Source organism: Salmo salar, chromosome ssa12, assembly GCF_905237065.1.
Source record: "Salmo salar chromosome ssa12, Ssal_v3.1, whole genome shotgun sequence".
In the NCBI taxonomy this organism is placed as follows: Eukaryota; Metazoa; Chordata; class Actinopteri; order Salmoniformes; family Salmonidae; genus Salmo; species Salmo salar.
In genome coordinates this window covers 35,381,876-35,504,616 of record NC_059453.1, presented here as the reverse complement: position 1 = coordinate 35,504,616, position 122,741 = coordinate 35,381,876, and the positions used below count along the sequence as shown (strand labels likewise).

The window sequence follows — 122,741 nt, the reverse complement described above, 5'->3', positions numbered from 1 at the left end:
GTTAATATATGTCTTACTGATTTGTAAGAGTCCAAAGGTGAAAGTGACAAGGTGGAAACTTATCCAGTAATTGTATCTATCAGTTGCTATGAAGGAGAGGAGATGAAGGCTATTCACTGCATTGTTTTGCTGTGACATTTAAACAAATCACAATCATATACTGTACATACAATAAATACAAAGAAACAGGTGTTTGAATGCTCATGTTGTTTGAGTGCTCATTTTACCTTCAAAAGACAAAAAATGTAATAAAAAATCCTGTAGTGCAAAACCGAATACCTCTCTTCTCTGAGTATCAGCTCTGGCCTTTTACCCCGGACGACTCGGTACGGTCCACTGACCTGTCATTCAATTACACATGGGTATACTATATTATTTTTAAATATATATTAAATGTTATGTTGTCATTTGTTTATGGGTAAAATGACTTGACCTCGGGTTGCCTCCAGGCTGCATGGTGGACATCGCCTTTCTGATTGACGGCAGCGGGAACGTGGGCGGGCGGCGCTTTCAGATCCAGAAATACTTCCTGGTCGAGGTGTTACGGGTTATCAATGTGGGCGTGTCCGGAGCCATAATGGGAGTCGTTCAGTACGGGTAACTGAAATACCCAGCTTCGCACAACTGAACTCGATTACAGTGCTGCAGTCACGATAATTACTACAGTATTAGGCTGCAGGTATAAGTCATAGTGGCATCTATAGAGGAAAATCGAGAGAGAAATGTTAAGTATCTCAAAATATTCTTTGTCCCCCCACCCACTGTGCTGATTAGAAACAGTATTTTGAACTCTAAATGGATATATCTAACTAGCCACTGTTATAAGTACAGTATAAATGTATTACCTTTATGAGGTATAAGAGAGAGAAGTGGAGTCTGATGGGCAGAAAGGTAAACAAAATACTGGGATAGAGGACAGAACGGGCGATTGCTATAGTGGTTGGAGAAAGGAGGACAGGAAAATAACAGAATAAGATGAGGCAGAAGAAAGATTGAAAGAGGTAGTGCTAGTTGGGACATGGGCACTACTAATGCATCCCAAATGGCACCCTATTCCTTACATAACCTTAGTGCACTGCTTTTGACCATGTGCTCTGGTCAAAAGTGCACTATGTAGTGAATAGGGTGCCTTTTGGGAAGCACCCTAGGCCACTCATCCATCTCATAGGCTTTGATTGGGTGTCAACATGTCAAAGCTAACTGAAAATGGACTACGGTGAGGTGCTGCCATGTAGTCTACAAACCACTCGTCATCTATACAGCACTACTCCCTTTAGGGCTATCAAACAGACTTAAAACAGAGCCCTATGGGCCCTGGTCAATAGTAGAGCACTACATAGGGAAGTGTGCCATTTGGAACACACTCCGGGCCTCCTCCTTCACCATCATGCTTAATGAACATCCTGAGAGAGACATTTTTGACAGATGGAGTGATGGATAATGATGGAGAGAGAGATAAATTATGTTGTCAGATTCAACTGCGGTGCCTCCCTTTTCCCCTTCAACTAGAAGAGAACAAAATAAATGTCAGAACGAGATATTTGATATGGTCATTAGGACATGCAAACAAAGCAAGTCACAGAACTGTGGTCACTTGTAGCTCAGTTGGTAGAGCATTGCGCTTGCAATGCTAGGGTTGTGGGTTTGATTCCCACGGGGGACCAGTATGAAAAATGCACGTACTCACTACTGTAAGTCGCTCTGGATAAGGGCGTGTGCTAAATGAATTAAATGTATCTATCAACACTGACAGTGACCCATTTCTTCAATAACACCCTGGTGTTGCCAGCACCAGGGATCTTCAAATCGGGCTCCCGAGTGGCGCACTTTTGCCAGGCACTGCATTTCAGTGCTTGAGGCGTCACTACGGACACCCTGGTTCGAATCCAGGCTGCATCACAACCGGCCGTGATTTGGAGTCCCATAAGGCGGCACACAATTGGCCCAGCGTCGTCCGGGTTTGGTCGGTGTAGGCCGTCAATGTAAATAAGAATTTGTTCTTAACAGACTTGCCTAGTTAAATAAGTAAATAGAAATGTAAGGACCTGTGTAGAACGTATCATCCAAAAAGGGGGTACCTCCAATGTGGGTGAGTTGCCACACACATGATTTTAAAATGACTTATTTGACAATTTAAAAAAATATATAAAAAGGTGCTCCAGCCAGAGGAACAATACACACACAAAAGGATAAACTTGACAAAGCCTTATGGCTTATTTCCATTGTGTGCAACAGGATGGCAGGCAGGCAAGGCTGACACTCATTGCAACTTAGAAAAACAATATGAATAGTATGGTTTGGGTGGGATGGGTTTCCAGGGATTAGACACAATACGTATCTAACAAGAATGCCTTTTAAGATTTGTGTAATCCTCCAAACTTTTAACTTTGTGAAAGAAAGATGGTTGATTTACCAGAGAAACCTTTAGATTAAGGCTGCTATTTAATCAAAGAGGCCTCCTTCATCTGTATTTAAACAAAACACATGAGAATCGAAATCACTTAAAAACACATTGAAAAACGACAATCAAAAGAAATGTACATAAAATTGTATTGTAGATCTACTTAAAATTCATATAATACACATATACTCACTAAAATCCATGAGTGACACCAAGCCGGGAGCCGGGTGAGTTGAATTGTCTTCAAGCTCATCCCTTCGCAGTAGTGTTTACATTTTTTTGTTGCCTCTCCAACACTCCCTGCTGTTTTAGTTAATGACTGAAATAAGATTCCCTCCAGGATATGCAGCTGCATCAAACAGAGAAATGGGAGGAAAAAGACTTGGATCTCCGGTAGTGCTTGCCGTGCGGTAGCAGAGAGAACAGTCTATGACCTCGGTGACTATAGTCTTTGACAATTGTTTGGGCCTTCCTCTGACACGCCTAGTATATAGGTCCTGGATGGCAGGAAGCTTGGCCCAGAGATGTACTGGGCTGTACGCACTACCCTCTGTAGCGCCTTACCAGCAGCTGCCATACCAGGCGGTGATGCAACCAGTCAGGATGCTCTCGATAGTGCAGCTGTAGAACATTTTGAGGATCTGGGGACCCATACCAAATCTTTTCAGTCTCCTGAGGGGGAAAAGGTGATGTCGTGCCCTCTTCACCACTGTCTTAGTGTGTTTGAACCATGATAGTTTCTTGGTGATGTGGACACCAAGGACCTTGAAAGTCTCCACCTGCTCCACTACAGCCCCGTCGATGTGAATGGGAGTGTGCTCTGCCCTCCTTTTCCTGTAGTCCACGATCAGCTCCTTTGTCTTGCCCACGTTGAGGGAGAGGTTGTTGTCCTGGCACCACAATGCCAGGTCTCTGACCTCATCTCTATAGGCTGTCTCATCGTTGTCGGTGATCAGGCTTACCACTGTTGTGTCGTCATTGTGTAATGGACAATTTTCCAATCTTATTGATGAGGAATCTTTCAGTTCATGATTTGAAACGTCACTTAAACACACTAACTGACAACCTCCGTTTTCTCCTTCCCTCAGGTAGTGTGTCGGGCCGGTGTCTTCTCCTTGCCCTTTGCCAGTTGGTTCTCCTTACTCTCCCCCGCACGGGCCCTGATGGAACGCGTGTTCCATGCCCCGCCTGGTGTGTAGCCGCACCTGGCTCAAATGCCCATGACCTCATCTTCCTATTGGATGGCTCCTGCAGTATGGGCATTGCCCACTTCGCCACCCAAACTCAAGTTTGTCGCTGATGTTACGTCGACATCTCCACCACGGACACACGTGGCGCTAGTGCAGTACACGTATGAGCAGAGGTTGGAGATATGCCTTGGGGAATATGGAGGAAAGAAGGAGCTGTTGGACGCCATTTTGAGGATAAGCTACTGGAGCCGGGGGACCAGCACAGGGGGTGGCCATTGTGTTCACCACCCGGGAAGTTTTCAGCCAACCGAACAGGAGTAAGCAGAAGGTCATAGTAGTTATCACTGACGGCGTTCATATGACGACGTCAGGTCTCCTGCTCTGGCCACTCAACAGTTAGGGAAGTAAGGTGGGGAGGGAGGGTCAAGAGCTGATTGGCTAAGAGGGAACAATGGAAAATAATTGTAGCAGGGCAGAGAGGCCACATTTGAAGACTGAAAATACACCTTGGGTGAATGAAAGCAAGGTTTCACTTTCCACATTATTGCTTTCATCCATTTAATCACATCAGGGACTACCTTGCCAGAGAAAGGGTTAATTTCCTGAAGACAAACAATGTATACGAAACGCTTCAGTCTGGTTTTAGACCCCATCATAGCACTGAGACTGCACTTGTGAAGGTGGTAAATGACCTTTTAATGACGTCAGACCGAGGCTCTGCATCTGTCCTCGTGCTCCTAGATCTTAGTGCCGCTTTTGATACCATCGATCACCACATTCTTTTGGAGAGATTGGAAACCCAAATTGGTCTACATGGACAAGTTCTGGCCTGGTTTAGATCTTATCTGTCGGAAAGATATCAGTTTGTCTCTGTGAATGGTTTGTCCTCTGACAAATCAATTGTAAATTTCGGTGTTCCTCAAGGTTCCGTTTTAGGACCACTATTGTTTTCACTATATATTTTACCTCTTGGGGATGTCATTCGAAAACATAATGTTAAATTTCACTGCTATGCAGACGACACACAGCTGTACATTTCAATGAAACATGGTGAAGCCCCAAAATTGCCCTCGCTAGAAGCCTGTGTTTCAGACATAAAGAAGTGGATGGCTGCAAACTTTCTACTTTTAAACTCGGACAAAACAGAGATGCTTGTTCTAGGTCCCAAGAAACAAAGAGATCTTCTGTTGAATCTGACAATTAATCTGGATGGTTGTACAGTCGTCTCAAATAAAACTGTGAAGGACCTCAGGCGTTACTCTGGACCCTGATCTCTCTTTTGAAGAACATATCAAGACTGTTTCAAGGACAGCTTTTTTCCATCTACGTAACATTGCAAAAATCAGAAATTTTCTGTCCAAAAATGACGCAGAAAAATTAATCCATGCTTTTGTTACTTCTAGGCTGGACTACTGCAATGCTCTACTTTCCGGCTACCCGGATAAAGCACTAAATAAACTTCAGTTAGTGCTAAATACGGCTGCTAGAATCCTGACTAGAACCAAAAAATTTGATCATATTACTCCAGTGTTAGCCTCCCTACACTGGCTTCCTGTTAAGGCAAGGGCTGATTTCAAGGTTTTACTGCTAACCTACAAAGCATTACATGGGCTTGCTCCTACCTATCTTTCCGATTTGGTCCTGCCGTACATACCTACACGTACGCTACGGTCACAAGACGCAGGCCTCCTAATTGTCCCTAGAATTTCTAAGCAAACGGCTGGAGGTAGGGCTTTCTCCTATAGAGCTCCATTTTTATGGAATGGTCTGCCTACCAATGTGAGAGACGCAGACTCAGTCTCAACCTTTAAGTCTTTACTGAAGACTTATCTCTTCAGTAGGTCCTATGATTAAGTATAGTCTGGCCCAGGAGTGTGAAGGTGAACGGAAAGGCTGGAGCAACGAACCGCCCTTGCTGTCGCTGCCTTGCCGGTTCCCCTCTTTCCACTGGGATTCTCTGCCTCTAACCCTTTTACAGAGGCTGAGTCACTGGCCTACTGGTGTTCTTCCATGCCGTCCATGGGAGGGGTGCGTCACTTGAGTGGGTTGAGTCACTGACGTGGTCTTCCTGTCTGGGTTGGCGCCCCCCCTTGGGTTGTGCCATGGCGGAGATCGTTGTGGGCTATACTCGGCCTTGTCTTAGGACGGTAAGTTGGTGGTTGGAGACATCCCTCTAGTGGTGTGGGGGCTGTGCTTTGGCAAAGTGGGTGGGGTTATATCCTGCCTGTTTGGCCCTGTCCGGGGTATCATCGGATGGGGCCACAGTGTCTTCTGATCCCTCCTGTCTCAGCCTCCAGTATTTATGCTGCAGTAGTTTATGTGTCGGGGGCTAGGGTCAGTCTGTTACATCTGGAGTATTTCTCTTGTCTTATCCGGTGACCTGTGTGTATTTAAATATGCTCTCTCTAATTCTCTCTTTCTCTCTTTCTGTCTTTCTCTCGGAGGACCTGAGCCCTAGGACCATGCCTCAGGACTACCTGGTATGATGACTCCTTGCTGTCCCCAGTCCACCTGGCCGTGCTGCTGCTCCAGTTTCAACTGTTCTGCCTGCGGCTATGGAACCCTGACCTGTTCACCGGACGTGCTTGTTGCACCCTCGACAACTACTATGATTATTATTATTTGACCATGCTGGTCATTTATGAACATTTTAACATTTTAACATTTTGACCATGTTCTGTTATAATATCCACCCTGCACAGCCAGAAGAGGACTGGCCACCCCTCATAGCCTGGTTCCTCTCTAGGTTTCTTCCTAGGTTTTTGGCCTTTCTAGGGAGTTTTTCCTAGGGAGTTTTTCCTAGCCACCGTGCTTCTTTCACATGCTTTGCTTGCTGTTTGGGGTTTTAGGCTGGGTTTCTGTACAGCACTTTGAGAATATCAGCTGATGTACGAAGGGCTATATAAAAATAAATTTGAATTTGATTTGATTTGATTTAATTTGAATGGAAGTATTTGAATGGAGCAAGACACTGATATATGGTGTGTGTATGTGAACAGGTATAATTGCCTACTCCATTGGTATTGCTTGGACTTCCCAGGAGCAGCTAGAAGACAGCCAGTGAGCCAGTCAAGGAGCACTCGTTCTTCATGGAGGACTTTGATGACCTCCATAAGCTGGTGCCCACTATCGTACACAACATCTGTCAAGAGTTCAGCTCACAGCCCCAAAACTGAAGACTTAAGTAGAACACACCAAAATGACGGTCAGCTGAGAGTACAACAGAGTGCCTCTGACCAGAATATCAGGTAGCATTTTCTGGTGATTTTCCAACAATTCTACATGTTAAATTGGCAAAGAAAACAGGCACTGCTCCCTATGACCCCACGGCGGAAGTAATTGATGGAACGGCCTCCTATTTCGCTCGGCTGACCATCGTTCTGGTGTGTGTGGTCTCTTACACACTGGGAGAAGTACTACATCGTCAACAAATGATACTTACGTAAATAACAGCTCTATATGTATTTAAATAATATACATGTTAACATAAAACATGTTTTGAAAAGTATTATTGTTAGGACTTTTGCATGGTATAAACATTGCTATTGGATTACAATTAATATGTAATATGGGGTACTTAAAAGTATTAATCAAATACATTTTCCTATGGGTAGGAAATGTTGAAGCAATGAAAGGCATTATTCTAAAGGTGGGAAACAAATACTATATTACCAGTATGATATACAACATATTCCTTTATTGTTGTTATTGATAAATCTGTCACTCTCCCATCTGAGAAAAAAATACAATACATCATGAAAAAAGAATAAACTATAATGACAATAATTATATGTACTGTATGTACAGTCCAATTAGCATATTTATCAAATTCACATCTTAAAAGAATTCTCTATACAACTGGAGGTTAAAAGGGGAATTACTTTTGATTTACAACAGGCAAACTTGGCTTCGCCCAGGACTTTGTGTTTGTTTTCCCATTGGTTATTAATAGGTTCTTTGTTTTGTGTGATCTCTTTTCATACACTTTGTAGTGCTTGTAAGCAACACCACCTGCTGCTCAGAATGGACAAGTGAATTTTAGACGCATATCTATGAGTCACTATTTAGACTAGAGCATTCTGCTTTTACACTGCCTATAACACGATAATTCTTTGTTCAAATCCTAGTTCTTGTCCGACAACTGGTTCTGGAGGACCACTGTTTGCTTGGTTATTATTATTCCAATTGAGGACCGTATGCAGTCTTGATGGACACACAGCGAACTAACAGGTCTCAAAAACGATAGCTCAATCAAACTGGTTTGGAGAAAACTAGTATTTAAAGTGGTTCTCCATGACCAAAAACACACAAAAAGAAACACTAGCTTAATGTCAGCCCTCACTATTCTGTCATTCAAATGGACATACAGCCCATTAAAAGACATGAAATGTGAGCCAACCTGGTGAAATATGGTTCTTCCACATTGTGAGCAGCAGGGGGCCATATACAAACTCCTCTTTTGTTCAACTACTCAGTGTTGTGATGAGACTACTGTACGTTTACCACGACAAGCGCACCATACATACTGACTCCATTTCACATCACCATGTTTAGCCACTCAAATATACTGTGTTAATAAATATCTTTTTTTTTATATATACTTTAAAACTGTACACGTTTTTTGTTCGCTCCCTTACATTGTCTAAAATTACCTGACACCAAAGAAAAATAAAAAGGAAAAAATATCTTTGTACAACGCAAGCACACCGAATTCCTCACAGATTTTGATCCATCCGTCATTCAACAGTCCTTATTTTAGAGACCAAAGCATTTGGTAGATAGCGAAATCCTAATCTCTCACATGTTCAACTGCAGATGAGACAACTTTGAGAATAAATGACAAAAATCTGTCTTGTTTTGTAGTGCTCACAACCAAAGGCATACAACTTGTGATAAGACCGGCAAATCTCCAACCATTCCACTACAAAATAAACAAAGTACACAAATCCCAAGGAATAACTCCTAAATGTTCAAGTAAAACAGAAAATATTCTTTAAAAAAATATTTACCTGTATTTAACAAGGATTTACCTTTTTCACCAACCATGTATAGTAAATAAAAAACTAGTAATTGCTCAAAATAATTTGACAAAATTCTATTTTCAAACAGTTATTACCTAAAGCATTTACCCTGCTTTCTGACCAGAGCTGGTCATATCGCCTAAACACAGGAGTGTAGCTTGTGTGCAGTTGAGTACTGAAAGACCTCAGTTCTGCTGTCAAAAATGGGAGCCAAGGGGCTAACTCAGCACAAGGGCAAGCAGGATATCTATGAAGAAACTATCTTAGCAGTCATAGCTAACTTAGCATTAGCAAAATAGCTAACTTAGCATTATAAGCTGAAAGAGCCAACTTAACGGTCGCAGGAAACTTTACATGTGCAGGCTCTCTGTGAAGCATCTTGTCGTTGTAAGACAATACTTGGTTGATTCTTTTGGCTTAAATGACACGGAGGCATAAATAAATACACAGCTCAAATAAAAAAAATAATCAAATGAATAAATTGTTTCACTGCAAACCATTTTTCAGTGCAGTTTGTCTGGTTGCTCAACTATAAATACACGATAAAGCAGCATGTATTCAAATTAGGTCAAACCACAACATTGATCAATCGATTCCGTTACATTGTGAAACAAAATTTGAGTAATTAATCTACTGCTAGCAAAGTGTCACAGGACAGATCTTGTTAAGAGTTAACGCTTCTACTTATGTTGGTACAGTATATTACAATGTTGTTGTCCTATTTATGTAAAGAATGGAACATCCAAACACCAAAAGAGGCACTCCTTTTACCTAGGCGAGCTGAAGCTGGAGCATAAAAGCATTTACAATTTAATTGGAAACTAAATGAAGTTGAAGAAAGGATGTGGCCTGGGTAAGTCAGTGTTTTGGCTGTGTACAGGCAATTTGGATTTGAACACTGATTCAACACCGAAGCAAAGCAAGCTGGAATACAAGGATGGCTTACTCACTTAGGTGACAGATTCAAATGGGCTAATATGTAGGAATTTTGTTAGCAAAGTTTCATCACACAATTCAATTATTTTCATGGGGTTGGTTTTTCAAGAGGGTGCAAAGCAAGAGTATGGACAATAGGCACTACTACTTAAAAAGCTACATTTTTACTTGTTTTAGAGATGAATTAATGGAGTCATTTCCAATTGGTTGTGATTACATACAAAACCACATTGACATATACAAAAGGCTATAATAAATCACATCAAGGAAATGCAGGCTCATGGCCTTTACTTCAACTTCAAACTGACTTTCAGGTTTCTTTAAACTTATTTACCATTTTTCTTATTCAGGGGGACTCGAGTTCTGCACGCTACTGTATATTTCAGTGGATTGGAGGGCATTGTGGATCTCAACTCCCTTGTTCAATCATTTAAACAGTACTGTGACTATTGACCACTAGCTGTATATATGCTGTGTACATTGATGTAAATATAATTATTTTCAAACTTAGTTTTATGGATCAAATGGAATAGACAAGGTCCAGTACTATGTGGGGCAATAAATTATAAGTTGTTGTTGAACACCCTGCCCACTCCTACTTTGCACACAAATTGTAAAATAACATTGTCTGCAAGACTGACGAAAAAGGCACATTTTCATGAAATCTTTCAAAACGACGACATTGAAGACACAGGCAGTCTTAGGGGTGGCCGGGGAGGGTGTGGGGTGGGGGCAGAATACGATTATTGTGTTTCTGTTAGTTAGGAAACGAACGCAATGTTTCTAAACGAGAGTACAGAATTTCCTGGATATCCGCTTGGTCTTTGTGATGTTCGACAACATCTCCTTCTGGTTTGGCTGTAGCACCCAGGCCCGCCCGGGTGGAAGGATAGTAGAGTAGCCCTCTTTCTCTCAAAACTCTCTCACACTCACCCCTTTCAGCCTTCAAACCATCAGGTGTCTAACCATCCCTCTCGACTGCCACTGGTCGAGACTCAGACACCAGTGGCTAGTTACCCATCCACCTCACTACATTTCCTTCCACACTGCCTTTGAGTTGGGCTCCAACTCCCATCTCTCCCTTCAGTTACAAAAAAACTCGTCCCCTTTTTGATGGTCCTTCGAGCCGGACGCAGCTGTTAGCCATTGGGATTTGCGGTCATACGAAGACCTTGGCGAGCGCGTCGGCCCCGGCGCTGCCGATGTAGCACTTGGTGGGGTGGAACGCCACGTCGTGGATGGCCTCGTCCGACTTCTTGCGGTGCGCTGTGAATTCCTGGATGCACGTCTTGCTCTCCATGTTCCACAGGCGGATGGAGCAGTCGTGGCCTAACAGGGCGGAGGATGGTGAGAACAAAAATATAAAGAAACAGGAACAAAAATATAAAGAAATAGGGAGGTAGAGTGAGAGAGGAAGAAAGAGAGCTGGAGGGAGACATTAAAATTCTAAAACTGCCTTTTAGTGAAAGTTACCACAAGAAAGATCGAAGGGGGCTTCGGTTTCTGTGCTCAGATATTTGCCACACTGTCAGTTTGTATCTCCAGTTATGTAAGGAACAATATTGCTGTAATTACATGAAACGCTAACCAACACACACACTAGTACTTCCCTGTTTCCAGATAAATACTTACTGCCAGACATCAGGTACAAGCCGTTGGGATCCACAGCTAAACTGGTGACTGCGTCCAGGTGGGCTACCATGGAGTGAATACATTTCCCTGTAATAGGAACCCGGGATGAGTACAAAAATCACTGTCCTCAATGTTGTATTTATACCAACTCTTATAAGTACACTTTATACTGTGACAAAATGTGTTTGTCTTACTATGTATACATTTTATTTAAATTTTAATTCCAGCTGGAATGTCGGTTCAAAATGGCCGCTGTCTAGCTCACCCGTGTTGTTGTCGAAGAACTGGATGTGTCGGTCCTCCTGGGCCGTGATGGTGATGGGCAGAGTGGGGTGACTCAGCACCTTATTGATCTTGCACGGGGCTTCTGTGTGTGACAAGACATGGAACTCAATTGAACATTGCAGATTATCCTTTCTCATTTACATTTGGTCATTTGTCAGAACAACAGGATAAATGGGAGTTATAACTCGAGACAAAATTATTCAAAAGTAGGGAGTTGAAAGGAAAATCCACAGAGCTATAACATAATTGGTGGATACTAGGGTTATATTGCAGACTGTACTGATATACCAGCTGCTATACCCTATTGCTAATAAAACAAAGAAACAAACTAGGGAAGCTTTCTGAAGCGAGTACACCAACAAAATAAGAGTGACTTTTAATGCACCAACAAACATTTATGGTGTGACAACAGGGGTAAAGGGCGTTGACAGGGAGAGCGCAAGAAAATAGGCAGTGAGCGCATAGTGCACTCAATTATTCTCTTTTGAGTTACAAATCTATACAGTCACTGTGTAGAAATGGCAGCGGAGCTTACCGGGCTCTCCGGTCTGGTCCAGCTTGAGGATCAGCTGCCGCGTCTCCATGTTGAAGAGTCCGATCTCCCCCGTGCTGAACGACGTCACCATGTGGGCCGGCTCACTGCACACCAGGTCCACTGACGTGGGGACGCCCAGCTCTGAAGCCGACAGAGTTGGAAAGGTTATGAGCTAATCCTAGAGCAGTTCTGTTGAAGGGGGCAGGATTTGCGTGTGGTGACCATAGAAATAGAATGCCATTCTATACATCTATTTCTATGGTGGTGACCTGGTCCTAGGACCTTTTTTATGGGGCTGATAGTGTCCTGAATTGAGCTAATTCTAGGTCAGTTTCGCTCTGAATCAGACAGAGGTAGAGAGGTTAGGGTTTGGCTGTGGGGACCTGGCTGGTCCTAGGTCAGACCTCTTTTTGGGGCACGTAGTGTTCTGAATTGACCCAGAGGTTCCCAAACTTTTTTGACAAGCGACCCCACCATGTAAAAAAAAGTTACAGGAATCAACGGCCAATGTTTACTTTTTTAAAATTGGGACTATGACAGTCTATTACAAATCAGTCATAGTATTTTTGACAGTATTTCAATCTGAAGACAGTATGGTTTGAAGTGAGAAATGCATCAGAAAGGCATTGGGAAGTTCAGAAGATCAGCAGGCAATAATATTGTGTGACTTTCTGTGTAGAAAAGAACATCATCATTGATGATGTTCTGTTCCCCCCCCCAGTCTGATTTAGTGCCTGGTCTTGTCAATTCTGTTCTAATGGCTTGTGGGCATAGTAGCATAAACCATTCAAAAAGATGGACATTTTGTAGGAAGAAAACAGAAACCCCTCTGATTCTTACAACCGCATCTAGCGGCTACCTTCTATGAACCAAGCGTCAATTTTCTCTCGCGACCCCATTTTATTTTTCATCAGGCGACCCTACATGGTGTCGCGATCCCTAGTTTGGGAAACCCCGGAGTAACTCTTTATGGAGCGGATTCTAGGTCATTGTATAGTGTGAAATTACGAATAGATTTTATAAGCTGATCCCAGAGCAGTGGTTATGTCGGACAGTCCATGTAAGAGGGTCAATTAGGTGCTTTGTAAGCTGATTCTAGAGCAGGCGTTGTGGAACATTTGGTGAAAATGTATGAGGCATCTGTTTTATGAACTGATCCTAGGGCAGTGTTTGTATGGGGCAGCCAAAGTAAGTCTATTGGGGGATCATTTCGTCGATCTGATCTGCGTTCAGCAATTCACCTCCTTTCTCGTTGAAGACGGCGAGTGCGGGGGAGGTGTTGGCAGCGTTCCACAGGCGCACAGTGCCGTCCCCGGAGCAGGAGAGCAGGCGCTGGTGGGCCGAGCTGTAGACCACTCCCCACACTGAGTCAGTGTGACCCAGCAGCGCCCCCCGCAGCACCGAGGGCTCTATGGCAGGAAAGAGAGAGGGAGAGTTAGGAGGGAGAGGGAAAGAGAGATGAGGGAGAGATGCAGAATTAAGAGGTGGGGAGAGTTAAAAGGAGGGAGGGGAAAAGGAGAGAGGGAATGATGGAGAACGAAAGATCATGTGGAGACGGGAAGAAAAAAAAAGAGTTGGATAAAGAGAGAAGAGTGAAAGAGGAGGATGAAAAAGAGGAGGGTGAAAGGAGTGTCAGGTGGAAAGTTAGAAGAGAGCCATGTAGTTAGTGAAAGGGAAAAAAGAGGTAGAGAGAAAGGGTCAAGAGATCAGTGAAGAGATGAAGAGAATATGAAAGAAGAGAAAGAAGAGAGATGTGCTAATAATCAGAGGTGTAGCTAAGGCATCTTGGGGGCGTACCATATGAGTCATAGGGGTCGATATTGGGGTTGGGGGTGTTCCAGCTCTGAATGGTTCCATCCACCCCCCCACTGAAGCACTGCTCCCCTGTAGAGCTCATGGTCACACACAACACCGCACCCCTACAGAAGACAGGAAAACTCATCTCATTATTAACTTCAACTTGTTTTGGGGAAGACAAAACAACACTGCACTCCTACAGGAGAAAGTGGCAATACCTGTCACTATAAAATTCATTTAAAAAAAAAAAATGTTTTACAAAGATACAAAGTTAATTTGCTTGAACAAATGATTCATGTATACAAGAGTATCGGTCCAGCTGTCCATTTATAAAAAGGTTGGGTTATAGTGGATAAGGAAGGTTACTCACCGATGGGCCCTGAATGTATAGATGGGCTCCACATCTAGGGCAGCACACCTAGGAAGACAGACAGGGGACATAACTACCTTTCGTGTACATATTCAACGAGCATACGCTATATAGAACAGAATGGCCCATTACAGCCATCAGAAATGTATAATAAGAAAAAGGCATGCTTTAGCTATCGATTGTCTTTTCACAATAGTGCTCTTAACAATTCCAAATGACTCTTACCCCATTGAAAGTGACCAAGTTACCCACTTTCACTACTTAGGCACCTGCTTAAAAGCATCATTGTCTTTGACAGCTGGGTCGTATTCATTAGTGCACACCGAGAGTTTCTTTACTACTGGGTATCGCTTTTATCTTGGTCAGGTTGTTAATTGTTAAAGAGAATGTGTTCTCATTTACTTACCTGGTTAAATAAAGACAAATATTTCAATTGTTTGGGGTTTAGTAAATACGATCCAGGTGTTTGACTGACAGCAGGGTAGGCCTATGTGAGCTCTTACTTCTTGGCGGGGGCGGTCTTCTGGAGGTTCCACAGTTTGAGGGTGTGGTCCTCGGAGGCAGTGACCAGAACGGGCTCCACGGGGTGGAAGGCCAGGCCCCGGATGGAGTCAAAGTGGCTCCGCAGTGTGAACTTGGGGCTCCATGTCTTCCGCAGCGCATCCTGACTGTTGGTCACCTGAGTTAAAATGACAAAGAGTTTTGATGTCAATTGGAGATATGCAACAAAATGCAAGTTATGCCCACAGATGTCCCCCTACTGACCACCTCCTCCCTCTGCTCAAGCCATGTGGTTCCCTCGTCTCTCCATCCGTTTGAGGCTCCAACTCCGACTGATAATCGCAGTCCAGACCTACTGTCTTACAGCTGTTATTTGCTTGTTTTTGTTTAGCTTTTTCAAGCAAGCACTTATTATTAGGATTCAAGCCTAAGTGCTGTACAATAATGTTTCAGAAGGTAGAGCAAGCTAGAAGTCACTAGTTTTGACTTATTTATTTCAATTTACAAAAAGTAACTTACGTGGTCACGCCAGACTTTAAAAAAAGGGTCGTTCCTGTTTGCAATGCAAGTTCAGTGGTGCTATGCTCTTCACCGAGTCTAAATATGTCTGCAATGTGCCTCTTGTGCTTGACCCCGGTAGACCCCAGTCACTGCGTATCCTTTTAATTTCCTGCTTGTTAGAGCTGCAACATCTTAGTATGAAAGTTACCATACAAACGTTAATGTTATCTAACGCACACAAATCCATTCCTATTTTGAGATGAGTGTGTCCATCATATAAATACAATTCTAACACTAAGGTGTCCTCCCACACTGGGTCCAACTGAGCAATATGACACTCAGTCTCTTCAACCACAACCTCAATCTGCATGCTAGCTCTCTACAGCAATACAACTGCAGTTCACTTCACATTCAATTGATCTGGAGTGTGTATGTGCACGTATGTGCCTGTGTCTCTCTCTCTCTGTGTGTGTGTGTGTGTGTGTGTGTGTGTGTGTGTGTGTGTGTGTGTGTGTGTGTGTGTGTGTGTGTCAATAAAAGCGAAAGTCAAAGCCCATGCTAATCAGACTAGCCTTTTTAAATATTGACATTTTGAAAGCTTTGAAAAATAGGTTGGACCTTTAGATAAATACAGTGCATTCAGAAAGTATTCAGACCCCTTGACTTTTTCCACAAAAATATATGAAATATCACATTCACATAAGTATTCAGACCCTTTACTTAGTACTTTGTTGAAGCATCTTTGGCAGCGATTACAGCCTCGAGTCTTCTTGGGTACGATGCTACAAGCTTGGCACACCTGTATTTGGGTATTTTCTGCAGATCCTCTCAAGCTGTCAGGTTGGATGGGGAGCGTCGCTGCACAGCTATTATCAGGTCTCTCCAGAGATGTTCGATCAGGTTCAAGTCCGGGCTCTGGCTGGGCCACTCAAGGACATTGAGACTCGTCTTGAAGCCAATCCTGTGTTGTCTTGGCTGTGTGCTTAGGGTCGGTGTCCTGCTGGAAGGTGAACCTGAGCGCTCTGGAGTCGGTTATCAAGGATGTCTCTGTACTTTCCCTCCATCCTGACTAGTTTCCCACTCCCTGCTGCATGATGCAAAAATGTCTAAAAACCTGTTTTCGCTTTGTCATTATAGGGTATTGTGTGTAGATTGATTAGGACATTTTTTTTTATTTCATTCATTTTAGAATAATGTAACAAAATGTGGAAACGGTCAAGGGGTCTGAATACTTCCTGAAGGCACTGTATATGCCTTTCTACTTAGTGTTCTAGTTTAGAAGCTCAACGTCTCTAAATCTAGCCAATCAATCAATCTTTTTCTACATGGAAATGTAAAGCAGTAGATATTTGCTGCCCCGGGGGACCTAAGCGCTGAAAGAGTTGTCCATGGGGCTCCACAGGTTTTAGGTCATGTAGATAAATAGCTAATTTACCTGGGTGCAAACACACCATATTTATATATACAGAAGAAAATGTAATTTGAGAATGCTGCTGCCTGCTGTTTGGTGGTGGTGCCCTTTGATCTGATTAGCTGAATGTTGTACTGTGTGTCAAAAGATTACTATGTCCGTGTCTACTGTTTACTTAATTTTTTATGATTGCTGTGGTCATGACAACCTCTCCCTCAAAGTGATCAAGACAAAGGAGATGATTGTGGACTACAGGAAAAGGAGGACCGAGCACGCCCCCATTCTCATCAATGAGGGTGTAGTGGAGCAGATTGAGAGCTTCAAGTTCCTTGGTGTCGACATCACCAACAAACTAACATGGTCCAAGCACACCAAGACAGTTGTGAAGAGGGAACGACAAAACCTATTCCCCCTCAGGAGACTGAAAAGATTTGGCATGGGTCCTCAGATCCTCAAAAGGTTCAACAGCTGCACCATCGAGAGCATCCTGACTGGTTGCATCACTGCTTGGTATGGCAACTGCTCGGCCTCCGACCGCAAGGCACTACAAAGGGTAGTGCGTAAGGCCCAGTATATCGCCAAGCTTCCTGCCATCCAGGACCTCTATACCAGGCGGTGTCAGAGGAAGGCCCTAAAATTGTCAAAGACTCCAGCTACACTAGTCAGACTGTTCTCTCTACTACCGCACAGCAAGCGGTACACAAGCGCCAAGTCTAGGTCCAAGAGGCTTCTAAACAGCTTCTACCGCTAAGCCATAAGACTCCTGAACATCTAATCAAATGGCTACCCAGACTATTTGCATTGACCCCACCCCCTCTTTTACTCTGCTGCTACTCTGTTTATTATATATGCATAGTCACTTTAATAACTCTACATGTACATATTACCTGAATTACCTCGACTAACCGGTGCCTCTGCACCGGTGCCCCCTGTATATTCCCTCACTATTGTTATTTTACTGCTGCTCTGTAATTATTTGTTACTTTTATTTCAGATTTTTTTGTTTGTATTTTTCTTAAAACGGCATTGTTGATTAAGGGCTTGTAAGAAAGCATTTCATTGTAAGGTCTACACCGGTTGTATTCGGCGCATGTGACAAAAAGTTTGATATGTAAATAAAATTCCCTTTGGGGCAATAAAGTGTGTTGTTTATATCATAATAAAGGTTTTCATTCATTTATTCATTCATTGCTAGCTGCCTTGCCAGCTCGCCCCCCTTACTCCCCCCCCTCACTTCCTTCCTTATCCTCCCTTCCCTGCAGATGTAGGTACTCACGTCGTAGGCCAGGCTGTCTGCCTCGTTGGCCACAGTGAGGCCCGCCAGCTCGCCCAAGCCCAGCTCATTCTCCGCCGCCTCGTCCGGCCCCATGATGAACGACTTCCCTGACGTGGGCGGAAATGTCATGGCCTCCACTGGGACGGATGGATGGACAATGAGATAAACGGACAGATGGACAGACCAGACAAAATAGGCAGATGGACAGACCAGACAGAGGGACAGAGCCAGACAAACAAATTAGACAGGCTGATACCAGACAAGTAGGGAAAAATTCAACAGATGGACAAACAGAAGTCAAAACACTAAACGACTGCTACTGGTATTTGGGCCTATTAGATATTGTTGTGTACAATTGTCAATTTGTAAATGAAATTATTTACAGTCCAACTGTGTATATTTGGAAACTGTGCACTCTGTAAATTCAAACCCTTTGGGGACAATTAAGCTCTCGTCTTACCTTCTTCGGGGTGGCCCACTTCGTGCTCGTTGAGCCTGGGGACGCTGGGCCGGGAGGGCGGTGTCACGGGGGGCTGCATGGAGGGGAGGTCCTCGGCGTCTCGCAGGTTGGCCAGCATATCCTGCAGTTTGGACCGGTTAGGCCCTGGGAGGAGGAGAAAGATGAGAAGAGAATCATGGAGAAGGAGTAGAGACAAAGAAGGAAAGGAGAGGGAGGAAGAAGGAGGAAGAGGAGAAGTAGCAGTATACAGAGAGGATCAGGAAGGAGAAGAGTCAAAGAAAGAAAGGAGAGGGATAAGGAAGACGAGGAGAGGAGAATGGAAGGTCATCATCTTAGAGTAGAAGGGCACGCAATCCTCATCTTAAATACTATAGGGCAGGGGTCACCGGCTCTCTGGAGTTACTGGGTGCGCAGGGTTTTGTACCAGCCCAGCACTACTAATCAGTTTCAAATAATCCACATTTTTCAGTCAACCATAATTAGTTGAATCAAGTGCGTTAGTGCTGGTCTGGAACAAAAGCCTGCACTCCAAGTAGCGGGGAGTTGGAGACCCCTGCTGGAAGGCTGATTGAACACAATCAAAAATCAAAAAGTGATGCAGAGAACAGACAAGATAACTGGGCCTGTATTCATAAAGCATCATAAAGTAGCAGTGCTGATTAAGGATCAGTTCAGCCTTTTAGATAATAATTGATATGATTTTATGGACAGGGGGAACCTGATCCTAGCTCAGCACTGCTACTCAGTGGTAGCCTAGTGGTTAGAGCGTTGGGCCAGTAACTGAAATGTTGCTAGATCGAAGGTAAAAATCTGTCGTTCTGCCCCTGAACAAGGCAGATAATCCACTGTTCCTAGGCCGTCACTGAAAATAAGAATTTGTTCTTAACTGACTTGCCTAGTTAAATAAAGATACTTTTTCTTTTTTTTAATACTCAAACTTTACAAGATTGAAGACACAAATAAGCAGATTGAAGAGCAGGTCCATGGCTGATGCTTGGTGAAAGACGACTTCGTAGCTAGAACATAGAAATAACTCATAGAACAATGAAAGCAACTTAAGTTGGGAGGAAAGGAGAGCGTTAAGTCACTGACACCGGCATACTTTCAGAGAAAATAAGAAGTTGGAATGGTTGAAAAATACAGAGACAGAAAACAGGAACCATCACACATACAAAAAGACACAGGTGCAGCTGATAACCTATGGCATAATAAAGACGGGTACAAACACGACGAAGCGGGATGGAATGTCTCAAGTGTAGGATGGTGCAATCATAGACATAGAATTACTAGAAGTGGCACACCCATTCAAGACAATGAGGCCATAATGGGTAAGCCATTTCACCCATACTGAGTGTACCCGCGAGGGTGCAGTCAAATTGCTGTGGTCTGATGGGCTATGCCCTTTTTAGTAATTATATTTCTATGGGTGCAACTTAAAACAGCAATGAGTAAGGTCGATACAGCGAGAGGGTTAGAAATGCAGCACAGTGCACTTTTCTTATAGTGAATGTGGTTATAGTGATCGATCACTTACAAGAGTGATCAAATTGTCCTGCGCGGGTCTGAGCACTGTGAGGAGAGGCAGAGTATTGTAAACCCCTTAAATTGTTAACATGTACGCGCGGAGCCACACACAGAAGCACAGACACAATCATAGAGAAGGGGGTGCTAGATGGCCGAAAAGGAGCGCCAAAACGAAGCGATGGGAGGAATAGTGTCTCTAACGTGCTTAACGTGTCTGTTAAATATAATTTTTGCATGATATAGTTGACCTCAACCCAAGAGAGAGAAAGAGAGAAGCTCTTATCGCCAGGAAAAAGAAAAAGATAGAAAGCAATGGCGAGAAAGAAAGAAGGGGAGGCCTGACAGACTTACTCTTCACCCCCTTTTTGCCCTTGCGCTCCTTCCTGTACTGCTCCTTGAGTTGGGCTATGAGGCCCTGGTCCACGTCCCAGGCCTCGGGCATGGGGCACTGCTCTTCCTTCTCTACACCCGAAGGAAGGGGTTGGGGGAAGGGGGGGGATGGGGGGGGGGCAGAAACCGAGAAGCCGGTCAGTGTCTAGAACTTTCTATTGAACCAGACCAAACGAAACTCAAATCCAAAGTGTTATGAAATTAAAAGGTGGTTCAAGTGAAGATGGCCTCTTTAATCCTAATATATATAGCCTGTAAAATGTATTGCAGAGACACTTGCCTACGACCCCCCCCCCAGTCTACTACCCCTATTGGTGCAGTGGTTAGCGAGTTTGCTTATGGCAAGGAAGATCTCGGTTTGAGACCGGCAATGTATAGTATGTTGCATTATTGCCATTTGCAGCAGTATGTAAAAAAGTGTGTGATGGAAATTCTTTCTGTAATACTCCTCCCCCCCACCAAGAGCCCCAAGTTTGTTTTCTACAGGCCACTCTCAAAGCAAATATAGGGGTGGGGTGATGTCAACACATTGGGGTCAGTCAGGAAGAGAATCGGTAAAATTCTCCTCATATGACAACAGACAGGGATGGAACAGGAGAACAGAGTCATGCCTGAGGGTTACCGTCTCTGCGCCACTCGATATGGAAACACAAATGCACAAAACTGCCATTAAACAAAGGATTGGGGGGGGCGTTGTAAAAAGCCAGATTGGCCTACGACGACAAAAAAAAAAAAATCAGCTAAATAGGCCTTTAGAATAGAAAAAAAGGAGGAAGGAGAAAGAAAAAGAAAGCCTTGTTATTTTGTTAATCATTTCATAATCTGATAATCTGCAAATGTTGAATTTGATGGCCGGCAGCAATCCTGACTTTTTTTGCGTTAATGTATTCAAAAATATTCATGTCAAAGAAAGCTGTGTCCAGCCAAATAAGGTGACAACAAAGCATATGGTGAACAGCCGTCATGCCATGCCTCACTCAGTCTCTGCAAGGCTTTGTCCTTTGTGCCGCAACGTCAATAACAGCATAACATGCTAATGTTAAGACAATGCAAATAACATTCAATACTCCCCCCCCCAAAAAAATGCATTGCCATTCAACAATACTCCATGTTTTGAAATGTTCTATATATCAAAAGCAGCAACCATGTAGGTTTTATAGTGTGAGCTGGCTAAAGAACTAAAAACACAACACAATGTATTTCAACAAAAAATGTCAAATAATGTGGGGGAGTTATCTGTATCTATACCTATAAGCATATCACTATTCCTAATTTCAGATGCAGGCATGATCATACATGGTCCATAGGGCTCAGATCAAAAATAGTGCACCATATAGGAAATAGGGTGGCATTCTTTTGCACCCCAGTATCTCTACTTACACATCTTCATATCTATCACTCCAGTATAATGCTAAACTGTAATTATTTTCACCTCTATGGCCTATTTATTGCCTACCTCCCTACTCTTCTACATTTGCACACACTGTAAATAGATCGTCCTATTTTTCTTTTCTTTTGTGTTATTGACTGTACGTTTGTTTACGTGCAACTCTGTGGTGTTGTTTTTGTTGCACTGCTTTGCTTTATCTTGGCCAGGTCCCAGTTGTAAATGAGAACTTGTTCTCAACTGGCCTACCTGGTTAAATAATGGTGAAATAAAAAAAAATATATATCCTTGGTCTGTAGTGGCAGTGTGTGGGATCAAGCGGAGGAGATGAACACTTGAGAGCACAGAGCTGCTGATGACAACTCTGTTTCGTAACTGATCAGCGAAGCGCCTCGCTGCCGCTGGACCTTTAATACCATCCATCCACCTAGCCGTCCTTTGCTGTGTGTTCAGCTCACGGCTTCTTCAATTATGGTTAACATAGAGAAATGCAAACAACTCCGTTTCGCATGCAAGCTGACCTAATTATCCCAATAACACAAGAATAGTCTTTTTTTAATAGTCACCATTATTTATATGAACTACTATTGAATTATAGTATTTATAAAAATAACTGGATTGTCAACATCTAGTCAGTGGGTTAATGCATCATAGACAATTGGTCATTTGTTGTGGCCGTGTTCTAATGTCTACACTAGCATATTACTTAGCCTATGCTCATAGTAAATACTATCTTCCAATATGCATACTATGCCTTCAACTGGATCCCTCTGGCTTCCTCTGTCACACAACCAGCGACCCCACATCATCTGTTCCTCTTTGGCTGACAACTGACTGCTGCCTGACCTGTGAAAAAGGCATTCCCACTGATTGCGTGGGAATGCCTTTTGTCATTGAGTGGAGATAAACACAAGGCATTGCTAGGTGACGGGAGTGAAGGGGGTTCTCTGTTAGCTGAAGGGGATAAAGGAGCCACAGTAGCTAGGTGGCCAGCTGTGTCTTTGTGTGAAGACTAGGTCAGAGAATACAGGGTTCTATGTGAGTGGGCAATTGAAGGAAGGGTAGGTCCCCTCAGTGGGGACTGTTCTGTGGAGCTAGAGCTGGAAACAGAGTTATGCTCAATGTTCTCTTGACCCAACTGTCCCTGCTATGGACCACTCTTCCTCCCTTTGGTCTACTGTCCTCTTTCTATGGCCCTCCTGTCCCTTTTATGCTCTAGTGTCCTGAGAATACATGCCTGTCCCCACTTACTTGCCACTATAGTCCACTGTTCCAATTATGATCCACGGTCAACATTTCCCCTTCACTGTTGACTGGGCCTACTAGTAGACCCACTACCCCCAATAAGTTACTTTGGCCCACATGGAAACTTTACCATTCTAGTTTGAGTGTTCATCAACCAACCAACCAACCCCCCCTCACCCCAGTCTCCTCTGTCTTCAGCACTCCGGACATCAGGCGAGCCGTCCATCTCATCTGGGCTGACCAGGAAGTCAAAGCCCTTCAGGGCCTCCTCCGTGTCCTGGTCGTCACTCAAGTCCGAGGATGAGGAGGGAGACGAAGACGTCTTCTTCCTCACCATCTGTGGAAGACAGAGAGGGTTGAAGAGTCGGAGAGGGGGTCTGAGTGACTGAATGAGTTGAGTGAAAGTGTAGGTCTGAATGAGTAGGGTGTCCAATCAAAAATGGGGTCAAAAACGGGGGAAATTGCATTGCATAAAGTAGGCTGGATTCTGTGCAAGAATTAAGGCTACAGGCTACCTGAGATGCTCACTTTCCCGTTGAACTTGTCATCTTTCTTCTTCAATCCGCAGGACAAAAAACAATAAATACAGTTGAAGTCGGGCGTTTACATACACCTTAGCCAAATACATTTAAACTTAGTTTCACAATTCCTGACATTTATTTCTAGTAAGAATTCCCTGTCTTAGGTCAGTTAGGATCACCACTTTATTTTAAGAAAGTTAAATGTCAGAATAATAGTAGAGAGAATGATTTATTTCAGCTTTTATTTCTAACATCACATTCCCAGTGAGTCAGAAGTTTACATACACTCAATTAGTATTTGGTAGCATTGCCTTTAAATTGTTTAACTTGGTTCAAATGTTTTGGGTAGCCTTCCACAAACTTCCCACAATAAGTTGGGTGAATTTTGGCCCATTCCTCCTGACAGAGCTTGTGTAACTGAGTCAGGTTTGTAGGCCTCCATGCTCGCACACACTTTTTCAGTTGTGCCCACAAATTTTCTTTAGGATTGAGGTCAGGGCTTTGTGATGGCCACTCTAATACCTTGACTACGTTGTCCTTAAGCCATTTTGCCACAAATTTGGAAGTATGCTTGTCCATTTGGAAGACCCATTTGCGACCAAGCCTTAACTTCCTGACTGATGTCTTGAGATGTTGCTTCAATATATCCACATAATTTTCCATCCTCATGATGCCATCTATTTTGTGAAGTGCACCAGTCCCTCCTGCAGCAAAGCACCCCCACAACATGATGCTGCCACCCCCGTGCTTCACGGTTGGGATGGTGTTCTTCAGCTTGCAAGCCTCCCCCTTTTTCCTCCAAACATCACGATGGTCATTATGGCCAAACAGTTCTATTTTTGTTTCATCAGACCAGAGGACATTTCTCCAAAAAGTATGATGTCCCCATGTGCAATTGCAAACCGTAGTCTGGCTTTTTTATGGCGGTTTTGGAGCAGTGGCTTCTTCCTTGCTGAGCGGCCTTTCAGGTTATGACGATATAGGACTCTTCACTGTGGATATAGATACTTTTGTACCCGTTTCCTCCAGCATCTTCACAAGGTCCTTTGCTGTTGTTCTGGATTGATTTGCACTTTTCGCACCAAAGTACGTTCATGTCTAGGAGACAGAACATGTCTCCTTCCTGAGCGGTATGGCGGCTGCATGGTCCCATGGTGTTTATACTTGCATACTATTGTTTGTGCAGATGAACATGGTACCTTCAGGCGTTTGGAAATTGCTCCCAAGGATGAACCAGACTTGTGGAGGTCTAAAAAGTTTTCCCAGAGGTCTTGGCTGATTTCTTTTGATTTTCTCATGATGTCAAGCAAAGATGCACTGAGTTTGAAGGTAGGCCTTGAAATACATCCACAGGTACACTTCCAGTTGACTCAAATGATGTCAATTAGCCTATCAGAAGCTTCTAAAGCCATGAAAAATGACTTGTGTCATGCACAAAGTAGATGTCCTAACCGACTTACCAAAACTATAGTTTGTTAACAAGAAATTTGTGGAGTGGTTGAAAAACGAGTTTTAATGACTCCAACCTAAGTGTATGTCAACTTTCTACAACTGTAGGTAAGATGTATATCGATTTTGAGACATGACAAAGTATTTTCATATTGTAGTATACGCTTTCGTATTCATTTGAAATTCGTGTTCCTGTTTAAAGATTTCTCACAAAAACAAGCTTCTCTGAAATGTCAATGGAGCTTATAGCAAGCTTTTTATTTTAAAAGCCTTTTACATTTAATTCAGCTCGTGTCATGCTAACTTTGCTTTTTGTGACCCACAGAAACAACTTGGGAGACGACGACCACAAAATGTAAAATCCTCAAAAGTTAAGAGAAACCTGCACCACTATGTCAACACTCATTATCGGGTGCTCATTATCGGATGTATTCAGATACGAACTCTAACTTTTTGAATATAATGTTAATATGTTAGAGAAAGACCCCACTGATTCAGAACAAGAATAATCATATTTGTCTTGGTAAAATGTATTTTGTAACATAAGTGAAAGTGTATCACTTAATTTTTATCACCACCCTAGAATGAAGTAGGAGGAATGAGCCAACATGGCTTGTGACTGCTACTGGTTCTCCTTGACTGTTATTGCTGCCTGTCGCTAATTCAATAGGGTTCCGGCTGTTACTCTATTGTTGTAGCCATTGCTAATGATATTCCTAATGGCTAATTAGAATTGCCCCATGAAGAAGCCCAAGTCACATCATGAATGTGTGTGTGTGTGTGTGTGTGTGTGTGTGTGTCCTTGCTTACAGTGGCCAAGTTCATAATGGTCTTGTCCCTCCCGTCGCTGTCTTCGTCGTCCTCCTCGTCGCTAAACTCGGCGGCGGCGCTTTCTATGAACTTGAAGGCCTCAAGGACAGTGGCCGAGTCAGACATGTCAGGTTTACTGATGGAGAGAACAGAGAAAAAGCGAGATAGATGTTAGTGAGAACACAAAAACAATGCAGGACTTCTACACTTGCAGTTTCTCACTGGATTTCCTTGATGAATGCTAGTTATCCATTAGTGATAGCATTAGCAATAACTACGACAATAGCATTAGAAATAGCTACAACAATAGCATTAGCGATCACTACAACAACAGCATTAGATACAACACTAGCATTAGCGATAGCTACAACAATAGCATTAGTGATGGCAATACATTCAGCACCAACTACAACAACAGCATTTAGCAATAACAACAGCAATAGTCATTAGCAGTTAATCACCTGATCATGCCGCTGTCCTTCAGCAAAGATGGCTCAGTGCCGTTCACCATGGGTTCCGGTTTCCTGTCCGACGGCCTCTCTCCGGAGTCTCCAGCCAGGCCCAGCAGCGCTCTGACCCTCTGGGACTTCACATCCAAGATGGTGTCCGTGTAGCCCACCTCCTGAAGGTACCTGGAGGAGTGGAGAAAGTAAGGCCCGACTGAATGTTACGGGAGAGATTGGCTAATAATTTGGAGATTTTGTGCGTAGAGGGAGAGTGTCTTTAAGCACTGATCTAGGACCAGCTCTAAATCCTAGGTGCAACTTCCATCTACTCTAGTTTTCACATAACATTGCAGAAGCGACATGACTATATTATATATTAATCATATTTTTACAACTGCTTATGATATTTGGTGTGTCACGCTAATCACTGTAAATTAGGTTTCAAAACAGACGATTAGAGTCAAGATTAAAGGGATAAAATTACACTTGAAAGTGTTTCTAAAACTATTTTCATTAATATTTAAGTAGAGTTATTTGGAGTTAACTGTAAAGTGGAGTTCCTGGTGTGTTAGTCGGACAGAATAGAGCAGGACATTTGACCATTTCAGGAGCAAGATGTACTGGATTAGACAACAAAGACAAAATCCTGGAGGAAAAAAAAGGTTTGTTAAAGGCAAACAAGCCATAACTCATCAATATGGCCTACTTTATAGGATACAGTTTCTGAAGAAAACAAACATGTTCCTTTATATACCATAGTGTCCAAAGAAAGCAATTGACTGAAAAACTATTTCCCTCCGAGGAAAAAAAAAAACAGTTTTCAGTCACAACACAACAAGGGAATGAAACAGTACTGCATAATGGAACCAATTAAAACGACACATGAATAGAATCTTAAGCCAACTTACAAACAACTTAATAAGATCAAATGCAAAATGTAATGAAAGCTCTCCAAAACCACAACATACCTCACTTGGTAGGTAAAACCAAAATCAAGATGACACCCTTCTATCCTGATTCCTTCAAGACGCGCTTAAGTTCTGATGCTGATGCTTCAAGGTCGGAGGTTTTGATAAAACAGCGTCTTGTGCAAGCTTTAACAGAACGAGGGAAGGGGGAGAGGAGAAAAAAAGTTCCTCTCCGTCTCTTGCTGTACCAGCCTCTCCAGTTGCAGGAGCCCTGAATGCCCCGACACAATCCTCCATTCATGGGCTAACACCATCTCGGTCTCGGACACTGTGCTTCGTTACACAGACACACACCAGAGACAATACACACACACACACACATTTCCTCTCAATGAGACGCTGCATTCACATTCCTTCATCCAAGGACGTCATCCAAGGATAATACAATTTAGTGCCCAGATTTATTGCTTGATCTATTTTGGCAATAAGCACATATTCTTGCTAACATAAGGCCTTGTATGCTGTAGGTATTGGAGCTATGTGCAACTTCTCAATGAGTAAAACTGCTCATAACATGCACAGAGGAATGCAAATTAGCCAATACCTAGTATTTATTATTAAAACAAGATTAAATTCAATTATTGAGAAAATGTCAAATATTTTAGAGCCAGAAGTCAAGAATAGGTGTAACAATGAATGTTGGACTCTGATCAAGTGTCTGTTGAACTTTACTTTGTCTATTTTCTTCTTTTAACTGTCTTTAGACTAGCTGCACGCCATGATTCTCTGCTCTGCCCTCTTCCCATCGCTCTTCTCTATTTTCCCCCCTATTCTTTCTCTCTTCTCTCTGTCAGGTCCGGTTCAGTGAGTTCATGGTTCTGATGGGGGGGGGGGAATGAGGAGGGACCCTGCCCCTTGAGTGGTTCAGTGCCTGCCTGTAGCTGCCACTCATGTCACTGTTTGCAATACACACAAGCAGACAGATATATATATACATACACATACATACATACACACACACACACACACACACACACACACACACACACACACACACAAACTCTCTCTCTCTTATCCCATTTGAGGGCTTGGTTGCCATTTTGAAACACACATACACACACATGGACTTTCTTTTAAACACGCTGACACACACACTCTGAGAGATATATATACACAGTCGTGGCCAAAAGTTGAGAATGACGCATATTACATTTTCACAAAGTATGCTGCCTCAGTTTGTATGATGGCAATTAGCATATACTCCAGAATGTTATGAAGAGTGATCAGATGAATTGCAATTAATTGCAAAGTCCCTCTTTGCCATGCAAATGAACTGATGAACTTGGTGACAAACAATACCTTTTCCAGCATGATGGAGCACCTTGCCATAAGGCAAAAGTGATAACTAAGTGGCTCGGGGAACAAAACATCAATATTTTGGGTCCATGGCCAGGAAACTCCCCAGACCTTAATCCCATTGAGAACTTGTGGTCAATCCTCAAGAGGCAGGTGGACAAACAAAAACCCACAAATTCTGACAAACTCCAAGCATTGATTATGCAAGAATGAGCTGCCATCAGTCAGGATGTGGCCCAGAAGTTAATTGACCGCATGCCAGGGCGGATTGCAGAGGTCTTGAAAAAGAAGGGTCAACACTGCAAATATTGACTCTTTGCATCAACTTCATGTAATTGTCAATAAAAGCCTTTGACACTTATGAAATGCTTGTAATTATACTTCAGTATTCCATAGTAACATCTGACAAAAATATCTAAAGACACTGAAGCAGCAAACTTTGTGGAAATTATTTGTGTCATTCTCAAAACTTTTGGCCACGACTGTACATTCTGCAGCCCATGTCAGTGAGACCAGAGTAATATCGACAAGAAGAACCCTGTTACATAGTGTGGGCTGGCGAGATGAGATCAGGGTTGGGGCTGCGTGGACTATCTGCTGTGCTGTGTGTCTGTAACAGTGCTCCGACGTGTGAAATCAATGACCACTCTGTGGAACCGAGATGTGGCCACGCCATGTGTGATGCTGCTGTTGGTGTGCTCTACGAGTTGTGTGAATCATGAGAAGGCATAGCAGAGAGAGCGAGAGAGGATTGTGTGTGTGTGTGTGTGTGTATGTGTGCGTGTGTGTGTGTGTGTGTGTGTGTGTGTGTGTGTGTGTGTGTGTGTGTGTGTATAGTCACCCTGTGTTAGGAGTTGCGGTGCTAACCCTAGTCTGTACTGTGTGTGGATGGCTGGGATAATACAAGTGGATGATTCTGCAATGGATGAGCAAAGACGCACACACTTCTCTCATTGCTCCATCACAGTATTCTCTGTTTATTCCTTTTTCTCTATATGTCTCACTCCTATGCATGCGCACACACACACACACGCGCACACACACGCGCGCGCACACACGCGCGCACACACACACGCGCACACACACACGCGCACACACACACGCGCACACACACACGCGCACACACACACGCGCACACACACACGCACACGCATGCACCCGCACTGTGACAGAAACATTACATATTTACCTGGTTTGTTTGATATTAATAGTTAGCAATTAATACTTAACAAATAGGACATTTCTGTTCTGTTTAAATCTGTGTTTCTGTAAAGAGATGGTTTCCACTAGTTCCCTGCAGATAATCTGGTCACTTGAGATGGCTTGAGCTGACAAATGAGTTAAAGACTGCATTACAGAGACAATGTGTTTTACTAGAGATAGCTTAGGAGTAGAACAATCCCTCATTGTCTCAAAATCATCCTTGCATCTGGGAAACTAAGCCAGAGTGGGGATAAGACAACAACCCACGTGCAGATAACGACAGGATGAATGCAGAGTGGCTTATGATGCCCCAATCTGGATCCCTGCTTTTTAAATCTGGCAGCGGATTTCATAGCTGAACCACTTACATATCTGTTCAATTTAACCCTGGAATGTAATGAAATTCCAAAGATCTGGAAATCAGCATTTGTCCTGCCACTTTTAAAAGGGGGAGATTCAACTCTTAAATAATTATAGGCCAATCTCAAAGCTGTCACCCCTGGTGAAAATACTTGAAACCCTTGTGAGTGAACAGCTAAAAGAGTTTTTAATTACTAACTCCATTTTATCAATGTACCAATCGGGTTTCAGGAAGAAGCATAGCACAATTACAGCAGCCATGAAGGTTTTAAATGATATCACTGAAGCTCTTGACAAAAGAAAAGCATTGCATCTCACTTTTTATTGATCTCTCTAAGGCTTTTGATACAGTTGATCATGCTATACTAAGGCAGAGATTGTCGAGTGTAGGTCTTTCAGAGCATGCAGTTGCATGGTTTGTTAACTATCTGTCTGATAGAACTCAGTGCACTCAATTTGATGGGCTTAGGTCTGTTAAATTGTCTGTCTGTAGTGGTGTGCCCCAAGGCTCTGTACTTGGTCCTCTCTTATTCACTATTTATATAAATAATTTAGACAAAAATGTCCAAAATGCGCAACTTCATTTTTATGCTGATGATACTGTTATTTACCCTCTGAACCTCTGAACCTTTCACCTATTACTACCTGTCAGGGCAAGGAGATTGAGGTTGTAACCTCATAAATATCTTGGAATTTTGATTGATGATGGCCTCTTTTAAAATGCATATTCAACAACTTACAAAAAAATTGAAGCTGAAATTTTATTTTAGGAATAAGGCTTGTTTTTCTTTTGAAGCCAGAAGGAGGCTAGTATCAGCAACATTTATGCCTTTACTAGACTATGGGGATATTTTATATATGAATGCTTCCGCTCAGTGTTTGAGATCAATTGACACCCTTTACCATGGCACTTTGAGATTTATTTTAAACTGCAAAACCCTTACGCACCACTGCACTTTGTATACCAGGGTTGGCTGGCCTTCTCTAGTCACTCGTAGGCTCAGTCACTGGTATACTTTTATTTAAAAAGCCATTTTGGGTTTACTACCTTTTTATTTGGGCATTTTTATTGTTCATAAATGTGGTGGGTACTCTCTTCGTTCGCTGGACTTTATCCTGCTAACTGTTCCAAATGTCCGAACTGAATTTGGTAAAAGGGCTTTTATGTACTCTGCGCCATCGTCTTGGAACGCCTTACAAAATACTTTTAAACTGGAAGGACTTGTCCCTATTGGTATTTTTAAATCACTGATGAATGATCTTGAGTCTGATTCCCTGACCTGTCAATGTTTTTAATTGGCTGTTTTTGACTTTGTTATACTCGTGTGAATTCGATGGTTTTTACTAGATTACTTGTAGTTTTTCATGTTGTTGGTCTGTAATTTTTGTAATGACTTGGCGCTGCCTATCTTGGCCAGGACGCTCTTGAAAAAGAGATTTTAAATCTCAATGAGCCCTTCCTGGTTAAATAAAGGTTAAATAAATAAAATAAAATCTGCATGAGAGGGGTTGAACCAACCATGACTGAGCATTGTTCGTGTCAGCTATATATAGAACTCTGCATTTGTGTAAAGGTTAGGTTACTCGGTCCAACACTTAGGGGGGGGGGGTCGACCAGCAATAATTAATCGATATTAACTTCTTTGGGATAGGGGGCGGTATTTTGACGTCCAGATGTAAAGCGTGCCCAAAGTAAACTGCCTGCTACTCAGGCCCAGAAGCTAGGATATGCATATAATTGGTAGATTTGGATAGAAACTCTAAAGTTTCTAAAACTGTTCAAATAATGTCTGACTATAACAGAACTGAAACGGCAGGCAAAACCCAGAGGAAAAACCATCCCAAAAAAAGAATATTCAGCCTACCACTGATTTCAATGGCTGGCATTTTTAGCGATGAGGATGGGATCTCTGCAACTTCACCTGCTCTTGAAGATCTGGGTAAACTGTGCACAAGGGGATCAGAAATTGGGATCTCAGGGAAAAACCACACTCATTATTGAGCAGCTGGACCCTCCTATGATCTGAAAGGTTGTGGGCATGGGTGGATACCAGAGTTCGGAGAGAGGTAGGCTTGGACACTTATCAATAAGTGTATGACAAAAAATTATGAAAAAAATAAAAGCCCCTGTTGAGGGTACGCTCAGAGCAAGTTCTTCCTTAAGAGGGCCACAGCTGAGGTAACTAGCAGGACTGAGTTGATAAGAGTGTTCTTAAGTGAGGTATCCTTGGGAATGGTTGTTAATTAGCCAGTTGAGGGCAACCAAAAGACCAGCCCGTAGTAATGATTTGATCACAGTAGGACTGGTGAGGTTTGTGGGAACAAGGGACCAGAGCCTGGTGACACCCTGCGGGGGCACTAGTGCTGGCGAAGTTCTATTAGACGAGGGACTTGCGCCCGGTGACACCTGAAAGGACACTAGCCCTGGCGAAGTCTAATTATAACGTGTTGTGTTAGTAATGTGTTTTTTAGTGTGTTAACAGGTATGCCCCGGGTTACTATTTTTAGGTGTTATTGTGCGTGTTTTGATATTCCTGATACTTAGAAAACACGAGGTAAGATAGGATTTTTGGGACTGTGTTACAAAGTTAGATAGCAGATACGGGTACTCTGTAGGTAGTTTTGCACATTTGGATAGATGGAAGATAATCTATACCATCGTAATCGCAGTAGGCGATATCCCAGTGTGGATATTCTGATAATGGTATGAGTTTCCCTGTTTATATAGACAGGGTATTGAAATCTAAAAACAGCCCTAAACGGTTTTCCTCGTCTGTCTCATTCCCCTCTGTTTTTTTGTTTGTGTTTTCTGTGAATGTGATACGAGCGCGTGTGAGGGAAGTATGTTTTGGGAACAGTAGTGTGTGAATGTGAATTAGAGTGTGTGAGGGCAGAAATAAGTGTTAGTCTTACATTTGGATAATAAAATATGTAGTGTTATCTTGGGGTCCGTTCAACACGGCCCATCATAGAATATCAGGGGGTGGTATTATTAAGTGCTAGATGTTATTTTAGAAAATAGCTGCAAGTCTATAATTTCTGGAAGTTTAGGAACCGTTGAGGATATGTGTGGAGCATTATTCCCATAAGGCAGCGTCCGGGAAAATGATAAAACAAGGCTACAACAGCAATGAATCGAGGTTTTGGGTGGTAAGAGACTATAGGATTGTGCCCACCTTTGTGTGTTTTTTCCTTAAGAATTGGCTGATGTATGTTATACATTTGGGCATTACAAGTTAATCTTAAAATAACAGATGTTTAATGAGTGTAAAGCAAAGGTTGGTATACATTCTTTTGTAATATTGATAAGGAGGATTGATGTAAACTTAATGAGTGTTGACAGTATGTGAATGGTAATACAGTGCCTTGCAAAAGTATTCACCCCCTTGGTGTTTTTCCTATTTTGTCTAATTACAACCTGTAATTTAAAATGATTTTTATTTGGATTTCATGTAGTGGACATAGACAGAATAGTCCAAATTGGTGAAGTGAAAAAAATAACTAGTTAAACATTTTTTTTTAAACCACAGAAAAGTGGTGTGTGCATATGTATTCACCCCCTTTGCTATGAAGCCCCTAAATAAGATCTGGTGCAACCAATTACCTTCAGAAGTCACAAAAATAGTTAAATAAAGTCCACCTGTGTGCAATCTAAGTATCACATAATCGGTCACATGATCTCAGTATATATACACCTGTTCTGAAAGGCCCCAGAGTCTGCAACACCACTAAGAAAGGGGCACCCCCAAGCAAGCGGCACTATGAAGACCAAGGAGCTCCCCAAACAGGTCAGCGACAAAGCTGTGGAGAAGTACAGATCAGGGTTGGGTAATAAAAAATATCTGAAACTTTGAACATCCCACGGAGCACCATTAAATCCATTCTTAAAAAATGTCAAGAATATGGCACCACAACAAACCTGCCAAGAGATGGCCACCCACCAAAACCCAAGGACCACGCAAGGAAGGCATTAATCAGAGGCAACAAAGAGACCAAAGATAACCCTGGAGGAGCTGCAAAGCTCCACAGCGGAAATTGGAGTATCTGTCCATTGGACCACTTTAAGTCGTACACTCCACAGAGCTGGGCTTTATGGAAGAGTGGCCAGAAAAAACCCATTGCTTAAAATAAAAAAATAAGCAAACACGTTTGATGTTCACCAAAAGGCATGTGGGAGACTCTCCAAAAATATGGAAGAAGGTACTCTGGTTAGATGAGACAAAAATGTAGCTTTTTGGCCATCAAGGAAAATGCTATGTCTGGCACAAACCCAACACCTCTCATCACCCTGAAAACACCATCCCCACAGCAAAGCATGGTGATGGCAGCATCATGCTGTGGGGATGTTTTTCATTGGCAGGGACTGGAAAACTGGTCAGAATTGAAGGAATGAAGGATGGCGCGAAATACAGGGAAATTATCGAAGGAAGCCTGTTTCAGTCTTCCAGAGATTTGAGACTGGGAAGGAGGTTCACCTTCCAGCAGGACCCTAAGCATACTGCTAAAGCAACACTCGAGTGGTTTAAGGGGAAACATTTAAATGTCTTGGAATGGCAGTCAAAGCCCAGACCTCAATCCAATAGAGAATCTGTGGTATGAATTAAAGATTGCTGTACACCAGCGGAACCCATCCAACTTGAAGGAGCTGAAGCAGTTTTGCATTCAAATCCCAGTGGCTAGATGTGCCAAGATTATAGAGACATACCCCAAGAGACTTCCATCTGTAATTGCTGCAAATGGTGGCTCTACAAAGTATTGACTTTGGGGGGTGAACAGTTATGCACACTCAAGTTATATCTTTTTTTTGTCTTATTTCTTGTTTGTTTCACAATCAAAAATATTTTGCATCTTCAAAGTGGTAGGCATGTTGTGTAAATCAAATGATACAAACCCCCCAAAAATCTATTTTAATTACAGGTTGTAAGGCAACAAAATAGGAAAAAATGCCAAGCGAAGGGAGGGGGGTGAATACTTTTGCAAGCCCCTGTAGGTGATTAGTGGTTTTTTATAGCACTCTAATGAGGCGATATTTTAGTAATACAAGGTACAAGGTTAAATGATGAGTAGAGGGATTGAGCCTTGAGATTGTAAAACAAATTAGCTGTGGTTGAAAGCGAGCAGTCAGTGGGACATTTGAAGTAGAGGTATGAGAAACATTCTTTGACAGTTTCTGATTATTGTTTCTTGGTTTTGTAAAGGTTGTACATTCGTTAAACAGTTTTCTATTTTACTAAATTAATGCAACAGGTTAAACTGATAGGATTACCGGAAAGGGGCTCTGGGATTGTTTATTTTAGACGGGGTCGATTCCACTTAATGGAACACGGTATTATCTGATGTGTCTTGAATAGGATTCTGGCTTCCAGGACTGATGGAAGTCCAATACAGTATGTTTGTTAATTAAGGGAGACGTGGAGACCACGTCTCAAACAACTTTTTATTAGATGCCTGTGATCAAATATCATTGATTCCTTACGCTGAGAAATTGACTACTATGGTGGAAAAATTGCAAGATTATGTTATAATACTTTTATTGCATGAAATGGTTGATTTATGCAACATAATAGAGTGTTCTATATACTGTGTGTGTTCTACTGAGGATGGCCCTCTGGGAGATAACACTGACAGGAGATTTAAGATGTCTTTTGGGTGATAAAACCTAAAGCGCATTCCAGAGCATGAGTTAATGTTTCTGTTCTATACCGTACCAGGGAGAGATGGCTCCAGTTTGGAGTCAGAGGGCCAGACACTGGTCTCTACACAATGAAAACTGTTGACATAGCAGATACTGTCTGCTATGTATTATAGGTATCTTTCATACAGGTCTTAACCTTGTGACATTCTATATATCGGTTGTTCGTCATGCAGGTTGAAAGGGGTGTATCTTGGCTATAAAAGACCTTTGTACTTTTGTCTCGGGACTCTCAACGAATCATCTGAGCGTGAATCATCGACCAGCCATCATTATCGTAGAACACTCAATCGATTCACTTTATATGTGTGCGTTGTATTGATCTGCTCCCTTATTAATAAGTGCTTAAAGATGTAGTTTAAGTATAACTCTGACTTGTGTGATAAGTTTGTCTCCTCATTTGATAGTAAAGAAATTAACCACCACACTACATTTGCGACAGAAAAAAGTATTACATTTAGAGTGGCAGGAACAATCTATGGCGAAACAGCTGTTACATATGAGTTGTTGGACATGGTTATTAATGGAGAGACAAGTCAAATAATACGATATGGGAGTGAATTGTCAGACTCAGTGGCGAGATACGTTGCACGCGAAATTAAGAGCACATAAACGTTGGGGTACATTAACCTGTTATGGCTAGGGGGCAGTATTTTCACGGCTGGATAAAAAACGTACCCGATTTAATCTGGTTACCACTCCTACCCAGTAACTAGAATATGCATATACTTATTACATATGGATAGAAAACACCCTAAAGTTTCTAAAACTGTTTGAATGGTGTCTGTGAGTATAACAGATCTCATTTGGCAGGCAAAAACCTGACAAGGTTTCATGCAGGAAGTGGCCTGTCTGACAAGGTGTCGTTCTTCTTGTCTCTGTTTATTGAAGAGTGAGGATCTTAGCTGTCCCGTGACACTTCCTACGGCTGCCATAGGGTCTCAGAAGGCGGTAAAAAGCTGAATCGTGGCTTTGCAGGCTCTGGCTGAAAAAAAGTAGCGCGTTTGGGTAGTGGCTGGTTACAGTACTGTGAGACTCAGGCTCGTGCCCGCGTCGACCGAAAGCTTTGTTTACTTTCCTCTGTTTAGCTAAAAGGAGATTCCCGGTCGGAATATTATCGCTTTTTACGAGAAAAATGGCATAAAAATGGATTTTAAACAGCGGTTGACATGCTTCGAAGTACGGTAATGGAATATTTAGATTTTTTTGTCACGAATTGCGCCATGCGCACGACCCTGATTTACCATTTCAGATAGTGTCTGGGACGCACGAACAAAACGCCGCTATTCGGATATAACGATGGATTATTTTGGACCAAACCAACATTTGTTATTGAAGTAGCAGTCCTGGGAGTGCATTCTGACGAAGACAACAAAAGGTAATCAATCTTTTATAATAGTAAATCTGATATTGGTGAGTGCTAAACTTGCCGGGTGTCTAAATAGCTAGCCCGTGATGCCTGGGCTATGTACTTAGAATATTGCAAAACGTGCTTTCACCAAAAAGCTATTTTAAAATCGGACATATCGAGTGCATAGAGGAGTTCTGTATCTATAATTCTTAAAATAATTGTTATACTTTTTGTGAACGTTTATCATGAGTAATTTAGTAAATTCACCGGCAGTGTTCGGTGGGAATGCTAGTCACATGCTAGTCACATGCTAATGTAAAAAGCTGGTTTTTGATATAAATATGAACTTGATTGAACAAAACATGCATGTATTGTATAACATAATGTCCTAGGGTTGTCATCTGATGAAGATCAAAGGTTAGTGCTGCATTTAGCTGTCTTCTGGGTTTTTGTGACATTATATGCTAGCTTGAAAAATGGGTGTCTGATTATTTCTGGCTTGGTACTCTGCTGACATAATCTAATGTTTTGCTTTCGTTGTAAAGCCTTTTTGAAATCGGACAGTGTGGTTAGATAAAGGAGAGTCTTATCTTTAAAATGCTGTGAAATAGCCATATGTTTGAAAAATTGAAGTTTTTGTATTTTTGAGGAATTTGTAATTCGCGCCACGCCTATCATTGGATATTGGAGCAGGTGTTCCGCTAGCGGAACGTCTAGATGTAAGAGGTTAAAACAAATGATGAATGATTTGAGGGAGTACAATGGACTTATCATTATGTTTTGTTTGTAGTTAAAACATTTGGGTTGCTGATTATGATATTAGTATAGTGAATGCTAAAGAAATTGACACTTTTTCTTCCAGGAGAATGGTGTAAACATTTCTCTCTCACTTTGAAATGTCTCCTGAGGCTATGGTCTTGGGAGAGGGGTTAGTGATATTCAGCAGTTTTATAGGAATAAAGGTATCTGGATTCGGTGTTAAAGAGGAGTTACCAAATTAAATAAGGCCTGGACATTTTTGTTTGTTTTTACCATAGGGTTTGCAGGCACCCACACACACAACACACCTGCTATGAATATTTGTTTGTGATTTTAAAAACAACTATGTCTGATTTATTGTGAGTGTTCTATTTTATTTGGGTATGTTAAAGGGACAGTTTTTATTTTTTGAGTTTTAATTGAACATGTGAAGAAACTTACTGTGAACCTGGAAATAGAAACGTATGAAATGCTTTGACTGTTTTTACATAATGAATCTAATATAGACAGAAACACTTTTTTGAAGGGTTTGAATGACCTCTGACCTGACTATCTAGTGTGGTTTGATCGCCCTCACTGGAAAGCCGAGAGATGACTGGAGGATGATTTAAAGGTCATATTTAATACTGATAATTACGGAGAAGTTTTATAACTAATAGGACCACGAGAAGGATAGACCTGTCTCTAGTCTATTTTTACTATAAAGTTATGGGTACAAATTAGAGGTCGACCGATTAACCTGTTTAGGATAGGGGGCAGTATTTTCACGTCCGGATAAAAAACGTACCCGAATTAATCTGGTTATTACTCCTGCCCAGAAAATAGAATATGCATATAATTGTTTGATTTGGATAGAAAACACCCTAAAGTTTCTAAAACTGTTTGAATGGTGTCTGTGAGTATAACAGAACTCATATGGAAGGCCAAAACCTGAGAAGATTCTAAACAGGAAGTGCCCTCTCTGACCATTTCTTGGCCTTCTATACCCTCTTTATCGAAAACAGAGGATCTCTGCTGTAACGTGAAATTTTCTAAGACTCCCATAGGCTCTCAGAAGGCGCCAGAACGTTGAATGATGACTCTGCAGTCCCTGGCTGAAAAACAGTAGCGCATTTGGATAGTGGTCGATCTGAGAACAATGAAACGGGCGTGGGCGTGCACGTGAAGAGTCCATTTTACATTTTCAGTCTTTGAACGAAAAAAACATTGCCCGGTCGGAATATTATCGCTATTTTACGAGAAAAATCGCATAAAAATTTATTTTAAACAGCGTTTGACATGCTTCGAAGTACGGTAATGGAATATTTGGAATTTTTTTGTCACGATACGCGCCGGCGCGTCACCCTTCGGATAGTGTCTTGAACGCAAGAACAAACGCAGCTATTTGGATATAACTATGGATTATTTGGAACCAAACCAACATTTGTTGTTGAAGTAGAAGTCCTGGGAGTGCATTCTGACGAAGAACAGCAAAGGTAATCCAATTTTTCTTATAGTAAATCTGAGTTTGGTGAGTGCCAAACTTGGTGGGTGTCAAAATAGCTAGCCTGTGATGGCCGGGCTATCTACTGAGAATATTGCAAAATGTGCTTTCACCGAAAAGCTATTTTAAAATCGGACATATCGAGTGCATAGAGGAGTTCTGTATCTATAATTCTTAAAATAATTGTTATGTTTTTTGTGAACGTTTATCGTGAGTAATTTAGTAAATTCACCGGATGTTTGCGGGGGGTATGCTAGTTCTGAACGTCACATGCTAATGTAAAAAAGCTGGTTTTTGATATAAATATGAACTTGATTGAACAAAACATGCATGCATTGTATAACATAATATCCTAGGGTTGTCATCTGATGAAGATCAAAGGTTAGTGCTGCATTTAGCTGTGGTTTTGTTTTTTGTGACATTATATGCTAGCTTGAAAAATGGGTGTCTGATTATTTCTGGCTGGGTACTCTGCTGACATAATCTAATGTTTTGCTTTCGCTGTAAAGCCTTTTTGAAATCGGACAGTGTGGTTAGATAAAGGAGAGTCTTGTCTTTAAAATGCTGTAAAATAGTCATATGTTTGAAAAATGGAAGTTTTCGGATTTTAGAGGAGTTTGTATTTCGCGCCACGCCCATCATTGGATATTGGAGCAGGTGTTCCGCTAGCGGAACGTCTAGATGTAAGAGGTTAACATTGCACTCCACGAGGAGCCTGCATGGCAAGCTGACGACCTGTTACGCGAGGGCAGCAAGAAGCCAAGGTAAGTTGCTAGCTAGCATTAAACTTATCTTATAAAAAAACTATCAATCTTAACATAATCAGTCATATCATCAACCATGTGTAGTTATCTAACGAAACCTGCGTTGCATATAATCGATGCGGTGCCTGTTAATTTCTCATCGAATCACAGCCTACTTCGACAAACGGGTGATGATTTAACAAGCGCATTTGCGAAAAAAAAGCGCTGTCGTTGCATCAATGTACCTAACCATAAACATCAATGCCTTTCTTTAAAGGCCGTAATTAATTTGCCAGAATTATACATAATTATGACATAACATTGAAGGTTGTGCAATGTAACAGGAATATGTAGACTTAGGGATGCCACCCATTAGATGAAATACGGAACGGTTCCGTATTTCACTGAAATAATAAACAGTTAGTTTTCGAAATGATAGTTTCCGGATTCGACCATATTAATGACCAAAGCCTCTTATTTCTGTGTGTTATTATGTTATAATTAAGTCTATGATTTGATATTTGATAGAGCAGTCTGAGCGATGGTAGGCAGCAGCAGGCTCGTAAGCATTCATTCAAACAGCATCTTCGTGCGTTTTGCCAGCAGCTCTTCGCAATTCTTCAAGCATTGCGCTGTTTATGACTTCAAGCCTATCAACTCCCAAGATTAGGCTGGTGTAACCGATGTGAAATGGCTTAGCGGGTGCACGCTAATAGCGTTTCAAACGTCACTCGCTCTGAGACATGGAATAGTTGTTCCCCTTGCTCTGCATGGGTAACGCTGCTTCAAGGGTGGCTGTTGTCGATGTGTTCCTGGTTCGAGCCCAGGTAGGAGCGAGCCCAGGTAGGAGCGAGGAGAGGGACGGAAGCTATACACTGGCAATACTAAAGTGCCTATAAGAACATCCAATAGTCAAAGGTATATGAAATACAAATGGTATAGAGAGAAATAGTCCTATAATTCCTATAATAAACTACAACCTAAAACTTCTTACCTGGGAATATTGAAGACTCATGTTCAAAGGAACCACCAGCTTTCATATGTTCTCATGTTCTGAGCAAGGAACTTAAACGTTAGCTTTCTTACATGGCACATATTGCACTTTTACTTTCTTCTCCAACACTTTGTTTTTGCATTATTTAAACCAAATTGAACATGTTTCATTATTTATTTGAGGCTAAATTGATTTTATTGATGTATTATACTCAGTTAAAATAAGTGTTCATTCGGTATTGTTGTAATTACAACAAAAAAATAATAATAATAAAATAATAAAAAATAAATGAATCAGAAAAATCAGCCGATTAATCGGTATAAAGTAATTTAGTAAATTCACCGGAAGTTTTCGGTGGGTATGCTAGTTCTGAACATCACATGCTAATGTAAAAATCTGTTTTTTGATATAAATATGAACTTGATTGAACAAAACATGCATGTATTGTATAACATAATGTCCTAGGAGTGTCATCTGATGAAGACCATCAAAGGTTAGTGCTGCATTTAGCTGTGGTTTTGGTTTATGTGACATATATGCTTGCTTGGAAAATGGCTGTGTGATTATTTGGGTCTATGTACTCTCCTAACATAATCTAATGTTTTGCTTTCGCTGTAAAACCTTTTTGAAATCGGACAATGTGGTTAGATTAACGAGAGTCTTATCTTTAAAATGGTGTAAAATAGTTGATTGTTTGAGAAAATTGAATTGTGGTATTTTAGTTGGTTTTGTATTTCGCGCCGTGCGATGCCATTGGCTGTTGGCTAGGGGTTCTAGTTGGTTTTGTATTTCGCGCCGTGCGATGCCATTGGCTGTTGGCTAGCGGAACGTCTGTCCTCAACAGGTTAACAAACTACAGTTTTGGCAAGCCGGTTTGGGCATCTACTTTGTGCTTGACACAAGCAATTTCTCCAACAATTGTTTAAAGACAGATTATTTCACTTATAATTCACTGTATCACAATTCCAGTGTGTCAGAAGTTTACATACACTAAATTGACTGTGCCATTAAACAGCTTGGAATATTCCAGAAAATGTCATGGCTTTAAAAGCTTCTGATAGGCTAATTGACATCATTTGAGTCAATTGGAGGTGTACCTATGGATGTATTTCAAGGCCTACCTTCAAACTCGGTGCCTCTTTGCTTGACATCATGGGCAAATCAAAAGAAATCACCCAAGACAAGTCTGGTTCATCCTTGGGAGCAATTTCCAAACACCCGAAGGTACCATGTTCATCTGTACAAACAATAGTACGCAAGTATAAACACCATGGGACCACGCAGCCATCATAACGCTCAGGAAGGAGATGCGTTCTGTCTCCTAGAGATGAACGTACGTTGGTGAAAAAGTGCAAATCAATCCCAGAACAACAGCAAAGGACCTTGTGAAGTTGCTGGAGGAAACAGGTACAAAAGTATCTATATCCACAGTAAAACAAGTACATAACCTGAAAGGCCACTCAGCAAGGAAGAAGCCACTGCTCCAAAGACGCCAGTAAAAAGCCAGACTACGGTTTGCAACTGCACATGGGGACAAAGATCGTACTTTTTGGAGAAATGTCCTCTGGTCGGATGAAACAAAAATGGAACTGTTTGGCCATTATGACCATCGTTATGTTTGGAGGAAAAAGGGGGACGCTTGCAAGCTGAAGAACACCATCCCAACCGTGAGGCACGGGGGTGGCAGCCTCATGTTGTGGGGGTGCTTTGCTGCAGGAGGGACTGGTGAACTTCACAAAATAGATGGCATCATGAGGCAGAAAAATGATGTGGCTATATTGAAGCAACATCTCAAGACATCAGTCAGGAAGTTAAAGCTTGGTCACAAATGGGTCTTCCAAATGGACAATGACCCCAAGCATACTTCCAAAGTTGTGGAAAAAGGCCTTAAGGACAACAAAGTCAAGGTATTGGAGTGGCCATCACAAAGTCCTAACCTCAATCCTGAAAAAGCGTGTGCGAGCAAGGAGGCCTGCAAACCTGACTCAGTTACACCAGCTCTGTCAGGAGGAATGGGCCAAGATTCACCCAACTTATTGTGGGAAGCCCGTGGAAGGCTACCCGAAATGTCTGACCCAAGTTAAACAATTTAAAGGAAATGCTACCAAATACTAATTGAGTGTATGTAAACTTCTGACCAACTGGGAATGTGATGAAAGAAATAAAAGCTGAAATAAATCCTTCTCTCTACTATTATTCTGACATTTCACATTCTTAAAATAAAGTGGTGATCCTAACTGACATAAGACAGGGAATGTTTACTAGGATTAAATGTCAGGAATTGTGAAAAACTGAGTTTAAATGTATTTGGCTAAGGTGTATGCAAATTTCCAACTGTTGTTTTTATCTGTCCTTTCTCTAGATTATTGATTGTGACTACAGATGGTATCTAGATGCATGGAAGGGAATTTGAACAAACAGGGTGTGGACCTCAAAAACCCCTCTAACCGTCTCAAGAAATGGCGTCCTGCACCACTTCTATCGAGAGACCGAGTCCGAGCCAGCAACCGGTGTACAGCATCCAGTTGAAGCTATCTGAAGAAGAAAAATTAAGAAATGCCAGAAGATTGAGTGCCGGGATAGGGAGGGGGTTGGTCAACTGTGCCTGTAATTGATTTAGACTTGTCTGAAATTGTTGTTTTGGGGTATCAGGTTGATTGAGGTTTATACACTACTACATTTATAGTAATTTTGGCTAAGAATGCATTGAGAAACTGAACTGCAATTATAACCCTGGCGAGAAACTTAATACTAGAATTACGAGATTAATATATAGTATAGTAATATAAATGTACATTCTGCCAGTGTTGATGTATGTTAAATTGAGGGTTTTCATTTTGAGTGTTAGAATCAATGTGAATTACTGAGCAAGGTCATTCAAAATGTTTGTTTGATAATTAATTGGGTATTGAATTGTGATTTGGAAACTGAATGATTTTTAGAACTGACTGATTTTAGTAAGTTTTAGTATGTTAAAAACTATATGAGTGGAGCAATTAATGTATTATGGATCGATTGTTTTTATTATTGTTATGCTAATGATGACATTGGTAAAGAAGTTGTGTACTATGTTGAGAGTATTCTCAGCATGCCTTGGTGAATGAAGGGGTGAACTCTGATCCTGAAACTGATCCTAATCTATTTATATTCATTACCAAATTGAAACGTTTAATGATAATGGGGCAGCAGGTAGCCTAGTGGTTAGAGCGTTGGGCCAGTAACCGAAAGGTTGCTAGATCGAACCCCCGAGCTGACAAACCCACTGTTTCTAGGCCGTCAAAGTAAATAAGAATTTGTTCTTAACTGACGTCCCTAGTTAAATAAAGGTTAAATAAAATAAAAATAAAGCTCAGGAACTATAGCAGGTATATGCTAATGGCACCATAGATTCCATAGGCGATGCCTTATACATAGTGGGATCATGATGCTTGTCCTGGGTCATGTTCATTAAGCACTAAACTGAAAAAATGTATTTTTAAACCTTGTAACTTTACCTTTAAGTTGAGAGAATTCTCAAAATGGGGGAATGTGATAGAAAAATAACATATTTACCTGGTTTGTTTGATATTAATAGTTAGCAATTAATACTTAAATAGGACATTTCTGTTATGTTTAATCCTGTGTTTCTGTAAAGAGATGGTTTCCACTAGTTTCCTGCAACTCATCTGGGCGTATGGTCACTGGAGACGGCTTGAGCTGACAAATGAGTTAAAGATTGCATTACATAGACAATAATGTGTTTTACAAGAGACAGCTTAGGAGTAGAACAATCCCTCATTGTCTCAAAATCATCCTTGCATCTGGGAAGCTAAGCCAGAGTGGGGATAAGACAACAACCCACGTGCAGATAACGACAGGATGAATGCAGAGTGGCTTATGATGCCCCAATCTGCATGAGGGGGGTTGAACCAACCATGACTGAGCATTGTTCGTGTCAGCTATATATAGAACTCTGCATTTGTGTAAAGGTTAGGTTACTCGGTCCAACACTTAGCGGGTGGAGGGGTTGACCAGCCTCACTATTGCAATAATTAATCGATATTGACTTCTTTGGGATAGGGGGCGGTATTTTTACGTACGGATGAAAAGCGTGCCCAAAGTAAACTGTCTGCTACTCAAGCCCAGAAGCTAGGATATGCATATAATTGGTAGAATTGGATAGAAAACACTCTAAAGTTTCTAAAACTGTTAAAATAATGTCTGAGTATAACAGAACTGAAACGGCAGGCAAAACCCCAAGGACAAACCATCCCCCCCAAAAAGAATGATTCAGCCTACCACTGAATTCAATGGCTGGCATTTTTATTATAAGGCAAAACCTTCCCAAATTGCAGTTCCTAGGGCTTCCACTAGATGTCAACAGTCTTTAGAAAGAGTTTCAGGCTGGTTTAAAGAAAAATGAGGGAGAAGTTGTAGTTTTTCTAAGTGGCTTGCATTTTGGCTGTAGTGTTTCCAAGCGCATGGCCGAGACAGCGCGTTCTTTTTGTTTATCTCCGGTAAAGACAATACCGATTCTCTGTCTTAAATTTGATCGTTTATTTGCGTATTAGGGTACCTATTGTTTGATTATAAACATTGATTGACTTGTTTGTATAAGTTTATTGGCAACGTTTGGGATTCATTTTGTATGCATTTTGAAGGAGGGAAACCGAGTGGATTGACTGAAGTGCACCAGCTAAACTGAGTTTTTATGGACATAAAGAAGGACTTAATCGAACAAAAGGACTATTTGTAATGTAACTGGGACCTTTTGGAGTGCTGACAGAAGAAGATCTTCAAAGGCATATATTATATCGCTATTTCTGACTTTCGTGTCGCAACTCCCTGGTTGAAAATGATTTGTTATGCATTTGTTCAAACACAGACACAAGCCCGCGCACACACAGACACATGCATGCGCACACACAGACACAAGCCCGCGCACACACAGACACAAGCCCGCGCACACACAGACACAAGCCCGCGCACACACAGACACAAGCATGCGCACACACAGACACAAGCATGCGCACACACAGACACAAGCATGCGCACACACAGACACAAGCATGCGCACACACAGACACAAGCATGCGCACACACAGACACAAGCATGCACACACACAGACAAGCATGCACACACACAGACAAGCATGCACACACACAGACAAGCATGCACACACACAGACAAGCATGCACACTCTCTCTCTGTGTATCCCCCTTCCGCTCATTCTATGTCCTGACTACTTTTGACACCCAGAGGGCACCAAAGTACAAACCTTTAACAGCTTTCACACCCCTTTGCACTCACATGATAGGAGTAACAAACAGTATGTGAGTGTCTCAACATGTGTATATCGCTCTTTCTCTGTGTGTGTGTGTGTGTGTGTGTGTGTGTGTGTGTGTGTGTGTGTGTGTCTGCGTGTGTGTGTATCAAGTGTAAGTGTGTGCGTGAATTTTACTCTGTGTGTGTTGCTCTATATGTCTCTGTGTGTGCGTGCGTATGTGTCTGACGATCCACACGTCCCACCAGTCTCAGGGGGATTACTCCCTTACTCTATTCATACCGAGGCTATTAATCTCCATTCAGAAGATTTTTTTCCCTTCGTTGGCTTTTTGTCTTAAGACAGACACTTGCAGCTGATGGTAGTGCCCTATGACTACAGCCACACACACACAGATGGTCAATAGAAAGACAAGCACACACACAGACAGTACGGTGGCGTACAGTAAACCACTCCCAGAGGCCTTCCCTATTGAGTCAGTGGTTGTTGTGACAACCCAGATGCAGGATAATATCGATTGTACACGTCGCCACACATCTCCCAGCTAGAAATGAGATGCTGGAGAGTGTCACAGCTGCACAGACAGAAAAGCACACTGCTAAATAGATTATAAAGGATTGCATTTAAAAAGGTCCAATGCAACCATTTCTATATCAATATCAAATTGTTTCTGGGTAACAATTATACTGAACATAAACAGAAACGCACCATGCAACAACGTGAACACCATTTGCCTCAAGCAGTGTGACATCTCCTTTGCATAGAGTTGATCAGGCTGTTGATTGTGGCCTGTGGAATGTTGTCCCACTCCTCTTCAAAGGCTGTGCGACGTTGCTGGATATTGGCTGGAACTGGAACACGCTGTCAAACACGTCGATCCAGAGCATCCCAAACATGCTCAATGGGTGACATGTCTGGTGAATATGCAGGCCATGGAAGAACTGTGACATTTTCAGCTTCCAGGAATTGTGTGCAGATCCTTGCGACATGGGGCCGTGCATTATCATGCAGAAACATAAGGTGATGGCGGCGGATGAATAGCACGACAATAGGACTCAGGATCTCGTCACGATATCTCTGTGCATTGAAATTTCCAATGGAAAAGCGCAATTGTGTTGGTTGTCCGTAGCTTATGCCTGCCCACACAATAACCCCACCGCCACCATGGGGCACTCTGTTCACAACGTTGACATCAGCAAACCGCTCACCCACACAATGCCATACACGTGGTCTGCAGTTATGAGGCCGGTTGGACGTACTGCCATATTTAAAACAACGGAGAGAAATTAACATTCAATCATCTGGCAACAGCTCTGGTGCACAGTCCTGCAGTCAGCATGACAAATGCACGCTCCCTCAAAACTTGAGACATCTGTGGCATTGTGATGTGACAAAACTACACATTTTAAAGTGGCCTTTTTTATTGTCCCCAGCTCAAGGTGCACCTGTGTAATGATCATGCTGTTTAATCAGCTTCTTGATATGCCAGACCGGTCAGGTGGATGGATTATCATGGCAAAGGAGAAATGTTCACTAACAGGGATGTAAATACATTTGTACGCCTTTTCTGTGTATGGAAAATGTAGGGGATCTTTTATTTCAGCTCATGAAACATGGGACCAAAACTTTACATGTTGCGTTTATATTTTTGTTCAGTGTAAGTACCTATTGTAGTGGATTTTCATTAAAATGGGCAAAAATAGCTTTTCGGCCAAAAACTATTTCTCCAGCAAGAACTTTGCTAGTACTGTCTGGGAGTGGTCTGAGCGGGGAGGGGAAAACTGAAAACTGGCTTTTATTGGCAGAGAGGTTTCGAACGCTCTTTATTATTGGTCTATTAGCCAATATTCCACATGGTGAGGTCTCCGTGGAAAGCCGAAACTCCCGCCCATGCAAACCTGCTGATCAGAAGGTCACCAGGTCTCAAATCCCTTAAAGGTATACAGCCATAGGGCACAATTAAGACAAAAAAAGGTGTGCGTGTTGCACTCACTGTCTGAGTAGCTGCCGTCCCTGTTTCCAACCCAGCTGACTACTGTTGGGGGGGCTCGGCACCTCGTTTTCATTCCCTTCATCTGATGGAGAGAGAGGGGAGACAGAATGAGACACACAGACAGAGACAGAGAGAGAGAGAGAGAGAGAGAGAGAGATACAGTGTTATTAAGGCTCCACTCACAGTCTTGAAGCATGGACTGACATACCGTATTTGTACTGCATTCAATTTCATTCCAAAATTCCAATTGAAACATAGGTCAGGACACATGGTGTAATCCAGGTTAGACTGTCAGAATGCATAAAGTACATCTGAACAAAACATGTCAGTATTGTGACATTTGACATGCAAATGTGACTCGTTTCAGGAAACTAGGCATATGTCGCACGTCACTACTTCACAGGGGAGTCATTTGAACATAAACATAACATTTTTTATGAAAATGTGTTTTTTTTTTGGCCGAAAGGCCTTCATGTGCTTTAATAACAAACTTGTATGCCATCCGTAAATACAAATATAGGGCCCTATGATTTCCGCGATGTGGAAAACACGGACGTAATCGCGGAATTTGGTAATAAAAATGGAATCAACTGTAAATATGGAATATTGCAGAATTTTCCATAACTTGGCTGAAATTGCTTTAAAAAAAGATCTAAAGTAGGCCTAATTATTGTAGTAACCTACATGATTTCATAATTGTAAAATTGCAGACGAGTAGCCCTAGGGAAATAATTCCGGGGGGGTCGTGCGTGGGACCCTTACCTCACAACTTGGCTGTCATTTTGAGAAACATGTCGAGGAGGCCGTCTAAGACGGCCAAGTCGTCAAAAAAAAACTAAAATGTGATGCTAACCCCTAAATTCAGAGCTGAGCAATACCCAAAGGACTATTATGAGTCAGGCGATAAGCTGTTTTGCAAATTCTGTCAACATACTATTGATTGGACCTGTAAAAATACGTGTGATGACCACTTAAAGTCTAAAGCCCATGTGTAGAACAAGGAACAGCACCGTGTTAGCCAGAGCCTCTTCAAACAACCATTACTCATGCAAGCACATCAGCAGATTCAAGACGAGAATTTATTCAGGACTTTGTGGCCGAGTCTGACATCCCCTTAGAAAAGCTAAGAAAGCTACGGCCATTTCTAGTTAAGAATTGCAAATAAGGGAGGAGCGTTGCCTGAAAATGAGAGCAGCCTCTGTCAAACTCACCTGCCCCCGCCGTTCTACAGAAGATCCGTGGGAAGAAGTTTGCGGTGGTTGTTGACGAGACAGATGCAAGGGATTGCAGCATTCATCATTGGTGAGTTAATTTAACAGCCTATTAATATACCGTTGCAATAGCCTACATTTACATTCTGCAATATGAATTGTCCGCATGCAAATTGTGATATTCCAAACGATGAGCTACCGTGGTGAAATATAACGATGCATAATGTCAATAGCCGTTTGCCTCTCCATCTAGCTAACTATCGCTGTATCTATATTGTGCAGGCCTTCACTCTTAAGCTAACCTTCATCTCTGAGGGCTGCTCCAAACTGATGACAGCTCTGTCAATCCTGGAAGGAACCCACCGTCCCACAGCAGTGTCTGCATACAATTGGAGGATTGGAGGATCTTACCGAGTGAATGGAACGGCAAAAGCATGTGGGTATGGTGCCAAGACAGACGAGCTATTGAGAAAGATGGGGATTGGAGAGAGGAGGGAGGCGCTTGACCAACTCCATGATGCATCCACTTGGCCTTCAAAGTTCTCAAAGCACTGGGACACACATCCAGCCAGAGAGGTCTACAGGCTGGCTAGGGTGTTCGATCCTAGGCAGGCTCCAGCCATGGAAAAGAAGATTGAAGCCTACACAACTGAAACCCATGGCAAGCCCATCAACAGAGCTCAGTGAATAATGGATTGCCCATCAGCACTGTGTGTCCAGTGAGCCCTCACCTGCTTTGGAGCTTGCTGATTACTGGAGGGGCCTGAGTGAGAGATTCCCAAGAGTTGCAGAAGTGGCAGTGCCCTACATCTACTTCCCAGTCAGCTCAGTCGACTGTGAGAGGAGTTTCAGCAAATGCAACACTACTCACAAACAAGCGCGAGGCACTCACCGAGCTCAACACAAAGAAGCTGACAATCATGTACTTCAATGGAGATGTCCGTGATAGATGGAAAACTTACGATGGGAGCTCATAAGGTAGTTCCATAGGTTTTGCCTATTGCTGCATTATTGCCTAGATTCTTGCATTACTTTTACTCATTTATAATGAAACACTTAGTAGAACTGTATTGAAGCTCTTGCCTTGATAAAAAAAACAGTGCAATGTTGTGTTGCATCATTACAAATTTACTGTTATATCTTATTCAATTGTTAACGTTTTATTCATTTCAAATTATTAGACACTCTTTCTGATGATAAAATTAGCGTAAATCGTAAAACACAGAATTCAGAAACATTCAAACGGAAAAAACAATTTGGGAAAAATCTAATCGAATTTACATTATTTTTTTACTGATTTCATAGGGCCCTAAAAATAAAATTGTTAAAATTATGAGCCTAGTTGGTTTAGCCACGGAAAATGACAGTAACCTTCCCGCTAGCCATGAATGGCTGAGATTATGCATGTGCTGGACATGCCGGGAGATGAGTTTGGATTGGTCTGCCATGTAGCATGAACTGCTCAGCATGTGTTGATAGTCATTTCTACTGTGCCATTTTTGAAAGATATAACGTTAGCCATTGAGAACTACAAAAGTGTTGATACTTTTCTCAACAACATTGATGCCCTGAATTTAGCAGGTGCTATTGACAGATCAGTTGGAAAAAGTGATGGGCTACTTTCTGCACATGCCTGTGGCATGAACCAGAGTGACTTGACAAAGCTGGCCAAACAAAATGTAGCTACAAACAAAACAGAGTTAAATGGTTCCAGTCTGCCGTGAAGCATTCATCCATGTATACAGGTAACAGTCTAACTACATTTCCAGATATTATATGTTTCTAGTTTTGTCAGAAAGTCGTTTTCATTGCAAGTTAAAGTGTACTGTTCGCTAGCTAGCGAACGTTAGCTTGCTAGCTAACATTACGTGCATGATCTGTGTAGTAATATTCGAATCAGAAATACATTTGCATTGCTAATCCATTTGCTAGCTAACATTGAACCTAGTTGGTTAGCTCTTTAGCTACCTGCAGATTCATACTACAGCTATGACAGTGTTTGTATTGGTAGTAGTAGGTGTTGAGATTATTCCGGTTCATTGTTTAGCTAGCTACCTAGATGTCTAAACAAAAGACTCCACTTCTCCAGATGATTACACGACCCATCAAGTCAGCCAGGTGTGTCTGGGGACGATTTCAGCCATCTATTGTATTTCATGAATATGTGTACGTCTAGACAACAGTGACCCATCCACTTAGCTAGATGTGGCTGTGGAGTGGTTATAGCATTTCCTTCACATAATCCATACATTTAGATTTACCAGAATCATCGTAGCTGGGAGGTTTCATGTCTCCTTGGTTCAACTCTGTTCCATATTTGAGCTTGTGGTATTTTGACCTGAGGGTGAAAGGAAAAGAGAAAAAAGAGAGGGAGAGGAGAAAGAGATAAATAAAAAGCTTTAATGATAAGGCAGCCACAGTGATTTAACAGCTCATTAATGATGTAACAGAAGATAACCATCTCACTGTATCTGTAAATTATCTGGCTTCACACATACATTTGAATAAGTATCTTGTAAATGGCATATATTATATTAAGAACAGGTGGGAGGGATGCTACGCAAGGGCTGGGGTAAGAAATTAATTTGTTAATTCACTGGGTTGATATTAATCTAAACTTAATGGTGGATATTAAGCCATTTGAGGGTTTTTTGCACAAGATTGCTTCCACAACCCAAATAGCACACAAATGACATACTACATCCGTTATAGGTCGGCCAGAGGAGTGTGTGATATCTTGGTCTTTACTCCTAAAGCGTCTCAGAGTACGAGTGCTGATCAAGGATCAGGTCCTCGCCCTGTCCATTCCTTATAATATAAAACACAAAACTGATCCCAGATCAGCACTCCTACTATGATAGGCTTCATGAATTCAGGCCCTGGATGGGTGCCCTCTTGTGAAGGTAGATGCGCTTAAATGTAAACTTAAACTTGCTTAGCTAAGACTGCGACTTGACGTCACTCAAACATCTAAATCACTACAAAGGCCAGGAGGAGAGAGGATTAGGTGAGTGGAGTGCTTGTAATGAGGATAAGACACTGAGGGGATGATGGATCACTTCACCACCATCATTGTCCTCATCAATATCATCATCATCATCATCATCATCGTAATTTAACTCCTTTGTTTTTGAAATCGTTTACATAGGGATTTATAATTAAAACATTGACACATTGAATGTTAAACAGTCAAGTGCATCACACCCGAGCTTATGCTCATTTCCAGTGATTCTTATCATCATTATCCTCATTACCATCATCAATATCATCATCACTAATTGTCAGCCCCAAAAACTAAAGGTCTCTGTTTGTCAGTAACAGTATTACCAGGAGAGGTCATTCAAAACAAGATGCTGATCTTGGGTCACATTTGCACTTCCCGCACTAATGGTTAAGGTAAAGATTGGGAAGGGGAAGATTAGCCTAGATCTTTACCTAGGACAAACTTCACCCCGGAGAACACTAGAGGTCATCCAAAACAAGAGCACTCCCCCAAAAAGTAGTCAAATACAGTATAGAAATTCCCGATCACACTTGCAGACGATGTCATGGCGACGTTGGCTAGCTAAGCTCAGCCGCAGAAACACGTCATCGGGTCTAACGGTCATCTCGCGCCGAACTGCACATGTGCAAAATATATATTCTATGCATTGAGAAGCCTTTGCTCATAGATGCCACATATCAAGTTTCCTACAGATCGGTCATTCGGTGCCAGAAGAGTAGCGTTGTGTTTTTCACAAAATTCAAAATGGCGGAACATCTGTCATGGCGGACCTTATGGGTCCCTGAGGCAAATGTGTTCCTTGTGAGGGACCAATGTACTGAATTGCATGACTTTAGGTCAAATGGGGCGAGGGGCGTGACCTTTCAAAGTTGCCATTTTCAATCTCCTGTTATAGCTCCACCATCTGGCCAATCAGTGTAATTTTGTAAAAGATGGATCTATATGGCAAGATAGATCATTACCCGTTTCGTCAAAATCGGGTTAGTGCCGTCTGAGATATTGCATGTGACTAACGGATGGACACACATCCACAGTCCCCTCCCCGATTTCATTGTGGGGGACAACTAAAAATAAACCCTTCTTGCTAACCATGGGGGTGACCTTGTATACATCCCAAATGGCCCCCTAATCCCTAGTGTACTACTTTTGACCAGGGCCCTTATGATTCTGGTCAAAGGTAATGCACAATGTAGAAAACAGGGTGCCATTTGGGACGCAGTCCTTGACTTTGCCACAGTCCAGGAGTTATAGCCCGGTCCCAGATCTGTTTGTGCCGCCTTGCCAACTCCCATGATTTGACATGACAGTGACCATAGGAGTTGGCAACACAGCACAAACAGATCTTGGACCAGGCTACAGGGGTGGATCTTAGTAGTCTAATGTAGTTTCCTCGACTCATCTCCTCTCCTTCATCTGCACTGATTTCTACACAGGTGAAGGTAATATTGTGGATGCTTCTCTCAAACTAGTCATAATTTTTTTACTCTAGTTCTTTCATTTTAGTGTAGAATGCAGTTGAAGGAAATGACACAAATGAAGAAGTACTTCGGCATAAATCAATAAATGCCAACACTACGCACAGTAGGTGCAAACTGATAAAGATACACAACGCAATGTTTGCACCTACTGTGCGTAGGAAAGCTAACTGATACAGATGCACAATGAAATGTTAGCATTCCAATATCAACGGCCAGACCGTTTGATTTGAAATAAACTGTAGGTTGGATGCTCAAGGTTTCTCCTACATGGAAAGACAAAAACAGAAACATATAATACCAGTCGGAATGCAGAACGATGCAGAATGACTCATGCTCAATTGAATGGGAGCGAGCGAGAGAAAAAGAGGGAGAGAGAGTGGGAGTGAGGGAGAGAAAGAGAGAGAGAGTGGGAGCGAGGGAGAGAAAAGGAAAGTGTGCAAAAGGGAAGAGATGGAGAACAGAAAGGCAAGGAAAAGAGGGCAGAGAAAGTGAAACAGAGATGGGAGACAGGCAGGGTCAGAGAGGAGAAAGAATGGACAAGAAGAGAGAGAGTGCGATAAGGACAGAAAGAGTGACGACAGAAAGAGAAACAGAATGCGAACAGGAGGGCAAAGGAGACCAAGAGAGAATAAGAGTGCAAGAGAGAATAAGACCGTGAATGTGAGCAAGAAAAGGGTGGATGAGTGACGTGGAGTTGCCGGGAACATTTTGTTCTGAGGCTATAATCACATGGCAGCGAGTGGCAGAGGTTCTCAGAAAACCATGTCGTTCAGGTTCGCTTCATTTCTTCATCCACCCTACCAGACTCTGTAGGTTTAAGACTCAGAGTGAGGCTCTAGCAAGCCTGGAATCCAAACTGATAATAGGAGACTGGACATATGGTTGTGATGGCTAAAGCTTGGAATCCAAACTTGTATGCTCCGTTTCACATTGTAAAGACTGGACTCCAAAATGGCATACTCCGTTTCACCAGTGATTCCTTCCTAGCCTGGAATTCAAAATGAAACAGAGCATACGAGAGTTTGGATTCCAGGCTAGGTTTTAGCCATCCAAACCACATGACCAGTCAGAGTCTCCCATGTAGTCAGTCTAGTCTAATCCGCAGGTCGCCTAGTAGTGTGTAGCAGAGAAAGATCCTAATAAATTATTCTAGATGTCCTACATGCAATTATATGGTGGAATAGGGGTGTGACACCATGCTGCATTACCCATGATAAGGTGTGAGCAGCACATGACCGTGGGAATGTTGTTATAGAGGACACGGCGCCGCCTCGGTGCTGTGCTTTCCCACAAAGTATGTGTGCGTCTTTAACATGGGACATAATCCTGTGTAGGGGACAAGAGATTACGATATGGCACCACAGGGCGTGAGTGTGTGTTTAAGTGTGTGTGTGTACATGTGCATGAGCAGCAGGTTATCCTGTATGTATGGTACAGTGCCTTCATAAAGTATTCATACCCCTTGACTTATTCCATATTTTGTTGAGTTAGTTGCAGCCCGAATTCAAAATGGATTAAATATAATTTCTCACCCATCTTCAACACAATAGCCCAACATGACAAATGAAAACATGTTTTTAGAAATGTACTGAAAATAAAATATAGAAATCTCTCATTTAAATGACACACACACCCGAGTCAACACTTTGTAGAAACACCTTTGGCAGCAACTTTGAGTCGTCTTGAGTCTGCATGTGCAAAGCTGATCTTGATTTGGGGATTTTCTCCCATTCTTCCTTGCAGATTTTGTCAAGATCTGTTAGATTAGATGGGGTGCAGTGGTGAATAGCAATCTTCAAGGACTTTCACTTTCTTGGTTCTGAAGCCATTCCAGCGTTGCTTTGGCTGTATTTTTTGGGGTCATTGTCAGGTTGTAAAGTAAATCTTCACCCCAGTCTAAGGTCATTTGCACTCTGAAGCAGGTTTTCAATGGTTTCCCTGTATTTGGCTCCATTCATTGTTCCCAGTCTCAATTAAATCAAATTTTAACACAGCAACATGTTGAAAAAGTCAAGGGGTTTGAATACTTTCTGAAGGCACAGTATGTGATGGGATAAAAAAGTAATTTCTCAATGCTAATATTTCCACAGTGTGTGTGTGTGTGCGTGTGCGCGCACGTGCGCTACTGGGGCAGTGTTTCTCTATTCTGGTCCTGGGAAAGACTGAAGGTGTGGTGTAGTTTAGTGTAATGTGGTCCTCACCTCTCTTGTTTGAGGGCGTACTCCAGCATCTTGATCCTCCTGACCAGGTCCTTCTTCAGGTTCTCCTGGCCCTTTCTCTCGCCCTGCAGGAAGGCTATCTGGGCCTGGAGGAGAGAATAGCGAAAAGGTCAATTTCCTGAAGAAAAATGTGTGTGCGCTTCAGCTGAGCTATCTTTTTATGGCAGTGTAAGTAGTAGTGATTGCAATGGCAATGTTAGTAGTACAGTAGTAGTAGTAGTAGTTGTAGTAGTACAGTAGTACCAGTAGTAGTGCAGTAGCAGCAGTAGTAGCAGTGACTGTAGGTGTTTAACTCAAGGTGAACATTAGACCAGGAGAGACAAAAGAAAAAAGGTATGTAAGCTATCGGTACAAATAAAGTGGACACACATCTAACAAAACGTCCACAGGAGCAGGGTGAAACAAAGGCCAGCAAAAGGAGAGAAATACCTGCACATTATTTAGCTAGGTGCTCATTTAGTTCTGCTGATTGTGGCTTTAAAGCTGACAATGTGCACAATCTCAACAGTCTGACACAAATGGCACCCTATTCCTTATAGTGTGCTGCTTTTGACCAAGGGCCATAGGGCTTAAGTGCACTATATACAGAATAGGGTGCCATTTGGGACGAACTCAAGTCTTAGGCTACTCAACTGCGATATATTTCCTGTTTGTTTTGATCTGGATTATTTGAACTGCTTCCAGGCATCGTAGCTGGTCAGCTGATTCGTGACATAATGCTATGGTTGACTGATGGACTCCCTGAGTGGGTGTTTGTGAAAGTTGCATTTAAAAAGGACAGATCCGGACCAGTCTTGTTTATCCCCTCGTAATAGTTAAGGTTAGGATAGGGATAGGCAGAACTGATCCCGGATCTGTCACTGGTGTGAACGGGCTAATTGTGCCAGGCCACACAGGGACAGCACTCTAAATCGCAACTAATCCGATTAAGGATAAACACAAAAAGGAATCGTTTCCTCCCCAATAACACACACAGTTTTCTAGGACTATCATCAGGCCGTATTGCGTTACTGAGCCATTATGCTAAACCAGCAAAATAAGATACCTCCACCCACGCTCGCACCCCCCCCCCCCCACCAAAACAGCCTATTTTCTTCTCTGTAAATTGTACAACCGTGCTACAAAATGAATATTGCTTTAAATACTTAATGTTATTAATAAGTAATAACTTTTAATTAGTCGAAAATTAGGCTAATTAGAATAATAGGCCTATTTAACACTTCAGTTGAAGTGAGACTGTATATATGATAAGAGAATTATCTAATAAAGGTAAATTAATCAATAATCCATTATTAATTAGTAGTTAATGTAGCATGTATAATGAATAATTAAAGTACTAATTGACAGGCCCATAAGGTCTAGTAGAGGCCCGGGACAAAAAGGGTGTGTGTGTGTGTGTGTGTGTGTGTGTGTGTGTGTGTGTGTGTGTGTGTGTGTGTGTGTTTTAGTGGGCTAAGATAACAACAAGTAGACTGTGCTGGACCCAGCAGCTGAGGAACTTGGAGTAACTTAGAGGATAAAGGGAGTGACCCTCAAGGTTCCTCTAATCTCGGGGGAAAGGAACGGGCAGCGCTGGATAGTGATTAACGGTTGTGAGAAATCCGGGGAGGGATTCATAACATCTACTGTTTGTGTGTATGTATGTGTGTAGGTTATCTACTGTTTGTGTGGAGGAGTGTGCGTAAATGAGGAGCCTGGTATATAATGATGTTCTGTCAAATGGACTGCAGAACGTTCTCTGAATAAACTGTACAGACCTTTTGCAAAAAGCTGAGTCCTTGCCTAATTATTAACCCATTGTCTTACAAACCTTGGGAATTAGTCAAGGCTTATTGATTGTTAATTATCATCATTGGGATAGAATAATTCCTTTGACAATATAATAGGCTACAAAACACACAGTATACTACATGCACACACAGTATACTACATGCACACACAGTATACTACGCGCACAGTATACTACACGCACACACAGTATACTACACGCACAGTATACTACACGCACACAGTATACTACACGCACGCACACACACATATAGACTACACGCACACACACATATACACTACACGCACATATACACTACACGCACATATACACTACACGCACATATACACTACACGCACATATACACGCACATATACACTACACGCACATATACACTACACGCACATATACACTACACACACATATACACTACACACACATATACACACATACACTACACATATACACTACACACACACTACACACATATACACAACACACACTGATCAAACCCCGTCTCGTAAAACCCTCACTCCAAACCAAAATCAGAAAGACCTTTCCACTCCAACATCTACAGTGAATTCCAGTTACCCAGTTGCTGATGGTAAGAGTTGACCATGGTATCTGTGCTATTCATCTCCAAAATGGCCATCTACTTGACTCTCCACACATTCCTGTTGGTTTGTAGAGAACCGCAGGGCTTTCAACCCCCACGTAACCCATGAACACCGGAATGCACTGACATACCAAGCACTTTGGCCAAAACAAGCCGCCTTTGGTCCAAAAACTCAAACCAGGTCAAGACTATGCGTCCTTCTAAGCTATTTAGACTTTGTAGAGCTCATAATTTATCTATTTTGAGTAACAGCAAAAACATTTAAACTAAACTTTAAATTAGGCCTTTGTGGGGATGAATGGTCTTGAGTTTTGCAACTTTGTTCTCAGGCTGGACTACTAGAGTAAATTCTCTGAACACTAGCTACAAACGTTAACTAGCGAAGTCTAAATATAAGCCTACCTAGCTTGTGTACCCAGTGAAAACGTGTCATCAATGGCCTGATTTGATTTAAAACTTACTCAACATGAGTTAACATGCTACAAATCAGTACCAAGAATCACATTCAGCTAATAGAACAAATTTAGCGAACTTGTGTACTAAAACACATGCTCAGATCATTGAACTAACCTGATTTTAGCTTAACTAATACGAGTTAGCCTAACTCAAATATGTTACGCTGTACATTCAAATCAAACGTTAATTGGTCAAAAACACAGATTTGCAGATGTTTGTTTGTTTATATTCCCGTCTGACATTGCTCGTTCTGATATATTTCTTAATTTCTTTATTTTTAGGGATTGGGTATTGTCAGTTTTTTAAAGTTTTTTTATGTACAGTACCAGTCAAAAGTTTGGACACTTGTTTTACTCCTAGTGACAGTTTAACACTTTCTGAGAAGTAGCCATTTTTTACTATTTTACTACCTAGGGTTACTATACATAACTTTAACCTAAAACATACACTACCGGTCAAAAGTTTTAGAACAGCTACTCATTCAAAGGTTTTTCTTTATTTTTACTATTTTCTACACTGTAGAATAATAGTGAAGACATCAAAACTATAAAATAACACAGAAACATGTAGAAACCAAAAAAAGTGTTAAACAAATAAAAATTTGATTTTTCAAAGTAGCCACCCTTTGCTTTGATGACAGCTTTGCACACTCTTGGCATTCTCTCATCCAGCTTCACCTGGAATGCTTTTCCAACAGTCTTGAAGGAGTTCCCACATATGCTGAGCACTTGTTGGATGTTTCACTCTGCAGTGCAACTCATCCCAATTGGGTTGAGGTCAGCTGATTGTGGAGGCCAGGTCATCTGATGCAACATTCCATCACTCTCCTTCTTGGTCAAATAGCCCTTACACAGCCTGGAGGTGTGTTGGGTCATTGTCCAGCTGAAAAATAAATCATAGTCCAACTAAGCACAACCCAGATGGGATGGTGTATCTCTGCAGAATGCTGTGGTAGCCATGCTAGTTAGGTGTGCCTTGAATTCCAAATAAAATCACTGAGTGTCACCAGCAAAGCACACCATCACACCTCCTCCATACCTCATGGTGGGAACCACACATGCGGAGATCATCCGTTCACCAGCTCTGCGTTTCAAAGACACGGTGGTTGAAAAAAATAAATAATAATCTAACATTTGGACTCAACAGACCGGTCTAATGTCCATTGCTCGTGTTTCTTGGCCCATGCAAGTATCATCTTCATATTGGCGTCCTTTAGTAGTGGTTTCTTTGCAGCAATTCGACCATGAAGGCCTGATTCAAACAACTACCTCTTCCCCTACTGTATTCATTTATTTAGCTCCTTTGCACCAATTATTTCTACTTTACACTTTCTTCCACTACACATCTACCATTCCAGTGTTTTACTTGCTATATTGTATTTACTTTGCCACCATGGCCTTTTTTGCCTTTACCTCCCTTATCTCACCTCATTTGCTCACATTGTATATAGACTTATTTTTCTACTGTATTATTGACTGTATGTTTGTTTTACTCCATGTGTAACTCTGTGTTGTTGTATGTGTCGAACTGCTTTGCTTTATCTTGGCCAGGTCGCAATTGTAAATGAGAACTTGTTCTCAACTTGCCTACCTGGTTAAATAAAGGTGAAATAAAATTAATTTCAAAAAAATCACGTAGTCTCCTGTGAACAGTTGATGTTGAGATGTGTCTGTCACTTGAACTCTGTGAAGAACTTATTTGGGCTGCAATTTCTGGTAACTCTGATGAACTTATCCTCTGCAGCCGAGGTAACTCTGGGTCTTCTGGTGGTTTTCATGAGAGCCAGTTTTATTATAGCGCTAGATAGTTTCTTCAAGTGCAGTCGCAAAAACTTTCCAAGTTCTTGAAATATTTCCGGATTGACTGACATTCATGTCTTAAAGTAATGATGGACTGTCGTTTCTCTGTTTATTTGAGCTGTTCTTGCTATAACATAGTCTTTTACCGAATAGGGCTAAGTCTATGTTCTGTATACGACCCCTACCTTGTCACAACACAACTGATTGGCTCAAATGCATTAAGGAAATAAATTCCACAAATTTACTTTTAATGAGGAACACCTGTTAATTTAAATGCATTCCAGGTGAGTACCTCCTGAAGCTGGTAGAGAGAATGCCAAGAGTGCGCAAAGCTGTCATTAAGGCAAAGGGTGGCTACTTTGAAGAATTTAAAATATAAAATGTATTTTGATTTGGCCCAAAGCCACTCCTGCATTATCTTGGCTGTGTGCTTAGGGTCGTTGTCCTGTTGGAAGGTGAACCTTCGCTCCAGTCTGAGGTCCTGAGCACTCTGCAGGTTTTCATCAATGATCTCGGCACTTTGCTTCATTCATTTTTCCCTCGATCCTGACCAGTCTTCCAGTCCCTGAAAAACATCCCCACACCATGATGCTGCCACCCCCATGCTACACCGTAAGGATGGTGCCAGGTTTCCTCCAGACTTGACGCTTGGAATTCAGGCCAAAGAGTTCAATCTTAGTTTCATCAGACCTGAGAATCTTGTTTCTCACGGTCTGAGAGTCTTTATGTGCCTTTTGGCAAATTCCAAGCAGGCGGTCACGTGCCTTTTACTGAGGAGTCTGGCGACTCTACCATAAAGGCCTGATTGGTGGAATGCTGCAGAGATGGGAGAACCTTCCAGAAGGACGCCATCTCCACATAGGAACTCTGGAGCTTTGTCAGAGTGACCATCGGCTGATTGGTCACCTCCTTGATCAAGGCCCTTCTCCCCCGATTTCTCAGTTTGGCCGGGTGGCCAGCTCTAGGAAGTCTTGGTGGTTCCAAAATTCTCCCATTTAAGAATGATGGAGGCCACAGTGTTCTTGGGAACCTTCAATGCTGAAGACATTTTTGGTACCCGTCCCCAGCTCCGTGCCTCGACACAATCCTGTCTCGGAGCTCTACGTACAATTCCTTCAACCTCGTGGCTTGGTTTTTTTCTCTGACATGCAACGTCAACTGTGGGACCTTATATAGACAGGTGTGTGCCTTTCCAAATCATGTCCAATCAATTGAATTTACCACAGGTGGACTCCAATGAAGTTGTAGAAACATCTCAAGGATGATCAATTGGCACAGGATGCACCAGAGCTCAATTTCAAGTCTCATAGCAAAGGGTCTGAATACTTATGTAAATAAGGTATGTTTATTTGTAATAAATTAGCAAAATGTCTAAAAAACTATTTTTGCTTTGTCATTATGGGGTATTGTGTGTAGATTGATGAGGATCTATTTTTTTTAATAGATTTTAGAATACGGCTGTGGAAAAAGTCCAGGGGTCTGAATACTTTCCGAATGCACTGTGGGTAAAACAGTACATAAACATTATGCAAGTGACCAGTCTTCAATGACTATGTACATAGGGCAGCAGTCTCTAAGGTGAAGGGTAGAGTAACCGGGCGGTAGCCGGCTAGAAACAATGACTAAGGTTCAGGGCAGAGTACTGGGCGGAGTTCGGCTAGTGGTGACTCTTTAACAGTCTGATGGCCTGGAGATAGAAGCTGTTTCTCAGTCTCTCGGGCCCAGCTTTGATGCACCAGTACTGTCTCCGCCTTCTAGATAACCGTGGCTCGGGTGGCTGGGTAGACCTTCAGTTAATAGGGCAAATATAGCGTGTGTGTGGGTGTGCACACAACAAACCGATGTTAAGTAATCAAGACCTAAATACCAGTGACTCACTCAATACAAAAGTGGTCAAATGACACGGATGCTACGCTACAGGACTATTTTGCTTGCACAGACTGGAATATGTTCCTGGATTCATCCAATGGCACTGAGGTGTATACCACCTCAGTCAACGGCTTCATCGATAAGTGCGTCGACAACGTCGTCCCCACAGTGACCGTACGTATAGATCCCAACCAGAAGCTATGGATTACAGGCAACATCTGCACCAAGTTAAAGGCTAGAGCTGCCGCTTTCAAGGAGCGGGACACTAATCCGGACATTTATAAGACATCCCGCTATGCCCACAGATGAACCATCAAACCGGCAAAGCGTCAATAGAGGACTAAGATTGAGTCCTACTACACTGGCTCTGATGCTTGTCGGATGTGGCAGGGCTTGCAAACTATTACGTACTACTAAGGGAAACCCAGAAGCGATCTGCCCAGTGACGCTAGCCTACAAGACGAGCTAAATGCCTTCTATGCTCGCTTCGAAGCAAGTAACACTGAAGCATGCATGAGAGCACCAACTGTTCCGGACGACTGTGTGATCACGCTCTCCGTAGCCAATGTGAGCAAGACCTTTAAACAGGTCAACATTCACAAGGCCGCAGGCGGATTACCAGGACTCGTACTCAGAGCATGCACGGACCAAATGGCAAGTGTCTCCACTGACATTTTTAACCTCTCCCTGACCGAGTCTGTAATACCTACATGTTTCATGCAGACCACCATTGTCCCTGAGCCCAAGAAAGCCAAGGTAACCTGCCTAAATGATTACCGCCCAGTAGCACTCACGTCTGTAGCCATGAAGTGCTTTGAAACCTCCCTCTGCAACTGGATCCTGGACTTCATGACGGGCTGCCCCCAGGTGGTAAGGGTAGGCAACAACACATCTGCCACGCTGATCCTCAACACAGGGGCCCCTCAGGGGTGCGTGCTTAGTCCTCCACTCCCTGTTCACCCACGACAGCGTGGCCAAGCACAACTCCAACACCATCATTAAGCCTGGTATGGCAACTGCTCAGTAAGGCAATACAGAGGGTAGTGCATTCAGCCAAGTACATCACTGGGGCCAAGCTTCCTGCCATCCAGGACCTATATACTAGGCGGTGTCAGAGGAAGGCCCAAAAAATGGTCAAAGACTCCAGTCGTCCAAGTCATAGACTGTTCTTTCTGCTACCGCAGGGCAAGCAGTACCAGAGCACCAAGTCTAGGTCCAAAACGCTCCTTAACAGCTGTGAGAGCAAAATTGCAAGATTGTTATAATACTGTAATTGCATCAAATGGGTTGTTCTATGCAATAGAATAGGGGGTCCTTAGAACACTAATCTGTGTGTGTTCTACTGAGAATGGGCCTCTGGGGGCTTAATGCTGACAGAAGATTTACACTGCCTTGGGTGACAAACCTAACAAGACCACAGTCCATAGCATGAGTGTGTTTCTGTACTGAGGTACACAGGTGGAGATTAGAGGTCGACCGATTAAATCGGAATGGCCGATTAATTAGGGCCGATTTCGAGTTTTCATAACAATCGGTAATCGGTATTTTTGGCCACCGATTTGCCGATTATTATATATTTTCTTCCTTTATTTAACTAGGCAACTCAGTTAAAGAACACATTCTTATTTTCAATGACGGCCTAGGAACGGTGGGTTAACTGCCTTGTTCAAGGGCAGAACGACATATTTTTACCTTGTCAGCTTGGGGATGCAACCTTACGTTAACCTCTTGGGGCTAGGTGGGACGCTAGCGTGCCACCCGTGGTGCACTCCATCAACAGCAGGTGCATTTCAAGAGCGGCAAATTTGAATCCAAATAAATGTCAAAATTCAAATTTTTCAAAAATACAACTATTTTACACCATTTGAAAGATAAACATCTCCTTAATCTAACCACGTTTTACGATTTCAAAAAGGTTTTACGGCGAAAGCATAAATTTAGAGTATGTTAGGACAGTACATTTACAAGAGTTGTGTGTAATGTTTTGTCAAGTCAAAGACAGGGTCACCAAAACCATAAAACCAGCTAAAATGATGCACTAACCTTTTACAATCTCCATCAGATGACACTCCTAGGACATTATGTTAGACAATGCATGCATTTTTAGTTCTATCAAGTTCATATTTATATCCAAAAACAGCGTTTTACTATGGCATTGATGTTGAGGAAATCGTTTCCTCCAATAACCGGCAGTCAAGTCAGCGTCACAAATTAAATAGTTAAAATTAGAAAACATTGGTAAAATATTATATTGTCATTTAAAGAATTATAGATTTACATCTCTTGAACGCAATCAACTTGCCAGATTTAAAAATAACCTTACTGGGAAATCACACTTTGCAATAATCTGAGCACTGCGCCCAGAAAAATACGCGTTGCGATACAGACTAGACGTCATGTTGGGGAGATCTAAAATCGAAAATACTATGTAAATAATCCATTACCTTTGATTCTCTTCATCAGATGTCACTTCCAGGTATCACAGGTCCATAACGAATGTAGTTTTGTTCAAAAAAGCTCATCATTTATGTTCAAAAATCTCCGTCTCGTTAGCACATGATGTAAGCCAGCCGGACTTCTCGTCATGAACGAGGGGAAAAAATATATTTCCGTTCGTTCAAACATGTCAAACGTTGTATAGCATAAATTAGGGCCTTTTTTAACCAGAACATTAATAATATTCAAGGTGGACGAATGCATACTCTTTTATAACGTATTGGAACGAGGGTACCCAACATGAACTCGCGCGCCAGGTGTCTAATGGGACATCATCGTTCCATGGCTCTTGTTCGGTCAGATCTCCCTCCAGAAGACTCAAAACACTTTGTAAAGGCTGGTGACATCTAGTGGAAGCAATAGGAAGTGCCAAAATATTCCTAAGCCCCTGTGTTTTTCAATGGGATAGGTTTAAAGTCAATACAACACATCAGGTATCCACTTCCTGTCAGAAAATGTCTCAGGGTTTTGCCTGCCAAATGAGTTCTGTTATACTCACAGACACCATTCAAACAGTTTTAGAAACTTTAGAGTGTTTTCTATCCATATATAATAAGTATATGCATATTCTAGTTACTGGGTAGGATTAGTAACCAGATTAAATCGGGTACATTTTTTTTATCCAGACGTGCAAATGCTGCCCCCTAGACCCAACAGGTTAACTAGCACAACGCTCTAACCACCTGCTTTACGTTGCGAAGGTAAGTTGCTAGCTAGCATTAAACTTATCTTATTAAAAAAAACAATCAGATACTGTCTGCTGTGAATACTGTCTGCTGTCTGCTGTGAATTATTAGTATCTTTCATACAAATCCTAACCTTGTGACCGATTCCACACATCCGTTTGTCATGAACATTCAGGAGGATGTAAATTGCTATAAAATGCTGTGGCTCAAATCCGCTCGTTGGGCTCTCAACGAATCACCTCCAGGTGGGTTGTTGACAAGCTTCATTATTGTAATAATGAATCAATGTTATTAATACGTTTCGAATAAAGTAATATCCTGATTGGTGAATGACATCGTCTCTCCTCATTATTGATTAGAATTCCCACGACACAGCTTCTACCCCCAAGCCATAAGACAGCTGAACAATTCATCAAAAACAGCCAACCGGACTATTTACATTGACACTGCTGCTTCTCACTGTTTATTATCTACCCATAATCACTTTATCCCTACCTGCAGCTACAAATTACCTCGACTAACCTGTACCCCCGCACATTGACTCAGTACCGGTACCCCTTGTATATAGCCTCGTTATTACGTAATTTTCTTGTGTTACTTTATTTGATCAATTTTTTTTACTTTAGTTTATTTAAATATTTTCTTAGAACCAACAATGCAGTTCCAGAAATAGAGTTAAGGGCTTGTAAGTAAGCATTTCACGTTACGGTCTACACCTGTTGTATTTGGCGCGTGTGACAAATACAATTCTATTTTATTTAATCTAACTTGATTTTACCTTGAACTCAATGTTATGATACAACATGCCATGAATCATACCCTGAGCAGAGGCCTGTTCACACTAGCCTGATCCCAGATATTTGTTTGTGCTGTCTGGCCAACTTGGAACCAGGCTATATTTGTGCCTGGGTCATGCCTCTAAAGCACTGAGGCTAGTGTATATTTAGCCTGTGCGGCCGAGTCCCCCCATACCCCTGGCTTTGCTGGCATGGTGGTGAGATTGCAGACGAGACTCTTGTTAATTAGGTGATAAATGTCTGCCCTGGTCAGTGTCAAGCCAGACTGAGCCTTCCTCTTTCTCTCTACCACTCTTTCCCAATAGCTCTCTCTCGGTCTCCCAGTGTGTCTCTGGATCCCGCCCTCTCCCACTCGCTTTCCCTCCCTGTCTCACTCTTTAGCCTTTCCGTTTCTATCTTTCTCTATCCGCCTCGCTCACTCGCTCTCCCCAGCTCTGCGTATCTCATGTCAGCCCTCTCTGTCTCTTTCCCCAACTCTCTCCCTCTTGATCTTTTGCAGTCTCTCAGCCTCTCCATCTCTTGCTTAAAGACTTCTGTCCTGATTCTAGGCATCCCAGATAGCACAAGCCACCTGGGAAAAGGAGGAGGGGAGGGGCGATTCCACGTATCTAAAACCCGGGCTGGCTCCCCTCGTCGAGGACGTCCGCTGACGGCGAACTCGTGACTCGTTAATGAGAGACGTCTTAAAATTCTCAGTCTGTTGATCCAATTTAACTTCAAAAGTGACATGTCAAAATGGTGTTCACTGACTAATGTGACATACGATACTAGCTTAGCTGCGGGGGGAAAAAAACCGTGAATGATCTTAATATAGCGGCTAAAAGGCACTTAAGCGCCAACGCTCATGTGATGCAATTCTGCGCCAGTGAACACATTCTAGTAAAATGCCATTTAGCAGACGCTTTCATCCAAAGCAACTTAAGTCATGTGTGCATACAACTGACATTTTGGTGGCTCCGGGAATTGAACCCATAATCCTGGCATTGCAAGCGCCATGCTCTACCAACTGAGCCACACAGAACCAGATAGGAGAGGCTGGATTGGTTGGCGCATATGGGCCAATAACACATAAAAGTGACGATGTAGTGTCAAAATGACATACTGAGGTGTCCTGGTGGATAGGCATTGCGATTCAGCTTTTGTAGAAACATTTTTCCCCATATGCCTTTCTCCCTTTCCCCAATATCTGCTCCTACACTTCTCTTCTCCAGTTTCCTCTCCGCTTAAGAGTATACTCATCTTCCATTGCCTTAAGCTCCTCTCTCTTGCTGCCAGTTTTTGTTTGTGAGACACCCACAGTTTCCAAATGGAGCGGTATGATGCGGCCAGCTCACTCGCATCCAAACACAAACCGTAGCGGGGAATGCCAGCCCTACCCACCACCCACCCTCCTTAGCCCGTGGACACGGCCCAGAATGCAACAATGCCCTGCTTTTCCTCTCTCCAAGCAGTCACTGTCAATTTCCCTTGTTAAACAACTGCTCAAGAGAGAGCGTTAGCCCCTCCAAGTGCTTTCAGTTCTGGAGAAGCACTCTATAAATCCAATCAATTCTAATAAATTATTATGTAGTTAGGAACCCAGTTGAAGTCAGTAGGAGGAGTTACTGTCGTCGCCTCTAACGACAGTGCATCATTCTTCCCGAACCATCATCACTCAAGACAGGAGCTTTCACGTTTTGTTTACCCCAGCATGGTTTGATGCTATACAGCGAGGGCCAACAGCTCAGTGAAAGCCTGCATGGGCCACAGCAGTTAGTGCAGTTCGGTAGGATGTTGACCCCAGCAGAGGCCTCTGGAGTGATGTCACAGTAGGACTTATCGTAAGGCTAATTTTGTCATAATCTTCCCCCCTTTTTCTTATACTTGGCTTCTCGAATTTGTTTGTGTACGGAAAATGACTTGGCCAACTGACATGTTTTGACTATGTGAGTGAGAGAAAGCAAGCCTGTGTGTGCACGTGTGTGCATGCATACATGTTTGTGTGTGCTAGTGCAAATGTGTGCGTTTGCTCAGACTTTTTCTTAAATTCTAAGCTCGGGCCCTGATTATCCAGCAGTGATTTAACTAGAGGGAATCTGCTGTGCCTTTGAGCACACTGATCCGTTGTCAAAGTGCATTTCCAGGCGATTACGTGCTTCGACTGAAAAATGCTAAGTGAATGATTTTTCGGGGGGCAAACTGTACTAGTCACCCAAAGACCATCTAGGAGATTTCCAAATTATGTAGAAAAAAACAGTCATGATTGGCACATTACTTTCAGGCAAACTGAGCTCTATCAACATTGTATTAACCAACTATTGTGAGAAATAAAACAATTTCCTATAGTCATTATGCAGTTAGTGAGTCTTGTGATGTTACAGCTTCTTGCCAGTAACCATGGCTGCTCAGAAACAGAGACCAGCTAATAATTCTGATCATCCCCCAGTATATAGAAATGTTCTTATACAATGTTTATATATAGTGTACAAAACATTAGGAACACCTTCCTAATATTGAGTTGCACCCCCTTTTGCCCTCAGAACAGCCTCAATGCGTCAAGGCATGGAGTCTACAAGATGTCAAAAGCGTTCCACAGGGATGCTGGCCCATGTTGATTCCAATGCTTCCCACAGTTGTGTCAAGGGCTAGATTTCCTTTGGGTGGTAGACCATTCTTGATACACACGGGGAAACTGCTGAGTGAAAAACCCATCAGCGTTGCAGTTCTTGACACACTCAAACCGGTGCGCCTGGCACCAACTACCATACGCCGTTCAAAGCCACTTAAATCTTTTGTCTTGCCCATTCACCCTCTGAATGGCACACATACACAATCCATGTCTCAATTGCCTCAAGGCTTAAAAATCCTTCATTAACCGGTCTCCTTCCCTTCATCTACACTGATTGAAGTGGATTTAACAAGTGACAACAATAAGGGATCATAGCTTTCACCTGGTCAGTCTCATGGAAAGAGCAGGTGTTCCTAACGTTCTCTGTGTATGATGCTTCATCCACTAATAGAAAAAAGGGCCCAAATTTCATCTTCACCCACATGATGACACTAAGCCTGCCTCTCTGGAAGTCTAATGTGCAAGGTTACCAAGGCAACTGACAAGGTTTTTTGGTCGAGGCAGAGGCACAAGGCAGACGGGCAGAGAGCAGGTCTTCCAACGATGAGCCACCGTCTCCCCATCACCCCTGCACCAGGAACAACTTGATACAGCAACAGATTCAAAAATATCTCATTATGTCATAGGTGAGTCACTGATCTAGATAGACGACTTTGCTCGAAAACAGTAACCCAGAACATTAAATCCTTGGGCACATGCTCCTGCTCTGTATGGATTCAGGAAGCCCATTTGTTGAGGCCTTAGTATTCTAGTTATTTGCAAGTGACTAGAGAAAAATCCATCCTAAGGCCTTCTACTTATTGATTAATACATTAGACTTAAATTAAGAACCCTAGTTTACTGCTCCTAAAAAGTGTTATTAAACTTTTGCCTCTGGGGGAGCTCTACCAAAAGAGGGTCCCCTAAATGGAGATATAATGTCCAGAAATTACCACATTGGACAGAAAGGGGCACACCTCCCCACACCCATGAGTAAAAGCATATAGCTATGCTCTTAAAGTAGGAAAATGTATTCCTGAAAAATCTCTCTTGGCCTTAGGGGACTTGTACAGGCTCTGTCTGGTCCTAAAAAAAAAATGGTATGTTGGCAGTGGGGCCTTCATGTAGAGGTGCCTTCGCCTACATGCAGGAAAACTGGGTAACCCACTTGTTAAAAATTCCCTTCGTCTTGTCTTTAGGAGTTGCTGCTCTACATGAAGGGATGGAAGTAGCAAAAATCTCTAATTCATATCCTTCCAACAGCATCTTTGTGCCTTCTGACAACATTACATTTAAGTGAAAAGACTGACAGACTGTTCCGACTCTGCGGAGTAGTGTTCCAGTTTTTACTTGACGTGTTTCTTTCTGCATTATTCCTAGTAAGGAAATTTGTGAACATGTGTATGTTGTCTAAAAGCTGACCTACATGCATTGGAAAATAGTCCAAAGCATAGATCTTGGATTGGGGCTGGATGCATAGTTGATGACAGAGGACATAGCGTAAATGGGCACCGGCTAGTGACCCTCTTATGAATATTACCAGACATGAAGAGTGAATCCCAGGAGAATCATGACATTTCTGCTGCCGTATGAGTTACGAAATATCCCCGGGGTAATTTCCAGCTGAGCACCTGTCGTAACCTGTTATAACCAGCATGTCAGCCCCACCTCCTGTGTGTGGAGTGCAAGACTGGCCCCTTCAGGTTGAATCAGGTGCCGAGGGAGTACAAGGCAGCCCTATAATCCAGTTAGCCTAACGTCACATAAGTCATCCAAACCTCAATTATTCTGCAACCAAACTTCAAACGGGTGGCAATGAGTAACCCCTCTGCCACTGTAACATTTCTATCCCAGAAAGTCAGGGATTTTCAGGGTATAAAGTGAGCGGCAACAGATTCCTTGAGGGGGAATGTCCCCTCGTCAAAATCTGGAGCAGCACAGGGGTGATTCATCAAGAGAGTGGGGAAGGAGGGAAGAAGAGAGAGAACTAGAGGGGAACGTAAGGATGTGCTGAGCAAGAGAGGGAACGGTGAATGACAAACAGTAGCTTACTCAGAGCACCGGCTCTAACTCGGAGGCAAAGCCATCACATTCATTTTAAGTATTGCAGCAGGTGCAAAAAGCTTATGCCAAAAGGACCATGGCTGAATTGGTACGGTTTGTATGCAAAGTCATATCTATAGGTCTACATGTGTTCAGTCCAAACTAGAATTGAAGTTAAACCATTTGGCAGTGAGCTGAGGACCAGTAACCCCAGGGACATTCCATGGTAAGGGAAATACACTTTGACTCACTTTAAAATATATGCCAAACGAAAACCATTGATTTCAAAAGGTTAACCAATCATACAACTATGCAAAATGACTACTTTTAACAATTTAAACTGTAGAATTTACAAAAACTAATTTAGTGGAAGAACTGTGCAGACGTAAACTTTGTTAATGGAATTAGGGTAAAATCTCCCTCAGTTTTGTATGCGACCACGTTTTCCAAAAACTCTTAAATATCTGCTCCGAATGACATGGCAACTTGAGTTTGAAAAAAAATAAAAATAATAACTTTTGTTATTGAACTACATTAAGTAAAGTTGATTTACACGGTAATGAATTAACATCTGGGGGCCCTGAACTGTACTATACAGAAATGCATTATGTATATGATTGTCATTCTCATGCTTCACAAGTTTGGACATCACAGAGCAGCACAGCAGAACAGAGTTCAGTATAATAGTATAAAAAAGAGATAGTTACATAATCGGGATATTATATCTTTTTGACAACATCGCACATTTTTTTTGCCGCTACTTGGATGTATCTGCATTAACACTTTTTCCTTTATTGCTTGTTCCCCATCTTTTTAATTAGGGAGCCAATTTCTTTTCAGCATTTACTTTCATGACTGATTTAAACTAATTTTCATGGCTCCCTCTTGTCCCTCTGCAGCAGACAATGGTAAGCAATATTTGTAATGCAATAAAAGTCACAGCATCGAATCGCAATACACAAAGAATTGTGAGAGTCACAATACATACAGTTGAAGTCGGAAGTTTACATACACCTTAGCTAAATACATTTAAACTCAGTTTCACAATTCCTGACATTTAATCCTCGTAAAAAAAATCCCTGTTTTAGGTCAGTTAGGATCACCACTTTATTTTAAGAATGTGAAATGTCAGAATAATAGGAGTAAGAGAAGGATTTATTTCAGCTTTTATTTCTAACATCACATTCCAATTGGGTTAGAAGTTTACATGCACTCAATTAGTATTTGGTAGCATTGCCTTTAAAATGGTTTAACTTGGGTCAAATGTTTCTTGTAGCCTTACATAAGCTTCCCACAATAAGTTGAGTGAATTTTGGCCCATTACTCCTGACTGAGCTGGTGTAACTGAGTCAGGTTTGTAGGCCTCCTTGCTTGCACACGCTTTTTCAGTTCTGCCCACAAATCTTCTATAGGATTGAGGTCAGGGCTTTGTGATGGCCCTCCAATACCTTGACTTTGTTGTCCTTAAGCCATTTTGCCACAACTTTGGAAGCATGCTTGGGGTCATTGTCCATTTGGAAGACCCATTTGTGACCAAGCTTTAACTTCCTGACTGATGTCTTGAGACGTTGCTTCAATATATCCACATAATTTTCCTGCCTCGTGACGTCATCTATTTTGTCAAGTGCACCAGTCCCTCCTGCAGCAAAGCACCCCCACAACATGATGCTGCCACCCCCGTGCTTCACGGTTGGGATGGTGTTCTTCAGCTTGCAAGCCTCCCCCTCTTTCCTCCAAACATAACGATGGTCAATATGGCCAAACAGTTCCATTTCTGTTTCATCAGACCAGAGGACATTTCTCCAAAAAGCACAATCTTTGTCCCCATGTGAATAGTCTGTTTTTTTTATGGCTGTTTTGGAGCAGTGGCTTCTTCCTTGCTGAGCGGCCTTTCAGGTTATGACGATAGAGGACTCGTTTTACTGTAGATATAGATACTTTTGTACCGGTTTCTTCCAGCATCTTCACAAGGTCCTTTGCTGTTGTTCTGGGACTGATTTGCACTTTTCGCACCAAAGTACGTTCATCTCCAGGAGACAGAACGCGTCTCCTTCCTGAGCGGTATGACGGCTGCGTGGTCCCATGGTGTTTATACTTGCGTACTATCGTTTGTACAGATGAACGTGGTACCATCAGGCGTTTGGAAATTGCTCCCAAGGATGAACCAGACTTGTGGAGGTCTACTATTTATTTTCTGAGGTCTTGGCTGATGTCTTTTAATTTCCCCTTGATGTCAAGCAAAGAGGCACTGAGTTTGAAAGTAGGCCTTGAAATACATCCACAGGTACACCTCCGATTGACTCAAATGATGTCAATTAGCCTATCAGAAGCTTCTAAAGCCATGACATAATTGTATGAAATTTTCCAAGCTGTTTAAAGGCACAGTCAACTTAGTGTATGTAAACTTCTGACCCCCTGGAATTGTGATACAGTGAATTATAAGTAAAAATCTGTCTGTAAACAATTGTTGGAGAAATTGCTTGCGTCATGCACAAACTAGATGTCCTAACCGCCTTGCCAAAACTATAGTTGGTTAACAAGAAATTTGTGGAGTGGTTGAAAAACGAGTTTTAATGACTCCAACCTAAGTGTCTGTAAACTTCCAACTTCAACTGTATATTAGCACTGAAATATTGTGATCGTATCGTGAGGTCCCTGGCAATTCCAAATATACCATACTCTATTGTACTCTACTCACTGTTCTGTACTGTTCTCAGTAGGGCAAGGACCTCACAATACAATACTTTGGTGCCAAAATGTATTGTGATTCTCAATGTATAACGATTCAATACTGTGATTTTATTGCATTCCAAACATATTGTTCACCATAAGCCTGCTGCAGAGGGATAAGAGCGAGAGATGAGAAAACAAATTGTCTATGATGGAAAAATACTGTTTGGTGCAGAGAGTTTTGGTGCAGGAAACTAGCACAAAAATAATATTGCGATATTTTCAAGATGATATATCATCACAATATCCCGATATGTAAATGTATCGATTTTTCCCCCCACATCACTAATACTCAGTACTGTACTATCAAACTTGTGAAACATACGTCTATGATAGCTTCAGATTTGATCCAGTCCAGTTCGTCTGTGGAAGTTAACATCAAGGCCAGGGAGGACTGATCAAATTTCAACATCCATGGACGTCCGGTGTCGGTTGGTGCTCAGTGGGTGGGTGTTTGTTACAGTAAATGGAAAGAGTGGGCTCTTAGGTCGGCGTCAGTGAGAGAGAGATCTTCACATCAACATTGTGTTTTGATGTATTTCTGATACTTTTTCCTGGTAGATGTTTTCTAAGACCCCCTTTTCCATCTGTTAACCCAGAAATCAAATCCTTTACTTATGCCTGTTTACGATAAAATGTATCTATGGCTTTATTTCCGCAAAAATATTGAGACTCTTAGCTTTCATTTGACACCCAATTCGATATGCTTCTATGACCTTCATGCTTGTACTTATGAGTCCTTTGATAGAAATGCAAAATCTAGGTAACCGTGGAAACCTGAACACACCGACACCAAACGCTATCAGCTCTGGTAACTCAAAATGTACAAAGAACACAGCGACTATTTCAATCTTTCATACTAGGGAGGGAATGCACATCTTCAGTATTTCCTCTACAGGTTTGTTTTGTAATCAAAGATGTGTTTTGCGAGATCTGCCTGACTAGATCCATTGTCCTTGATCCTGATCTCTGCTCTAGACAGTGTGGATGGTCTGCATTCCCGTAAACCAGCCGTGGTTACACCAGAGTGATGCAAAGAATCTCTATGCTAAAATGTTGGAGCGTCAAAGGAAACAGAGAGAAACCCTCCGGGGGGGGAGAAGAAAAAAAATCTCCTGCCTCTAACAAATAATCTTTCACTCTCTTACTCACACATACACACACACACACACACACACACACACACACACACACACACACACACACACACACACACACACGTGCCTGAGGGGGACTACCTTCAGTTGGATACCCACAGCACTGGTATTGTGATGAACCCAAATTCCCCAGCTCCACAGTAACCGCTACTAATAGATAGGAGGAGGAAGGGAGGAGTGGAGAATAAGAGCTAGGCTTCTGGAATGGCAGGAACAACGGAGTGACGCAGCAGCCCTGGGGTGAGCGCCGACATGAGAACACTTCTGAGGGCAACAGCTTTTTAATTAGAACAGCAAAACTCTCGGAGCCCGGGGGGCAGGGAGAAGAAGGGAGGGGAGCCCTTGCAGATTGTGTGCGTTTGAGTTCGGGAAGACTATATAGAGCAAAGACTAGGCCTACATGTAAATATGCACAACTTACAAGCCGCTCACTGAACCAACTAAATAAATCTAGGCAGCTTTTCGTTTGCTGACGTTCTTTGGCTGTAGAGTTTTATTGAGTGGACTGAGTTGGAGGCAAGTAGATAAGTGAAAAGGAAGGAATGAACTGACTACACTGTGATGCCAGACAATCTGCGCCCACTGATGGCCTGACCTTTTAAGCTCACGCGTCGCTTGTTCCCTCTGCCTTACACACGAGAGGCTTGAGAAAAAAAACCCCTGCAAGTTAGTCCTGTGATGTGAGGTACAGCATTGCACAGAACAGAAGGCCCATCTGACGAGTGGGACCCAATCATCACGACAGTGTAGAAAATGTGTAACCCCATTACATGCAAGACGGTTGCGTCCCAATCCTCGACGCTTCTGCCCAAGTGCGCATTTGCTTACTTCCCTTCATGGATTTAAAAAGGTCGAATAAATACAGTGGAAACTCAGCCCATGCTGATGCCAACCCAATGCATGGGGAGAAGTGCACAAGTATACAGTTACTAGAGAATTTAGACAGCAGGGAAGGTCTGTAAATTGTACACAGTCGCTGCTCCACTAAGCTGTGGCTGGAGCATGGAGGCAATATCAGAGGGGGTGGAGTTGGGCTTGGGTAGAGTGGGGGGGTTGTGTGTAGCCCCAATCACATATAAGTCAGCGTCTTTCATTGCCGATCCTCTCTGTTCCACTAAGCTGCAGGGGAAAGGGTTTTGAGGTGGGGAGGAATGAAGGAGGGGGGGTTTATAAATGCCTGAGACATGACGTAAGGTCTGGCTCAGCGGGACCATGATGTTTACGGGACTAAAGCCCCCGCTCCCTGGCCAGTTTGCCCTGTTTTGCAGGCACCGCCATATTAGCATTAAATTGGGCCCGGCCGCACTTGTAAACACGTGTACTCAAATACTCCCCTTTGACGGGCGAAAACAGCAAGGCCCTTGGGAAAAGGAGCTGCTATGCTGGCGTAAGGAACTGACTGCTTGTTGAAACAGTACGTTCTGTTTTTTTCCTTGATGCTCGAGAAGCTCAGTGGAGTGTATGCCTGAAATGCATGAAGAAAAAAACACACACACACACACACACACACACACACACACACACAACTAGTAGTATAGGTAGCTGATATAGCCTACCCTGTAAGGCTTTTAAAAGCTATGACTTCGAATTGGTGTCTTTGTCATTTCCAAAATAAGTCAATGTTAAGGACATTCATTACCTACAATACAAAAGAGCAGACAGAGTTTGAGGAAATATGATTTAGGCTCCTACAAAAAGAGTGTAAGGTGTTACAACATATGGTGCAGTAGTAGGGAGGAGGAAATCCAACACACTAACTGTCAGACAATTATTCATCCGTTACACTGAACGACAACACCCAAAATTAACTGTTGAAGGACTGCCTTTTCCTCCATGTTCAGTAACCTCGGCAGCTCATGGCAGAAGAAGCAGAGCAATTAGTACATTCTGGTTCTAACAGACTCCATAATGCATTCATACACTAGGCTATACCTGGCCCAAATTGAGATTATACCCTGCTGACCTTGATGGACTGAGGCACCAAAAACTGCTCTCTCACGTCTTTCTGCCTGAGAGAGCAGCCAGGACTCACAGATTGAATGCAACATTGCCATGCTAGCTCGCTATGCTAACACAGGAAGTGGCTGTGGACGACGGTATGCGTGCGAGCTTAACCAGCGTTACATAGCGGCTCACATAGGCACAAAGCGCCCGTTGTACCTTTGATTCGCGGCGGCTGACGAGAGTCAACTCCCAAGGATTACGGGGCAATAGCGCGGGCATTGAGCTACCCGGCGGCCGTTACAAGGTGGTTAAGTGAGTAAGGAGAAGATGAAAGTTGTGGTTAGAGTGGTTAGCTGATCACAGCCAGCCAGCCAGGGTTAGCTCTACAGTGAAGTCTTGCACAGGTTGTGTTGAAATAAAACAAAGCGGTAGTGTCTGTGGAAGCAGTCTGATTATGCCGCCAAAAACATCAGCCAATCAATGGCGTGGCATTGCAGAGTCCAAAAAGCTTCTCTAATGTCAGTCACACAGCAGAGGCCAATGAAATTGTTGCGTTTAACTTATTATGCCACATTTAAGTACACAGTCCATACACAGTTCACAATTCCAGTACACAAGCCACAAAATCTATTTCATACTTATAAAGTTTCAAGGCTGCTTAGTTCAAGCAAAGACGCCGCCATTATGTTGACTGATATATCATTAGTATAATGTAACAGTTGGTTTCACTGCTTAGTAAGAGGCTAAACTTATCTGGAAGTAATAGAATACTACATAATGACTATGGAGTTGTCAAGCTATAGCTCAATTCAAAACAATGCTCCATTTCAACGACTGGAAGGTCTTTGCGGAATACTGAATGTGACAATATGACTGACAGGACGTGGGCCTGTGTGAGAATATACATAGAGGGCACGGCCAAATCAGTATTGCCCTCCATGTCACAATACAGTAGCGGGGAGCAACGGGGTTAGGGATTAGAAGACAGTGTGTGGTGTGTACACACACACACACACACACACACACACACACACACACACACACACACACACACACACACACACACACACACACACACACACACACACAGCACCTCTTATCTGTCAAAGCTGTGTAAGGCAAACTCAAAGTGGCTGTATTTAGATGACTAACAAACAAAACCCAACAGCTTTGAGATACCAGGGGCCGTATGTATCAAGCACCTCAGCATGGGAGTGTTGATCTAGGATCAGCTGCCCCCATCCATGCAACCTTATTCATTGTGGTCTAATAAGGCAAAATTGATCCTAAATCAGCACTCCTACTTCTGAGACGCTTGATACATACGGGACCTGAACAAGGTTTTACTATTACTGTATTTCACCTCCCTGGCACAAGGCGATCCTGAATTCTCCTCTCTGGTCGGTCCTTCAGCACAGTTTAACGAAGCGGACGCTCATTGACAAGCCACAGCACAAAAGTGTCTCAATTCATTTTGTTTAATAACCTGGATAAGAGCATCCCGTGGGCCATTTCGGTGCCACGCGGCAGCAATTGGAGCCAACAAGGCCAACTGGGAGAAGAGTAACGGCCAAGGATCCTTGCGGAGTCGGGCTCTTAACAGTGCACTCTCAGGGAGTAGTTAAAGTGCATTTGGCAACTGCAGCCTGACTGATCTACAAATCACCCGGCATCCTAAATGACAACTTCGTGTGATCTGTAGATCGGTCGGTCTGCAAGACAAAGACTCGATCCCAAACTCCTACTGTATGTAACTCTAGGGGTCGTCATTACCGCCAAAACATCTCCAAAGTGATTACTGGTACATTGGATTTGAATAGTCAGTCTTTTAATGACAATGCAGTTTTGTTTACAAAGGAGTGCCAAGATGAAGAGCTCATCAACGTTGCAGCGTTGCTAGTTTACATATCCCCTGTCCCTTGATGCCTGCTATGCACTTTTCACACCATCGTGACGATCCGAAGCCAACCGTTCTGGCTCGGGTTTTTTATTTTCACATTGTCCTTTTAAGCACGGTTACAGCAACTACGCTGGACACATAACCAGGTCAGCTCTGTGCAGTTTGACTCCGTAGTGTGAAAATCCCTTTATAGGTAGCCTGCTAGAAAAGGTCTTGAGAGAGCACTGAGACTTTCCCAATATGAAACAAGAAACATGACAGTTAACAGCAGGCCAACAGGTTTTGCCAAAGCGGTATTAACGTCGGCACGGTCTCTCTCCAGTGCTGAACCTTAATTCAGATGAATACCGAAACGGCTGGAGCAGTCCCCTGGCACGCTCTGTCTGAACTAAGGACACACACACACACACACACACACACACAGTGTAAACACCAACGCTGTGTGTGGAGACGGCGGACCACAAGAGTAGGTGGTGTCCCTGAGGCACACACACACACACATACACGTTGACTGCTCAGATTCCTTTTAATCTGGCAACCGATATTGAAGAGCATCTGGAGGATAGAGCACGCAAAAGCCTGTGTGATTACTTAACTCAAAAAGGAAACATTTGTGTTTAATGGTATGGTTAATTCCATACACCCACATCCATTTTATATTGCTTGACAGTCTCTAGAAATTGTCAATATTTTCTTTATAAAACCAGTAGACACTTTAAAAGATCAGAAACAAAAATGTATCAAAACAATTCCAAAAGGAGAAGGACCAACCAGGGGCTTTGACAAACTGAGGAGATTTTTTGGGAGACTAAGAAAGCCGCGGGTGTTTTGTTTTTAGTCCTCTTGTTTACATCAAAATGTAAATTACAGGATTCATAATCCCCTTTTGGTTTTCGGTTTCCCCTGAGGAGCATGAAGAAGGGAGTAGGAAGGAAGTACTTTCTGTCTGGAGAACGCCACAGGGCCCTCTCTTACATCTCGCTCTGTGGTGCGAGCCTGACGACTTCTCACCCTCCTCCCATGTTCTCTCTCTATGCCTCGCTCTCAGCCTGTTGTCATCTGGTCCACACGCTTGAGGACCAGATGACAACTGCCATGAGTTGTAACCCATGGATAATATCACAAGGGCCAGAAAAAAGTTAACAGTGCCGACTAGTAAGAACTGACGACTCCATGTGAAGTGAAGTCTCTCTCTTGCTTCCACATCCTTTTCTTCTACCACATCAGTTGTCCTTGCTATGTACTGCAGGCGTGGTAGGGCTTTCCTCTCAGAGGAAAAAAAACCCCACTCTTCCCAAAGCCCTTTCTTAAAGCAACAGCAAGCCCCCCAGAAAGATCCAGGACCTGTATGCATGATTGTGTGTCCAACACGGCTACTGAGCTGGAGCACTTGGCTAAGTGGAGCAACCAGTTAGTTCTCGGAGGGCTATCTAACTGAATCTTGAAATCAGGTCACCAGTCCAATCGCATCCATCACTAATGTGTCATCGCTGCTGCCATCATCACATGATCCAGGTTATAAGAATCAACTGATTATAGTGGTCAAAAACATTACTATACTTACATGGCAAATCAGTTGGGCTGATGACCTGTAATTAATATGTGATTCATATAAAAGGAGTATAGTGAGAAATACTGCTTCTGTATACATTCATTAGGCATACAGCAGGTTTACATTGCACAGGGATGCCAGAACTCACATATGCTCTTGCACAAACCCAAAGTCACTCTTACAATGTGTTCCGGGCCCGTGAGTGTGTAAGATGGATGCCTCAGTGCCACTCTCCAGAGCGTTGTCTGCCAGGCACCTCCTGTTGTTGATGACAATAGTAAAGTGCTTATGGTGCTTAGGCGTGACCCAGGGTGTGGTGCATTTGACTCCGCTGTTTGCATTACATGGCAAAACAAGCAGGTGTGCATACCATTCCTTACAAGGGAGCCTCTCAATGTCAAAGGGAAGAGGTATAAACCTGGGCTTTGCTTTGGCCTGTGTTGCAGAAGAGAGGGAGTGCTCACGTGATGAATCATTGCTGAAGAAGCATGCGTTGTCTCAATCCCCACGCATCCACCCAAGATTACCCCCAACAAGTGGTCCCGTGTGGCTCAGATGGTAGGGCATGGCGCTTGCAACCCCGGGGTTGTGGGTTTGATTCCCACAGGGAACCAGTACGAAAAAGTATGCACTCACTACTAAGTCACTCTGCAGAATTACTAAAATATAAGTTACATTATTTAGACAAAATGCATCATGGGGTATAAACCTGAAAACCCCAGTCAGCAGCATTACTGCCACAGACTTGGTGGTATTGCTATTGGCAATTGTGAAGAGACGCGTGGGAGTCTGTTGTGATTTCCACATGACGAGAGCACTGTGTATTCACAGCGACGTTCGCTCACCTGTCCAGACACGTGAGGAAGCCCGCACTCCCTCCATCTCCAATGTCAGGAGACTTATCTATGGGGAATGTGACACTAACTGCTGGCAGGGCTCTTCCGTGATCACACTGCTGCAGTAATATTATACCTGACATTGTCAGCACTTCAGCTACAGCGAAGACACGAAGGTGATGTGAGACATTAGGCCACAGATACACCATTAGAACAGCAAGTTGACCAAGAAAAGCCAAACAAATTCCAAGGCGCTCCTGTACAACTCTGAAAAGCCATTTTGGTGTTGGCATATCTTCAAAGGGTTAAAAACAATAGCCACCAGCACTCTCCCAGAATAGCAAGAGGGATTCTTTTAACTGGTTAAAAAAAAAATTCAATAATATATACACTCATCTCAAAAGCCTCCTGTGCATGCTAGAAACCTATCCACCAATAAATGTTAGACAATAACCAGGTTTCCATCCAACCATATTACATTTGGATGAATTAGCTGACGCATAAATCAACTCCAGAACGCTGCAGCCCGCCTGGTTGTCAACCATCCCAAGTCACATGATACTTGTTTGGCCGGTGAAATAGATTATGCGACAATTGCATTGGAAGCGCGAATATTGATATATGCATATGCGCGAATATTGATATAATAACCATCATGTAGAGGTGAACTTGGAGCCACGAGAGGATAAGTTGTGTTGTCCTCCCACCATGACGTGGAAAAGCATGAATAGTTTATTAGGCAGATCAAATCAAAATTGTATTTGTCACATGCGCCGAATACAACACGTGTAGACCTTACAGTGAAATGCTTACTTACAAGCCCTTAACCAATAATGCAGATAAGAAAAATACATGTTAAGAAAGTATTTACTAAAATGAACTGAAGTAAAAAAAAAAATATTAAAAAAAGGAAAATAACAAATAATTAAAGAGCAACATTAAAATAACAGTAAGGAGGCTATATACAGGGGGCATCGGTAGAGTCGATGTGCAGGGGCACAGGTTAGTCGAGGTAATATGTACATGCAGGTAGAGGTAAAGTTTCTATGCACAGACGAAATAGGAACTTCACATGGTGGTTTAGTGCGCGGTGACGAGACGAATGCAACTTTCAAATAGATATCCAGGGTATTATTTCAAGGCTGAAGACACGATGATCGGTGCTTGGCTGACTATTATAAAATGATCTTATCCATGTCTCATCATATAACAGACATTGTCCACTTCACCAGCAAACTGTTGTCTAGAGCAGTGGTTCCCAACCGTTTACCGTTCCGGGGACCACCAAATCACTGTTAAAAGCTCCAGGACCACCATTTGCAGAGTCACATTTTAAAACAAAATATCTTGCCGGTCGAACTTCGTCAATTATAGCAGTGAATGTAACAAATTAAAGGCCTATTATTATAAACAATTAGCATTGTGAAAAAAGTCATGTAAAATTGCTTATAATAGCATTAATACTCCTAACTGTTATTTTTGGAAGAAAGAAAAAGAAAAAAATAACTACATTTGCAGTACAGGTTGGCAACCACTGGTCTAGAGAGCATGCACTAAAAACAGCTTGGGAAAGTTTGCTATTTATCAAATCAGTATTTGTTACAAAAGCGTCGACAGAGTTTAAAAAAAATTCTAATAATATTCGGTACATGAAAACTTAAGTGGAGAAAAGGCTTTTTATGTGCACTACATAACTCCCAGCGTTCTATCCACAACAAGTCAGTTTGATGGAAAACCACCTCTGCTGAGAAAAAACAGATCTTAGAATATTCACATGGAAAATCTGTCGCCAATTGCATGGAAACCTAGCCAATTTGGATTATTTCTATTCTGTCATGCTTTGGAGGTGAGGTACCATTCGTTCTGTCACACTTTTACGATACAAATTGCAGGAGAATATATTTCCAAACTCTAAAATTGGTTTATGAGATGCATTTATGCCTGATAAATGTTGTGGCAGGGCCAAGTGTTTCTGGAGCTGCTAGACGAGTTCCACTGGAGTGGACTGTCAGCCTCTGGGGCGCTCGGTCTCAAATCTCCCCCTCCGCCATCGATCCAGAGGTCAGAGAGACTGCTTATAGATGCACTATCCCCAGTCTGATGGACTCCACGCCTTCTCCCCAGAGTGGGAAAATTGCTGCCTGGGTGTCAATTGATCTCCTGAACATATGGCAAGTATACAGATTTGTGTCATGTCATCAAAACATGGTGGATGTGCAAATGTGCAAAGTCTGAGCAAATAAAACATACCTCAGACAGCAGAACGATAATAGTCTGGTCTTATCATAAACTACCTCATTACATGGGATAATGATGGGAAGACATAAAAACAGCGATCTGGAATTTGACGTATGCGCTGCAATGACAGCAAGGTCCAGATTTTGCCTTGACATGCAGTCAGTTATGCATAATCCTAGGCATACCATCTACACACAGCAAAGGCTATTGCACATCGGTCTCTTGACGATATCATTTAATTAGTGAGATGAAAATAGTCTGAAAAAGAATATTTTTAAGTAAAGGGCATTGGAATTACACACGCCAAAGCAGTGATACTTTAAAAATAGTAGCCTGCAGGCCTTATTCCCCCCAATAGCCTATCCCAATTTACATAACTTTGCATAATTTAAGTGTCATGATATGATGGCACACACACTGAAAGCATGGTGGTATGCAAATCATTAAAAGTATAAAAAGGTGTTATTTAGTAAAACATTTACATTATGCAGAGTTATAATTGAGATTGCAGAGTTGGTTTGATGTCGCCTTTTCTAACTATTGCCCTGTGACCTCTTACCGTTTTGAATAAACGTCTATCTTATTGAGTATCCACACACTGAGGGAGGTCCAGCACTGGCTTTGGCTCTGTGTTGTGTACAGTATATAGAACTGAATGTCCAAAGACAAAAATGAAGTGATACTGAAGTAAAAAGTTATTCATGTTGTGAAACAACTCATGAAGTGCAATCTCCAAATCATCTAAAGGCCAATGCATTGTGGAATAAAATGCGAAGAAATAACACAGAAAAACAAAGTATGAATACTGCAGTGTTGTCCACTATGCCAGACAGTCCCTTCCGGTATAAACACCTGTAAAACACAGTGGTGGTGTTCATAGGGCTAGCAGGTGGGCCTCTCGTTAGAATACCAGACATGGTTACTCATAGACTGGAGGTGCCGGGCTACTGTAAACCCAACTGCCTGAGAGAACGCTCTCTGGCTACCTTCCAAATGGCACCCTATTCCCTTTAAAAGGAATAGGGTGCCATTGCTATCGGGTCAAAAGTAGTGCACTAAATAGGGAATGGAGTGCCATTGGAGACGGACACACTCTCCTTCAGAGAGGACTTTCTCACACTCCCACTTTCACATTCTCAAATGGACATACTGTACCAGGGCGGTCGAAGGGAGTCATTGGAATAAACACTTGTGGGGAAATGACAAAATGTGATGACCCAGAAATGGCCAGGAAGTAATAGTATCTTGAGTATGCGTAACATGTTGACTAGTATACTAGTCAGTGTGGCGGAATATGTACACAAAAAAAAATGCTGGGGAGGCAGCGTTTCAAGAACTTGTGTGTTTGAAATGCCTGACCGCATGGCGCCCTCCCACACCTCACCAGCACTGGGTAGCAGCTATGTGAGATTCAGCCTGGAGCTTGCTCCTGTGAAAAACACCGGGCTCCGTTTTAACGACGGGGCAGGGAGCCATGACATCCGCGGTGTCAGCTCTGTGGCATGAGTCACTTGAAACCAAAACTCATACTGGTTGTTATGGGTTGTTGGAGAACACGCGGAAGCCGACAAGCCGTGAGATCCGAAAGATCCCAACGACGCGGTCCGCCCTCTCCACGACAAACGTCTCTGAACAAGGAACAAAAAGGACTATTATTCAAATGTCTGAGGGAGTTGAATACCAAACACTGACAGGCAGCTCAGATGGGGGGGATGGCTCCCTAGTGCAAGCCAAGGCAAAGAAATAGGCTGAACAGGCCCATGTACTGTTTCCTCAGAGACCCAGCACTTACATTAAGTGTGGGTTATGCAGAAGAAAAAAAAAAAACAGTGAGATCTCCCAACAGGGGCTGGTGAGCATTGGTCGGTTCTTTCTTCCCATTGGTTGTTTCTTTCTGCACCCACTCCCGTCTTCGCCTACTCTGCAATGTATTTATAGTGCGGGGAAGGAGGGAAGGAAAAGTGGTGATGATGCCAGACATCCTCTGGGGCAAAGGAGGAGCAGAGGCAGAGAGAGGCTCACAGTGATTCTTTAACACACTCACACACTCAATGCGATGTCATGGATTCCCAGTGTTGTGCAACAGCAGTACTTCGGGGTCAAAATGCTAGGCCAGTGCCTGTCAGTGATCGTCAAATGTTATTGTCCAACTCCGACAGCAATGGTCACAAAGGCAGCCATTTCAAATAGGACCCAGCCCAGAGATACTTTTTTTGTGTGAGTGAGTGAGTGAGTGAGTGAGTGATATATATGACACCCCTTCAAATTAGCGGCTTTGGCTATTTCAGCTACACCCGTTGCTGACAGGTGTATAAAATCGAACACACTGTCATGCGATCTCCATAGACAAACATTGGCAGTAGAATGGCCTTACTGAAGAGCTCAGTGACTTTCAACATGGCACTGTCATAGGATGGCACCTTTTCATCAAGTAAGTTTGTCATATTTCTGCCCTGCTAAAGCTGCCCCTGTAAGTGTTGCTATTGTGAAATGGAAACATCAAGGAACAACAATGGCTCAGACGCGAAGTGGTAGGCCACACAAGCTCACAGTACGGGACCGACGATTGCTGAAGCGCGTAAAAATTGTCTGTTTGCGGTTGCAACACTCACTAGAGTACCAAACTGGCTCTGGAAGCAACGGCAGCACAATAACTTTTCGTTTCCATGGCCGAGCAGCCACACACAAGCCTGAGAATACCATACACAACGCCAAGCATTGGCTGGAGTGGTGTGAAGCTCGCCGCCATTGGACTCTGGAGCAACGTAAACACGTTCTCTGGAGTGATGAATCACGCTTCACCATCTGGCAGTCCAACGGACGAATCTAGGTTTGGTGGACACCAGGAGAATGCTACCTGCCCCAATGCAGTGTCAACTGTAAAGTTTGGTGGATGAGGAATAATGGTCTGGGGCTGTTTTTCATGGTTTGGGGCTAGGCCTCTTAGTTCCAGTGAAGGGAAATCTTAGTGCTACAGCATACAATGACATTCTAGACGATTCTGTGCTTCTAACTTTGTGGCAACAGTTTGGGGAGGGCATTTTCCTGTTTCAGTATGACAATGCCCGCATGCCCAAAGTGAGGTCCATACAGAAATGGGTTGTCGAGATCGGTCTGGAAGAACTTGACTGGCCTGCACAGAGCCCTGACCTCAATCCCATCGAACACCTTTTGGATGAATTGGAACGCCGACAGCAAGTCAGGCATAATCGCCTAACATCAGTGCCCGACCTCACTAATGCTCTTTTGGTCATGTAGTGTTTCACACAAAATAGGTGCTGGACATCCACAAATTAATACAAACCATACAAAACGTAACATATCATACTAAATATAGTGTCTAGGATTACTTACAGAATAATACAAAATGCTCTGAGACCAGGTTGGTGACACAACACTCCTGCACAAGGACCTGGAAACAGGGAGTGGGGTGACCACCGATGTTCACATACTAGTGACTAACTAACGTTAAAAAAACATTTTTAAAAAGCTCTGTGCCGTCAATGTTGAGCGCTCTGTGGCATTCCCCACCAACATGTTGTTTTAAACGCAGGCACTTCCAGGTCAGCTTGTTGAGTAGGGCCTTAACGAAGGTTCAGAAACATCTCCATCTGCTCAATTACATTTTTCTCCACTAGTTTCCAGAAGGAAAAAGCTTTCGTTGCAGAGTGAAATCCTACAGTCACACCCATTGACTTTTCCCACATTTAGCTGTGTTACAAATTGGGACTAATTTCATTGTTTTTTGTTTTTACAGTCTGCACAAAATACTGTAATGTCAATGTGAAAGAACATTTAAAAAGATTATTTAAAGATTAATGAAAAATAAAACACTAATATATCTTGATTGAAGTATTCTAAGAGCTTTGCACACCTGGATTTTACAATGGTTGCTGATTATTGGTTGTTGATCAAGTCTTGCCATAGATTTTCAAGCTGATTTAAGTCAAAACTCTATCTAGGCCACTGAGGAACATTCAGTGTACATTTGGCATTGTGTTTTAGGTTATTGTCCTGCTGAAAGGTAAATGTCTCTTTCGGTGTCTGTTGGAAAGCAGACAAACAGGTTTTCCTCTAGGATTTTGTGCTTAGCTCGATTGTTTATTTGTATCCTAAAAAAAACACCCTAGTCCTTCAGATGATGAGCATACCCATAACATGATGCAGCCAACACCATGCTTGAAAATATGACGAGTGGTACTCAGTGATGTGTTGTGTTTGCCCCAAACATAAAGTTAATGTCTTGCAGTATTACTTCAGTGCTTTATTGCAAACAGGACGCATGTTGTGGAATATTTTTTATTCTGCACTGACTTCCTTCTTTTACTTTGTCATTTAGGTTAGTATTGTGCAGTAACTACAATGTTGTTGATCCATTCTCAGTTTTCACCTATCGCAACCATTAAACTCTGTAATTGTTTTAAAGTCACCATTGGCCTCATGGTGAAATCCCTACGCGGTTTCCATCCTCTCCAGCAACGGAGTTAGGAAGTACACCTGTATCTTTGTAGTGACTGGGTGTATTGATACACCATCCAAAGTGTAATTAATATCTTCCCCTTGCTGAAAGAGATATTTAGTGTCTGTTCTTTTTTTACCCATCTACCAATAGGTGTTCTTCTTTGTGAGGTATTGGAAAAGCTCCCTGGTCTTAGTGGTTGAATCTGTGCTTGAAATTCAGTAGTCAATTGAGGGACCTTACATATAATTGCAAGTGTGGGGTAAAACCAGAGATTGGATAATCATTCAAAAATTGTTAAGAACTACACTGAACAAAAACATGTAAAAGTGCCGGTCCCATGTTTCATGAGCTGAAAAACAAGATCCCAGAAATGTTCCATACAAACTAAAAGCTTATTTCTCTCAAATGTTGTGCACAAATTTGATTACATTCCTGTTAGTGAGCATTTGGTGCTGAGGAGTCCGTCTGTAATAAAGCCCTTTTGTGTGGAAAAACAAATTCTGATAGGCCTGGCTCCCCAGTGGGTGGGCCTATGCCCTCCCAGGCCCACCCATGGCTGTGCCCCTGACCAGTCAATAATTGATTTATTTCAAATGACTGATTTCCTTATATTAAACTGTAACTCAGCAAAATCTTTGAAATTGCTGCATGTTGCGTTTACATTTTGTTCAGTATATTATTGCACAAAGAGTGAGTCCATGCACCTTATTATGGTACTTGTTAAGCAAATGTTTTGTCCTGAATGTATTAGGCTTGCCATAATACTTATTGACTCAAGACATTCAAGCTTTGAATATATTAATTATTTTGAAAACAAAATTCCACTTTGACATTGTGGGGTTTTGTGTGTAGATCAGTGGCACACAATCTCAATTTATTCCATTTTAAATTCAGGCTGTAACAACATGTGGGAAAGGTCAAGGGGTGTGAAAACTTTCTGAAGGCACTGTATATCCAGTCAATTAGATTTTTACATTTGCTCAGCTAAGACTTTAACGGAATGCAGGGTCGCTACTACACTATATAGTGGCACGGCAGCAGAACAAATGCATTAAGATATGAAATTGGTTTCTGCTCATTGCCAGTGGAGCGGTTCTGACACTCATTTGTCACTTGCCAATGAGCTCCCTCTACTACTGATAAGCACTAGAAGTAAATGGGGAGGAAAATTTAAAAAACAAAACCTACTCCGGAATCAGGAGGGTAACTTCGACATCTAGGCCTAGTCGCTCTCCTTCGTCCAGGCATAATAAGAAATGAAAGTCTGCTTTGATTGAAGCAGGACATTTTCTAAGTAAATGATGCACAAATGCCACGTCCAGTTACACATAATTCATTTAGAATCTGATCAAGCATTGCCCATTGTACAGATCTAGCGCCCATGCACTATCGTCTAGCTTTAATGGCTTGAAGGCAGAATGTTTTGGGGAAAATAAGCATACTTTCTTTATGAAACAATTTTACACCACCATTTTCAGACAATTCTGGATGTTGTACACCCTTGGCTGAACACGGTGTACATCCTAAAATTGTCCGAAAACCCAAAATGGTTGGTGGAAAATTGTGTTTCATGAAGAAAGTGCATATTTTCCACATTTTTCCCCACCTTCACGCCATTAAAGCTAGTTAAGTAGGAAAATTATATGTCTTTGCGGCCTGAATAGAGGATGCTTTATGTACGTGCCGGTCTACGGGAACATGATTGTATTAACCTCTTCACTATAGGGGGCAGTATTTTCACAGCCGGATGAAAAACGTACCGAAATTAAACTGCCTCCTACTCAGACGGTAGGATATGCATATTATTAGTAGATTTGGATAGAAAACACACTGAAGTTTCTAAAACTGTTTGAATGATGTCTGTGAGTATAACAGAACTCATATGGCAGGCAAAAACCTGAGAAAAATCCAACCAGGAAGTTTGACCTCACATGGTTGTAGTCATTTCAAATGATGGTCTATCTAATCTACAGTGTCTGTGATGTCATATTGCACTTCCTAAGGCTTCCACTAGATGTCAACAGTCATTAGAACCTTGTTTGAGGCTTCTACAATGCAATTTGATTGAATAATACCCGGAACAGTAAGTGGTCGACCTGGTGTCATTGACTTACCTCGTGCGCACTCACGCAGGGCTAGACATTTTTATTTTTATTCTGTAATGAATCTGCTATTGTCCGGTTGGAATATTATCGAAATTCTACGTTAAAAACACCCTAAAGATTGATTGTGAACATGGTTTGACATGTTTCTACAAACGCTGAGGGAACTTTATAACTTTTCGTCGACGGTGGATAGATGCATTTTGGAATGGTGATCTGGACGCGCCATCAAAACGGATTTATTTCGACATAAATTATGGACTTTATCGAACAAATGAACATTTCTTGTGGAAGTGGGAGACCTTCCGAGTGCATTCAGCCGAAGATCAGCAAAGGTAAGATAATATTTTTAACATATTTCAGCGTTTTGTGGATGCCGTGGCTGGACGGCTAACTGAATAGCTTGGGGCTCAGTACTCAGAATATTGAACAATGTGCTTTCTCCGTAAAGTTATTTTGAAATCTGACAAAGCGGTTGCATAAAGGAATAGTTCATCTATACTTCTTTAATTAATTGTTATATATTTTGTCAATGTTTATGATTGAGTATTTCTGTAAATTATGGTGCCCGTTCACCGGAAATTTTGGGGTGAATACATTTTCTGAACGTCACGCGCCAATGTAAAAATGGGTTTTTTGGATATAAATATGAACTTGATGGAACAGAAAATGCATGTATTGTCTAACATAATGTCATCTGATGAAGATCGTCAAAGGTTAGTGCATAATTTTAGCTGGTTTTGTGCTTTTGGACGGCTACCCTTGCTTGGAAAATGGCTGTCCTTGCTAGGAAAATGGCTGTTGTTTTTTTTGCTGTGGTGGTATCCTAACAATCTAATGTTTTGCTTTCGCTGTAAAGCCTTTTTGAAAATCTGACAACGTGGTTGGATTCAGGAGAGGTTTCTTTTTCAAATGGTGTAAAATAGTCGTATGTTTGAGAAAATTGAATTGTGGTATTTTAGTTGTTTTTGTATTTCGTGCCATGCGATCCCATTGGCTGTTGGCTAGGGGTTCCGCTAGCGGAACGCCTAGATGTAAGAAGTTAACGGGAATGCACATCAAGCCTTGATGATAGTGCATGGGCGCTACGTTAGATCTGCACAATCGGTTGCCTAGGCTAGCACTTGGCACTGGCCTTGGTTAGCAATGTTCGGAGGCACTCATGTACACTGAACAAAAATATTTAAAAAAGCACAACATGTGAAGTGTTGGTCTCCTGTTTCATGAGCTGAAAAACAAGATCCCAGAAATGTTCCATATGCACTAAAAGTTTATTTCTCTAAAATGTTGTGAACCATTTTTTGTTTTTGCATCCATGTTAGTGAGCATTTCTCCTTTACCAAGATAACAAGTGTGGTATATCAAGAAGCTGATTAAACAGCATGATCATTAAACAGGTGCACCTTGTGCTGGGGACAATAAAAGGCCAGTCTAAAATGTGCAGTTGTCACACAACACAATGCCACAGATGTCTCAAGTTGAGGGAGCGTGCAATTGGCATGCTGGCTGCAGGAATGTCCACCAGAGCTGTTGCCAGAGAATTGAACATTCATTTCTCTACCAATGTCGTTTAACCTGTTTAGGATAGGGGGCAGTATTGACACGGCTGGATAAAAAACATACCCGATTTAATCTGGTTACCACTCCTACCCAGTAACTAGAATATGCATATACTTATTACATATGGATAGAAAACACCCTAAATTTTCTAAAACTGTTTGAATGGTGTCTGTGAGTATAACAGAACTCAAATGGCAGGTCAAAACCTGAGAGATTCCTTTACAGGAAGTGGCCTGTCTGACCATTTCTTGAACTTCTTTTCCATCTCTATCATTTACTAAGGATCTCTGCTCTAACGTGACACTTCCCACGTCGTCCATAGGCGCTCAGAGCCCGGGAAAAAACAGAATGTCGTCATTCCAGCCCCAGGCTGAAACACATTATCGCCTTTCTCAAGTGGCCGATCAAGGGACACGGGCTTATGCGCGTGACCCCGACCGCCCCCGCCTTTGGGATTTTTTTCCTCTGTTTGCCGAAAAGGAGATTCCCTGTCGGAATATTATCGCTTTTCACGAGAAAAATGTCGTAAAAATTGATTTTAAACAGCGGTTGACATGCTTCGAAGTACGGTAATGGAATACTTAGAATTTTATTGTCACGAATTGCGCCATGCGCGCGACACTTCTTTACTATTTCGGATAGTGTCTGGAACGCACGAACAAAACGCCGCTATTCGGATATAACGATGGATTATTTTGGACCAAACCAACATTTGTTATTGAAGTAGCAGTCCTCGGTGTGCATTCTGACGAAGACAACAAAAGGTAATCAAACTTTTATAATAGTAAATATGATTATGGTGAGTGCTAAACGTGCCGGGTGTCTAAATAGCGAGCCCGTGATGCCTGGGCTATGTACTTAGAATATTGCAAAATGTGCTTTCACCAAAAAGCTATTTTAAAATCGGACATAGAGTGCATAGAGGAGGTCTGTATCTATAATTCTTAAAATAATTGTTATGCTTTTTGTGAACGTTTATCGTGAGTAATTTAGTAAAATGTTAGCGAATTCCCCGGAAGTTTGCAGGGGGTATGCTAGTTCTGAACGTCACATGCTACTGTAAAAAGCTGGTTTTTGATATAAATAAGAACTTGATTGAACAAAACATGCATGTATTGTATAACATAATGTCCTAGGGTTGTCATCTGATGAAGATCATCAAAGGTGAGTGCTGCATTTAGCTGTCTTCTGGGTTTTGGTGACATTATATGCTGGCTTGAAAAATGGGTGTCTGATTATTTCTGGCTTGGTACTGTGCTGACATAATCTAATGTTTTGCTTTCGTTGTAAAGCCTTTTTGAAATCGGACAGCGTGGTTAGATTAACGAGAGTCTTGTCTTTAAATGGCTGTAAAATAGTCATATGTTTGAGAAATTGAAGTAATAGGATTTTTAAGGTTTTGAAAATCACGCCACAGGCTGGCAGTGGCTGTTACGTAGGTGGGACGAATTCGTCCCGCCTAGCCTAGAGAGGTTAAGAGAATTTGGCAGTACGTCCGACAGGTCTCACAACCGCAGACCACAACAGAGTGCCCCATGGTGGCGGTGGGGTTATGGTATTGGCAGGCAACGAACACAATAGCATTTTATCAATGGTGTGACGAGGCCCATTATTGTGCCATTCATCTGCCGACATCACCTTGTGTTTTAGCATGATAATGCACAGCCCCATTTCGCAAGGATCTGTACACAATTCCTTGAATCTGAAAAAGTCCCAGTTCTTCCATAGCCTGCATACTCACCATGTCACCCATTTTGAGCAAGTTTGGGATGCTCTGGATCGACGTGTACGACAGCGTGGTCCAGTTCCCGCCAATATACATAAACTTCGCACAGCCACTGAAGAGGAGTGGGACAACATTCCACTGGCCACAATCAACAGCCTGATCACCTCCATGCAAGGAGATCTATTGCGCTGCATGCGGAAAATGGTGGTCACACCAGACACAGATTTGGGCATAATGAATTTATTTCAATTTACTGGATTACCTACATTGGGAGCTACAACTCACTCAAGGCCTACACAATATGCTAATAGCCTTACCTCTGATAGATTTAAGACGAGTCATAAGGCACAAAAACTAATGTCACTGCCTACTGAGTGCATGAATCATCAACTGTGCTGTTCATATGGATAACTGTCAATTATTCAACCGACTTAAACTGGACATGCCATTGCACTTCACAGGTGAACTCAGCTTTCAATAACAGGAACTGTGTGTAGGCCTAATGAGTTACTTGTTCAATACACTTGTGTTTGACATTTCGGTACAAACAATATTATTGAGATTGGGATGTAGATCTTTGGAATGCATCATACAATGTTTCTCTGCATTCCAAGATGTAGGTACTCATAGAGGACAGACAGGTCCTTGGGTCTGCCTGACCACTTTGGATAGCGTTCTATCATTTAAAAACAATGGTAGTGAATAATTTGCACACAGTAGGCTACACATGGAAATTAAAAGTTGTGTACAGTACAATACAGGCAGTGCACTGCTATAGCAAGGTCCCCTGTTTTGTGTTTTTCCCTAGCACTACACAATTGATTCCATTAATCAAAGCTTGATGAGTTGGTTATTTGAATAAGCTGTGTAGTGTTGTGGTAAAAACCAAAACGTGCACACAGGGGGGGCCCAGGGCCGAGTTTGGGAAACCCTGTGCTATAGTGACTATTGTCATCCGACCAAGAGTACTCTAGTAGCTACGTAGCTCGAGCAGTTCACGCCACAAAAGACCGTAGCGCGCGAGTAGGCTTCCTGACACAAATGTCAATCTTCCTAGAGCGGACTCAACACCGTAAACCCCCACCAAACATAAGCGGGACATTTTAACGTGGTTTACCTGCAATTCGGCTCGCTCCACCTCCCATTGCGCTCTATCCACCTCGAAGCGGGCCCATTCGTGTTGCAGAAAGTGCAATATCCCCGGAATGTTGTAATGAGCCCTGGCCGCCTCTCCGCCACCGACGTCGCAAGGCTGATGCGGTCCTTTGCCAGCGCCAGGCAAACCCGAGTTGTTGTTGTTGTTAAAGAACACGCCGGGCCCTGCCTGTTCGTCCATGCCCAGGCCAGGTGTGTGGGTTCGGTTCGCGCAAACTGGCACGACCGTGCTCAGACAAATGGGTTTTCCTTTAGCCGCCCCTGCGATATGAAAGGAAATAGCTACCTACAGCTCTCTCTACTGGGCAGGCACACTCATGTCTGAGCAGCCAGCTGTCAATTGGTGACGTTCACACTGAGCTCCCACCCACATCCAGAGTTTTCTTTACCCATTGGTCGATTTCAACGATTCACACTGGAATAAGCCAATCGGAAATAAATGCGCGTTGTGTTGACAACTGCCGTATCCTACGCATGATGGAATTTGAAGTTCAAAGAAGATAGAGCTGCATTTTTCACTCTAAAATGCGCCTGTTCTCTTTTTACTGTCTTTTTCTTTAGTTGTTGGTATCTGAAATTGGAAATGTCATAATGTATGCTACATAAGTATCTGTGGTAGCCATATTTCATATATTATAGCACATTCCATTCATTTATCTATGCATTCCATAGATCCATTCATCCAGTTGTTTACATAGCACACACACAAGCCTATCATCCACGACCCCCTGACTGAATTTCATGCCCTTTGAAATCCAAGAAAATACATGAAACAAAATGTTGCCTACACATGATACTTTAGTGTGCGAATATTATAAGGCCTCTATGTATGATTTGTGTGTAAGATATTTGAATCACCAAATGACCTCTATATAATGTTTAGTAATTCAAAATGTATTGTTATTTTCAAACATCTATTACATGAAACATTACATTCGTGTATTTTATTAGACACATCCGAGTCATTATGCACGGTCAATTCATTAGCCATATGATACGTGCTGACACAACCCCATGGTAATCATGTGATACGTCACTGCAACCACACTATTTAATTTCTGTTGGCTGATCAGCATGGTCAAATCTTATAGCCTAGATCAGACAGCAGGAATTGAAGAGAGGAGTCACTTGCCCACATGATGCCGCCATTTGAGAAAGCACAGCACCCCAAGTCCTTCAAGCAGAGAAAAAGCTTTGGTGATTAATTTTTATGTAATGATTTTCATGTGGTAGGCTATGCGTTGCTTTATAATCTCAACCACGTTTTCCATCCCAAACAGCCACGAGAAAACAGGAGGTGGCGGGGATCCGAACGAAGTTTCCAACAAAAATTCCGGTAAGTTCGCTTATTTCTAAAACCTTATTCTACCCTGAAGTTCCATTGAATTTGCACCTTCTAAACGTGACATTTCCAACCACACAGGTTATAATTGAAAGGTATCAACGGGAGAAGTACTTGCCGCCTCTTGATAAAACGAAATTCCTGGTCCCCCAAGAACTTTCCATGACTCAGTTTGTCACCATTATAAGGTGTGTCTCTTGAGAAATGTATTTTGCTGTGATTGTTTAAGCGTGGATTATCATGACTGAAATTAACCTAAATCATCATGTGTTAAATTTTTGGTTGAGAGAAGTCGTGCGTACTTTCTAACTTGGTAATCACCTGATGAATCAGCCAAGAGTGTCGCGTGACTGTCACTTTTCTTAAATGACTCAATGACTTGCGTTTGTGCAGAGAATGTCTACGTTTGATTAGTCTTGTCAATACTTGCTGCACGTTCTCGTTTCAGAAATCGTATGTCTCTGATGCAGAGTCAAGCGTTCTACCTGCTCATCAATAATAGTGGCTTGGCCAGCATGTCTCTTACCATGGCGCAAGTCTACAATGACCACAAAGATGACGATGGATTTCTCTACATGACATATGCTTCTCAAGAAATGTTTGGTAATTGTGTTGAAATCCATGAAGAGTCGGTGCCAATTGCTGGAAATGTTTGAGAAGATCTAAATTGCAGGATTGGATAATGTGAGGCCTCAGCTTTTGGCAGGCCCAATAACTGAACTTCGTGTATAGATATGAAATGCGATTTATATATAAGGATATTTAATATTAATCTGGAAATGTTTTTGTATTGTTTTTAAGCTAATAAATATTTCACACTTTATTGAGGATCATGTTCTGAATTACATGACTTTGGCCAGATTAATTTAAATGGAAATATGTACTTTTTTGGGCGACCACTCAGATTCGCAAAGAAATATTTGTAGGTTTGTCATTCTCGTTCAAAGCATGTCTAATAAGCGGTAGATCTAGTCTGCGCGCTATTCCTGAGTTTTTGTTTTCCAACTTTTCTTGTTTGTAAGCCAGCTTCAAACGGCTGAAGTTAAATGTTTGGTTATTAAAGTGATTTCACAGCGGTTAGTTGGTACATTGAATTATTCTCTATTTGGTCACAAACTGAAATTGGGCAAACTTAGCACTTCAGCAAACACGACGTTGCGCAGCGATTTCAGCAACAACAAATATTCTTGTCACTCAAATGCTTATTTTTCATTTAATTTCCCAGAAGTGTGTGGACTTCGACGTTGCCTTCAATAGGAACTCTGGGGCATTAGTTTATAAAGGAAGGACCTGTTGACAGGTTGCGCAAATCGACTCCTATACTACCTCAAGGTACTTGTACATATATGATTGGTCGAAGCAGAACTATTCAATCCAATATGGGGATCAGACCTCTATTTGACATCTGTGCTTGACTAAACTTGCTTGGCTTAATGAACCAATAGAAGAGCCCCAAAACCACAACCCTATCTGCCACTGCAGGCAGGCTAGACAACACACAGTATTTGTACCAAGGTCTGAAGATTGAAGTGTCAAAGGGCTGCATTCAAAGGGGAACTTCCCAACTAGGAACAATCCTCCTGAAAGTGGCAGTATTGTTTCACTATCTTAAATCTGTACAGTTTGATTTGGGATCTTAAGGCTGAAGTTCTTGAGTTAAGAGGCTGCAAAACATATACTAGTAAGAGAACCATTCCAACTTCAAGAAACACTACCAAAATTGTTATCTTAACCTAGCATATTTGACTTGACTGATGTATTTCAAACAGGAAGACTTGATGTTAATGTTCATTGTGGCGTGGACCCTGTAGCACCTTCACTGACTCACTGAGGTCCTATTGCTCTTAAGGGACCACTTGTCAGGAACATGAAATGCCTTAACTTCACTTTCTGGATGTAATCAAGCCAAAGAACAAGTAGACCATGCATTATCCTAATTAAGTTTGTCATTTTAGTCTTAGGGCTACAAATAGAGGAAAGGGGCCCAATGTATACTGACTCAGTGACAATAGGGCCATATGGCAATGAAGTATGAGCAATACTACTGAAATGCCACAAAGTTCCAAAATCAATGAGGTTAATGATGCACTGAGGTTCTATTGAGATGTGTAGAATGCATAGAATTTAAAAAAAAAAAAAAAAAAAATGTGGAATAAAATGAACTCCAGACTATGCACAAGTCTGTATGCAGTGCTTAAGGCTGCATTTACTTAGGTTTCCAAAATCTGATATTTTGTCCTATTGGCAAAAGAGCTGAAATGATTGGTCAAAAGACCAATTTAAGGAAAAAGATCAGTGTTGGGCTGCCTGTGTAATCTCAGCCTAATTGTTGCAACGTGTGACCCATAGATATGTAGTCACAGGTCTGCACTACAAGGGACTGGACATGTTCCTTGACAGGGCAGGGAGCTGGGTTAACCCAGAGAAATGTGAATCACTTTCTGAATTCCAAATCAACTCCTATCCCCTATTTCTAAGTCACTCCTGCAGATCTAAGAGGATTGAATTGCATTTTATTTTGGGTTAAATGATACATCCATTTGATCCCAGACTATAGGCCTACCACTTGAAACACATTTCCAAAATGGTCCTCGAGGGATCATAGTGACATGAACAAGTTCATTTTCCTTGCAGAATAACGTTTTTTGTTTTTTTCTCCAGCTGCTTATTTCACGTACATTTATATTACTTTCTGGATATTAGTGAATATTGATTTCAAGCATTGTATGTGAATGGATTCACGTACAAGGCATAAAGCTTAAGTTACAAAGTATTACAAGGCATTATACTAGGCATGGTCAGAGAGAGAAATAAATCAGTCTGAAAAACCATGCCCCAAAAGTCCATTGGGTGTCCAGAGAAAAAAAGAGTATATCACCATGGCAGATCAGGAACAAAAAAGAGAAAGATTCATTGTTCTAAGACCCTTTTCTAAGCATCTGAGTTGTTTGGATTCAAAATCTGAGTTGTTGACCAATAGTATTACTGTAAAGTTAACCTCCACTCTCAGACCTACATGTTGGCAAGTTGGTGGTTGAAGATATCCCTCTAGTGGTGTGGGGGCCATGCTTTGGCAAAGTGGGTGGAGTTATATCCTGCCTGTTTGGCCCTGTCTAGGGCTATCGCCGGATGGGGCCACAGTGTCTCCCGACCCCTCCTGACTCAGCCTCCGGTATTTATGCTGCAGTAGTTTATGGGTCGGGGGGCTAGGATCAGTCTTCTTATATCTGGATGATTTCTCCTGTCTTATCCGGTGTCCTGTGTGAATTTAAGTATGCTCTCTCTAATTGTTTCTTTCTTTCGTTCTCTCTCTCAGAGGACCTGAGCCCTAGGACCATGCCTCAGGACTACCTGGCCTGATGACTCCTTGCTGTCCCCAGTCCACCTGGCCGTGCTGCTGCTCCAGTTTCAACTGTTCTGCCTGCGGCTATGGAACCCTGACCTGTTCACCGGACGTGCTACCTGTCCCAGACCTGCTGTTTTCAACTCTCTAGAGACAGCAGGAGCGGTAGAGATACTCTCAATGATCGGCTATGAAAAGCCAACTGACATTTACTCCTGAGGTGCTGACCTGTTGCACCCTCGACAACCACTGTGATTATTATTATTTGACCCTGCTGGTCATCTATGAACATTTGAACATCTTGGCCATGTTCCATTATAATCTCCACCCGGCACAGCCAGAAGAGGACTGGCCACCCCTCATAGCCTGGTTCCTCTCTAGGTTTCTTCCTAGGTTCTGGCCTTTCTAGGGAGTTTTTCCTAGCCACAGTGCTTCTACACCTGCATTGCTTGCTGTTAGGGGTTTTAGGCTGGGTTTCTGTACAGCACTTTGAGATATCAGCTGATGTAAAAAGGGCTATATAAATAAATTTGATTTGATGATGTAACCTCTGGACAATGAGGGTCGGAGACATCAACACAGAGAATGCTGAATTCCTATGACAACACAGAGGAAATTCTTGCATACAGTTGATAAGAAAAGAGTCACTTCGGGGGCTGCCCTACAATACAGAAACGGATGTGCTTTTGCATGGACTTTTATTAAGTGACTATATCACTGACCACAAGGGGGAGCCCAAGATCCATAGAATATGTTGAGCTGTTGTGACGGTTAAAGAAGTCCAATATCAGTCAGCACTGCAGCGCACCTAATATTTAGTCCCAAAATGTGTAAAGAATGTTTTCTTATTTTTCTAAATGTACAGCCATGTTGGCTTTCACACTTGAATCAGACTACATTACATTATTGCTTTCACCTTTTGAAGACTGTGGAGAACACTCCTCCCAGTGCTGCATTGACGAAGTCCAGGACATTGGATCGGCAGCATAAAGTTTTATGGTCCGTTAACCGTAATGCGACTAACCAAATGTATTACGTCCCAACGATATCGACCATCTCCTTCTGACTGGGGAGCAGGACGTTTTCAATTTCCTTAGTCATGTCCACGACTGTATTGAATGGCTTTTCTTTGCAACATTAAAACATCTCGTTGTGACATTTAGCCATGGATGCTACCAAGTGTTGACGGTGGTTAAAAAATGGAGACAAAGCTCTGTGGAATATAATCTGAAAGAGGAGCATTCAACAAATACAGTAGTTGGAGAGACAGAAAGTACGATTGTCTTTCCTCGTGTCCTCTCTCCTGGCCTTCCTCTCGAAATGCATTGGAGGAGAGGATCCAAGGTTATTTCCCTCTGACCTTCTCCTCCAATGCCTGTTGAGAAGGAGGCGAAGAGAGAGGAAACGGGGTAAGATATTTGAGAGAGAGAGAGAGAACCCTGGTGGATGGATTTTTGAGAGAGAGAGAGAGAGAGGGAGAGAGAGAACCCTGGTGGATGGATGTTTGAGAGAGAGAGGGAGAGAGAGAACCCTGGTGGATGGATGTTTGAGAGCGAGAGAGAGAACCCTGGTGGAGAGAGGGAGGGGGCCATAGAGAGAGAAAGTGAGAGGACCACTTGATTCTCTGCAATCAGGACCACACTATATTATAATTCTCATTGTTGATTCAAGTGGTGCTTTTGTACATTACCAAATTACATTGGTTCATTAGGGGACAAAGAACACACTCACACACTGTTCATCACAAACCCCCTTTTTCCAATGCCTGCTTTTTTTATCGGTGACTGGGGAAGCGAGTATATCCTTTTCCGCTTTAAAGTAGTGGGCGGGGGAGACATTCAGACCTATTTGTTTAATGGCGTAAAGATCCCGGCTTAATGTGCCATGGCAATCAGCAAGCAAGCAGCCACAGACCTTTTGGAGCGCCAATACTGAAAGTTAATGGGGCCTGTTGTTCAACTGAAGAGCTTTAATGTCCCAAACTTACTTCACAAAGTCTCATTTGTCAGAGTTGCCAGACCCTTTGTTTTGGCGAATGTTTTAACGTAAGGGTTCCTGGTTATATTGGTCATCATATAAAAAGCAGTGTGCCTCGCTAAGAGTAAATTCAAATGATTATTACATACATTGCCACCTGCACAAGCGCCCATATGCATGTACACGCACCCAGTCTGACTGTCCTACTGTCTGTCCTCATCATTGAGTTGTTAGAGGGCTAAATGTCAGTACACAATTCTAGTCTTCTAGAAACATGGTAGGATTTCAGGATATTGGAATCAGTTACCCCATGTCCTTCAGACTCTTTATATAGCTGTTTGGTTATGACCTAGCACAGTAGACAGGTCATCGAGAGAACTGTGACAGGTGACAGGCATCCTGCTGGTGTGTGTGTGTTTAATTGTCCTAAATGCTAGGTAGCCCAAAAGGTCCTCTCACACACACACACACACACACACACACACACACACACACACACACACACACACACACACACACACACACACAACTGTAATTAGCAAGCTGCCATAGCAGTAATAGCGACCCTTCAGCGGGCCAAAGGGAGCCTGCTGTGTGGGGAGAAAGTAGGCAAAGCAGCATCTGGAGGAGAGAAAAGGGTTGCTTCTCAAGGTCGGAAAAGTCATGCAAACATTTTGCTAACTTTGTGATCAGGGCTTTGCCTCTACCTCTTTGGGCTGTTGTTGTGCAAACTCTATTAGTGATGTGTCATATTACTTACAGATGTAGGATCTTCATTTGATCACTCTTCTGTTGCTCAGAATTTTCCTGCACAGCAGGAAATGCAAACTTGTAGTGTATTAGTTTGTGATTTCCACTTAAAATGTCAGACTTGATTTGCTGAAAAATAAACAATTTATCAACCCCTACAAAAAAAATGCCATTAATTATAATCCACATAATAATTCACATTTTCTGTTGCTGCTGGATTATCTTCCTGCTGTAGCGAATTGGCTCAAATTAAGATCCTACATCTATAGATTATAGGGGGTAGCAAAACAGTCAATATTTTCCTTGTCTCCTTTTCTGTCTGACCACTGATCTAAATAGCCTTGAAACAGGAGGTGTAAGAAACATGGTTATACCCAGATCCATATACTGAATGCTCTAGTGGAATCTATTCATTTTTTTTCTCAGTTATTTGTGGTCATGGGGGAGAGGACTCCAGGAACATTTCTTTGTATTTGCCCAATGTCATTTTATAATTAAACAAAATAACCATCACTCATGAACAGTGCACCTTGCACTTTTTAATAAACCACAAACACAATATAATCGAAGCTAATTAATATACTAGTTTAATTAGCCGTAATGACACGCATGAAAAGTGTTTCACAAGGTCTCAAAGTGCTTCAATAATTACTACACTGTCACAATCATAATCTGGCTTCAGGAAAACCTGATGTGTCATCAAGGTATGATCTTAAGGGACCACTTTTTGGCAGGAACGTGAAATGCCTTGACTTCACTTCATGAATGTACTCAAGCCAAAGACCAAATAGACCATGCATCATCGCACTTGAGTTTTCGTGGTTGTTATAGTCAAAGTGGGGAAAGGGGCCCAATGTAGACTGACTCAGTGACTACAGGGCCATATGGCAATGAGGAAGTATGAGCATTACTACTAAAACACCAAATAAAAGTTCCAAAATCAATGTGAGGTTAATATTTACGACCCTTTTTTTTCTAGAAGTGTAAATTACCTGTCCAAACCCCAGAAAAAGACATATTAGTTAATACATTTGTTTGCCGAGACTAATTCAAATTAAATGACGCAAAATGAACTTATTAGGACTATTAATGTTCTAACAGGGAACATTTGAACTGAACACAGTGGAATGGTTTCTTTTTGTTTGAGAATGTTTTCTGTAAGCGCTTCATTTTTTTTGCATCAGAAGATTTGCTCTACTTGAATGTCAGCAAGTGCAGGTTGGCATTCTCAGTGGTACACAGTGGAATTCCCAATCTGTAGTTGTTGACATTTATACATTGTGTGTACGTGAAAGTGTGGGTCGATACATAAATGTGTGCACGGGGGTGTCCTAAAGTGAGTGCATTCATCATAAGTGTCTCTATAATGTTATGTTGTAGCTCCAGACAAAGGCAAGCTATGTAGACATCCATTTTAATCCAGACATTCTCACAGACAGTCTACTGAGTAGACTGCTAGGCTGCATCCCAAATGGTACTCTATTCCTTACATAGTGCACTACTTTTGGCCAGAGCCCTAGTCAAAAGAATTGCACCCTATCGGGAAATGGGTGCCATTTGAGATGAAACCCTAGACTCTGCTGCATTCAAGTCACACATTATTACTTCCTGTGATGTCAGTCTGGAGTCTAGACTCCTTGCTGGCTCTGATTTTCAGTCCCAAGTATGATCGATCAGAAGGATGACAACATAACCAATCAAATCTGCCCTCTGGCCAGGAAGCGATGAACTACTACTGCACCGTGACATCATACAGGTCAGGTCAGTTGGGCTATGGCTGTGTCCCAAATGGAACCCTATCCCCTGTATAGTGCACAACTCTACACCAGCTCTGGTCAATAGTAGTGCACTATAAAGAGAATAGGGTGCCATTTGGGATGCAAGCTATACAGTATATTGTGCTATAAGCATTGTCTGTCCCATATAGCTACATACTGTAGAGTCGATAATCCAGGATATAGATTTTTTGCCTCCATACTTGTAACATGTATTATTATCTGAGTAAACAAACACAACATACCACAGTAATGTGTCAGTTTGTCTTGTCTTCTTCTCCAAACTCATTGGAGATATCCAGCTCCTCTAAACAATACCTATCTCTTATATCCAAAACATCAGACATTGCATACAAATGCATCAGTTTGGATATTCTTTACTAAACTCTCTATCCATATGTGACTTCCATATCAACCACAGACACTGCCATGTGATCTCACCCTGACCACCTGACCCTTGACCCCTAATGAGCCCCAGTGTGTGGGCGGCCTTTAAAAAAAAAAAAAGGATGACGACCCTGAAGGCCCGAAAGCTTACGTGGAGGTGAGTTCTGGAGTGATACATTTTTCAACCTCTCTCTCTCTCTCTTTTAAAGACAGCTAGCTGTGACATCACTTCTCCCAGAATGCTATTGGCCCCCATCAGAGGTGGATGTGGCTTCAGGAAGGAGGGAGAGAATGAGAGAGAGGGGGGAGAGATAGAGAAATGGGAGATGGGAGGAGATAGCAAGAGAGAAAGGAAAGTAGATATAGTGAATGAGGGAGAGAAAAAGGAGCGAAAGCAACGTAGCAAGGGAAAGAGACAAGGGCGGTGAGAGAGGGAGATTTGTGTATTTTTGTGTGTGAATCTTTCTCAGAGCATGATAAATATTTCATAACTGTCCCTTCGTCCCAAACCGCACCCTATTCCCTATATAGTGCACTATTACTTTTGTGTGGGTGCCGTTTTGGGACACAGCCCATATATTCCCAGAGAGCCGTAAAAGGAACACATGAAAATTTTATGAGAGCTCAGGTTAAACAAGACATTATATGTCCATAAATGGTTCATCGACGGATGGCTAAATGTTTGGTGAATAGCAATAAGGTAAAGCGAGGCATCACACACACACACACACTCACACACACACAGGGATGGGCAAAAATGACAAAATACCAGATCAATGTATCAAAATAAACATACCGAAATGAACTGCAATGCACACTGGGTATTATTATTGGCCTTGTTTGGAGGCAGAGCAGAGTGTACAAAACATTATGGACACCTGCTCTTTCCATGATATAGACTGACCAGGTGAATACAGGTGAAAGCTATGATCCCTTACTGATGTCATTTGTTAAATCCACTTCAATCAGTGTAGATGAAGGAGAGGAGACGGGTTAAAGAAGGATTTTTAAGCCTTGAGACAATTAAGACATGGATTGTGTATGTGTGCCATTCTGAGGGTGAATGGACAATACAAAAGATGTAAGTGCCTTTGAACGGTGTATGGTAGTTGGTCCCAGGCACACCAGTTTGTGTCAAGAACTGCAACACTGCTGGGTTTTTAACACTCAACAGTTTCTCATGTGTATCAAGAATGGTCCACCATCCAAAGGACATCCAGCCAACTTGACACAACTATGGGAAGCATTGGAGTCAACATGGGCCAGCATCCCTGTGGAACTCTTTCAACACCTTATAGTCCATGCTCCGACAAATTGAGGCTGTTCTGAGGGCAAAGTTGTTTTGTACAATCAGTGTACATTTATATTTAGTTAATTTAGCAGACACTCTTATCACACCATAGTGCCATCAGACTTCTGATTCCAATGCAGGGTGAAAGGGGGCCACAAAATGTGAACTGCTGTAAAACAAAAATGGTAAAGAAAAGTATTTTGTATTTTGAAAATACAAATCACAGCTCTCAGAAGTATCCTGTAACAAAATACAGAGTGTAGTTCAGCCCAGTGTAATACAAAACACTCAGAAGTCATTCAAATACATATTTCAAATACACATAACAGACATTCTGCCCATCTCAACACACACACACACACACTCTAACACATTACACTGCCACTCACTGTAAGCAGATTATCCCTTGAGGTTTTGTACAGTTGCTTCCTATTATTTCGCGGCGGCAGGTAGCCTAGTGGTTAGAGCGTTGAGCCAGTATCCGAAAGGTTGCTAGATTGAATCCCTGAGCTGACAATGTAAAAATCTGTCGTTCTGCCCCTGAACAATGCAGTTAACCCACTGTTCCTAGGCCATCATTGTAAATAACAATTTGTTCTTAACTGACTTGCCTAGTTAAATAAAGGTTAAATAAATAAAAAATATCATTGTGGATCCCAAAAGATCAACATAAGAAAGATAAGTAACGAAGAGATTTGTACTGTAACCAAAGAAGTGACAGTTGTGTCCCCTGGGTTGTAAACACTATGTTAAAGTGGGGTGTGTGTGTACCTGTGTGTGCATGAGTGTTTACACACAGTATATCAATGTTTCTGTCAGAGGAGAGGGAAGTACAGTGCCTTCAGAAAGGATTCACACCCCTTGACTTTTTCCACATTTTGTTGTGTTACAGCCTGAATTTAAAATGGATTAAATAGAGATGTTTTTGTCACTGGCCTACATAAAATATCCCATAATGTCAAAATAGAAGTATGTGTTTCTAAATGTTTACAAATGTATTAAAAGCTGAAATGTCTTGGGTCAATAAATATTCAACCCATTTGTCATGGCAAGCCTAAATACGTTTGGGAGTAGAAATCTGCTTAACAAGTCACATAACAAGTTGCATGGACTCACTCTGTGTGCAATAATAGTGTTTAACATGATTTTTGAATGATCTCTCTACCCCACACATACAATCTGTAAGGTCCCTCATTTGAGCAGTGAATTTCAAACAGATTCAACCAGAAAGACCAGGGATGTTTTCCAATGCCTTACAAAAAAGGGCACCTATTGGTAGATGGGAAGAAAAAAAAAGAAGCAGACATTGAATATCCCTTTGAGCATGGTGAAGTTATTAATGACACTTTATATGGTGTATCAATACACCCAGTCACTACAAAGACACAGGTGTCCTTCCTAACTCAGTTGCCAGAGACGAAGGAAACCGCTCAGGGATTTCACCATGAGGCCAACGCTGACTTTAAAACAGTTACAGAGTTTAATGGCTGTAATAGGAGAAAACTGAATGATGGATCAACAGTATTGTAGTTACACCAGAATGCTAACTTAATTGACAGAGTGAAAAGAAGGAAGCCTGTATGGAATAATCTATGCTATCTGGTTTCAGAGCTGGTCGTGGGTGCACCTCAGCCACGCTCAAGGTCCTAAACGATATCATAACCGCCATCAATAAGAGACATTACTGTGCAGCCGTATTCATCGACCTGGCTAAGGCTTTCGACTCTGTCAATCACAACATTCTTATTGGCAGACTCAACAGCCTTGGTTTCTCAAATGATTGCCTCGCCTGGTTCACCAACTACTTCTCTGATAGAGTTCAGTGTGTCAAATCGGAGGGCCTGTTGTCCAGACCTCTGGCAGTCTCTATGGGGGTGCTGCCACAGGGTTCAATTCTCAGGCCGACTCTCTTCTCTGTATACATCAATGATGTCGTTCTTGCTGCTGGTGATTCTTTGATCCACCTCTACGCAGACAACACCATTCTGTATACCTCTGTTCCTTCTTTGGACACTGTGTTAACAAACCTCCAAACGAGCTTCAATGCCATACAACTCTCCTTCCGTGGCCTCCAACTGCTCTTAAATGCAAGTAAAACTAAATGCATGCTCTTCAACCGATCGCTGCCCGCATCTGCCCGCCCGTCCAGCATCACTACTCTGGACGGTTCTGACTTAGAATATGTGGACAACTACAAATACCTAGGTGTCTGGTGAGACTGTAAACTCTCCTTCCAGACTCACATCAATCATCTCCAATCCAAAATTAAATCTAGAAGCGGCTTCCTATTTCGCAACAAAGCATCCTTCACTCATGGTGCCAAACATACCCTCGTAAAACTGACCATCCTACCGAGTCTCCAACACTCTACTCAACAAATTGGATGCAGTCTATCACAGTGCCATCCGTTTTGTCTCCAAAGCCCCATATACTACCCACCACAGCGACCTGTATGCTCTCGTTGGCTGGCCCTCGCTTCATACTCGTCGCCAAACCCACTGGCTCCAGGTCATCCACAAGTCTCTGCTAGGTAAAGCCCCGCCTTATCTCAGCTCACTGGTCACCATAGCAGCACCCACCCGTAGCACGCGTTCCAGCAGGTATATCTCACTGGTCACCCCCAAAGCCAATTCTTCCTTTGGCCGCCTCTCCTTCCAGTTCTCTGCTGCCAATGACTGGAACGAACTGCAAAAATCACTAAAGCTGGAGACTCTAACCTTCCTCACTAGCTTTAAACACCAGCTGTCAGAGCAGCTCACAGATCACTGCACCTGTACATAGCTCATCTGTAACTAGCCCATCCAATCTACCTCATCCCCATACTGTATTTATTTATTTATCTTGCTCCTTTGCACCCCAGTATCTCTACTTGCACATTCATCTTCTGCACATTCTACCATCCCAGTGTTTAATTGCTATATTGTAATTACTTCGCCACCATGGCCTATTTATTGCCTTACCGCTCTTATCCTACCTCATTTGCACATGCTGTATATAGATTTTTCTACTGTATTATTGATTGTATGTTTGTTTATTCCATGTGTAACTCTGTGTTGTGGTATGTGTCGAACTGCTTTGCTTTATCTTGCCCAGGTCACAGCTGCAAATGAGAACTTGTTCTCAACTAGCCTACCTGGTTAAATAAAGGTTAAATAAAAAAAAATTAAACAAAATAATAATATATATATATATATATATATTCCAAAACATGTATCCTGTTTGCAACAAGGCACTAAAGTAATACTGCAAAAAAAGTCCTGAATATAAAGTGTTATGTTTTGGGCAAATACAATACATTAATGAGTACCACTCTCCATATTTTCAAGCGTAGTGGTGACTGCAACTTGTTATGGGTATGCTTGTAATCGTTAAAGACTGGGGCTTTTTTCAGGTTAAAAAAGAAACGTAATGGAGCTAAGCACAGGCAAAATCCTAGAGGAAAACCTGGTTCAGTCTGCATTTCACCAGACACTGGGTGATTAACTCACCTTTCAGCAGGACAATAAAACACACGGCCAAATCAACACTGGAGTTGCTTACCAAGACGACATTGAAAGTTCCTAAGTGGCCGAATTGCAGTTTTGACTTAAATCTGCTTGCACAATCCAGGTGTGCTAAGCTCTTAGAGACTTACCCAGAAAGACTCACAACTTTAACACTGCCAAAGGTGATTCTAACATGTATTGACTCAGGGGTGTGAATACTTATGTAAATGAGATATTTCTGTATTTCGTTCTCAATAAATCAGAAAAAAACTTCTTTAAACATGTTTTCAATTTGTCATTATGGGGTATTGTGTGTAGATGGGTGAGAGAAAAAAAACAAATTTAATACATTTAGAATTCAGGCTGTAATACAACAACATGTGGAATAATTCAAGGGGTATGAATACTTTCTGAAGGCACTGTAAATGAAGATACACCTCACGTAGATGGTCCTCATGTTCCTGATAATGTCGTGCCTCAAATACAAATAGTGCAATTAGCCAGATCTTATGCAAGGTACTCCTGAAATCATGGTCACCGTGACAACCTGTACTTCGACAGTGTGTGTCGGTGGCAGTGAAGGGTTAGTCCAAGGCTGGTCAATATATTACATAATTAGGATCTTACCTGGTCAAATATTTATACTTTAACCTCTAGAAACCATGAAAATTAAGCTGATTTTTTTTCCCCCCTGCTAATTAAATGTTATGAAATGTTACATATACAGTATGTCACATTGGATTTTTTTAGGGTTAATCTATGCATTTTCATTCCTTCAACAGGCCAGTCAACCGAGAACCAGTGCTAATTTACAATAACGGCCTAGCCAAGGGGCAAAAACACAGCAACACAATTAAAACAAAACATGGACAATACAAGAATTAAATACAGGAGTACAAGAAATTATGGGTTATTATTTACATAAAATCCCATTAACCAACATCCTTCACTCATATTTTCTTTGCACGAATACAGTGTGCATATAAGGACAGTCTCAGTCTCAGCAGGACATGAGTCAGTCTGAGGCTGTCTTAGTATGGACACCATACATTCATGATATGGGTGGAGAATGCCTATGGGTGCTAAACTGCACAGCTGTGCCTTTCATAGGATTCCAATCCTGTCATTTGAGGAGAATATCTGATAGCAGACCTGAGCCAGACAGAAGAAAACTGACTGAAACAGGGAGGGATTTTCTGAATTTGTCCAATAAGAAATGCTAATTTTCGTTTTCCGTGTTAATTCTTTTTGCATTGTGTGTCCTAATGAATACGACCTTGGCTGACGCACACACACACACACACACACACACACACACACACACACACACACACACACACACACACACACACACACACACACACATCCACCAATTCTGCATGCATGCTCACACGCAGATACACATGCAAACATTTATATAAACATGCCATTGTTCAGAAAGTATACCCATCTTCAGGTGCAACATTGTATCATTCATTATTTCTGCTTATAAACCTCATTTGAGGCCCTTGTAGGTCAGACAGTAGTACTGTACACCAGCCCCAGGGGGCACTGTTGCTCCAGGCTGAAAAGTGCACTCTGGAATTCAGACGTTTCCACCAGCATTTCACTTCCTCCTTAACAACAGTTAACCTCCACAATATCCGATTTCACTAGACTCTCACAACTGAAGCTGAGGTGGAAAAACAAGTTGCCCCTAAATTATGATTTTCCTACATATGTTGATGTTATTTAAGCAACCCCTGTAGTCTCTACAGCGCCATCAAGTGCATTGGTCAGCCTTGTTTGTGTCCACGTCCATATGTAAACTAGCCTGGTCGGAAATCTGTTTGTGCTGTCTTGCCATGCAACCCATCTGGCTTTTCAACCTCCAGACCCATGCGAGCACTACAGACAGCCTTAAGGAGGGGAAAGGCAAAGCTAAGGGCTTGTTGCTATGTTAACCGCACTTTACTTCCTCATGTAACCAAACCCCATTGAGGAAAATTGAAATCTAAACACATTCATTATTATCTCATATCTCAAATCTCATATTTCATAGCCTTGAGGTGTTGCAGAAAAAGCACAGGACTTGTGTGGTGGGTGAAACTCCTTTCCGATACATTATGTGTGCAGTATTTGGCAATAAAATACAGAAGTATCGTGTTAAAAATAAACAGAGCTCATAAAGTAGATATCATGTTCGGAGGCTTTGAAGTCTTTGTTGCATGTTACGGAGGGCATGGATATTTTGTAAGGGGGCCCCGAGGCGATGATTTCTGGGCATGTTCGGGAACGGGAGGTATTGGAAACATTCTGAACCGCACCTACTTTGTCTCTCCCTCCTCCTCCCTTCTCCTCCGTTCTCCTCCCTTCCCTCTATCCCTCCCTCCCAAGTTCTGAGATGATGAAAGACACTCGCCTTTTTTTTTCTCTCTCTCTCTCTCTCTTCCCTCCCTCCCTCCATCCCTCTCGGATTCATCATCAGCCCTTTTCTTGTTTCCTGTTTACATGGCTGGGGGCCGGCAACCTCCGAATGAAAGAGACGAGCCCTCTTATGATGCAATCTGCACTCGCTGCCCTCTGCCCTCTTCTCCCTTCCCTCCCTCCTTCCCTAGTCTGATGTCGACAGCACCAATAGAGAGAGAGCGAGAGAAGGGAGGGAAAAAATCTGTTTTTCCTTCTTCCTCTTTTCTTCCTCTTCTGTCTTTGTTGTGTGACTCGGCTGACTGAGGTCTCGGCATGTGTAGGCACCACCCACTCTCTCTCTCTCTGACTTGAATGAGCTCAAACATCTGCGGGAGTTCATCTCTACGGAGTTCATCTCTACTGCACCCCCCTCAAACCCACACACATGCACGAGCACCCACACACACACACCTCTCTCCCAAAATGGATGGAAGATTGCGCAAGAAGGTCCACTTGTGTGTTACAACAATACCCAATGGGGATTTGAATTGCGTGGTGTAGTGTTGGATTTGGTGTCGATGCTATAAGTTGCATTTCTGTTACAATGCATTGAATTGAATACATTGTAACAGGACGAAGAAGTAAGGTAGTGAGAAGAGGTCAAAGGTCAACATTCTTTGAACGTTTGGTCCACATTCTTAAAACATGAATTATTCTTTCCTTGTATTTAACTAGTTAGGCTATTTGACTTTGACCAATTTATCTAGATTCAGAGCAATGATTTTGAGAAACACAACTAAAATGTATTGTTACTAGGCAGTTTCTTCCTCTAAATGACCGAGGGTGAGTCAGTACAACTGTTGCATTTTAACTTTCTTCTCCTGAGTGAACATTTGTGGCAACATTATTCTCCTTTTCAAAACAACTTAGCTATATCCCTGTTGCTGTATTTCCACATACTTCTTTGAGAACGCTGACTTCACATTTTGATCCATGGTATCCAGCCTTACTCGCTTTAGTCAAAAGTCAAACGTTCATATTCAGCTAAATGTGACATTCTTTCATTGTTTTCTGTGCTTAGAGTCCCAGTCAGTCTTGGCTATTCTCCCAGAATGGGGTATACGCAGCTGTGTAGCGAACCACAATTAGCGTTAGCCTGAGACTAACCCATATCCTGATCTCCATGGTGAGATTAAGCTAATTTGAGGCCTGGTTCGTTGTGTCACAAACACAGATGGTGCAGCCAATCTAGAGGTAGACCGTATGTGTGTATTTTCATGCCAGTATGTGTGTGTGATACTGAGAAACCGAGGAATTGGCATATTTTGATATTGGACTGGTTGAGCATCAACAGTAACACTATACAGTAGGTCCAAGTCCTTTGATGGAGTATCTCACAGCTGTGTCTTCTCACTGGCTCCATGTTCCTGGCCTCCACGACTTGGTATTAGATCCCACTGTCGACTGCTGCAATTTGTCAAACTTGCCTTTGAAAATGGCTCCAAGCTGCCCACCAAAAAAAGATGAGCCCAATGTAAAAATAGTCAAATAGCCCACCCTCTTCAGGGTTTCTGTTGCCAATGAGGGCGAATGTACTGGAAGAGGGACTGGGGGGACAACTCTTTCACCCCTGACAAGGAAAGGGCAAATGAGTCGATATCCCTTTCCACATGGGCAGGGTTACACGGATCGGAGCATGCCCTGTCGTGCGCTCGCCACGTTGTCATCGGAGAGGGCCACGGAGCGCATGTTACAGGAGAGCAGTGACAGATGCTGTGGCCTGAGTCAGTCTGACTATTACACGCGGCATGCCGACATGACTATAGGCTATTATGTCTGACTAACATTTGTGGCTACTTTGACTATTCTATAGGACGAGCCTATACGACTATTCTGACAATTCTCTATGATTATCCTGTATTACTATTCTGTGTGACTATCCTGACTATCATATATTGTGAGCCTCCATGACTATGTGACTATTCATCACTATTCTGGCTTACAATTCTATGCGACTACCCTATATTACAATTCTGTGTGACTATTTTGACTATTCAATGTGAGTAGTCTGTGCTACGTTGCAATGGAGTTTTTTTACACACAAATGAATAGTGTAAGCTAGCAGTTATGCAGTTATGCTATGCTAGCATAACTGCTAGCATAGCATAAAGCAGTTATGCTATGCTAGCAATGATGGTTCCTAAAATAGGGCCGCTATCGATGGTTATGGATGACTTTTGGTTACAGGCTGCACCCTCGCTACCTTCTTTGGGGCAGGTGGGTTTTTCATTTGCATTTGCACACACACCCCCCTGACTCCCATTACAAATGAGCCGAACTAGATACTGCCCCTTCAGCAAACAAGTGTTGTTTTCCCCCGCACCCCCCATAATCCTATCAGCCCATTGTGAAAGCTTGACTAATCCACCCCCTCACCCCATCCCCAAATAAGGAAACAAAAAGCCCCTCACATCCTCTCTTCAGCTGGTGTAGAGAGAGAGAGTGCGTGTGCCAATGAATAATTGTGACACCGTGGAAACATGTTTATTTTTGCACACAAGCGCAAAGAAGCGGCGCCTCTGTCCGCCGCCTGAAAACCCAATTTACATCTGAAAAGAAAAGAACTCTCTTTTGATGTCTTTATCTGAGGCGCGAGAGCTTTGAAGCTTCCGACTGTAACCGTGTTTGTTTTGCCAATGTGGTGGTTGGGGGAGAGGCGGGGGAGATTGGAGGGAGGGTAGGGGACGAGGAAAGTGGGGATCAGAAGCGAATCGCGAGTGGGCCAAATATTAAAAGCAAGACACGCTCTTTCCCTCTTTTCCTTCGTGCATCATCCCTAACTCTCTTCCTCGTAGCTAATCTGTCTTCGCTAATTCGCAGCCCTCCTGAATTAAATTGACACAAAGCTGATTAACAAATCAATTAATGCGTTGTTTTTTCGATCCCGGGCCTGGCGTCGATGTTTGACCCCCCTCCCCCGGCCCAGCGTAGTGGGTGATATAACACCCCAGATAGATGACTAGTGGCAAGAGGTTCCCGGAATGACATCAATAATTTAACAACACTTTCGTCTCGGTAATGACTTATTTGAGCTTCCCTTTCTGCCCTCATTCTCTCTCTCTCTCTCTCTCTCTCGCTCACTCTCTTTCTCTCTCTCTCTCTCTCTCTCTCTCTGTCTTGTTTGTCTGTTGCATGGTGAGGTTGTCCCAAGCTGATGTTGCCATGGGGCGGCTAGAGCATTGTTACATAGCATACCCCATTGATTTACGAGCTACATAACCAGACAGATAGTGGTGTTTGTGTGGGCTGTTATACAACTGCTGTCCAAAACATTCAGTACAAAGAGGAAGCGATTACTGCAAACGGCTCATATTAATTAGGGCAGAAAAAAGTTTCAAAATGTTGAGCAACAGAAAACAAAAATGAATGGACAACTTCAGATAGTACCTCCCCATTTCGGCCTGTTTTATAACCTAGCTGTCATATATCAGTTGTCAGTGAGTGTCTCCCTGTTCGGTACGGAATTGTGTAAACACAAGCTTTGGAAAGAAAGTATGCGCCAGTGAGCTGCTACCTCCTTAGGGTTTTCCCCCCCATGGCGTTATCCCTCAGCGTTATAAGGTTAATCCCCAGTTAAACTCTGTGACTTGACTTTGGATGTGGAGAATAGGTAGGCTCTCACACACTTTAATGTCACTTGGGCATTAAAGAGAGACTCATCTTTGGGAAATTTCGTAGAACATCACAACCAATTCCTGAATGAATCGTGAATAATGATGAGTGAGAAAGTTACAGACGCACAAATATGATATCCCCAAGACATGCTCTCACCATTATAATAAAAGTGGTTAGCAGTTTTTTTTTGGGGGGGGGTGTATGATATTTGTGTGTCTGTACCTTTGTCATTATTCCCTATTCATTCAGGCTTATCCATAATCATAGTAGCATCCACATTCATGTAGAAGTTTTTATAAACATATTCTATTCTTATTTAGAATAAAAGTGAGTCCAAAATGACATAGAAATGAATGGTAAATAATGTACTATTGGGCACAAATTCATCTGAAACACAACCAAAACAAAAAGCAAATGCATCCAACAAATGTGTCACAAGCTTGATGTAGTCATTGTGTGCTATAAATATGGGACCAAATACTTAACTTTTTATTACACATATACAGTGCCTTGGGAAGTATTCAGACCCCTTGACTTTTTCTACATTTTGTTACGTTACAGCCTTATTCTAAAATGTATTAAATAAATACAAATCATCAGCAATCTACACACAATACCCCATAATGACAATACGAAAATAGTTTTTTAGACATTTTAAGAAATGTATTTACATTAGTATTCAGACCCTTTGCTATGAGACTCGAAATTGAGCCCAGGTGCATCCTGTGTCCATTGATCATCCTTGAGATGTTTCTACAACTTGATTGTAGAAACAGGACAACGACCCTAAGCACACAGCCAAGACAATGCAGGAGTGGTTTCGGGACAAGTCTCTGAATGTCCAGCCAGAGCCCGGACTTGAACCCGATTGAACATCTCTGGAGAGACCTGAAAATAGCTGTGCAGCAAAGCTCCCCATCCAACATGACAGAGCTTGAGAAGATCTGCAGAGAAGAATGGGATAAACTCCCCAAATACAGATGTGCAAAGCTTGTAGCGTCATACCTAAAAAGACTCAATGCTGTAATCGCTGCCAAAGGTGCTTCAATAAAGTACTGAGTAAAGGGTCTGAATACTTATGTAAATGTGATATTTCAGTTTTTTATTTTTAATACATTTGCAAACATTTCTAAAAAACAGTTTTTTTTGTCATTATGGGGAATTGTGTGTAGATTTATGATGGGAAAAAACGATATAATACATTTTAGAATAAGGCTGTAACGTAACAAAATGTGGAAAAAGTCAAGGGTCTGAATACTTTCCGAATGCACTAAGTGAATTTGTCTCAATACTATATACAAAAAGGGCTGTAATTTCTAAACGGTTCACCCGACATGGATGAAAATACCATCACATTAAAGCTGACAGTCTGCACTCTACCCCCCTAGTCATTGTTTGATTTCAAATCCAAACTTTTGGAGTATAGCATACTTTGTTTACCTGCTCATCCATCACACTATTGTTGGAAGTTAGCGAAGGGATAAACATTGATAGCTTGACCATGATAGTGCTAGGTTACCCCCTGATATGGCATGTAGGAAAGAGTTCTGAGGCGTGCCCTGGAAGTAATGCCAATACAGAGTCAATGGAGGGTGGTTGCCAGGACAACCGTTAGAGAGCCACCAACCCTTTGAGCGAGAGGCTCTGTGCGCATATTTTAGTGTAGTGAAATTCTTCCCAGCAGGGATTGAGAAACAAGTGCCTTTTATATAGGAAGAAGTGAAAGGGTAACTAGATGAGACACAAGTTCATGTCTATAGGGAATCCGGGGTTATTTTCATTCCTCAAAATGTGTAATTTAAGTAAGACACCAAGAATTCAAAATGTCTTAACATACACAGAAAAAAAGACAATGAATGTCAGAAATGGACTTAGACAAATTGTTAGTTGTCAACACTGATTGTTCCACTGAGACCTAGGAAATATGAGTCATCTGGGGGATTTTCTGGTGTGGCGGTGTGTCGACAACATCCCCATGCGATCCTCATCAGCCTCGAAAGAACGTCTAGAGATCAAAACTGCAGTTGGAGGCTGGAGGTTTGTTTCCCGCCCCTTGACAATAACTGCGAGCACAAAACACCCCACTTGCACGTGTATTGCGTTCTGTTGACATGGCAACGAGGTGTTCCATGCAGGAGCTGGGTTGCCAGGTAACGGCTGGGTTATGTGCGTGGGTGCATGAAGGTCGTTGGGTGTGGAGTAGGGCGTAGGAGGATTCACAGGCTAGTACACCAAAAGGACAGGCAGGGGGGTTGGAGTGAGTGAAATCGCTCCGAGAGTTACCAGACAACAGGCACTGATTGAGTTAGCTGAGCTTGAGCAAGAAAGCTAATGCTGAAGCTAGCTTAGTGACCAACTGTAGCAAAAGTGGCCTTGGCTAACAACCTTTTTGTGCCTTTCCGAAAGGCTACTATTTTGAGTAGACTCCTTGCTTTGATGAAATGAGGAATGAACTGCTGTGAAACTATACCTAAAAGCTTGAAACAGCTAACATGCTCTAACATGCCCTGAAGCCAATGAGCAAAATGTTAGCGCTGTCAAGTATTACACTTGGCTATGTAACCGTATTAACCAACACAGACACACCTGTAGGTCAAATTCTTTCAGGTAGGCAAATCGATTTGGACATTGAGTTTTTCTTGCTGAGACATTTCGTAATAGGCCATATTTGAGTACATTTAAAATATATATATTTTACCCCTTTTTCGTGGAATCCAATTGGTAGTTACAGTCTTGTCCCATCGCTGCAACTCCCGTACAGACTTGGGAGAGGCGAAGGTCGAGAGCCGTACGTCCTCTGAAACACAACCCAGCCAAGCCACACTGCTTCATGACACAATGCCCGCTTAACCCGGAAGCCAACCGCACCAATGTGTCGAAGGAAACATCGTACACCTGGCAACCGTGTCAGAGTGCATTGCACCTGGCCCGCCACAGGAGTCGCTAGTGTGCGATGGGACAAGAACATCCCTGCCGGCCAAACCCTCCCCTAACCCGGGCGATGCTGGGCCAATTGTGCGCCGCCCCATGGGTCTCCCAGTCGCGGCCGGCTGTGACAGAGCCTGGATGGTGACATTTAAGATGAGGGAGGACAATAGTTGTTTTTATGAGCATGGCCTTATTTCTATTACAGCATATTGGATGACTGTCATTAATATTCCTTTCACCCAGCTCAATGTAACATCGCTAGGTTTATGCTACTACATGATACTCACATTTTCCCTATACTCATCATGAAGTTGCTAAAACTAGCCTATGAATGAAAGTTTACAATGTAGGTGCACAGGTCGAGAGAAAATGTAAGTAATCAAGGTGACCGACAGTGACACATTCAATACCGCCTTGCACACTCTTGCCTGCATCTAGCTGATCTAGGGTGTGATCATTAGTCCAACAGTTGCAAACAAGAGTTTCTATTGGACAAATTCAGGTATGTTTATCCCTGTTTCGTTCTGTTTGCTTCCATTTAAGAAAAGTTTTTCAACAGAATCGGCAGAATGAATACACCCCTGATTCACTTATATAGCAGCCACATACAAACAGCATGAACATTTTGCTCGTTGTATAATTCCTTTTGGAATTTGCTTGCTCTCCTCCTATCACCTTTTCCCTTCGCTTGTGGACTTTAGTGCACAACACATCAGTTTTCTGTGACCAGGCAAAAAAAACATTCCAAGCTGAACCTTCATGTCATAACGGCTAACCGCTACACACAGCCTACATTGTTGTCACCATATTAGCTAACATCGTTAGCAACGTCATTGTCAACATAGCTACTAGAACAATGTTAGTAAACCCACTACAATCGTGCAGTACAGTGTACAGTCTGCAAGCAGTTTAACAGTTACACCGGCAGTTCCCGGTGGCAATAAATTAATAAAACCCAAAGCTTAACTTCACTTGGAAGAGTTCCAGTGTTGGATAGCCATAGCCAGCTAGCTAACATAGCATCCCTCTCTGTTTGATCTGAGTGTTTGAGTAGGCTAAACCAGCTAGCTGCATATATCTCTCTCTCTTACTCTCTCTCTCTCCTCTTGCTTCTCCTTCATGTTCAAGTATTGTTTTTCTCTCTCTTTGAATCTACTACTCACCACATTTTATGCACTGCACTGCAGCGCTAGCTAGCTATAGCTTATGTGTTCAGTACTAGATTCATTATCTGATATTTTGCTAGGGTGGACAACATGTCAGTTAATGCTGCAAGAGCTCTGATAGGGTGGAGGACGTCATCTGGAAATTGTTATAATTACTGTGTAAGTCTATGTAAGGGGGTGACAACCATGAGCCTCCTAGGTTTTGCATTGAAATCAATGTACCAAGAGGAGGGCCTAAGCTAGCTGTCCTCCGGCTACACCATGGTGCTACCATACAGAGTGCTGCTGAGGCTACTGTAGACCTTCATTGCAAAACAGTGGGTTTTAATACATTTTTTGGTGAAGTGAATATATTTAGTAAAGTTTTATTTAAAAAGGAAAACTTTTTTAATGTTTCACAATTTGTATTTTTATGAAATTCACTGAGGAGGATGGCCTTCCCTTCCTTCTCTGAGGAGGCTCCACTCGTGAATACATGGTTTTCTGTAACTGTGCACGGAATGTTACGTCTGCCTAGAACAATTATGACAATGACTTTTGACGGAGTAGCCTGCAACTTATAAAATGCTACAATGTGTCTGTGTTGATAAAGGCCGACAGTCTCTGTGACAAGTAGACAGTTGTGTGTACATGGATGTAATTCAAGTGAAACTGCTAGAGACCTGAGGCACTGACTCAATTGCATTTCGCTGTTAGGAAACAAAAGAAGAAGTTACTGAACCTGATGTTGCAATTTCAGAAGGTTCCAGAGAATGCTTTGTCATCGTCCCCTCTACACCATAGTTTAGAAGCAAAGCATGCTTACTGACTTGGCCAAAAATGTAACCCTTTCCCACATACATGAGAGTCAGGCATGAAGACTAGAACTGCATTGATAACATTTGTGGAATTCAGCCTCTGCCATTGGTTTGCTAAACTGAATGTTTAAATGCATAGTAGTCTATCTATAAAGCTTTGGCAAAAGCCAGTGTTTTTTGACATTGGTATGTGGTTTACTTCACATAAAGTTCAGGAAAGATGAAGGGCAGTGACAACGGAAGGGAGGCAGTGACAACGGAAGGGAGGCAGTGACAACGGAAGGGAGGCAGTGACAACGGAAGGGAGGCAGTGACAACGGAAGGGAGGCAGTGACAACGGAAGGGAGGCAGTGACAACGGAAGGGAGGCAGTGACAACGGATGGGAGGCAGTGACAACGGAAGGGAGGCAGTGACAACGGAAGGGAGGCAGTGACAACGGAAGGGAGGCAGTGACAACGGAAGGGAGGGAATACCCTTTGACCCGGCCTTGGTGCCGCTGAAACTTAGTATCCATTATGGATCCATCCTGACCCGAGCTACAAGACACACACAAAATACACAATACACACATACCACATCACCCGAGTAGGGTTTCCGGAACTTTCCCTGGCCTTTGAGCCCTGTGACGCAAACAGCCGGGCTAGGAGGGCCTATGCCCCACATCCAATCAATCAAAACGATGCAGCAAAGCTAACTGACACGGCTGTGCATGGCGTTATCAGCTGACCAACTGTCTCAAAACACATACACACACACACACACACACACACACACACACACACACACACACACACACACACAACCAGCCTCAGCTACATGACCTTCTGTCTGTAACTCATAACCGGCTCCACCCCCTTTTCTCAGAAATTGTCCTTCGACCAATGAGGTTCTCACATGTTTAATTATCCAATCTCAGGCCACCAATTATGCTGTCAGCGTTTTTTCTTTGCCCCCTCTTTCTGTTTTTTTTTTTTTGTCTGACCTTGTTTTTTCACTCTTTAGACAATTGCCAGTTTTTGTTGATAAAGTTATGAAACACTGATTGCGATTTTTCCTCCCAACATACTTTTCTTTCTTTGTTGGATCAGATGGTGACCTTTAACTGCACCGTGTGTGTGTGTGTGTGTGTGTGTGTGTGTGTGTGTGTGTGTGTGTGTGTGTGTGTGTGTGTGTGTGTGTGTGTGTGTGTGTGTGTGTGTGTGTGTGTGTGTGTGTCTGAACGGCATACTATGTGGGTGTGAGCGCTAGAGGTGTGAGTAAAAAAATAATAGTGGATAACATTGGCAGATGGCCATAAAAACAGTGGTATGTTTCCACTCCTGGCATCGGGCCAAGCACTGTAGGAGGTAGAAATGTGTTATGCCCTCACATGCACACACACACTCACACACATACACATAGCATTCAGTTTGTATATCTGCGCTCTGGAAACTGACACCTGTCAAATCCGACATACACGTCAATATATTTTCTACACCTGTAACTTCCTACATTTACACTCCATAACAACTCAACTCTACTAGGTCGCAGGTGCGAAAACACAAACATAAATGTCATCGCTGTGTTGCTTAGTATGCCTTAACAACCAATGCCCTGCCAATGAAATTCAAGGCACATATCACCTCCAGCCCCATAGACGATGAATAGGGGGCCTTGTTGGAGGAGGATGGCTGGAGAGGGAGGGCCCTTGATGATGGCCTTTGAAATGAGTGACGTTCCGGGCCGTGTGACCCTGCGCTCACCCGCAGCGTGGGCTGCCAATATGCCAAGGACGTGGAGATTAAAATCGGACGGCTGGATAGGACAGCTACTTGGCTTGCAAGACCTCGTTCTGATTGGAATGCGGGCGCGTATCTCACGCAACACCTCCTGCATATAGATAGAAAGCCCAATCCCTCTCACCCCCTCGGCTCCCGGGCCCCTGGGAGCTAGCTGTGTCAAAAATATCTCTCCGCTACAAGTTGTTCTCATGCTCTCTGATAATACGTGAGGCCTTGAAAAACGTTTGTTTGAGTATGATGATGTACTCGAGGCTTGTCGACAGCTAGTCAGATCGGCGTCGTCGGTTTCGTTTATCCTTACGTGATTCTGTCTTCTTTCCCTTTTTTCAGGGAAGACCTGTTGAGGAATTTGCAGTAACAATGCAAACATTGACGCGCTAGCACCCAGATAAGGGTTTAAGTTGTTAGAGAGGGCTCGGCAAATTCAATTGAACTTGACAAATCGCAGCTGTCAAATAAAACGCTTTGTTCAAACAGGAAAACTGTCCCTTGGTGCGAGACATTCTTTGCCCATGATAAGGTGTGGAGAGTGGCCTCCGCTTCTATTCACTCACTCACTTGTTTTTGTAGTCATCACACAAGAATGCAGTAACTCTTCCAGTCCTGGGTTTAAATACTATTTGAAATCTTTCAAATACTTTGAGCGTTTGCTCTAGCCTGCCTGGAGTGCCAGATGAGAGAGGGTTGCAGTTTTGTGGCTATTCTAGCGGTCCATTATATGCCAGGCAAGCTCAATCAAGCACCAATAAATTCTTTGAAAGTAGTGTTTCAACCCAGGTCCAAACAGTTCATCTGAGCTCTATTCCTTCCTCCCTTGTCAACTCTGGTACACTAGAAACACCGATCTGTCTTTTTCCCAGTGAAAGCGGATGACACGCTGATTCATTGAGTTGTTGAACCCCTCCCAATGTCTCTTTCCTCGCTCTGCTCCTGGGAGTTCTCTGGCCTGGCTTACATTTTCTCTTCTTCTCTGTTCTTCTCCTCCTCTCCTCTCTTCTCTCGTTCCACCCCTCTTACGATGCAAGCGTTGTGAGTTGGGGCCTTGACGTCAAAGGGTCTGGGGATTATTT

The 122,741-nt window shown here is 42.4% G+C and overlaps 2 protein-coding genes across 4 annotated transcripts; one reads left to right on the top strand and one right to left on the bottom strand.

The window, feature by feature from the left end:
• Positions 1-7,268: 7,268 nt before the first annotated feature.
• Positions 7,269-94,926, bottom strand: LOC106564825 (striatin-like). Of its 3 annotated transcripts, none has more exons than XM_014131257.2 (18): positions 94,548-94,925; positions 56,089-56,192; positions 51,655-51,743; positions 48,195-48,276; positions 26,104-26,274; positions 25,643-25,778; positions 23,040-23,199; positions 20,192-20,302; positions 18,317-18,460; positions 17,857-17,993; positions 14,671-14,846; positions 14,168-14,215; positions 13,798-13,919; positions 13,242-13,409; positions 12,001-12,141; positions 11,446-11,547; positions 11,181-11,267; positions 7,269-10,877 (listed from the first exon to the last, which is right to left on the bottom strand). In XM_014131257.2, exons 1-18 carry the CDS (start codon positions 94,764-94,766, stop codon positions 10,708-10,710), a joined length of 2,367 nt encoding a protein of 788 aa, XP_013986732.1. In that variant the 5' UTR covers positions 94,767-94,925; the 3' UTR covers positions 7,269-10,707. The 3 variants fall into 3 exon arrangements, with proteins under 3 accessions (XP_013986732.1, XP_013986733.1, XP_013986734.1); XM_014131258.2 differs by having other exon boundaries at positions 51,667-51,743; XM_014131259.2 differs by lacking the exon at positions 20,192-20,302 and having other exon boundaries at positions 94,548-94,926.
• A 628-nt stretch (positions 94,927-95,554) lies between these two features.
• Positions 95,555-97,003, top strand: map1lc3c (microtubule-associated protein 1 light chain 3 gamma). The gene is made up of 4 exons (XM_014131542.2): positions 95,555-95,782; positions 95,866-95,921; positions 96,009-96,115; positions 96,376-97,003. The coding sequence occupies exons 1-4, from the start codon at positions 95,722-95,724 to the stop codon at positions 96,581-96,583; spliced, it is 432 nt and encodes a 143-aa protein (XP_013987017.1). The 5' UTR covers positions 95,555-95,721; the 3' UTR covers positions 96,584-97,003.
• The last annotated feature ends 25,738 nt before the right edge of the window (positions 97,004-122,741 follow it).

What these genes read in the sequence shown, in the direction of transcription:
- map1lc3c (XM_014131542.2), top strand. Translation starts at nt 95,722, where the DNA reads ATGATGCCGCCATTTGAGAAAGCACAGCACCCCAAGTCCTTCAAGCAG. An exon ending in CAAGCAGAGAAAAAGCTTTG is followed by an intron (nt 95,783 to 95,865) that starts GTGATTAATTTT and finishes CATCCCAAACAG; the next exon opens with CCACGAGAAAACAGGAGGTG. An exon ending in CAGTTTGTCACCATTATAAG is followed by an intron (nt 96,116 to 96,375) that starts GTGTGTCTCTTG and finishes TTCTCGTTTCAG; the next exon opens with AAATCGTATGTCTCTGATGC.
- LOC106564825 (XM_014131257.2), bottom strand. Translation starts at nt 94,766, where the DNA reads ATGGACGAACAGGCAGGGCCCGGCGTGTTCTTTAACAACAACAACAAC. An exon ending in TGGAGCGAGCCGAATTGCAG is followed by an intron (nt 56,193 to 94,547) that starts GTAAACCACGTT and finishes TCTCTCCTCCAG; the next exon opens with GCCCAGATAGCCTTCCTGCA. An exon ending in GGACGGCAGCTACTCAGACA is followed by an intron (nt 26,275 to 48,194) that starts GTGAGTGCAACA and finishes CCACTCCTCCAG; the next exon opens with GTACCTTCAGGAGGTGGGCT.